At 40.4% G+C, this 121,103-nt stretch overlaps 5 protein-coding genes and 1 long non-coding RNA gene across 10 annotated transcripts; 4 read left to right on the forward strand and 2 right to left on the reverse strand.

The window, feature by feature from the left end:
- Positions 1-943: 943 nt before the first annotated feature.
- brd4 (bromodomain containing 4) lies at positions 944-47,594 on the reverse strand. 4 transcript variants are annotated; one of them, XM_033644874.2, is made up of 19 exons: positions 47,538-47,594; positions 19,676-20,075; positions 17,873-18,010; positions 17,641-17,776; positions 17,191-17,528; positions 16,650-17,033; positions 16,420-16,548; positions 14,360-14,590; positions 14,038-14,267; positions 11,839-12,170; positions 11,590-11,685; positions 11,122-11,508; positions 7,536-8,369; positions 7,345-7,442; positions 7,102-7,252; positions 6,855-6,985; positions 6,514-6,719; positions 5,170-5,437; positions 944-3,579 (listed from the first exon to the last, which is right to left on the reverse strand). In XM_033644874.2, the coding sequence occupies exons 2-19, from the start codon at positions 19,934-19,936 to the stop codon at positions 3,511-3,513; spliced, it is 4,419 nt and encodes a 1,472-aa protein (XP_033500765.2). In that variant the 5' UTR covers positions 19,937-20,075; positions 47,538-47,594; the 3' UTR covers positions 944-3,510. The 4 variants fall into 4 exon arrangements, with proteins under 4 accessions (XP_033500765.2, XP_033500763.2, XP_033500764.2 ...); XM_033644872.2 differs by lacking the exon at positions 47,538-47,594 and adding an exon at positions 36,578-37,216 and having other exon boundaries at positions 7,102-7,249; XM_033644873.2 differs by lacking the exon at positions 47,538-47,594 and adding an exon at positions 36,578-37,216 and having other exon boundaries at positions 6,861-6,985.
- A 1,768-nt stretch (positions 47,595-49,362) lies between these two features.
- On the forward strand, positions 49,363-52,133 carry pet100 (PET100 cytochrome c oxidase chaperone). Its single transcript, XM_033644929.2, has 4 exons — positions 49,363-49,505; positions 49,696-49,782; positions 49,906-49,938; positions 50,638-52,133. Exons 1-4 carry the CDS (start codon positions 49,479-49,481, stop codon positions 50,725-50,727), a joined length of 237 nt encoding a protein of 78 aa, XP_033500820.1. The 5' UTR covers positions 49,363-49,478; the 3' UTR covers positions 50,728-52,133.
- A 2,741-nt stretch (positions 52,134-54,874) lies between these two features.
- On the forward strand, positions 54,875-67,703 carry stxbp2 (syntaxin binding protein 2). The gene is made up of 19 exons (XM_033644898.2): positions 54,875-54,962; positions 57,596-57,645; positions 57,728-57,809; positions 57,998-58,074; positions 58,179-58,254; positions 58,471-58,574; positions 59,069-59,217; positions 59,304-59,388; positions 59,925-60,055; positions 60,168-60,275; positions 61,340-61,397; positions 61,519-61,584; positions 61,947-62,027; positions 64,223-64,364; positions 64,503-64,609; positions 64,699-64,797; positions 65,759-65,844; positions 66,801-66,961; positions 67,058-67,703. The coding sequence occupies exons 1-19, from the start codon at positions 54,926-54,928 to the stop codon at positions 67,135-67,137; spliced, it is 1,779 nt and encodes a 592-aa protein (XP_033500789.1). The 5' UTR covers positions 54,875-54,925; the 3' UTR covers positions 67,138-67,703.
- Positions 67,704-67,832: 129 nt separating this feature from the next.
- LOC117268435 (uncharacterized) lies at positions 67,833-77,994 on the forward strand. Of its 2 annotated transcripts, XM_033644895.2 has the most exons (15): positions 67,833-70,060; positions 70,952-71,069; positions 71,163-71,227; positions 71,318-71,461; positions 71,588-71,747; positions 71,919-72,082; positions 73,261-73,443; positions 73,552-73,696; positions 73,823-73,998; positions 74,154-74,315; positions 74,480-74,633; positions 74,720-74,868; positions 75,336-75,512; positions 77,001-77,039; positions 77,139-77,994. In XM_033644895.2, the coding sequence occupies exons 2-15, from the start codon at positions 70,985-70,987 to the stop codon at positions 77,565-77,567; spliced, it is 2,232 nt and encodes a 743-aa protein (XP_033500786.2). In that variant the 5' UTR covers positions 67,833-70,060; positions 70,952-70,984; the 3' UTR covers positions 77,568-77,994. The 2 variants fall into 2 exon arrangements, with proteins under 2 accessions (XP_033500786.2, XP_078017537.1); XM_078161411.1 differs by lacking the exon at positions 67,833-70,060 and having other exon boundaries at positions 70,093-71,069.
- A 903-nt stretch (positions 77,995-78,897) lies between these two features.
- Positions 78,898-114,062, reverse strand: LOC117268423 (uncharacterized). The gene is made up of 81 exons (XM_078161661.1): positions 114,050-114,062; positions 113,745-113,794; positions 113,435-113,657; positions 113,197-113,340; positions 112,941-113,097; positions 112,804-112,831; positions 112,441-112,555; positions 112,260-112,352; positions 112,108-112,171; positions 111,109-111,207; positions 110,912-111,015; positions 110,685-110,823; positions 110,462-110,580; positions 110,218-110,367; positions 109,965-110,135; positions 109,557-109,863; positions 109,016-109,089; positions 108,840-108,927; positions 108,633-108,750; positions 108,393-108,516; positions 108,160-108,296; positions 107,769-108,024; positions 107,262-107,504; positions 106,964-107,140; positions 106,697-106,842; positions 106,501-106,591; positions 106,018-106,407; positions 105,764-105,890; positions 105,461-105,579; positions 105,077-105,273; positions 104,804-104,987; positions 104,544-104,709; positions 104,215-104,339; positions 103,805-104,113; positions 103,518-103,721; positions 103,302-103,427; positions 103,017-103,187; positions 102,786-102,890; positions 102,607-102,702; positions 102,383-102,514; positions 102,141-102,149; positions 95,316-95,334; positions 90,634-90,860; positions 90,307-90,450; positions 90,063-90,219; positions 89,941-89,968; positions 89,746-89,851; positions 89,568-89,660; positions 89,416-89,479; positions 89,220-89,318; positions 89,028-89,131; positions 88,801-88,939; positions 87,024-87,142; positions 86,762-86,911; positions 86,509-86,679; positions 86,116-86,422; positions 85,907-85,989; positions 85,721-85,808; positions 85,471-85,588; positions 85,230-85,353; positions 85,002-85,138; positions 84,658-84,913; positions 84,309-84,551; positions 84,019-84,195; positions 83,752-83,897; positions 83,552-83,642; positions 83,069-83,458; positions 82,580-82,706; positions 82,238-82,356; positions 81,819-82,015; positions 81,536-81,719; positions 81,276-81,441; positions 81,066-81,190; positions 80,600-80,908; positions 80,313-80,516; positions 80,103-80,228; positions 79,821-79,991; positions 79,567-79,671; positions 79,335-79,430; positions 79,110-79,241; positions 78,898-79,013 (listed from the first exon to the last, which is right to left on the reverse strand). The coding sequence occupies exons 3-81, from the start codon at positions 113,636-113,638 to the stop codon at positions 78,993-78,995; spliced, it is 11,670 nt and encodes a 3,889-aa protein (XP_078017787.1). The 5' UTR covers positions 113,639-113,657; positions 113,745-113,794; positions 114,050-114,062; the 3' UTR covers positions 78,898-78,992.
- LOC117268456 (uncharacterized) lies at positions 97,209-99,363 on the forward strand. The gene is made up of 3 exons (XR_004502647.2): positions 97,209-97,493; positions 98,979-99,050; positions 99,171-99,363. It is a non-coding gene; the product is annotated as an uncharacterized LOC117268456 (long non-coding RNA).
- Positions 114,063-121,103: the final 7,041 nt, after the last annotated feature.

Consider the following 121,103-nt stretch of genomic DNA (forward strand, 5'->3'; position numbering starts at 1 on the left):
CTTCTCTCAGTGCCTATATGTCTTAAACTGGCCTGACAATGACAAAAAAAAGCTCCCTCTTTTAGAGTCGGCTAATGTGGAATTCATACTTCTGCATTGACTCGACACCGTAGCTACGGCGTAGGCTCTGTGTTGACATGGAGCCTATGCCTGTTTCAGTGAGCTGAAACCATTTCCCTCAGTGGAAACAAAACTTTTATTTACTTTAATTTCACAGATAAGAAACAATAAATTATGAAGACAATAAAGCCTCCACGTAAATACGATTTTAAGTCTTGTGTGTGATTTATCCTTTAGGGATTTATACTTAAGGATTTATCCTGGCTTCATATGAGCAGAGCAAATCTCCACTTGTCGCTAGGCTAATTTATACAATGTAAAATGTCATAGGCTTGTGCTAATAACGTTAGCATCTTATATTTGTTTGGAAAACGTTTTTAGTATAAGAGTTGTTTTGTCAGTGAACCTTGTGAGTTGTAATGGAGCCAAATTGTGTGACGTTACCTTTGTTAAATGTTGCTGTTGTCCCTGGTTTTATATCAGAAAAGTCTGCTAGCTGCTAGGCTAAATTATACAATGTAAAATGCCATAGGTTTGTGCTAAAAACATTAGCATGTTGTATTTGTGGTGAAAATGTGTCCAGATAAAGACAAGTGTTTGTGAATGCTGCAAGTTATAGCAAAGCTGATTTGTGTACTTGTGTTTGAAGTTGTCTCTATTAAGCCATGTTTAATGTGTGTTTCATGTGTGTTTTGAATGAAGTAAATGTTACAGCACTTCACAGAAACTCCGCCACCAACTAGTGTTTTGGAGGTGTAACTGCAGTGGCACAGGCACACCAATGCATAAGTAGAAACAGCGTAGGCTACACAACTATAAATCCCGCATAGAAATGGGTGAGTACATTACTTCCAAGAGGCATTTCAAATAAAAAAAGACAGAATTTCGTTTATTTTTTTATTTTCTATAAAAGAGATGAGTTTATTCAATGATCATAACAGACTGAATCAGAGACCTCGATAGACCACTCACATACCAAACAATAAATCGAGGAAAATGTTTGAAACAAAACCCCCAAAACAGAACAAATGTAACACAAAATAAAATACCTGAATAAAGCAAACTCTGGGCTGAGCTGCAGGTCAGCACATTCTCTGTAGAACTCATGGCACATTATGTCCAACAGTTATCGTGAAAAGGAAAGAGGCTAAAAGGAATGAAGTTTTTTTTTTTTGTTGTCTAACCCTTTTCAAAAACCAGTCTAATAATAAAAATTCTATATTCATATATGGTGGACTTCATAGTGAATTAAAAAGGTGACTTTAAGCACAGGAACAAGTTCTCCTGAAGTACTGTTTATCTGTTTACGCTCCTCATCAATAGAATGCTTATCTACATCGGGGAACATGCCTCCTGCACCACACACTTTAATATATATAAAAAAAAAAAAAAATCAACAAAAACAAAACACACAGTCACGCAGCCCTCCAAATTTACACAGTCACACTCACAGACCAAACGCTAGTGTGGCAACGCTGAAACATATCTACCTAAAATCCGCTGATTGAACAAAATGAGAAAGTTGTTGTCAGATGTGTACACTCATAGAAGTCCAGCTAAAACTAAATTTAAAACCCGAATATTGACAACGGGTAAAATATAAAACGCTGTCTTTTCCTTTTTTTTTTGTTTCTTTTTTTTTTTAAATTACTTTTTTATTTTTTTACACAAACTCTTTCAAAAATCTCCCTCCCCGTTCAAATATTACACCACCCAGTCCTGACCTGCCCCCTTTTCTAAACCCCCCCACCCCCTCGAAGTGTAATATAAGCCAACGAGAATTGCAATACAATACAGGCACTGGAGAAAAAACACCATAAGAGACGAGTGAAGAGGACGAGATGCATTCAGATTTCGGCCTGTCCCCGGTCCAAACAAAGTCTCCGAGAACAGAATTATAACTCACATCCACTATTTATTGAACAAGAACAAAGCATAAAAATCAAAACTGTTTTTTCAGAGTTTTCTGCTTCTTAACTTTTGTCTTTTTATTTTGTACTCTTGACAGTGTGCCCTCGGTGAATTAGAAGACGATGTGATGCGACTCCTTCCGGTCCCTTCAGCTATTTTCCTTTCTTTCTTTTTTTTTTTAAACTAAACCTGATTCAAGTTAACAGCTACAGAAAGTGTTTGTCTTATTCCCCTGATTGTTCCCGTCCTGCCTCGAGCGCTCTGCCTGTTGACATTTGATCAAAACCTCGAGGTAAGATCAGAGCGCACACGGAGGGAGCAGCGAGGGGCTCCTTATCTTCTCGTTTTTTTTAACTGATCCATTAGTGTGACTGTTGCAAACAGGCTGATGATATCCAACGTTATGTCTCTAAGTGTAATACAATAAATGGTGCGAAACTTGTACTGAAATATTCCAACTAAAGCTTTCCCCCCTTCTCTTCAGCTAACAAGTTCCTGTTGTAGCTTTAACTAAAAAAAAAAAAATACAAGGCAGGATGAAAACTTGATTCTGTTTTTGATAAATACTTGCTGGACCTATGTTAATGCATATATTCAGGGTTGTTTTTTGACACTAGCTACCTACCATGTTTTAGGACAAGTAATTTAGCATAAAAGATAATGGGTTTGTTTGGCATAGACATAGGTGGTGGAGTGTGATGGTGCGATTCAAAGACCTAAAGAGGAAAAAGAAAAAAGAAAGATCCAAAATAAACAGTTATCGTAGTATAAGAAAATACTTCTTTACAGTAGATACTAGATGATGAAAAAAGGTCTGCTCCTACTCCTGGTTGTAAATGTTATTGGTTTGTCCATGTGTGCAGGCCACAGAACATAATGGTCTGTTTAGGAAAAGAGGTGTAAGGCAAACTGTACCTTCTCTGCTGAGAAATATACATGATTTACAGTGTGGAAGTTGCCCCCCCGCCCGCCCTGCCCACCCCCGATCCATGTCATTTGTTCACTTATAACAATCAAAACAAAACAGAACATAAAAGACCAGTCTTCTTCACCACCTCAGACATCTGGCAGTTTCAAAAACACCTCTGCGCAGTCTGTCAGTACATTATCAGAGCATTTTCATAGTTATTGGGATGTCCTTACTTTTGCGATTTATCGTTGCGCCCACAAACATTGTTAAGAAGCAAGTGACAAAGGCAACTGTGCCGACAGGGGTCCTCTGCTTCCCGTTACGAGATATCTGGCAGGCGATTCCCAGGAAATGACATCCAGAACAATGAGACTGTCCCCCGTTGTGTTGTCTGTGTGTGTGTGTGTGTGTGTGTTCAGTCCACAGGGGCACAGCGACATGTGAGCGCCCATCCAGCGTTTGTACTCCGAGGGCCCGTCACATCTACATAACAGTCCGTGTCCCTCTGTGGTGCATGTTCGCCAAATCTCTCTTTAGAGGAAGTTTACATTATCAAAGTTTTTTCTTTCTTCTTTTTTTTTTTTCTTTTTAGGTTTTTTTTTGCAGTTACGTTTCCGTTGCTCCTCTCCTCAAAACAGGTTCTCCTCAAAGATAGCCATTAAGTCACTTTGGAAATTCATGTCAATAGTTGCCGCCATCTGGAGAGAGAAAAGAACAAGTCAGCATTTCTGAACAGTTATTGCTTCTGTTTGTGTTTAAGTTAAGCTCCTCATCTATGGTGCACATCTGTGACAATTCACACTATCTTCTGCATTACATGTTATAATAAAGACATTTACACACCAGAGACTTTTCATTCATTATTCCATACATACACGTAACAGCTTTTTCTAAGAGTTTTGGCCGTCAGTCCACACAATCTGCGTTTTAACTCTGTCCAGGGTGAAGATATACAGAAACTCAGTTGTCAGAGTCTACATGTACAGAGGGAGAATTAAGTTTTAGGCTTATAACATATGTTATGTTATGTTTGTGACGCATCACAAATAAGGCAGCATTTCATGCAACGTCGGGCATGGCCAAAATAGTGCTGGTTCTAACCTTGTAAACACGACTTTTTACATGTTTACACATAAATGTACAGTTACTCCAGGCAGGGAGCCTTTTGGTAATAGCTTTTTTTTTTCAGGCTGCCGATTGGCCAACATCTACTACTTCTTCTTCTTCTTCTTATCGCCTTATATCTTATATCTTCATACAAAAATACTCATGTCTGTGTGGACTGTGGTTTTTGTCAAGAGTTCTATCACACAGAAGATTATGCTGCAAAAAAGTGACACGGCATAATATTTTTTTCAAAACAACGATGTTGATTTTTCTGAGCTTTTGCACTGTGAATAAAGGCATCAACCAATCATGTTGCACCTGTACTTCAGAGAATTATAAAACACAGACCACAGTCCTTCACCAGGTTGTGTACACACGTAAGTAATCTACAAAAACCTGTCTAACAGGTAAAAATATGTATATAATCAGATAATTTCAAATGTACTGGCATGGGTAAAAATAAACTGCACGTGGGCAGGCAGTAGGTGAGAATTTTTTTTTTTTTCATTTTTCAGAATAAAACAAATGAAAAAGATGCGCAGTATGTATGTCATATTTTGACATCTAAATCACTATTATGTAGCTGCAATTCCTTTTATTTTGAAATTCAATGACACAACTTTGACCACATCGTCAAATTCCTCACCATTGTGGAGGACTTCAGAGATTAAATTTTGCAGTCTGAGGATGAGGTGGCAGCCTACAACGAGTTCAAGACACCCATGGAGAATCCTTTTGAGGTTTTATGGTGTTGGAAGGAGCAAGCTAAAATATTTCCTACCCTGGGAGCGATTGTGCGGAATATTTTTGCCATCCTGGCATTGAGCGCAGCCAGTTAAAGAGACTTTACCTCTGCTGGATTTGTAATTCAAGACCGGAGACCCTAGCGTAATGTGAGTGACTGTAGCCTGTGTGTGGGTGCAGGTTTTCAAAAATGGGCCAGTGCAGGACTCTGGTGCAGATCAGATCCACTGTGGCAAGTCAATCTGCATCAAAACCTTTCACTGAACAAGTGTTACAATTATCACAATTCCGCATCGCTGGTGGTATGAAAAGTTGTGATGTTAAATATTCATATTTTGCCTGTTTGTGTCTTTGATACGTCACACCCCTGGTGTGTAAAGGCCTTTAGCATCATATTTAACTCCATAAAATTAAAGAGTGTTAAACAATTATCTCACCGCTTCTCGCCTCCTCCTCTCCTGCTCTCGGCGGCGTGCTAGCTCCCTCTGTTGGTCGAGTGGGTTCTGTGCGGTGGGCTGAGGCGGAGTGGGGGGTTGTGGAGGCTGCTGGATGGCAGCTGGCTGTGGGTCCTGCTGTTGCTGCTGCTGCTGCTGCTGTTGTTGTTGCTGTTGTGAAGGAGCTTGAATGTGTTGCTGCTCCAGACGTCTGCGTGGCTCCTCGTGCACCCTTCTGCTTGGCTCCATGATGTCCTCTTCATCTCGACCTCTGGAAAACATTCAGGACAATAATTCACATTAGGTGAGTCAAATACGTGTGACATTGCTGCAGAGGGTTCACAGCTGGTTTCATCTTTGATGTATCGTGGGGGAAAATGGCTGACCTAAACATAAAACAAGGCCAGAAAAACAAGATCACTTAGAGAGAATAACAACATGGATAAAGATCTGCACAGAGATACTTTAGCTAAAGGACTCAGCAAGCTGGTTTCTAAACTGTTAAATCACACATTACGCACATGGCTCAGCACGTCTACTTCCCACAGCAGAGTCTGTCCATTATAATCACCTGAAGCTACTACACTGACCACAGGAGCCCCCACGCCCGTGCCCATTGCTTATCTCTATTTTTAAGAGCCTGGTCTATTTTTTCCTCTACATGCTGCTCCACAGCCCTCCAACAGGTACTGTACATCATGTTTATTATTAAGGAGTTTAATGATTACAAGATCTTTACCATCTGTGGCCTATTAAAAGAGCTATTAAACAACATTAGCTCGGCCTTGTCAGTTTCAGTTGAGGCAGGGTATTAAAAGCATGATTAAAACCGCACTGAAAATATGTAATGGCTTGAGCAAGAGTAGATGTCCATATGTACTCTCTGATGCCAATAATTCAGGACTAACATCATGCCTCACCAAGCAATGCATGTAATTGGTGAGAATATTTTATTTAATTCTGAATCTTATAGTTCAGAAAAATTAATAGGGGCCATAGCCTGGAAACACAGTTATCTTTCCATACTGTCTTTTCTTTGTTCCATACTTATTCAGACATGGAAATGACTAAAATCAAACTTCATACTTTTCCACACTGTGCTGGAACCCTGGGCCCTACAATACAGCCACTAGAGGGCGTAACACTTCACCTCATAGTACACTGTTTCCCATGTTTTCTTTATCAGCCCACACAAGTACATTCACAGTGCATTTTTGTCTTACAGTTATTACTGAGATTGAAAATATACAACAAATTAAGGACAGGTGTTTCTCCTCAAAATACTATATTTCCCTCATGCGGTAAATATGTGGCACCTTTATTTTGTGTTCTTCTGGGCAACCTTACCGTAGTTTGTCCTGCTCTCTGCGCAGCCTGTCTTTTTCCGCTTGCTCGGCTTGGGCCTTCAGGGCTTTCTCCCTCTCCTCTTTCTCCCGGGCGGCACGACGGAACTGCTCGAAACTGTCGCTTGATGACTTCACTGCAGATAAGGGTGTAGACGTAGACTTTTGTGCCAGGCTGGCCCATGAACCCATATTCTTCAGTTTCACATCCTGAAAGAAGACGCACAGAGACAGGAAGAAAATCCATCATCAATCATTACCAAAAATCTTGCGAGATGCAACGCAATGAAGTTCACACATGAGGAACTGAGAGAGGTGTGTGAGATAATTTTAAAAACCACTCACCTGTACCTTTTTGGGGGCAATGGGCACCTTGGACTCCTGTTTGAACTTCTCCTTGTCTTGCAAAGAGGAGGGTGGTCCACTGGACTCGGAGGAGCGGATGACAGGTCGCAAGCCGTCCATAGACTTCACATCTGCTCAACACAAGTACGCATATACATACAGAGTCTCAGTATCTTTTATGGCTCCTTCTTCTTATGCATTTTGTCCACAGTAAGCCAGAGGAAAAAGAAAACGTGTTGCTACTCACTCTGTTGGCTGTGGCCTGGTTGAGAAGGCTTGTTGTCAGGATGTTTGTGATGGTCTGGTCTCATTGCAGGATTAAATGGCTCTCCTCTCATCACTGGTGATGGAGGCAGTTTCTCCTCCTTTACTCCACCATGGCTCCCAGGGGCTCTCTGCTGCGTGATAAAAAAATTGAGTCAAAGTCAGACACAGGCATATGGAGACATAATGTTAGCCCTGCAGTAAACCGTAAAAACAAGCTTCTCACCTTTTTGTTGTGAGATGGAGACTGGTGAGATACAGGTGGATACTGGGGAAGTTGTGGGGAATGCATCATGAGAGGGGATGGGTTGTCCCTCATGTGACCTGCCAACGAAGGAACAGAGCTTAAAACTTCAGCCAGTACAATTTTGACTTCTACAGCCAGCTACAAAAAACATTTTTGTGTTATCTTCCCACCTGCATTGTAAGGGTCGGCCTTGGTGAGGCGAGGGGAGGGCTGCTCTTGCTGCTGCTGGATGATCTGCTGTGCTTTGTTGGTGGGCATGGATACCTTGTGTTGTGATACCTGGGGCTGACCAGCTAGGCCAGTACCCTGCTGGTAGTTCATTTGTTGCGGTTGTGGCTGCTGTTGCTGCGGCTGAGCATGCTGCATGTGGCGGGCCTGGTGTAGAGGCATCTGTTGGGGCGGGGCCTGATGTGACGGGGCTGGCTGAGCCTGGGACTGAATAGGAAGCTGGGGAGGAGGCAGCGTGGTCTGGGAGGAGAGTTGAGATTGTGTCTGTACAGACTGCAGTAGGGAGATCTGTCCTGGTTGTTGTTGTTGCTGCTGCTGCTGCTGCTGCTGCTGCTGACGAGCCTGCGCCTGGAGCGACTGCATGGACTGCTGGGGCTGACGGGCTTGTTGGAACTGCTGCAGGTATAACTGTACTTGGTTCAGAGGCGTTGTAGACCCTGGCTCTTCATCATCCTCCAGCAGCATCTGGGGAGGCTGGGAAGACAGCAAGCCCTGGGGTGTGAGCGTTGGAGGTGACATAGGCCGCTGGTGCAGGGGCTGAGGAGGGTGGAGGATCTGAGAGGGGAGCTGGTGCTGTGGTGGTGGTGCTGCTGCCTGGGGCTGGAGCTGCTGCTGCTGCTGCTGCTGTTGTTGCTGCTGCTGCTGTTGTTGCTGCTGCTGTTGCAGAGTTGGCTGCTGCTGAGGAGGTGCTGGTTGCTGCTGAGGGGGTTTGGGATGAAGAGGCGCTGCCTTGTGACTGGGTCGAGAAGGCTGCTGAGGCATGGAAATGTGCAAGGCTGAGGTTGCACAGTTCCAGGAAAAGAAGAAGAAACAAAATGTATAATTAACACAAATTTATTGTTCCAAAATCATCTTCCTCCAGGTGATGTTTTTTGTGATTGTGATCATTCACATGTTAACTGAGAAAAAAGGAAAATACCAGTTCAATTTGTAAAATGTGTAAATGCATTTTACAGTTATTTTGTGGGAACTGATAAAAACAGCATTTTTTGTAAATGCTCCCCACTGTGACACACAATCTGACAAGTACAAGCCAGTGGTGATTTATCTATTTTCTGAAGCACAAAAAATGGTGAGTAAAAATCTCGGAGAACTGTTGGACCACCAGCCAAGATGACATTTTCAGATGACATTACTGATGTTATCTTGGTATCAACCTAAAAACTGCTACAATGATCAATGAGACATAATTGAGCGTGGGAATGGCCATTATATGCTTCAGTCATTCTGTTCTAGGCCCTTGTGTACTCTAAACTCTATAAGTTTGAATAGGCACCTAACAAAAACACAATTTTTAACACATATTTATGACAAGAAAAATTTGACTGACAGTGCTGAGCTGCATCTCAAATTAATCTTAGGTACCCTGCTTTCAGATGATGTACAGTACAGGCCAAAAGTTTGGACACACCTTCTCATTCAATGCGTTTTCTTTATTTTCATGACTATTTACATTGTAGATTCTCACTGAAGGCATCAAAACTATGAATGAACACATGTGGAGTTATGTACTTAACAAAAAAAGGTGAAATAACTGAAAACATGTTTTATATTCTAGTTTCTTCAAAATAGCCACCCTTTGCTCTGATTACTGCTTTGCACACTCTTGGCATTCTCTCCATGAGCTTCAAGAGGTAGTCACCTGAAATGGTTTCCACTTCACAGGTGTGCCTTATCAGGGTTAATTAGTGGAATTTCTTGCTTTATCAATGGGGTTGGGACCATCAGTTGTGTTGTGCAGAAGTCAGGTTAATACACAGCCGACAGCCCTATTGGACAACTGTTAAAATTCATATTATGGCAAGAACCAATCAGCTAACTAAAGAAAAACGAGTGGCCATCATTACTTTAAGAAATGAAGGTCAGTCAGTCCGGAAAATTGCAAAAACTTTAAATGTGTCCCCAAGTGGAGTCGCAAAAACCATCAAGCGCTACAACGAAACTGGCACACATGAGGACTGACCCAGGAAAGGAAGACCAAGAGTCACCTCTGCTTCTGAGGATAAGTTCATCCGAGTCACCAGCCTCAGAAATCGCAAGTTAACAGCAGCTCAGATCAGAGACCAGATGAATACCACACAGAGTTCTAGCAGCAGACCCATCTCTAGAACAACTGTTAAGAGGAGACTGTGCGAATCAGGCCTTCATGGTCAAATAGCTGCTAGGAAACCACTGCTAAGGAGAGGCAACAAGCAGAAGAGATTTGTTTGGGCCAAGAAACACAAGGAATGGACATTAGATCAGTGGAAATCTGTGCTTTGGTCTGATGAGTCCAAATTTGAGATCTTTGGTTCCAACTGCCGTGTCTTTGTGAGACGCAGAAAAGGTGAACGGATGGATTCCACATGCCTGGTTCCCACTGTGAAGCATGGAGGAGGAGGTGTGATGGTGTGGGGGTGTTTTGCTGGTGACACTGTTGGGGATTTATTCAAAATTGAAGGCACACTGAACCAGCATGGCTACCACAGCATCCTGCAGCGACATGCCATCCCATCCGGTTTGCGTTTAGTTGGACAATCACTTATTTTTCAACAGGACAATGACCCCAAACACACCTCCAGGCTGTGTAAGGGCTATTTGACCAAGAAGGAGAGTGATGGAGTGCTGCGGCAGATGACCTGGCCTCCACAGTCACTGGACCTGAACCCAATCGAGATGGTTTGGGGTGAGCTGGACCGCAGAGTGAAGGCAAAGGGGCCAACAAGTGCTAAACACCTCTGGGAACTCCTTCAAGACTGTTGGAAAACCATTTCAGGTGACTACCTCTTGAAGCTCATGGAGAGAATGCCAAGAGTGTGCAAAGCAGTAATCAGAGCAAAGGGTGGCTATTTTGAAGAAACTAGAATATAAAACATGTTTTCAGTTATTTCACCTTTTTTTGTTAAGTACATAACTCCACATGTGTTCATTCATAGTTTTGATGCCTTCAGTGAGAATCTACAATGTAAATAGTCATGAAAATAAAGAAAACGCATTGAATGAGAAGGTGTGTCCAAACTTTTGGCCTGTACTGTATGTGGCATAAACTGTTCACCTGCTATCTCCCCATAAAGATCCCCTGTGCCCTAAAAAAAAAAACAAGACAAACATGGCTCTATGGTGGGTCTCAGAGTGAAATGTTGAGTTTATTCTAGTAATGAGGTGGTTCTTAGTGTTCTTCTGAGAGAATAGCATGAGGTCTGATTAATCGAATCTTTAAGTTATGGTGGGTTCTCATCGGTTTCCTATGTTAAGTTTAAAAAAAAAAAAAAAATGTGTTTGTTGGAGAAAAATCAGTGTCGACAGACATTTTGTCACGTGTGTGTTTCAGTTAACATGGGTTGATCATTTAACTATTCAGTGTTCTGTTGAATATTTTTTCTGCCATTTATGGAGACATAGTGTGTGCCCATTTGAAAAAGCACAGGGACTGGTTATAATTCTTCGAGGGATTGCAGTTACACCTGCAGAAACAGTGAAACAATGAAAATCCAAGTACCCATTAATATTAGACCCATCAGAGGTGCAGTGGCCTGGATACAGCCTTACCTGGAGATGGGAGGACGGGATGCTGGTTGAGGAAGGGGTGGGTCTCAGGGGACACTGGCCCAGCAGAATGAGCGTTGAGGTGTGGAGGTGCAGGTGAGGAGGAGTTGCCTGTGTGGTGGGACAGGTGCATGAGGGGCTGGCCGAAAGGCGGCAGGGACTCGAAGCTAGTCTCCAGTAACTGGGAAGACTCCAGAGCAGCTACAGGGGGGGCAATGAAGCCTGCAGGAGAGGGCTGATGCTGCTGCTTCATCTGACTGCTGGACTGAAGGCCTGCAATTTGGGAATGAAGCCCAGTCTGAGTGGGGCCACTCTGAGCATGTACATGAGGATGTGTCTTCTTCCCCTCCTTCACAGACTGGCCCTTCTTCTTCTGATGCTTTATTATTCCTGAAAAATTGAAATTAAGGTTAGTCGCTTAAAGTAATATTGCATTTTTTATTGTGGGCATTAGAATAGTCAGTGAGTCACCTGTCCCCTCAGCTTCACTGTCTGAACTGGAGCCACTGCTCTCTGAAGAGGATCCAGTCTTTTTGGAGGTAGCCATGGACTCCACAGGCTTCTCAACTGCAAAACAGCAACTTTGTGCTCATGCATTGCCAAAACAAAGCATCAAATGTGAAACCGCTCATAGTAATTTCACATTCTAAATAAATTAGAGAATCACACACTCAGGTGTTCACACAGAGAGTGACCATTTCTCCTTGCTGGCTTCCTTACCTGGAACCTTCTTCTTCTTTCGGAGGCAGGAAGACACATATCTCTCCAGCTCGCGCAGAGTCGAAGGCTTTAGTGTCTCAAAGTCAATCTCGATCTCGTCAGGGTTCGAGTTTTTGAGTGAGGGCTCTCTGGACTGGATGATATGCACTACACGGCCGAGCTTGTCACCGGGAAGCTTGTTGATGTCCAAGCTCAGCTGCCTCTTCTCCTCATACGTCATAGGCTTGCACTTTTCCCCTGTCGCTGATGACCCAGCAGCCCCCAGATCATCTTCCAGGTTGGGAACCGGCAGCACGTTGGAAGGATAATTGCTTTTCATCGCTTCCTTTTTACTAGAGCCAAAACACAAAAGTGTAATTTGTCAACATGTAATACTGACTAGTCTTAATTTAAATCGTAACTTCAGGGACACAGCTCAAAGTATTTTACAACTAAACATGGATGAATTTTAACAAGTGCAGGTGAAGAAGACATAATGCAGATAACCTGCCAATCACAGAACATGCTCCACTGGTATAACGTGGCTACACTGAAGACGTAGCAGATGTGGACTGTTAGTGGAGCAGCCTTTTACACATAAAGTGGGTTTTAAAGTGTCTATTTGTTTTTTTAATTAAACTACTGATACAGAGGAAATTATTGTCTAATAACACCAACACGTTGTTGCTGTTTTTTATTCAGTTTTTCTTTTTTTTAGAACAATATTTCTCTTTTATAATTACCTTTGGTAAGTGAGGTAGATATACTGTATAGCCACGGATTTGAGCACATGTATGATGAATAAAGAGAGAGCTACCCGAAGTCAATAAATAAATAAATAAATAAATAAATAAATGCAACAGCGTATTATCATATCACCATGTAAAGAATCAGAGTCAGTCCTGACCTCTCTGGGGCCCTATGCAAAATTCTGCTGAGGTGCCCTCCTACCTGACCCATGAGCAAACCATTTGTCACTGCCACACAGTCACACCTGACACCCCAGTGCTCCCACTACAACCCTCCCTACTTAAAAACAGTTTGCTCCATCTGTTGGGCTGAGGATAACCAGACCTTTACAAAACAGAATGAGGTATAAACACTATTTATACTAAAGCTTGGCTAAACACTTGATGGTTATTATTTACTAAGAAATGTGCATCCATATTGCCTAGTGTACCAGCTAATCAACATTTCTAATTTCATATGTAATCAATATTCACTGCTTTCCATTCTGCATCAGTCCATAGTTATAACTAAACCTTGACTGAAAGAATAGATCATCTTTTTCTTGTTTTAAAATTATGTCCACCTATGAGAAATGCTCATATATTGTCTAGACTGGTCCCCAAAGAGGTTGCTACTGTTGGTAAGTGCGAGATTCGTTTCGTGCATGCTCATATAAACGCATGTGCATACACAATGCAGTCATCTTTCCCCCAACCCCCACCCAAAATCTCTGAAACTAGACAATTCACACAAGTCACTCAAATTGATGTGAAAAAAAGCAACGTTTCTCTGATGCTTTGTATCCAACAGGGCTTCAGCTTTGGGGCCTGGCTCACCCTTAAGCATTTATTTTGCCAGTACCAGCTGGTGGGTGCTTAGTAGCTTTATCCCTCAGATAGTCTACTGTGGTCTGTAGATGACAACGTGTCCATATTACAGAAGTTGGTAACAAAGCTGAAGTTTCACAGCGCTATACTGGCTAACAATCCCACACAACCCCAAAACAAAAGCTCCGAGTCTTGTTTGGACCCACAAAACCCTATACTGTACATGTGCTGCAGGTGTAGCCAGTAAAAAGATACAATCCACGGGACATCCACTCCGCCAGCAGTACGCAACCATTACGTCTTCAGTGTTGCCACAATTTCAGAATTGAAAACAATCTCTCAACAAAAAACAGTGTCAGCTCAAAGACACCAACTGATCATCTTCTTGAAATACACTAATAAATATTTTAAGGATAATAACTCTTAACAAAAAAAAACCCATATGTAATACATGTCTTCAGATGACCAGACATGACTTCAGAATTACTCTCAACCATGGTCACAATTACACAGTGAAAACATAAAAGCATAACAAAAGGGGGGATTTAAACGTCAGTAAGGGTAATACAGAATTGTGTAAAGCCAAGATGATGGTTAAGGAAACATCTAATATCAAAGACTTGCTCTTACAGACTGCCTGAGGTGAAGTAAGTTTAAAACCCACCTGGGTTTCTTCTTGGGAACAACCTCTTTGTTGTTATTGTTACTGTTCTTGGTCTTCTTGGAGAGCTGCGGAACAGGTGTAGCATCCTGGATCTCATCTACAAGGCCAGACATGCCTCCTTTCTTCTTATGCTTTTCTTTCTTCTTCTCCTTCTTTTCCTTCTCTTTTCTCTTTGGTTTGCTGGCTTGTGGTTGGGACAAGGCAGCCAGCTGCTCATGGACAGCCTTCAACTGTGTCAAGAGAGAAGACGGGTTCTCAACAAAGAGTAATAAAGGCTTGACAACTAATTTGCCGCTACCTTGATACTACTCTGGTCACTGACCTGCTCCTGGAGCTCTGCCAACCTCTGCGCTCTCTCCTCTTCAGAGTCATCTGTGGAAGACTCAGACTCAGAGGACGAGTCACTGGAGCTGTCTGAAGACGAGGCGACGTGGGCCAAAGGAGGCTGGGGCTTGACGGGGGCAGGATGGTGAAGTGTAGGAGCTGGGGCAGGTACCAGAGGCTTGCTCTCAGGTTCATCTGGCATCTTGGCAAAGCGCATCTCAAAGACATCCTATAAAATGAAAAGAAACAAACAAGCTGAGCAAAACATATGTGACGTTTGTAGGAACAGACTCAAAACACTACAACATTAATACAGAAATTAGTCAGATGTGATGGACTAGGTGTGTTAAAATACAACAAATCTCTGGTCAAGTGTTAAATGTTGTTTCACTTCCAGATTTATAGTCAAAAACATGAAGCTGTTTGTTCAGTTTGTGACTGAATTTAGATTTAAGATTAAGAAGTATTTGTCCCAGAGATCTTTGTATTCACAGCCAGACTTATAAACACATAGCAATATATAGCAACATACAGATGGCAACATGTACACACGGTAGCAGACAGAAAAAGTCAGTCCACAAAATCTTCATGAGCACAGTCATCCAATAATCCCAGTTCTCAACAGTGTCAGGATTGTTCAGAGCTGCTACAGCAGGAGGAACACAAATCCTCCTGAATCGAGCTCTTCTCCTTTTAAGAGTCCTGTATCTCCGACCATATGGGAGTAATCTGAAGTGTGTGATGGCTCTGAGATTCATGTTTGATAGACTAGGTGTGGGAAGGCAGATGATTTTGGAAGCAGTATGTGTGATGCTCGTTAGTTTGTTTTTGTTGGAGATGGTTAACATGTTGAAGAAGAAGCAAGCAGGACAGTACGGGTTAAACGATGCTTCTGTAAAGCAACAACAGGAGTAAGGGGGCGACAGAGAGTGTTCTGAGCTCGCAGAAGACATGGCGTCATCGCTGGGATTGTTTGTGGACATCAGTGATGAGTAAATTGGGTTAGTACATTGAGTGAGTGCTAGGGAAGCATTCCTGGCAAAACTAAGTGTTCTACTGTGACCAATATTTCACTTCCTTTCCTAAACATTTATGCAAATGTTACACACAAGCAAAATAGATCTTTCTTGCAAATGTAAACTAAAACAGTGACATGCTTTCTTACTCATTCTTCTTTCACTTAAAGCTGTAGTTAGTAACTCATATAAAAAATATACTTTTGTCATATTTGCTGAAACTATCTGTATATTCTGGTTGGGATCCCCTGCCTGACACCTTCCTCATAAAATTTTTCTTGTAATGTTCTTTTCATTATGCCAGTCTCTTCATTTTCTGGCCCTGCGGTGTCTCCCTGGCAGAGCAGGCTGCTATTGTGACTATTGACCTGTTGCACACGTTCCTACCTACACTTTAGTTTTTATTTGCGACAGTTTCATTTGCACTACTATATTTTATTTGCACTATGTATACTACAGGTTTTTTTATTGGGCTAGTGCAACCTTAAGAAGCTTTCATTTTTTTAGCCTTACCTGTTATGATAAAGTTGATGTATTTATTTCATCCAGTATTCTTAATTGCACTATTATATTATTCAAATCTGTGCTGTACGTACTACATGGTTGTCTACTACTAATGTTCTCATTTTGCAGCTAAACAGTGCACTAAAATATGTTTCTGAAAACATCTGAGGCCAAAAAGAAGCAGTGCGGTAACAGAATCTTCATTTATATTTGATCAGCTCTGCCTAGTTTGGCAGTTTGGCTGCAGTTCATTGATTGAAATGACTGACAGCTGTATTAGAGACACATCGGCTTTGATTGCTTGTTTCTGGTGCACCGCAGTAGACTCACAGGCCATTCACAGTCTATCAGTCTCATGTACTTCTTTCAGAATATAGTGACAGTTTCAGCAAATATGACACCAAGTTATTTTCATAAAAGTTACCAAAATGTGCTTTAATACATTGCCAGCAAAATATGATGTACCTACACATAAAGGATTGCAAACATTACGATATGGGCTTTTATAAATATAGTAGATATAAAGGACTATATTTACCTGGAGCTTGCGTGCCATAGCTACCACCTCGTGGTCTGGTGGATTATATTTGTAGCAGTTGGAAAACATTAATCGCACATCAGCAGCAAACTCCTGGGGTTCCCGGTATTGCCTGTTCTCCAGCTTGGCCTATTAAACACATCAAGGATATTAATTACTTGCCATGCCATAACTCCTCTCTCTTCAGTGCCTTCTGGAACAACTGATGCACTACGCCTTCTTTAACACACCTTGATAGTGCTGAGGTCCATTGGATATTTGATGATATCGTGATAATCATGTAGTCCCAGTGCATCCACATCAACAGGTTTGTAGAATGGCCAGGCATAAGCAGCGTGCTTCTTGGATAGCATTTCCCTGACCAGACTAGCGCAGTATCCCATCTGATCCTGTGGTTTGGGGCTATGACCTCCACTTGGTCCACTCAGTCCCATCCCTATGCCTATGTGATGCTGGGAGTCCGGTGCATCCTTCTTTATCAGTTTTGAAGGCCGGGAACTCTCTCGCCTGGGTAGTGTCTTCCCAGATTTGGACTCTGCCGGTGAAGACTCACTCAGTTGGTCGTTTGCTGTGGGCGTTGTAGTGTCAGCTTTCCTTTTCTGGCTCTTTCTTTGCTAGATAGAAGTGAACACAAAGAGAGCAGAGAGATAGTGCGAAAGGGGAAAGAAATAAGGAATTAGAATGAGATGCCACAACTTTACTGGTGCTCTTAAGCTTGGTAAAACTAGGCATACATGCCCAAGAATATTTCCCTGTGTCAGTCACACTTACTTTGGTCATGGTTATAGGGTTCTGCATCATGGGGGCAGTGCTCTGGATGGATTGGGGAAGGGGGGTCTGAGCAGGAGGCGGCACAGAAGTCATGATGGGAACTTGAGGAGCACAGTCTGACTGGCCCAAGGAGTAGGGAGCTCCGAGCTGTGGTGCGTGGCTGGGTAACGTTGGGGGCACGTGGGACGGCAGGGCCTGCATCAAAGGCTGGGGAGGTAGTGAAGGCGGGCCCTGCACTGGTCCTCTGGTCTGCGGTGCTGCTGAGAGGTTCGACAGACCACGTGTTTGAGGAGTTGTGGACGAAGAATCAGTGATGGCCCCTGGTTTCAAGTTTTGACCTTGATGAGAGAACAAGACACTCGGATAAATATCGGGTCTGACAAAGGTCAGCTCCAAGAGCATGTGTTGATCGCAAAGGTGTGAAGTGTGGTAAAGTGGTAAATAACTTACTTGCGTCTCTTCGGCCGCGGCCACGTCCCTTTCCTGTCATGACAACAATCTCGATTTCTTCCTGAGGCATTTCTGTGACCCTTTGGAGGAAAACCTTCTCTAGAGCCTCAGCCATTAAGACTATGTCATCTCCAGGCTGCAGGGGGAGACAAATACCCTTAGCAAAAGTGAAGGCTTACCAGAATCTTTGGCACTGTATGGTGTCAGTGGCTCAAATGTCCAGCTATGTTACCTTGTTGTATATGTAGCAGTTGGTAAACATTGTGTTGAAGTCTTGGATACATTCTTGGGCGTTCCAGTAGTAACTGTTCTCAAGCCTTTTCTTGATTGTTCCCATGTCCATAGGAGTTTTGATTATTGTGTAGTAGTCCTGCAAAGGTTACATCCAAGTATGTCAACAATGTAATGAAGACACGGACTGTTTTTCAACAATGTGACATTCTCTCCCACCACAATGAAGCAGCTGTGATTAATATAAAGCTTAAAAAAATATGTAACTCTTGAATTGCAATATCTTCTGCAATTTAGCAATATGTTTTTGACTGTCAATAATTTTGGATTGCTCGTCACCCTGTAGTGCATACTGTCTGTCCACATCTTTATCAACATAAATCTCTATGGTGTCTGCGCTATCTTGACATCAACTGCTGTCGTCAGCAAAGACATATTGACAAGACAAATAAAGATAAACAATAAGATGTATGACAATGTTTTTAAGGTGTTTTACAGGGACAGTTTACCTCAAAATCAACAGTACAACTTTCCTCTTCTCTTACCATATAGATTGTTTTGGTGTGCATTGAAGAGTGTTTGAGATATTGGCCACAGAGATGTCTGCCTTCTCTTCAATATAAGGTAACTAGACGTCACTTGGGGTTGTGGTGCTCAAAGTGCCAAAAAAAAAAACCACTCAACAGCCATGTCTCTTTAAAGAAGTCATGACCCGGTTACCCAAGATAATCCACAGACCTTGTTGTGAGCAGTTTCATGTAGTAAACATTTTCTTTTCACCTAACTACACCTGCAAACTGTATCACCGTACAGAAGGAAGCGTGCATCTACTGCTAGCTCACCTAACACCACTGAGCTAGCTAATGTTACAGCTCAGCCAGGGAGGACGGCATTAATGTCTACGTCTTGCGCTGTCATGAGCACGAGCCTCTTGTCCATGAGTAGACGCACGCTTCCTTCTGCACAATGATATGGTTGGTAGGTGTAACTTAGTAGAAGGTTCCTACATAAAACTGCTCACAACAAGGTCTGTGGATTATCAGTAACCAGGTCATGATTTCTGGAAAGACATTGCTGTCAAGTTTTTCAACAGTATTTTCTGTCTCCAACACGCAGCAACTCACACCAAAACAATCTAGACTGATAAAACAGCATTACAAGTAATAGGAAATATATATGTATTTTTTATTTCAAGATGAACTGTCTTTTTAAGAGAGGACATTCAGCATGCCAATGACTAGGTTTCCCCACTCTTTCTGGCATTCATTTTGTTTATCAATTAGCATAAAATACTCTCCGGTCCAAAAGTAGGTCTATTGATGTGCCCTGTACACTCATATAAAACACTCAACTTAGCAACAATCAAATGAAGCACACATTCACAGTGATTCGTGTGTGTGAAAGTTGTTTTTACACTGAATGAGAATGAATGGTACCATTTGACTTATTTTAAAATGAAGAAAAAAGAGACCTGATATCTTAAACAATGCGGTTACACCCCAGTTGACAGTTAGCTGCCACTATTGCCCCTGGTCTTAGTACTTTTATTGGACTTTTCAGTGCCCCGGACGAGACTTGGCGCCCTACACACAGACTATTATGTGTCTGTACATTACAAATGTTACTGTAAATTTCCTGCTTTATCAGGGAAATGTATGAACTTCACTCCAGACTGGATTCTATACTCACACTGACAAACAGAGCAACAGGACGGCTGATTCATATGAACAGTTTAATGCAGGTTGAATCCATGAGAGTTTTGGGGTGTGTGGCATCATACACAGAGACACAAGCTAGTACTCACAGGCAGGTTTAGTTTGATCGCATCCACCGGTATGTGAAAGGGCCAGGCAAACTGGTGCTTCCACAGGGCCTTCACCACCACCTTGAGCAGGTACTGCAGCTGATTGGTCTGGCGCTTTGGCCTGTTGGGATTGATGTACTCTGGGGGTGGGGGGTTGCCAAGTGTCTGGGCCTGCCCCTGGTGGCTGCTGCTGCTGCTGCCGCTGCTGCCCGACATCTGCGCTGCATCCAGGCCGTCCCCCATTTTTACAGGGTTGGGCATGGGCTCGGGCCCCGGAGCGGGAGCTGGAGCCGCAGGGGCAGGTGTAGTGGTGTTGGCAGGACACCAGTTCAGTCTTGGCCCCGGCACAGACTCCACTGACAGAGCACCACTGATCCCATTGCACTCCTCGCTGGACTCTCTGGTGAGAGAATAAAAAGGATACAGTCATTGGCATATTTAAAAACAGTCTACAATAAATCTCTTTGTTTTGTCTTATTTAACAAAACTTAATTGGAATCATTGATCAGTGCATAGTTAGGTATACTCAGATGTCTTGCTTATTGTAATTACACTTCAAAAGGTTGTAACATACTGGTCATTAACCACCATTGGAGCAGCCAATGCACTGTGCACCCATCTGTTTTAGGGAACACCTCAATGAAATCGAAACATAGAAAGCTACATGATACCCTGGGTGTAGTATTTCAAAACATTTAATTCAGATCCAAAATATCCGGGTCGAATTAAAGCTAAAAATGGGTACTTCAAAAACAGGAGATGCAATCCTCATCCCACAAATTAGGATGTGAATTTGTGATTAAATCACATTTTGTTTGGGGTATTTCAAAACACTAAACTGGGGATTAAGATTTCACTAAATGTGTGAATGAATGAAACCACTTCAAGGTAGATGTGGAGACTTGGGACACATGGCACATATTTAATCATTCTTTTACTCAGTGCTTGCATGTTAAAGAAGTACAGTCCATGCAAAAGCAATATCCTTTCTAAATTTAACAATTAACTAATAAAATATTTTCAATTAATTGCCAAACAACAAAAAAAAACAACTCCAAGCTATTGCAAATTGCAACATCATTCTTGCCTGCATCATGCCTCATAATATCACAGAAGAATGCTAGGCTCCTCACTGTGATGGAGGGGGTGATCGTTCACAGCCCTGAGTAGAGTGCCCTGACCTACTGATGGCAGCACTGCGACCAGCTGGACCAGCTGGACAGTCAATAAGAGTCGCTCTGGTGAACCCGTATTTTATTCAGGGTCTTTGGATTGATAAAACCAGTAGCACGCTGACGACACAGCTTTGTGTTTTATATTTTGTTTTATCAGTGAAAAAGACATTTAACTGGTAATACTAAAGATAATAACACATTACAACTTTAAATTACTTTTCTTAAATCCAAAATGCCACAGAGGGAGAAAACAATAAAAATTACAGGGATTGTTAGACCAGATACATTACTCATAAACCAATTATCAGGATCATTGTCATGGATTTATTAAGAGACCTGGATTCAGCATTGAAGGTAGGACCCTGTTCATTCCGAAAGTTGCTCTGTGACGCATGAAGCCAAACAAGCTACATTTCCATGGTATGAAATTACCCAGATATTTGGTGCGCATCACTGGGCACATGGAGCAAACACACTACAGACTTCCACCAGTCGAGCCAGCTATTTCAAGTTTAGTGCCCCTCTACCTTAAATAGGGATAAAATTAGTTACTTCTGTCACCTTTGATAGAGACTTCAGTCTGCAATGTAGTTCATACACTTCTCTCATAAACGAAAGAATTTTACAGCAACACTGGGCTTCATGATTAAATAAAGTATATTGAGTAGGGCTGTCAAAGTTAACGCGTTAATAATATTTTGTTGCGCGATTAACCATGTACCTTCTATAATTATGACCCTTGGCCCCAGAAAATCAAAGTTTATGCTATGGCCATGTAAAGTACCTAATCTTTTAAGGGCTTTCTTTCACAAAAAGGTACACTTTAAATATATCTCTGGTCAACAGTTTAAACACTATTGTAAATCAGTGAACCATGTGTATTAAACCGCATTTCGTACGATATTAACTCTTACTGGTGTTGCAGAGCTAAACGTGAATTAAACTGACAAACTTAAAAAAAAAAAAGGATGACAATTTGAACACAGCTTTTCATTCTGCCTGTGTTCAGTGCCCATGTTATAAAGGCATAGTTACGCTCCAACCAAAGTGCTTGTCAGATGGTCAAACTGACACCCCACACTATTTCGACATCTGAATTGGAGAGTGGCATTGTCAGTCAATTAGTGTAACTTTCAGAAACTGACAATCACACCAATTTCATGCATCGCAGAATTTAGGAAGCCAACGTTTAAACCTTTTCTTCAGGTTCTCTTTTTTCGCTCTTTACACAACTACTTCCTGCTCATTTCATGTCCATCCAAGTGAAACACTATGAATAAAAAGGAACGTGTGCACTACTATTGCCATGTTTAAATGATTCATTGTATCTTGCCTCTTTCTACGATGGTCAGATTTTCACACCGCCTTTGAGTGTAGCTGTTTAGAGCAGCTATAACACTTTTTCCTTCTGATGTGGTCAGACCACACATTGCACAAACTAGTTCTTCTTGAGCATTCCCCTTGCCGTAAGTGTGATAATACACTCTGAGATGTCTATTATACCGATAATAATTAACCTAGCAAAGTTCTCATCTCTCTTCTCAGTTTTTTTCTGGCATGGAATTATTTGAGAAGCTTGATACAAAGAATGCCGGAAAGATATGATACCACATGGTTGTATGAATTTGCCAACTAGTGAGATTGCAGTTTACATCCATGTTGGTCCAGACTTGTACGTAGCTGTGACAGAAGGCAATGCTTAAATATGGATGTCTCTGCGAAGAAGCTACAAACTTCTAAAACATGGACACTTCACACACATCTTAAACAGCAGCAAGATCTATACAATCAGCACAGTTTCAAGGTGGGCACACAAGATTAGAGTCACCAATCTAGTATCTAACGGTCTCCCCTTTTGTTCCAAGTTATGATGTTATGATGCTGAATAATGGCCAGAAAAGTATTTTTTCAGAACATTATGATGTCACAAATGTCATCACTTCTGCATTTTATTCTATTAAACATTTGTGTGAAATTCGGTCATGATTAGCACATGAATTTTTGATTTATGGCCATAAACTTGTTTAGTGAGGTCACAGTGACCTTTGACCACCAAAATCTAATCCGTTATGTGTTGTCTGTGCCAAATTTGAGGAAATTCCCTCAAGGCATTCTTGAGAGATCAAGTTCATGAGAATGGGACGTGCGCTCGTACTATAAAAGTACCCCAAAATACTCTTACTGCAGCTTTTTACGTTCAGATATTGGCAGCTTTACACACTCTCCCGTGACAGTGAACTAAAACCCTTTGGCGCGAGTACGAAACAAGACATCAGATGACGTAATTTTGGGGTTTGGGCGAGACAGACCGACATTTTTCAACATTTTAACACATTTTTCGATGAAATGATTAGTCGACTAATTGAAGAAATAATCGAAAAGTCGACAATGAAAATAATCGTTAGTGGCAGCCCTAGACAGAACAAAACCAGGTCTCAACCATGCCAGACCGAATGCAGCTGTCCCTTCCGGCTTCCTTACAGCTAAAATGGCAGTGAAAAATAACACAAACAGCAGAGTTATTAATTTTGTATGGTGCCTGACTTTGGTGGATCATAACATATTGAGTCTGGATTTAATCTGTGATGCTGTGGTTTGAAATGAGACCTAACTTTTTTATGGATGTCAATTTTTGAGCCACTACAAAGGGCAAAATGTGGCCTGCAACAGACTGAGTAAGACTTGTTGTTGTTAGCTGAGCCGGCTTCTGGAACTGCAGCCCCTACCGGCTGGTTCAGAGGGGTCAGCTGTCAGTGACGGTATGAAAGAGTCAATAAAAAAGGTTTTTCAACAACTGTGAATCACTGCAACTGTAAGAGGTATTTAGTATAGTCATAAATCTGCACACAAAATACTAGGCTGATTGGCCCAGTAGTATTTGAGAACAGCTGCCGACAGAACATTCATAGCACCCAAACATTTATCATCCCAGTATTCGACACATCTGGGTGATGCCATGAAATGTGCGTTAGCGTGTTGGGATGTGCCTCCATCCACAGACACGATAACGGTGGAGAAATGCTGACACACTGTCCTTGTCCTCTACACAATTCTCTCTCTGTTGTTGTAGCTGACCCGGAACCCACTAGCAGGTCTTCCAGCTGCGGCGTTTCATTCGCGATCGCCACTGTGTCACTAACTCACACGTCAACCAGCTTGTTGTGCTAACCTCAGCATATGTTGCTAATGGCGTACAGCTAGGAATTTCCAGGCAGTGCTTGTGAACTTTGGTTCTATATTACATGCCTCAACATACATACTCCATATTCTGCGTGCGGCTGTGTGCACCAGATCGTGAACCCCACCCTGTGGCGAGTGGAAAAAATACATGAACCATGACAGCTTTACAACTTACTGATGTACATTTCAACTGAGCTGGCAGCAGGGGAACTGTGTGTGCTTCAATGTGCTAAAAAGAGAAACTCATTTCTACTTTGCAAAAAAAATCTATATACACACACAGAACGCTTACAAAAGGTTAGAACTGCATGCATGTAATTATGGCGGAAGATATAAAAGTTAATATCATCCTACTACGAATGTTAATTGAAAAATATGAGTGCACTGTATTCAGAAGAGCTCAGAGGTTTAGCTTTGGCTCTGGCATGTGTTGGTGTGCTTTTAGTAGATCTTTGTCTTCCCACTCTGGAAGGACCTGGGAGTGTTTAGGGATGTGGGCGGATAGGGGTGGAGGGTGAGGGGGAGTCAGCGTCATCTGGCAGCTGGGGAACTGTGTGTTCCACTCTGCAGAGCTCAGTCCTACATTATGTCCTCTCCCAGGCAGTCAGGGACATCACATTCAAGATACACACAAAAGCTGTTAAAACAACAAGGCCATATAATAAGCTGGAAATACCAAAAACAGACTTTAGAAAAAAAAACCACTGATCATAAGGTTGTGAATTCAGGCTTTTATCAGAAACAAGTTAGTCTCCGGGTCTTGCACACTGAAATCCACCCCCACAACGGGGCCTGAAAGATAAACACACACCACAGTATAGATCTGTGAGTAATCTCATTCTTGATGAGTCACTTTCTGAGAAGAGGGAAGCAGTTTGCGCACCACATGATCGCTGCCTTGGCCCGAGGCACTTGAACACAGTGGAGAATCTGACTAACTGACCAATATGTTGAATGACAACACATGAAAAGAAACACTACCAGTTTAACACAGATGGTACTTTTGTGGCTGGAAGGAAAAAGACCTCACAAATAAGACCAAAATAAACAAGCTCTGAATTTGTCTTGGCTAGAGGCACGAATGTGCATGTTGGGCTTATTTCCAGCTCAATACAGCAAAACTTTAAAGCTGGGTAACATTGCTGAAAATACACTTGAATATTTCAAAGCTGTGCTGAATTGGATTTAAAAGGATACTGAACAATAATTTAGCAATATTTTATACTAATCAGCCTTATGCTGGGTTCAGACTACATGATATCAGCCTGATTGTAGCCTGACACAGCAGCCTTTCTGATATTTCCCCTTGGGACTACCACAACAGAGTGAAAAAAGAAAAATGCTGGCGTGAAATAGCAGAAGCACTTCAGCAACAAGGTACTGCCATTAGCATCAAGCTAGCAAAGAACGTAATTCTTCATGATGGAGACGGATAAAAGGAATAAAATTCACAAATAGCAGCTGGGACTTTACTTGCACAACTGCAGAGGGTACCAGCTTTATTTGAAAGAGACAACATTAGGCACACACATTTCTCATCCCCTCTATTTTTTGTGTCCTGTGAAATTATCTTCATACTACTTTCATGCAGTACTTCAAACGTAGCTCCTGCGATCTGGTGGCACTTTATACATAATATTTTTCATTTTTCTAGGGAGTTTACAACATGACTGGGAACAGTGTGAGCCAATCAGTGGACCCGCATTCAGTGCCGTTTGATCGGATGCGTGTATGGGCAGGAAACTGCAAGAGCAAGATGGCAGTGGCCATATCTAAGATATTTTAACTTCACTTATGTGCAGCGGCACAAGTGGAGATATATCTTTATATAAAGTCTATAGCCTAAAGGCTGTATCAGACAGACCAACTTCCACCCTGGACAACACACCTGGCACTCTCTCTTTCTCCCTACAAGCCCCGACTGCTGTAGCAGCAGCTCTCACTCCCATATACAGACAGGTTTCAAGGATGTGAAGTTGAAAGTATGCATGATGGCACACTGGCAGAACCCGAAAGGACCAACATAAATGGCAGTACCAGTGATATCAAAGTCAACAATGTTAATCAACAGGCTACTCTGACAGGTAAAGCTAATGTTACTAAGGCGAAGCAGCAGTCCAAAGACAACTGGTTCGCAAAAAACAACGATCAAATGAGCTGCTTGATTTGTAAAATGTACAGAAAGTGATGCAGCTCAAAGAGATGACTACTAGAGAGGGAGAGAAAGAGAAAACAGACTACAGCAATGTATGTAGTTCAGAGAATCCCGAGGAGAGCTACAAAATGCAACCTGAGGTAAGAGCAGGACAAGGTAGTAGTAAGAGCAGTTAAGGCCCTCCCCTCCAAAAAAAAAAAAAAAAAAAGTGTTTACGTGCAGTGTTTTCAATGGGACACACAGGACAAACAAACTGTCCAGGGTCAACATTAAGGAACTGTTATTCTAGTCTTATGCAACACAGAAACAGCTGACCCCACCAAACTAGAATGACAACATTTAGGTGAGTTATTAGGAAGAAATGCTGCTGTCAGTGCCAACGTGACAAGTGTTTACAAAAGTGTTTGTAATTCTATCATTTTTAACACTAAATACTCCTTTTTTTCCCCACATAAAAAGGAAAATAAAAGGGTCAGTGGGGAAACACATTATCTAGCATTTTCTATGACATTAAGGCAACACCATTCTCGGAACCCATCAGCTGTATTCGGCGTCTGACTTCCGGCAGACGGCGATACAGCCCCTGGGGGCAGACCCCTGATTTTTTGGCATTCCGGTTTGAGGAGGCGAATTTCCGTTTCCGACTTCTGTTTATATATAAGTAAATATGCTGAACCATTGCGATGGATTCAGAGTTTACAGTGACGCCAATTATGTTCCGCCTCGTTAGTTCACAGCATGGAGCTTTTAACTTGGCAACAACTGCAGCCGGCTCAAACATGATTGATCAATATCACATGGACTACAAACAGCCTAGCACAGGGAACCAGGGCTCTTCCGCTCTTCTTCCAGAGACAAGATCTCCGGGGTTTGCCTACAGACTCTACATTCACTGAATGTAGAGTCTGTATATAGAGACTAAGGCAACACAGATTCATTTGTTGTATTTGTTACCATACCACCCCTTAAAAGCAAAATTGCTTATAAAACCCATACACTGAAGGACCCCAGTACATTTGAATGCAAACCAATACAACAATCCTGTAATAAATACCCCCTGTGATCGTCATTTTTTAGAAATTCAGAATTATTTTGTAGTCTTTCTAATATTTTGGTCTTTTATATGCGTAACTGGAAATGAAGTGTTGCAAACCCATCTCAATATAATGCAGTTTCATCCAACACCAAGTAGCCAACAGCCTCAAATGTGTTACTAAATTATTTACAATGTATTGCAGTATATTGCAGCGACAGCGTACTGTATTACAGCATATCAGAGTTTCTATTTTTCTGATTACTTTGTGTGGACTACCATTGTATCAGTGTGTCTGCTGCAGTCCGAAATACATGTGTCAACTACAAAGAGCCTTTTGTTAAGATTGAAATATGACAGATACTGCTGGGGGTCAAGGTGGTAATTAAACGCAAATTCCTTGTTCTGTTTAAACACTGCAGCCAGTAGACTGCTTTAGTTGTTGACAAAGTCTAGAAGGATGCTGTAAGTGAATGACTTCCATGGAAATGTGTTGTGCTACTCTGAATCAATGCCTCCTGGGGACACAGAAGAAGCAGCCTGTATGAAGTGTAACAGCATTTACCAGAAACACAGGCAGGAGCAGTACAGATGGCTGGGGGCACCAGGCAGACAGACAGACACATGTATGACATTAACAGCCGGCACTATAGACGTCTTCCACAAGGACAAAGTCAAAAAAAAAAGTAGCCACAATATAAGCCTGGTCCAGCTGGCCTCCAGTGCTACACAGAGCAAAGTCTCATCATATACATGCACAAATACCACCAGATGGTCCTCAACAGCTTATTAAAATCAGCAACAAGCACTCAGAGCGACAGTCACTGACATTACAGCACGGCAATGATGACAAGTGTAAACACTCTTCTGGGAACACAGAGACAGATGCAATAAATGAGGGAGCATGAACGATGCCTCCTGTAGGATTCAGACATCTGTAGAGCAGGTATACATCTACAGAGACAATACTCCCAAATAACACCTTGGCTTTCCAATTTGTCAGACTTCCTTATCTGATGTTTGTCTGTATCTGTCTTTCATGCACAGATAATCTATTTGTGAAAAATTATGAGGTGCAAGACAATCCCACATTGCCTGTGATGACAAGGGAGACGGGTTTAAGCCAATATCTAGACACATCATAGTGGGAAAAGCACAAGCATATTCAATAACATTAATGATAGCTGCATTCCACTTAGGATAAGCCATTGTGGATAAGTACTGTGCATGCTGGTTCACTTAATTAGCTTACTAAGACACTTAATGGAACTGAGCCATCGCCAATGTTATCAATTTCACCTGTGCTTTTCCTACTAATACAAGTCAAAATGTCTACTGTGAAAAAGGTCCATCGCCTAACATACTAAATTCATCAAGAGCATGTGTTACTACGATGATAAACTCTTAATGATGGCAGGTTCGCTTGAAAAATACACACTTTGAGAGGCATGCTTTCAAGAAATCCCTTTCATTCTCTCTTTGCTCCTCAGAAACCATTATAATGACATGCAAAAGGTTTTCATTAATGTTAAGCTACGTCGATTACTGTCTAAATCCTAATGAAAACACAGTCATGTACGGAGTTAAACCTCATTGAAACCCAAAACAGACGATCACAGACTGGTGTTTCCCCTTGGATTTCTTCCAGCAGCAGTGCAGATGTGCATGAGTTTTATTTTGCCCCACTGGGCGCTATTTAACATCTTCACTGATGTGAGAACAGCTCGTAAAGTTGTAGATGTCAAATATAATAAAACGCTTCCCATACTCTAAAATGTAAACTATTAGAAAACAACAGAATATATTGCAGCCTCTACAGAGGAGTTCAGTGTAGTGTGTGTGTGTGGCGAGTAAATAGAAGGACAGTGTGTTTGCACTCGAGACAGGCAGGTGAGCTGGACGTCAGGTTAGAAGTAAACCGTCAATGTAACACTTGTCAAAACCACCAAACCAGTGCAACTACTTTAGCAGCATGTAGAGAAATTTTCTTGCATGTTTTTGCATCTGATCGTCTTTGAAACTACTTAGAATGGATATCGGCCAATAATGATCAGTGGCTGATTAATCGGAGCACCCTTATGGCAGTGTTCAAGTTATAATCCTTGCTTGTCCCTGACTCTGGCTGCTAAAGAAGAAATAGCATGATAAAGGTGTAGGGGGGACTTTCACATAGTGGCAGTACTAAACATTGAGCAGCGGCGCAGCTAAATACATACACAGGAAACACTGTAGACAGAGTAAGAGGCAGCAGGCAGTATGACTGTAGATTACACTGTTTTGGTAGTGATTATAAATTGAGTCACCTCCGCATGATGTACACACCCTATTCTATTTTCTCCTGTCAGATCTAGTTATTGAATTTTGCCAAGGCACAGCCTCTTGCGTAGCCTCACAAACTGTAAGTGCATCATATTGCAATGTCATGTAAGGACAGGCTACAGCAGGCATGAATGCCATTTAGAGCCTTTCACACAATTGCTGGAGCCAAAAAAACTTTTCACCTATACATTAAGTTAATAACTTATTCTATTCTCTTCTGTCAGATCTAGTTATTGCAGTTTGTCAGGTCAACCCCTTGCATAGCCTAACAACCTGTACGTGCATCATGTTCCAGTGTTATGTAAGGACAGTCTCCTGCAGGCATGTCATTTAGGCACCCAAACAGTCCCCGGGAGCAACAGGCCTTTTCTTTTGCGATAATCTTAAGAGCTAAAAACTTTGGTACATTTTGTTTCAAGAAACATTAGGGATTATGCTAAATTATTACAATGCGGTGGTTTGGTTTGTGATGTTAAGGTCTTTTGCACCTATGTGAACAAGGTTGAAGTAATGGCTTCTCTTTGGACGGATGTTGAAATAATATTGGAAAAAGGAACCTGCTGAGTCTGTTTTTTCTAGTTCCCTTTACATTTTAGTACGTGACCCTCATTCAGTTATTACCAACTGAAGTGAAGTTAAATTTTTGATTTTTCTTTTTCTTTTCTCTGATGATAGTCTGTTATTGCAACAAAAATGACATATGCTGGGCTATAATTAACACTAGGGCTGATTATTTTCATTAACAATTAATGAGTATTTTCTATTAAATAATTGTCCAATCCATAAAATGTCAGCAATTTTCTGTAAATGCTAGACAAAAACCAGGAATGACACCTTTTGGTCAATTTATGTTAATTTAACCTGTGAACTTCAAACCTCAATACATTAAAGCTATCCAGAAAGCGCAGCCTCAGGAGTCAACACTTTTGGGTTCATGAACTTTGCAGTGAAGTCAGGAACATTCTTCAAAGTCAATATTTCAAAAGCACTCATCACATTCAAGTTAAAAAACAGAGGTTTTCAGACCAACCGGTTCTGAGCACTCCATGAGAGGAACTGTCCACTGGGGAGCTTCCCGGAGAACTTTATACCTTAAGGGGCTTTTTAATGTTTGCAATTGCACTGTCAGTATGAACACTGTGGTTTACTGTAAGCTGGCCAGTGGTTGATATAGCACTATCACTTTCGACTTCACTGTCGGCCCATTTGTCTGTTTTCTCCTATTCTTTTTCATTTCGAGCTGTTGTTTTTGTTTTGTGTCATCTGATGTTTCCACAGCTAACAGGCAGCTGCTGCTGCACTGGCTGTGTATGACCAATCACCATCCACTTATATCGAGAGCAGTCACTGTACAATTATGTCAGTCATGGTTCCTCTTCTGCTGGGAGAGTAACTACTCTGAAAAGGAAGCTAAAAAAACCCCCTCAAAACAGCATTTTAAGAGCTATGATTGTTCCTAGTTCTTAAAGTTCAGACACAACAACTAGTGGGGTTCTTTTAAGTATGACATTCCTCCAATCTGACAAACACTGATTTAAAGTCACCACATATATGTTTAGATCCCCAATTCCATCAACATTAGAATACTCTGAAACATGTATTGCAGGTTTGTAAACATCATGAACATCATTTTGCTTTCAATTAACCTTGAGTAATATCTGATTTTTATGTCAAAAGTTACTTTAACAAAGTTTTGAATGATATTCAACCAGCCTATACAAGAGATTAGTAAACCACTCTTATGGGCTTTCTGTCCTGATGAAAGAGCAATGTTGGCATGTGAGACTAATCAAGTCTGCAGAAGCCCCCAAAAGAGGTCAATCAAGAGGTCCACTTCCTGTTGCTGCATGTCCTACATTGCTCCCAGCTCTGGAATAACAGTTGACCTTTGACCTGGACATACATCACTGCAGACTGCTGTGGAATGTTTTCTGGGGAGGAAGTGGCTCTGGTTACTGGGGTGGGGGATGCACATCTCACACCAGGAAATCTGGTGCTGCATGCAGCTTCACTGTGCCTGTCCTACTTGGAAGGGGAGAAAAACATAATAGCAAGATGTCTGCATCCCCCATGAAAGTAAACTATTAATCATTCATGTATGGGAGTGGGGGGTGGGGGGCAATTTCAGGCAAAAATATAGGCCTGCAGATTCCACTCGAGGCCCTCACTAAGTGTCAGAATGATGGCCTGTGTTTTGCCTGAAAGCAAAGGAATAAATAATTAATGGTACCAGTGACAAGGCCAAGAACACCACTCCCTGCTTATTCACGCTTTCATAAAACCACCATCAAACCTTCTACTGGGAACAAGTCCACTCTAATGCTACCTTATCTGCCATTACACACCAATTTATTGATTCCACTGATGTTCTTATTCTTCTTGTCCTAAAGTACACCAATGAGGTGAATGGATAAGGACCTCTAAGGACAAAGATGGAGGCGGTCTGTACGGTTAAGTGACAACTGATCACCATTTGGAATTTGAGCAGTTGAGGAAATATAAACCGACATTGTGCAGAGTTGGTGCAATATTTGTTGTGCATCACTGGGACATCAATTATCTGAGTGTTTAAGCACATAGCAGACCATACAAAAGTGTGATCAGTGTTAGAAATTAGCAAGGGCCACGGGCCATTTGGCCCGCAATTTATCCAAGAATGCCCCCAAAAGCCATGTCCCGGGGGCCAAAATTGCCCCCAAGTTTTCGAAACAACTATATGTATTTATATTTTTAACAGTATTACAATCTGACATTAAAGTATAATTTTATTTTCATTAAATTAATTTACCGTCACGTCTACAACTCATTTTCCAGACATAATCAACAAGATTGCACTGATTACGTGAGAGTAATCTGACAGAGAAGGGGAGGGGGCTTTGCTGTAGTATAAATTAACCATTTCTTGAGTGATCTGTGTCTACACAATGACAAATTAATGAAAAATTAAGGTAGAATGAATGTTACATTTTAAATTAACTTACTTCCAGGATTGCATCTAAGGAATTTATAGTAATTTGGCCTTTTTAACAGTAAAAGTAACTGTAGTGGTGAAACATTAGTACTGCTATCAGTAGATTAATGGTTAAATCATCACATTTAAACTGGTTGAATTATAGGAAATCTGAGTGACATTTTGCAACCATAACTTTGTTACCCATTATTTATTTCATTTATAGTGGTTTCTACTGAAGAGTGAAGACACTATATTAGTTGGTTTTGCTTTCCATGTGCTTATTGTTAGAACATAATTACAATTTTTGATGGCCCCCAAACATTTTGAAAATGCCCCCATTTTTTTAGACCGTGGGGGCCAAAATATTTTGTTAATTTCATACCCTGAGTGTGATCAGAACCTACAATGAGGGCACACGGTTTCCATATAACAGGACTGCCAAGGTAAAAGGTGGTGTTTCCCTGGAATCCATTTCAACTCTGGAGTTGATAATTCCAACTCAGTACTCCCGACTTCTGATCTAAATGCATCTGCTCAGGAAAACATGGACACCCGCAGCAAACTGATGTTTGTACGGCAAGTTTCTGAGCTTCACAAGCATCTACAGAGGACCTACATCGATTACCACAGCACCATTAGCAAAGAGAAACAGTGTATAAAACAAGTCAACTGTCTCGCTCATCTTTGCATTTAAATAAGAAACAGCTGAAACTGTGTTAACAGCTGCTGAATGCAACCAACAGCACAAAGCAGCAGCACCTATTTTCAATGTTACAGCACATTCCACAACACAAACACTACATTAAAAAGCTACATAAAGTAAAAAAAAAAAAAAAAAAGATACAGGTAATTGTGCTGGTTCACTGTGTGTCACCACATTACTGTGTCAGATGTGTTTAGATGAATCTTGCCATAGTTTCTGACTTGAATGACTGTTGCATTGCAATTTTCCATGTCTGGGGTTATTTTTTTCTGAGTTCCAAGTACAATGGAAAACAGCATTTTGCTTTGCAGTGGCATTGTCAGCCTGTAGTCTTCCAACATGCGTATAAAGAAAACAAAAGGTGCAGGTGAATAAAATAATGAGAAACTAACCAAATGAGTAAAATCATTGCCAGGCTCTACAGTCAGTCAGAGCGCTGTCTATCACAGACTCAGCCTCTGTTGCTTATTCAGCCATTAATGTATCAACTGCATCAGGGAAGCCAAAAATGATGGGCAATGGTCAGCCACAGACCCTCAACTACAACCCAACGGAATCTTAAGGCCGACTGTAAACTCAGTGTGTCAAGGCATGTTATGCTCTCCAATAACGCTGGTGTGCTTCCAAGAGTTTTCAGTATTTCATCCAATTTTGTCCTTCGGTTTTGTGAACATTGACAGGCTGAGCAGGAGCAGCGACTTTAAATGTATTATTTGATGTGTTTTATAACCAAATTAAGAGACAGCATTAGTCAAACAAGTAATTCATCATTAATGTGTCTAATTATCTGTTAAGAAAAGGTTAAGCAAACCTAATTGAGCATGTCCCACTGCAATTTCTTGCTTACTCCATTCAAAATCAATTAAGCATTTTAACATTAAGTACTATCAGCAATTATAATTCAATCCAAAACTCCCCACATTTCTCATAATTGTACAGTGTGGGGTGTGTGGGTACTGCCGAAGGAATTATACACTAATAATATTCCAAGGCACATTAATTATTCTACCTCTATTCACCTTGTATTGAGTGCGACTGCTCTGTTGCTACCCTGTTTGAGTACCTCTGAAACTTGGCTTCAAGAAAAACTAATGTTGCCAAGGTTTCTATAGCAACACTCCCTTTCTTGGCCAGTGTACTGTATTTTTATTCTCGATGGTTCCAGATCCTACTTTTGGATGCTTACCAATTCAATAGTAACCATGACCTGTGCGACTTGAGTGTGTTTATAGACAAACACAAGAGAAGTGCAACTCGGGTCTACCAGTTACAGCGCGCAGAGAAATCTGGGCAGCGTTGTTTACAGCTGTCTTGTGGGTATTTAAAGATGCAGTTGGTAACTTTTATAAAGATAGATCTTTGTCATAATTTGTGAGACAGTCACAACATCCACACAGGAGCACATGAGACAAATAGTCTGTAAGAAAAAGAAAAAAATCAGGTTTCACCTCCTCCTCCTCCTCCTTCTCCCCCTAATGGCTTTTGCAAGACTCAACAATGGCTCAAAACAACCAGTCAGAACTTAAAACACTCTAAACACAACTGTCAATCATGTCAATCGCTGCTTGTGAACTGTGGTCAGACTGTCAAACCAGACAGTGCAGATCATCTATAATAATAAATATATTCACTTCAAATGTTTTCAGAAACATATTTTAGTGAACTGTTTAGCAGGGTCCGAAATTAACATCCGCCAAGCACCAAATGCAAGTGGCAAGTAAATCTCCAAGGGTTACCCACCACACTGGTGGGTAAATGTTTGGACCAAAATAGTCTCTATCACATTTTAGTGTCATTTAGGGGCACACTGCTCCGCTACTGTCAGTGTCGGAGTTTCACATACACACATACACTACAAAAGTGTTTATGTGTGTTTTAACAGTGCCACAAGCTGACCGTCTCAAGCGCTGTAAGTTTTGCAGCACTGTTTGCAGCGGGATATCAGCTGATATGCTAAAATATCACTTGCCGCCGTTCTGCTGCTAGCTGCTGTTAGGCTAATGGGTAGCTGAGGGTTATGAGTTGCTCCCATACTTATGATGGTAATAAAATAATAACATGGAGGCTCTGTAGTCTGAACCAGGACTGCAAACTATTGCCTCCCACATCGTCAATGACAGCGCATTAGGGCTTCATTTCTTCTGTACTTACCTTTCATAATGAAAGCCCTAGACATATACATTGCATCACTGCTTACCAGATGGAATGTATTCACATACTGAGGCTGTTCCGATGATTTTTTTTTTTTTTTTTTTTTTTTTTAAATTTTGCTCTGACCACATCTTTAAGTTTGTATTCAACATAATACCTTATTGTCTCGGTGAAATGTACTTAAACATTTGTATATGTGACACAAAAAGGCAACTTATTTTTTTGGCCAGTAAAAAAAACGACGGGGTCACATACTTCCTCGTTTTACAGCTTAAAAGTACTCTTAATTATGTTTCTGAAAACATTTGAGGCAAGAAAAAGGTGATACAGTAACAGTCTGCATTCATGTGTGATCAGTGCTGTGTTTGACAGTTTGACTGCAGTTCATGAAGTGACTGACATGATTAACAGCTGCATTAGAGACTGATTGGTTGTTACTGAACACATGTGGTAAAGCCATTAAAAATGCTACGAGGCAATAGAGTAGGCAGAGCAATGTGGTTTTTTTCACAGATTATCTTTCTCATTTACCACTGTGTGGATGTAGTGACAGTATCAGCAATTGTGACAAAACATTTCTATAGAAGACACCAACTACAGCTTAAAACCACAAACAACAAAATTTAAAAAGATTCATTGATTCCAACCATTTATCGTAAAGTCAGAAACTTAAACAGGTTTCCCTAGTATTGATTACAGGCTTACTTCATGAGTCAGTGCAAGAGCGCACGTAGTGACTCAAGTAGACTAAGCATGAGTCAGGCACATCATAAACAGGAAAAGGGAAGAATCATGCCAGTCCATTCAGGTTTAACTTCCAGCTGGCTAGGATGAGCAAGCCAAACTCTACCCGGAATCAGGAGACATTTCTACAACTGCCACACACACAACCCCCTTCTTTCTCTGAACTCCCCCTTCCCCCACACCCCCCTCTCTCCCCAGGAGGTAGGTTCGTTGCTTCTGACTGAAATCTGGATAACAATACTATTCTCAATACAGCAAACATAAACTGGACTGTTGTTCTGGGCCATATAAAACTTGAGATCGCATACTGCTAACCACATGATAGTCCCAAGAACCATCATACAAGCCTGTCTTTGATTTAACCCTTTTCTCAGTTTTTAAACAATATATTACAATTGTTAATATTTTGTATGTTCGTAAAAAAATTCAGTGACTCTGGTAAATGTCTGAAAACTTTGTAGGAGAGTCTACCTCACCAGATAACATTACCTTTTCACAGAGACTGAATGTGCAATTTTTTCCAGAAGGGCGTCCAGTTTTTGGAAATCCAGCAAATCGTTTGACTTGGCATGCATCTTGTAATCCATTTATGAATTCCACTAAACAGAAACAGAAACCAAAAACCGAAAAAGGGCAAGACGAATTACACAGAAGTTTGTTTTCTCTTTTTCTCTCATCCAAAACACAGAAGAAATTTGTTCTTCAGGCACCAGTATGTAATCCAACAGAACACGGTGAGTAATCCTTAGTGTCTTCCAAGCGGAGTTTGAGGGTGGCTGCTCCACAAAAAAGGCCCCAGCCTGGAAACAGTGGGTCCAGCCGGGGAAGGAAAGGCTGTGGAAGCCTACAGCCGGCAGGCTGTTAGCTGTGTGAACCGGTCCTCTCTCTACCCCATCCCCCTCTCAGCAGTACAACGGCCCAGTTGCCACAGGCTCTTCGCTCCATTGTGTCCTCTCCAGGGCCTCCCCAACTTAAACTGACACAAGCCGAAAGCACGACGGAGAGGGGAAGGCGAGAGAGGGGAGAGAGGGCTCCGATAAGATCCAGGAGGAGCACTTATTTCCTTTGGCTCGCTCTCTCACCCTCTCTCTAGCACAGGCAGACCAGCATGCAGTTACTCAACAGTAAAAATGGCTCTGCTGCTTCCTCATTCAGCGGAGCCTCAGCCCACACACCCCTCCCTCCCGCCCGCTCCTACACGCTTGCTCATTCCACCCCTCCCCTCTTTCCCCATCAATAGCTTGAGGTCCTTGCTCTCTCCTCTCTCTCTTACACCTTTAACACCCCACCCCCTTCCTGTCTTTTTCTCTGTCCATTTCATCATGCCCCACCCCCACTCACTCTCTTCCCTCAGAGTGATCTTGTATATGCCTCCCCCACCAATTTAAGGACTCCCTTATCTGCACTCTGTCCTGTCCTCATACACCTCATATTGTGGCAGGGCTACTTCAATCAAAAATACAACAGTCTTTTGATAAACTGTTGAGGAGACTGTTGTGGCTGACATTGAGCCACATCAGTAATACAAACTCTGCAGTCCCAAAAACACTCTAAATCACATTTAATTCAAGCAGCGAGGCTTTGATCAGTATTAAAAAAATGACCACTTGTCCAACAAACAAATTCAATTTGGTCCAATTTCCGTGAAATTAAAAAAATAAAAAGACAAGTGCATTTGTGTGGCCATTTGACCCCTAAGGCCCCTTAAGTCTCTGTTAATAGAGACCAGAAGTCATCACTAATAGTGAGAACCAGAGTGACAGCTCACTCATATGAACAGGTCCACCACAGGTTAGATGCTGATTGGCAGGTCCGCGTTATTTACGCTTGGTGTATGAAATATCTGTAACCTCACCATGCATTTTATTAACACATTTGGTCTTGGATCCCATCGCTCCCTGTGTTCAGGTGCTTTTTCACTCCCAGCAGTTCTTGTACCTATATAACTCAAGTTAAGGCCCTGTTACACCAAGCTGAAGGTTGGCCGTTGGTCACTGTTAGTGAGCATGTGTGTCCTGTATTGTTGGCCCTAATTGGCTCTTGTTGGCATCGTAGATGGCAGAGCCTGGCAGTGAGTGAAATTACACTGACTGGCAGTTCAGTTCAGTGCACAAGAAAAGAAACGGAAGTGAGGAAAGTAAACAAACCACCGTGTAGATTTATTTACACTCACGCAGTTGCAGGACGTACATACTATTTGGCCATTATCTGTAGTCTTTGCGGTGTGTTCGGGTGCAACTTTTTTTTTTTTTTTTCTGTATGTTTGTTTTATTCAGTCATCATCATCACATACAACATAGGAACATACACAGATTTTCACAACAACAACAACAATAATAATCATAAATATAAACATTCTAGGTAACACACAAAAAATGTTAATTAATATATGATGGTAATGACTGAAAAGGTATAGGCTGAAGCATAATGCTTATATTTGCCTACCCTACATAAATCCTAAATTAAGCTACCCATCAAACATCATTTATATGAAAAAAAAAAAAAATCACCTGTCACTTTCATATCACCTGTGTTTTGGGAGAAACACAGGTGATATGAAATGATGTAACGGACAGATATTGACACCCCTAGTTCTATGATGTCGGTTTGGTGTATCTGGGCCTTTACATCCAGTAAATACTATAACTGACGGCAGAATTTACCAGTGAAAACAATGGATGTTTTTGCAACCACAGCATAAAGGATTGTGCTGTTTATCACAAACGCAGTTGTACCTGCTGTCTTACATTCAACACGTAGCTCACTCACCAGAGCAGCTCCAGTCTGTGTTCATCTTTCCCGTCTGTGACAGCCATCAGTGTTGATAGGCAATTATTCATGACATGTAACAACTCAGCTGTGGACAGGACATTGAGCGGAGCTGCTGTGGCCAAAGTAGCACATTTTTCAATTAGTTAATTTTTTCAGCTATTGAGGGTATGACCAAATCATGTGCTGGCACAAACAACTGAGGGAGAAGGTAGCATCAGTGCTACTAGTGGAGAAGTTAGTCTGGAGCTCTGCCACATGGAAATATTAAACTGCCTGTAGATTAAACTAATAGTATTTGCACAATCCCACAATAAACGTGCATGAAAGCAGACGCTGCACATTGAGCACCTCAAGACTGCAGGTAAACTCACATCATTAACCTGAATTCAGGACACAACATAGGGCAGCATTAACAGTCAAGCTGGGGCCGTAAAGGAAAACTGAAGTGAGCGGGTTAGAGTGTGACAGAAAGAGTGCAAACGCATGGGACCACCCACCGTGCCTTCCTGTGGCAGAGCAGCCTTAGGCCCCGTTTAGACGACAACGATTTCAACTGAAAACGGTAAACTTTAGTTGTGTTTTGGCCGATCGTTTACACGACAGCGGCGTTTTGGGTGCCTGAAAACGCAACGATTTGAAAACAGGTTCCAGAGTGCAACGTTTTGGAAACGGCAGTGTCTCCGTTGTCATGTAAACGTGTAATATGCAGTTCCTCTGAAAACGGAGACTTTTCGCACATGCGCATTACGGTTCCAGTCACTAGGCATGCCGACCGTCACAGCAACAATGCTGAGCTCTGTTTGCGTTGCTCACCCTGTTGATTTGAAGTGAAGTGTAGATCTGTTACTGTAGCAACTCCACCTCGTCGTCCATCCAGACAAAGTTATCTGTGCATGCTTTCACCAGTGTGTCTTCTTTGTTTTGGTTTGTAATCACGGCATTGGAGAGCAAGGCCCTTCAGCGCAGGCGCATGGCGTCATGCCGTGGTGTTGCTTTGCAAATTTACACTGCCACCCATTGGCCTGGCGTGCATACTACAGCGTTTCCAGTAGATTTTGCGGCTCCGTGTGAACAGGGATTGCTTCAATAACGTCGTCATATAAAACGCATAAGTTTTTTAAAAATGCAAATGACAGACTTTTCCGTTTTTACTGAAATCATTGTCGTATAAACGGCCCCTTAAGTTATGACGTTCATGACAGCGTGGTGACCACACTGTGATGTGACTATGAAACCACTTGGCTCAGTGAGATCTTATCAAAAGATAGGACTAAAAATTAAGTTCTTAGTAAGCCAAGTAAATACCAAGTAACAATTTTTATACCACAATTACCAAAATACAGAAGTGCTAGTAAATGCAACCTTATAATAAATGCCTGTAAACGGGATGAAAAGCAGCAGGGATCTCTCTGTGCAATGACTGTAGAATCAGGGATAAGAATAGCTGCCGGGCAAGAATCACAATTGAAGATGCAATCTCAAGAGACAGATGTGACATATAGAGACTCTGTTTACTCTGCACCAATCATCCAACCTGCCTGACAATGCTGCCTCTTAACCCTGCTGTAGTAACACCAGACTTTTAACCTCCTGTTCACTACCCACCAAGACAGAACATGAGCAAATCCTAGGGCAAGTGAGAGGCAACAGTTTGATGGTGAGGGGATATCCCTGACGTTTCACATCTTTATGTAACTACCTAAGCCATAAAATATTGCCTTATATGTACCTTATATGTACAATACCAGACGCAAATTGACTGCTGACCTCTCACCTCACAATCAATCTTGAGTCTCATCTGCATGCAAACAGGCACACACCCAATTTCAAAATCAGTCAATTGTCAAAAACCCCAAGAGACCAGGCGGGTAATGAGCCACTCTGTGCAATATATATAGACACTCAGGTGACTGGTGAGTGCAATGCAATGCACAATGTCAGTTTTCCCAAATGAAACAAGCAGTGGCTCATCTGTGCTGCAACCAGAAACTGACGGTGTCCTCGCAGACCCACTTCCCTGTCCACATGCCATATGCACCATTCTCAAAGACAATTCAGCAGCTGCCAGAGTGACAAAGCTCCAACCTACAGCAATTCAGAGGAGGCCAAACCGATGGCCCTGTCACTGGAGGAGTGTGGGGGGAGATTGTATTCAGACACACGGAAGGAGGAAGGGAGGGATGATAGCGAGAGGAAGGGGGAAAGGGGAAGGAGAGGGTTGCCTTTAGACTGGGGGTTGGGTCAGACGGAGAAGCAGCAGTGCACGCAGAGATGAGACTCTGCGAGAAAGTCTGAGGCACTTCCATTAATCATCAGAGCACCGGAGAAGCTGAAATCTACAGGGACCAGGAGTGGAGAAACAGGGAACAGGCAATTTGCCAACTTGCCATGGTGTTGCATGGACTTGTATTCAGTTATGCATTGAGAAAAACAATAGGAAAAAGACGGGTGGTGAAAGAGGTACTTGGTAGTAATAACAACTAAAGCCTTTTAGTCATTAGAGAATTAACTGAATCTAACAGATAATGCCTCTGCACTTATAAAATCTTGCTTTTTACACCCACAAAACCTGTAATTATTAAACAATCTGGCAATCTCTTTATGCCAGCAAAACAGAAAACAGAAAACAGATATATATATTGTCTAGACTGACGCTACAGTCTAGATCTTGGATGAGGGAATATGTTATGCCAATTTAAGAGGCACTCCAGTGATTTTACGCATGAAATACAGTTTGCACATTTTGTGGAGTACTACTCAGCCTGTGAAATCAGCTGTATCATATCTGGGGGAGCTGTCTAAGTTTGAAAAAACAACCCTGATGATATCATCACAATCGTCAGACTTAATCTTTTTAAACAGAAAGCCTGTGTTTGAATGGAAGTGGCCATTTAGGAGGTAGAGGAGTCTAATGAAAGAAAGCTTGACCCGCAGCAGATACTAAAAGTCGTGATATCTGTTCCTCTGCTGCTTTAATTTTGCCCATTAATTTTTAAAGAGCTTCTTATGAGTCCTCCAGCTTTATGGAAATGCAACACTGTACTAGTTCACTGGAGCACCCATTTAGACCTCTCTACACTTAGTAACCTCTGCATTTTAGAAGTGATTAAGAATTTTAGTTTCAAAGCACATCTGGGGCTTCTCCCTGCATAGTTACCTTTTAAACTTTTTTCTGTCCACCATGTAGACAAAGACCTCTGACAAAGCTGCTCAACTTTTTAGTGACGTTGTTCTGTGCCCAAGTATCACCTATGTGATGAGTTTAAGCTGTTGCTACAGTATACAAACAAACATACATACATACAGTACAGGCCAAAAGTTTGGACACACCTTCTCATTCAATGCGTTTTCTTTATTTTCATGATTATTTACATTGTAGATTCTCACTGAAGGCATCAAAACTATGAATGAACACATGTGGAGTTATGTACTTAACAAAAAAAGGTGAAATAACTGAAAACATGTTTTATATTCTAGTTTCTTCAAAATAGCCACCCTTTGCTCTGATTACTGCTTTGCACACTCTTGGCATTCTCTCCATGAGCTTCAAGAGGTAGTCACCTGAAATGGTTTTCCAACAGTCTTGAAGGAGTTCCCAGAGGTGTTTAGCACTTGTTGGCCCCTTTGCCTTCACTCTGCGGTCCAGCTCACCCCAAACCATCTCGATTGGGTTCAGGTCCGGTGACTGTGGAGGCCAGGTCATCTGCCGCAGCACTCCATCACTCTCCTTCTTGGTCAAATAGCCCTTACACAGCCTGGAGGTGTGTTTGGGGTCATTGTCCTGTTGAAAAATAAATGATCGTCCAACTAAACGCAAACCGGATGGGATGGCATGTCGCTGCAGGATGCTGTGGTAGCCTAGCCATGCTGGTTCAGTGTGCCTTCAATTTTGAATAAATCCCCAACAGTGTCACCAGCAAAACACCCCCACACCATCACACCTCCTCCTCCATGCTTCACAGTGGGAACCAGGCATGTGGAATCCATCCGTTCACCTTTTCTGCGTCTCACAAAGACACGGCGGTTGGAACCAAAGATCTCAAATTTGGACTCATCAGACCAAAGCACAGATTTCCACTGGTCTAATGTCCATTCCTTGTGTTTCTTGACCCAAACAAATCTCTTCTGCTTGTTGCCTCTCCTTAGCAGTGGTTTCCTAGCAGCTATTTGACCATGAAGGCCTGATTCGCGCAGTCTCCTCTTAACAGTTGTTCTAGAGATGGGTCTGCTGCTAGAACTCTGTGTGGCATTCATCTGGTCTCTGATGTGAGCTGCTGTTAACTTGCGATTTCTGAGGCTGGTGACTCGGATGAACTTATCCTCAGAAGCAGAGGTGACTCTTGGTCTTCCTTTCCTGGGTCAGTCCTCATGTGTGCCAGTTTCGTTGTAGCGCTTGATGGTTTTTGCGACTCCACTTGGGGACACATTTAAAGTTTTTGCAATTTTCCGGACTGACTGACCTTCATTTCTTAAAGTAATGATGGCCACTCGTTTTTCTTTAGTTAGCTGATTGGTTCTTGCCATAATATGAATTTTAACAGTTGTCCAATAGGGCTGTCGGCTGTGTATTAACCTGACTTCTGCACAACACAACTGATGGTCCCAACCCCATTGATAAAGCAAGAAATTCCACTAATTAACCCTGATAAGGCACACCTGTGAAGTGGAAACCATTTCAGGTGACTACCTCTTGAAGCTCATGGAGAGAATGCCAAGAGTGTGCAAAGCAGTAATCAGAGCAAAGGGTGGCTATTTTGAAGAAACTAGAATATAAAACATGTTTTCAGTTATTTCACCTTTTTTTGTTAAGTACATAACTCCACATGTGTTCATTCATAGTTTTGATGCCTTCAGTGAGAATCTACAATGTAAATAGTCATGAAAATAAAGAAAACGCATTGAATGAGAAGGTGTGTCCAAACTTTTGGCCTGTACTGTACATACATACAAAAGCACGCCAACTGCAAGATCCCAAGCCGATACAAAGGAATAAACCTTTGCATTATGCCTTGTAATTGTATTTTTGAGACAACAACAAAAACAACCCTCTCGCCTGCCTTCCTACTTTTTTACCCATGGCCATGCAGTTCAGAAGATCGATGACACAGTGTTTACGCAAATCAAATGAACTGGATTTTGGGGTCAAGTGTACTCGCATCTGGGCCAAGGTTCCTGATGTGAAAGCCTCTTTAAATATTAGTATTTAAATAGACTTCACAGTGGCTACAATCAATATCTGTATCCATAAATGTAATAAAATGACAATCTGAAAGGCGTCACTCGGACCGATGAACCCACAGAGAATTATCACCCAAAACTACCAACGGATTTCAGAGCGTTATAGCTTGTACCAACTCATTCAAGCTTTACTACACTGATTCACTCTTTTCAGTGAAAAGGCTCCAAATACGCACTGTGCACTTTCTGCTAGGCACCAAAGCAGAAAGACACAGTTAGCAAATAGCTGGTGAACATGGCAGAGCATTGAGCAACAAAAGTGCCAGATATTTCCCTCAGGAGTTGGGAGAGACCAAAAACAGAGCTTAGTGAAAGTGAATATTTTGATTACATTCACCAGATGGAAATTTCAGTCCCGGTTCCGGACTTGGGGGACTTCAAGGTATTACCCACAAGACACGCTGTCTCATGCCATACACCCTGGCACCGCTGTTCACAGTGGCAGTTAAGATGCAGTCAGATCTTGACATAATAAAATGGAAACTGCGAGTATATGGCTTTAATATATGTAATGTTTCAAGCACTCTGACAACTCTTGAGAATTTTAATTATAAGACCACAAAATTGCTGCTTTTGGAAAGTTAAAGTTGCAATAACTGCTTTCCATAACATAGCGCATTACTTCTGAAATGCGCGACTAACTCTTAGTAAGGGACATTTTTTGACATGTTTGTGAGCTCTGATTTATGTAGGGTATGACTAAATTGTGTCAATGTCCACTCCAAATAAAGCACAAAGAAGTACTGTTAAAATTAAAAACAAATTCAACAGATAATTTTATCGAAAGCCTCCCACTTCCCCAAAAATCCCCATGCTCATTATTCACATCAGATGCCACGGGATGTAGCACTGAATTTGTTCTAACCAACATGGATTATACTGAGCTTTGCTTTGTAAATTTGCTGCCACTGGACAGCAATATTATGGGATAGTGAACTGACCTTTGAAAATGACATGGGTCATGAGCAAACTCTTGCTTTTAAAGTGACTATTAGGTAAGAGTCTCTAACTGTGATGAAAAACAGGAATCAGGGACTGGTGTTAGATTGGCTGATTTAACAACATTAAAGCCTAAAATAATATGGGCTTAAAAGCAAACCATCACTAAACATTTTAGAAATGAAATACAAAATGTATAAGCTGGAAAAGAAATATTACTTATTAGTCATCACAAAACAATAAAAAGATAGTCAATACTGTCTACTACATCCCAGTATGCCACTATACAACAAAGACGCACTGTTTTAAACGCGGTCAGAGAGCAACCAAAAATTCCTTGCTCTGTAATAATGCTTTCTCAGTCGCAGCAGTAACATGATGGTAAACCTCATGACACACTCTTGTCAATGATTCAAAAGTGATAAATGAAGCACATACACTCACACACACACACAATAATAGATTTTGTTTGCTCGCTCATTTGTTCCCTGACCACACACTCCTTTTCATTCAGAGGTCATTCACAACTAGGCCAAGGATGGTGTTACCATGGCAACTAAACCAGAGAGAACAGAGCCAAAAAAAGGAATTTAAAAAAAATAAGGCGAAGAAGAAAAAAAAAAAACAGGGGCGAGAAAAGTATGTTCTTTAGTGTAGAACATGATAACCAAAATCTCAGCCAGAAATAAATCAGATCTGAGTCTGTAGAATGAGAAGCACACACATGCACGTTTTCTTGGCTGGTAAATGGAAAACCAAATATCATTATACTGGTAGGGCTGGATAATATATCAATATTATACTGATGCTGTAATATAAGACTAGGTGTCGTCTTAGGGTTTGGAATATCGTAATATCATAAGTGTTGCCCTTTCATTGTGTTAAAGGCTGCATTACACTAAAGTGATGCAATTCTCTGAACTTAAGAGACTCATCTAGCTGTTATTATTTGCCTTCAAGTCATTATATCAACATTACTATTGATTATCAAAAATCGCATTGTGTAAATACAACGTGAAAGCACCAATAGTCAATGCTACAATATTGCTGCTAAATCAATAAAGGCATTTAGTCAAAATATAGTGATATTTGATTTTCTCTACACCGCCTTACACATTGAGTTCTTCTGAGTTATGTAATTAAAATCTCAGCTCTGTAAAAACCTAACACTACCAGGTATCTCCAAGCACTTTGACCCAGCCTTTGTTTAAAACTACATCAATTCCAGCTAGCAGAATTAATTTCCAGTCATGTTAATAATAGCTCTGCCCTCCGAGACTGTTTGATTTACTGCTTTCCTGGTAAATGTGTGTCCTTTGACCCAATTTGTCCTCTATTTACACACAGCGTTGACAGAGATAACACTTCTAATACCTAATCAGTGGCAAGTTAATCACAAAACTGACCTTTGGCTTTGATTCACTCTCAATACATAGTTACAAGTCTGCATAATAGACAGACAAAAGACAAAAAGTACATGGGTCTATGTGCACCTTTAGGCAAGGAAGACCATCCCAGCAGGCACATGACTTCAGGTGGGCTAATATCTGCAATTAGAGCTTCCAACTACTATAGCGATAATCAAGCATTACAAATCACAAAGCACAGTTCATAGCTGTTGAATTGAGGAATCATCCTACAAGGAAAACAGCAGGGACAGGATGCTAAGTAACGGGCCTCTGCTTTAGTTATCTGTTTGAACACAGCAGTTGGTTGGATGCCACTGCTTTATGTCTGTATAATACCCCACCGTACTCGTGTCATATAGACACCATAGCTCTAAACGCATCTGTGTGAAATACGATTTCATTGCCAGATGTGGTGTATAAGACGATAAATTGCAAAGTAATGACTGCTGGCGAGCGACCATCGTCGAGGAGCCAAGATCCCAACGTTAGGCCACAGGGCATAGATTATTGCCTGGGTTTCGTAATGGACGTCAGTGCTATGCACAGCAGAGCTAAAAGCGCACAAAGATACACACTTATTGTCTCCAAGATCGTGGCAGCAAGCTCTGGAAAATGAACATCACAGTCCTATTTTGTGTTATCTGCCCCACTGACTGCATTCTCATCAAATAGCCTCAGTCTGAGTGTGCGCCATCATCACCGTGACGGCGTCACCGTCTCCCACAACACAAGACGAGTCGACGAGCAAACTAGCAATAGATGCCCACCACGGTGGTCGTCGCAGCATTTGTCGGGCTATTAGCAGCGTAATTGTGGCCAACAGTGGGTGAGACAGGCAAGGGATGTCAGATAGACACACAATGTAGATGCCGTTATTGTGTCTTTTGATAGACAACTGCCAACTAGCTTTAGCTAGGAAGCTAGTTAGCCAGAACAGGCCGCCGTGCAAGTGAACGGTCTCAGTGGGCGCCGGGCATCAGCGCTACCTCTGAAGCCTTTACACCGCTGTTACCGTGTCTCTCTCTTTCTACTCGCTCGCTTTACTGAGACAACATGAGTGGCAGAATAATGTTTGAAACAACGGCGTTTACCTGGGTTTATCAGGTTGCCAGGGCGCGCGGGATCTTTCTCTCCGAGGATCCTGAACACCTCTCGTTGTCGGTGACGTCACGCGTAGGTCTTGCGTTGAGGACGTAAAAGCGAGTGTCACGGACTGCAACCAGAGACCGCTGATGGAGTATCTGTGCTGCAACTCCAGAGGCAGCTGAGGGGAGATATTATAAACTCTTGTGCTGGAGACCTATCTCTTCATTTTGAAGATTGTGTGGGAAATATTTATACTGGTGGAACCAATATATTAAAGGAGAACTACTCTGAAAAATATTAGAAACACAGTAAGTTATGTTACTGTGCCTTCTTCCTTATTTAATGATATGCAGTAGGAGAAAGCATGGTTAATTCGTAGTAAATACTGCATAAATCACAAGCTTAAAAAGTGTGTTTCAAGATATTTCATAGAATTTATCCGATGAAGTTGTTGTTAGAAAGATTCAAGCTAAATATGGATTTAAGTGCGATTTTCTGTGAACTGGAAAAAGAGTATTTCACATTTATTTTTTCACACTGTATATACACTATAATGTTTAGAATTAATGTTGCCAACTTTATAAAAAATAAACTTAAGATCCATGTTGAAATACACGTTTGCTGTAATGCTGTATTTTAGTCGAGATAAGATTGGAAACATGTTGTGTATCATACAACTCTTTATTTTATTTTATTTTATTTATTATTATTTATTCATTCATTTATTATTTATTATTATTTTTGGAAGTGTTCAGAAACCAAACCGACTTTCTTGCTCTTTATTGATACATTTCAACCAGCACTATGATATCTAATGTTAAGAACAAAAAAGCAATTAAAACCTTTGAGTTATTAAATGATTATATTATGTTGCATACAAAAAATCTGGCACTATAAAATTAAATGTCTGTAAATCTTTTATTTATTTATTTTTTGTTAATTTTGCCTTATTTTGTGTTTTATTTTTTGGTTGTCTATGTATCTGTTTGTACTTCTGTAAATGAATGTGTGCACAATAAAGAAATTGGGGAAAATGAGAGGAGAAATGATATCTGTGCACCAGGATAATTGGAAAGAAAAAGTATTAGACACGAAATGTAGAGACAAAGCCAAAATTGAAAATGTGGGTGAAAGTAAAATGATACTACTACTACTACTACCACTACTACTACTACTACTACTAATAATAATAAATTAATAAAATGTGCAGTTGTTCTCAAAAGTATCAGTGCCCAATAGACCCATATAAGACCCTATGTCTTCACTGTTCTATTTTTGATTATGTTTGATATAATTGAACTTCCAAAGGTGGGTGAGAGTAAAAAGAAAATCAAGTCAGACAGTTGTTTCCAAAAATTTAGCTCTTAGTAGTTGGAAGATACACTATAGTAGGTTTGCTAAAATCACTATATTTAATTTAATAGTATATTTGAAAAATATGTAAATATGGTTACAATCAACTCACTTACCAGACTGGCATGCTCGTAGGTTTGTTAATATTTTATTACGTCTGTGGTCAGTGGAATGGGATCAGTTAACATCCACTGTCATTCCAGGGTAATGAATGATATTGCAAATCTTACCTCACATGCACGGGCTGTCTGGACCAAATCAGTGGTTCGCAGCGCCCCCCAGTGGACAACCATTGTTAAGACAGTGCCTTTATTAAACCGAAGGTTAGCAGCGATACAAAATTAAGCGTCGGCTATTTAAATCTTCAATTTTATTGTTATAGGCGACAAAAAAAAGTATAGAAATAATATTCCAAATGTGTATTTATTTTGTTTGTTTTTTAAAAAAATATTAATTTCCGACAACTCATGCGCATGCGTTGTTGCTTCCAAGCAACCGGACATTCTAGAAACCCGGAAGTAGCGTGAAGGTCTTTGATGATGGTTGGAGTTTAGATAACGTTTCGCAGTTGTGGGACCTGTATCGATGTGAAAATGGGTGTTAAAATAGAAGTGTTTCGAGTAAGTAAAATATATTTTAATATGTCGTCCGTGGCTGTTTAATATGTAATGCTGCTAAGGTTTAAATTCGAAAAAATGGGCCTGTGTTTCGTATGTCAATCTAGCTAGTCGTTAACGTGAAGCCAAGTGAGGCCAAGTGATGTAAGTTTCCACTGTCGCTCACTGCCTCGTCTGTTTTTGTTTTGAGCAGATGATGCTATATCTGTCCTTTCCCGTGACCATGTTCTGGATCTCAAATCAGGCAGAGTATTTTGAAGAGTACATAGTAAAGAGAAAGGTAAGTGTTGCTGTTTTTGTTTTTGATTATATTTATTAGTCTACTCAATGAGGCTTGGTACTCTTTTTGTGATAAATAATTTATATTTCTCTCTTCAACTGTGGCGTCTTTTATGGTACCCAGAGGGAGATCTTCCCCCCTGACGAGCATCTGCATGTGAGTATAATGCACCAAGCTTACATGTTTATATCGTCCATGGTGCTGCCCATAACAAAAATAAAATCATAAAATTAAATGTGACTGTACAGGCAGTGCTCACTACCACAAACGCGTGTTGTTCATTTTTTATTCACATTTATTTATTTGTGGTTTGATTTTTCTGATCATGTATTCATCTTTCAGTTTATTGCCCCTACTTTGTAATACACACTGTGTTCTTGCTGAATCATTCTGAAACAAAAGGATATATTGCACAATAAAACTACATAGCAGTTATCAGAGTACTATCTTGTAATACCACTTTTTTTTCTGCATTTTAATGTGTCAGATCACACTGACCATATTCACACACACACTTTCCATAATTTAGTGCCGAATTCCCAAGTTATTGTTGATCTGAGAGTGATTTATCTGTGTCTGAATGGTTCCTTAGCTGTCAGAAGTACTGCTTCACAGCACAATATTATAATACTGATAATAATAATGCGTTTTATTTGTAGGCACTTTTCAAAGGTACACTCAAGGACACCTTACAAGACACAGTTAAAAAAAATAAAAAAACAAAACAAGCAGCAATGTATCCAGAGATCATAAAATCAAAAAAATCAAAAAGTCCGTAAAAAATGACGAGACAAAAAAAAAGTAGTTCTAAATAGTATAATGTTATGTTAATTATTGTTTTTTATTTGTTTACAGAGGAAAGAGTTGGAGGACTTCAAAGAACGAATGCGTCTTCGTAAGGAGCAGCGGATGTTAAAGCAGATTTCTGTGGAATCTGAGAACTGAGGATTGTGTGTCTGAAGCAGTGCGTAAAGTCCCAGCGATGAAGGATTATTTGGCAGAGTCCTTTGGGCAAAAGAAAACTGGCCAGACTGAAATCTCTAAGAAGTTAATGCATCTCAAAGATGTCTTTTTTTCTAGGGATTCATTGTGCCTAATATGCTTGTTAAATTTACACGTGTGGGTTTTTTCCACACAAGACTTTTCAAATGTTAGCCGTGTGTGTTTGAACGCTTGATCAGTTGAGTTGCTGTGTTATCACTGTCATAAAACAAATATTTGAGTTGTAAATCCAGTCGGATCTGTTGTGAATTTCATGATTTATTTTGTGAGATGATGCCATACCTATGAAATATATTCACCCTCATGGATTTTTTTCCCTGTTAAGTTTTTACATTATAATAGATTGGATGTAATTAGTCATTTTTTACACTCATCGAAAGAAAGATCTTAAAACCACAGTATGAAACAAATCTCCATAAACTGATTTGAATTAAACCGAAAATAAAACACAAAGTAACTGATTGCATAAATATTCAGCCCTTTCAAAATAATATTTATCAGAGGGGCATGTGGCAGCAATTATTGCCTTTACCCTACAATACAAAATCTGAGTAGTTTTAGTCTCATGTTCTGGGCTGTCTTTTGGGAAATACATTTTTCCTTAAGTCACAGTCCACTCACAGACCTCTGCATTTTCTTCTGTGACTGATTTGTATTTCCGTGCATTTATTGTAAATGACAGGCAGTTGGCTGCAGCAGCTATGTGATACTATGACATTAAATTATTTTTTTCTGTTTATCACTCGTAAAAGCGGAGTGGCATTCCATGTGTTTGTTTTGAAAAGTTTAGGAGGTGGGGGGAATCAGCACTTGGCTCTGATTATGTGTATACTTGTTAACATGCCATTGTAAAGTTATTTTTCATTAAAGTCACTGCTGGTTATGTTTCACCTATTGTAACAGAAGCAGTGATTCACCCATTGGATGTGTTTGTGGTTAGATATGAAGGTGTATCTGCATTCTATGTCCATCCCTTTTTAACCCCACGTGAAAGGCATCACCTTGTGACCAGAGGATTGCTGGTTTGACCAGCAGCCAATGTTTTGCGTATGAACAGGATAAGAATGACTGACTTTGGCAGAGACATTGACTATTTAAATGAAGTGTGACTGGAATGTACTTCCTGGTACAAGGCACAACAATGGAGTTCTCAAGTAGGTAATTCAGTAACTCAAAATGTCTCAACCTTTGGAATGAAGTGAAATACTGATCATGTTTTTCCATATTTTATTTTATTTAGTCTTTATTCTTACCATGAATATTCCCATTGAGATTAAAAATCTATTTTACAAGGGTGTCCTGGCCTAGACAGCAACATAAGGAGTTTCACATTAAAGAACAAACGACAGACTTGAAGGTCCAGTGTGTAAGATTTTAGGCAGGGGTGTCAAACTCATTTTAGTTCAGGGGCCACATGCAGCCCATTTTGATCTGCAGTGGGCCGGACCAGTAAAACCATTACATAATAACCTATAAATAACAACACCTTTAAATTTTTTCCATTTTTTTAAGTGTAAAGAAGTTCCATTTGAGAGCAGTCATCTGTTTATAAAACAGATGACTGACTGATGATGATCAGACCATGATAGCCTCAGAAAAATATGTGCAAATTCAACAGTATGTCTAGATTTTTCCACATTCAGTCAGTCTACTACTCACTGTCATTCCATGTACATTAAAAAAAAAAAAATAGAAGTTTTGTCAGTGCCTCAGCAGCAGGATCCACCAAAAATAGTTTTTAGATAGAAGTCTGATACAGATTATTTTGTACTGTACTGTTCAATGTTCAATATCTTTAGATATGATCACAGTAAGTACTCATTGTTATTTCAGAGAGCTGTGTTCTGGTTGGAGTGGCAAAGCCTCTGAGGCAGCATTTTACATGAAATACTCACTGTTTAAACATGACACATCTTAGCCTTCAAACATGCATCAATATTAGATGTGCAAAGTTATCTAGTGGGCTGGATTGGACCTTTAGCGGGGCTGTCCTGGCCCCTGGGCTGTAAGTTTGACACCCCTGATTTAAGAGGACATATTGGCAGAAATGGAATGTAACATTGACAATTATGTTTTACTGGTGTTTAATCCCCTAAAACTAAGAAATGTTGTGTTTTTGTTACCTCAGAATGAGCTGTTTATATGTACTGTACATACAGAGCCACTGAGTTCACCATGCTGTTCTATAGTGGCCCAGAACAGACAAACCAAACACTGTCTCTAGATGGAGCCATTGGCTTAAAGCTGCTTTAGTTCTCCTACTCACTTGGCACATGCGGGAAGTTTCAGCTCTGTTACCTCACCACCCCACTAAATCCTACACACTAAACCTTTAAAACAAACATCAAACAATGAATTGGCAGTTGCCAGTAACAGAATGTGCATTCAGTGGTCTAATAGTCCTTAATCCTGTTTTTATAATCTTCCATGTTCATAAAATGGTCTAGTTTAAGGTGACTGATGCAAAAACATGTCATACCCTCACATAATTCCTGGGAATGTTGATGCTTTTACTGTAGTTTATAAAAGAGGAATTCCCAGCATGTGTGTACACTGAAAGTGCATGTGTATATGTATTTAACACCCTATATGGATGTGGAATGATAGTGCTATGAAGCTATAGTGCAGATGATTCTTGTCTGTTAATTTGGCCCTGAATGCCACTACAGTTAAGTGCTGATTGGAGTGCAAAGGCAACAATAACACTTTTTCTCACTTACTACAGCAGTTCCTAACACTCCCTCTTCTATTTAGAAGGACACACAAGCCATCAAAATAGGCATGCCTCTTAACCACTCAGATACTACTTTGTCTAACCTTTAAACTGGGTGGAAAACAGATTTAAATATGTAATTTTCTGAGGAGATGTGGAAAATAATTTAAAAGAGTTTCAAGAAAGGGAGATTAAAACAGTACTGGTCCTGTTAAAGATTATAAATAACATTTACAGGACTCCTTCGTAGATATTTAGAGCGAACCTGAGGGAGAGACCTGAGTGCTGGAGATGTAATGAGAATGACAACACACTGGTACACCTTCTGTGGTCCTGCCAAAAAGTGCAAGATTATTGGACAGCTTTTCATGAAATTGCTCATTGGTGAGGATGTTCTATTGTCTCCCTGTTTGTACATTTTAGGTGATCCCCTACCACTGGATGTTCTCCCCACATCAGATGCAGATTGGATTTGTGTGGTTTAGTCAACAAAGGATTGTTGCAGCATATGAGAAATCGTCTCTCTATCGCATTGACTAGGTGGAGAATTATGCTCAGAAATGGGGACGTTGCACTGTCTGTAATGATCTGATTGTGAAATGTGTTTGTATCGTTATTGTACCATTAGTATTGGAAGTGACCATACACTGTTGGTCGTAGAGAGTAACAGTTCATAAATCATTTTGATATGACATACCAATCAGATAACTACATGATGATCCTCTTCAGACCAGCACTATGTATGATCTCCTGAGTATGAAAACATGGCAGAGGGCTGTGCTTGGCTTGTCCAGACAATCTCAAGTCTTGGATGTGTCCAATCATACTTAACAAACCACTGAATGTCATATTTATCATGCTGAAGCGATGACATGTTTCCCCAAGGCTCACCAGATGATACCCTCAAATATATTTTGGCAAGGACAAATGGCCAGTTGGACGTCTCACACTCTGTCTCCTGAGGCACTGGCAAGAGGGGATTTGTATTTCCTTTCTTGCAGCTGTTTCTTTATCATGGCTGATATTAATTTCAGAAGAGGGTATTATAATAGTTTATGATGTGATTGTGTGATAGTATTGCTGGTGTGATAGAAGCCAAGTGATGATATTTAGATGTAGTTAGTACACCCGTCAACAAAACTGTTGTAGTTAGTGACAATGAATCTTTAAAAATGGCCAGGAATTGCACTGGTTTAATTTAGGACTGAATCAAATTGGAGTAAATGTGGCTTTAACTGATTTTCCCTGCATGTTTTCTATTTGTTGTCCAACTATACACTGAATATTACAGCACAAAAGCGCATGGGATATGTAGTTACCAGTGTCAGACGATAGGGGGCGATATTTGGCTATGAAAAGCAGTGTGCTGGAACCATTCAGGCTTTAACAACAAGGAAGTGACCGAGTAGCCATCAGACTGCTGTCAAGATGGCACCGAGTGGGCTGAAAGCGGTAGTTGGAGAAAGTAAGTGACACATTTGTTGTATCTTTTAGAAGTTTATCACAACTAAAAGACACATGTAGTTTGTTAGGACTGGTCTTGTAGGAGCTCGATAAACGGAAGCTCTACTTTTAGCATAAAACTGCTGCGGACGTTGGTCCACCTAAAGTCTCTCTTCCTGCTTGTGCCCCAATTATAATGCTAACAATACCTATAAAAAATGTTAAGGTTAACAAAGCCATTGATAAGAAGTGGTAGTCTTGTGTTGTAAGTGTCGGTAACAATATTTGCAGTGGCGAAATGGTAGTTTTGTTGTGATATTTAGCGGATGTATACACAGAAGTGACAGTGACAACCCAAGTTTTAGGCTAACGCTAGCTAGCTAACGTTAAAGGAAGTCCGATCACTTGGCCTCTCAGCCGGAACAGTCAGGCTGTAAACAGGTAAATAAAAACACAACCTTTGTTATAAAAGGTTCGTAAAGTTACATATGTTTTAATATTAACTCAGGTGTCTTGTTTCGTTTAACAAATAATTATTGTTTCAACATCAATATTGCTTTTAAAGTACTTCTTAAAGAAGCATAACGTTAGATAAAATAATTATAAACCAATTCATTGTGTCATTTTGGATTTATGTAATGGTTATTTAACATTATAACCGTTTTTGCTGCATTTTAAGTATTGTAATTAAGTGTTTAAATTGTTCTAAACAACTTAAAATGATGAAGGTATATTTCTTTGATCACTGATCCATCCTTGTGACCAGGTCAAGGTTAAGCAGGTGTATTACACAAAGTGATTAAAATCCTAAGGTGTGTACCTGTAATATAAGTAACCCTGATGGGGGGTTACAAGGGTTGTACAAGGCCCCATAACCTATTTCTTTTTGTGAGATTCTGCAAAAGTGGTTTGAAAGGTTGCATATGGACAAGTCTTAGGAGCTTGTGTGTGTGTGTGTGTGTGTGTAAATATATATAAATAATTGCCACCAGCCACACAAGTAGTCATCTTTTCCAGTTCCCTGTATGCAAATAGGTTAGGCATTGCACGATGAGACATTCGTGAGCAATGAATTTTCCACTTGGTCCAAAATATTTCATGGGAAAAAATGAAAATTATTAGTTCACTCTTTTGCATTTACATTTGTTGTCAGATAGTCTTGAACAGGGTTGTAGCTGTACACTGTTGTCAAGGTAAAACATGGTATGAAAATTGATGGTTATCATGCCGTGTACATTTGCTTATCTATGGCATTGAAAAAATGCAGCTGGATGGAGGATCTCGCCATTATTTCAGTTATTTTAAAGAAGGAGACTGTCTACACATCCTTCCATTAAGACTATGGTTTCAAGTTTTGATTAAAATAATAAAACATTTGTTCAACCAAAGGAAAGACCTTCTGTTTTCATTCCTTTACAGGTCATTGTAGCTGATAATACCAATTCTGTAATGACGTGATACTGTGAAACTGCGATGATCACTGTACCATGAAAATCTCGTACTTGTGCAACCCTAGTCTTAAATAATTCTGTCAGACAGTTCTGTGTTGTTGATCATATGTTGGTACAGGTTAGATTATAATTTTGTTGTCCTATCTCAACAGTCTTCCCGACCCACAAACAACTATCTTGTAGGCCTGTCCAATGAATCATTTATAAACCCCACCAGCACCGGATATTATTTTGGAAACAAGTCATGACATAGTGATAACAATGACTGCTGACTGCTGATTTAAACTCATGCCACCCCACAACCTGCTGTTTATTGTGTTATTTAGCAAGTGAGTTGATGTAGTAATAAGACTTGCAACAACTGATCACATGTTTTAGGGCGTCACTACTGTGTTTCTAATGAGGTTAAGCAAGGAAGTTGAGTGATGAACATGATATCACAGCAGTTTAAAATCTTCATTTTTTGATGTGCACTATTAAAGAGAGGACTGTTTAGCTCAGGTGGTTAGTCACCCAGTGTCTGACGAGTAGACAGTGGCCTAAACAATAGCCACACTGAACATAATGACTTCTGCTGTGTGAAATATTGTCTCTGCTCTTTGCGCTGAAGTATGATATCTGATATCAGCGCATTTTAGGCAAGATGCTCCACCTCCACAGCAGTAGTATCATACCTCAGCCGTTGTGCCTATGAAGTCACTGGAACCATGATGCTTTTGTCTGAGCTTCACACACTGTAATCTGAACAGTATAGCACAAGGAAGTTGCACCCAACTAACAGAGTTGGTAAATACAAGTGCTAAATATGGGTTTGCTTCAAGAAAGTTCCTGGTTCCTGGTTTAGAGAGTTGAAGACACATGTCGCAACATCTCACATTGATATTTCACTTGCTCTAGTCTTGTTGTATGTCCTTGGAGTGATTAAACTGAAGCTATTAAGAAAATAATTCAATTAATTCTACACATACATATTACCTTTGCAGCCACTGATGCACAATAGATTAAGTGTATTTCACACAATAAAAACGACCGATAGATAGGAGATAACCATCACATAAAATAATAAAACATTATGGTGTTAAGTTAGTCATTGAGTCATTGCTAAAATTCCAACACTTGTTACCTCTTCTACCTAACTTTTTCTTGCAAGAAAAGTTTTTGATAGTTCTGTAATCATACAGGATCTTTTTTTTCTCTTCTACAGAAATCCTAAATGGGGTCATCAAGAGTGTGAAGAAGGATGGAGAATGGAAGGTAACACTTGTCCACTAAGATTAGAGAAGTCCCCTGTTTTTGTCATACTGAAATTGTAACCCTGTGTTTTGTGTTTCTTCAGGTTCTTATTGTGGATCACATGAGCATGCGGATTCTGTCCTCTTGCTGCAAGATGTCTGACATTTTGGCAGAGGGGGTCACCAGTAAGTATTCATATAATTCGTGGTCTTGCATCCTCTGTATTAACTGTATACATTAGGGATCAAACTTTAAAAGAACTAACAAATATCCTTACACTTTTTTAAAGCGTTGGTTAACTTTGTAGTTGCATATCGATCAAGTCAAATTTTTTTAGGTTGAAGCAAAATACCTCTGTTTTCTCCTTTTTCAGTTGTGGAGGACATCAACAAACGCAGGGAGCCCATCTCCAGTTTGGAGGCCATTTATTTGATTTCACCTGTGGAGAAGGTTGGCCGCTGCTTTTCCCTGCTGCTTTTCCCTCCGAGTCAAAACTCTTAGTGCTCAGAGTTTTTCTTATAATCTTTTTAACCAAAACTTGTTTTCAATTACAGTCGGTCCGTGCCCTCATTAACGACTTCAAAGACTCGACCTTCACTTACAAAGCGGCACACATCTTCTTCACTGATAGTAAGTCTGTCTGTGTCTGTGCACAGTGAACTGTACAAGTTTGCATCATTAATTTTATGTTTAATTTCCCTGAAAAACATGCAACCTGAAGGAAGCTCATTTATCAGTTATTTTCAAATATACAGTGCAAAATATTTAAATTTTCAAACCATATCAAAAAATTATATTAAACCGTTATCATTTCTAAATTTTTAAAATCTATTTTTGCTTCCATAGCTTGTCCAGATGGTCTCTTTGCTGAAATTGGGAGATCCAGAATTGCCAAGGTCATCAAGACTTTAAAAGAGATCAATGTCGCTTTCCTGCCATATGAGTCTCAGGTAGGAAATTATTTCCCCTTTACTTAAACCAACCTCGATTTTTTTTTGGCTACTTAGTGATTCAGTTTTGTTTTGGTTGTTATTTAGCTACCAACAGCTTTTGACAGAATTACCTGGCTAACTGCTAAATGCTCAACAGCTAGTCACTTATTTTGTCTGTGTGATGTTTGTTGCTGGGCAGGTAGCATACAGTGGGTTTATCAGAGCCTTTTCACTTTAACTGCAGACTGCTGAGGCTGGAAAACAAGGTTGATCAGAGAGTTAAGAATGAAACAAGACCATAAAGTTTGCGCTGAAAGACGCTAAAATGCTCCGCTAGAGCTGAGAAGAGCTTTAGAGTGGGTTTCTCTGTGGGCTTGTCAGTACGAGTGACACCTTAAAGGCAATATTAATTTCCATTGTAAATGGAAAAAAAAAAAGAATAGTGGAGCTTGATTGTTGTGAACATGATATGGTTAAATTGAGGCAAATATCAATCCATTTCCTCCCTGCAGGTGTTCTCCCTGGATGATGCAACCTCCTTGTACTCCTTCTACAGCTCTAAGCCGAATGAAAATAAAGACAAAATGATGGAAAATCTGGCAGAGCAGATCGCGACCCTGTGTGATACTCTCAAGGAGTACCCTGCAATTCGTTACCGCAAGTATGGAAGCCTTGCATGAAACTACTCTGAAATCAGAGTAAGCTAATTATTTTACTGATTCTGTTGTGTACGTCTCTGTCTCTCAGGGGACCAGAGGAGAATGCTAGGCTGGCTGAAGAAGTCTACCAGCGCCTCACTGCTCACAAAGCTGACAACCCAAGCATGGGAGAGGTAAGGAACTGCTCAGACCAACTTACGTGCTCTACTGTATAAATGAAATTCTTGTATTCTGAATACTTATACTGCTTTTTTCTGCTTCTGTATAAGAGGGTACACTTTCTTTGGGATTCTGCAGCTCTTCACAGGTTGTGGACTTCTCTGTGGTTTCTGGTTTTTATTCCTTGTTGGTTATTTTCTCATGCTTTTCCTGGATCTTTCCCTTCTTCTGTTCTGTCTTTCTTAGCTGACATTTCCTTGCTCCTGAGATGGGCCTTATCAGGCATGTATTACTGTTCTCCTTTTGCTCTCCATACATCTGAAGTATGTTACCATGCTGTGCTGCATTCTCTTTATTGTTTTACTGGACTTGACAAGTTTGCTGGAGTCCTGCTGCATGCCTCATCACACACAGACACTGAACCCCTATAGACAAAAGCTGATAAGACTTTCACGGCATGACAGATTCACAAAAACATAACAAAGAGCCTTATAATTCATGTGTACTATAGACCTTACTAATTTGTTATCCCTTATGTTCATTGTTTTAGGGTGCAGACAAGGCGAGATCCCAGCTACTGATTGTCGATCGTGGCTTTGACCCCATCTCGCCTATTCTACATGAGCTGACCTTCCAGGCAATGGCCTACGACTTGCTAGATATCAAACAGGATATCTATTCGTGAGTGAACATCTTATTACATATAGACTGCTGTTCATTAGTTTTGCCACGTCTGTCATGGGCATCACGTTTATTCCTAGTCAACTGTGCTGTACTTGTTTTATTTTTAAAGTTACCAGACAACTGGCATCGGGAATTCAAATGACAGAGAAGTGTTATTGGACGAAGATGACGAGCTTTGGGTTCAGCTCAGACACATGCACATTGCTGATGTCACTAAGTAAGTGTGTCACAAGGAGATGAGAAAATCACTCATGTCACATCTCCACATGACCTGGTTTCACTGTCATCCCTCTCAACAAGTTCTGTTCGTTGCTTTCACCTGGTTTTATGTTACAACTTCAAAACACACACTTACCCCATACCTCATATTTGGTGTAGAATATAAAAAGAATGAATTAATGTATGATAATCATATTGTAAGAAAATGTATATATTTTTAAGTGGCTTAAAGATTTGATATCAATTACTCACCATGTTATCTTGAATTCAGAAGAAAGAAAGCTTTGTTTTCTGCGTATGACTCCATGGTGAACGGAGAACCAAAAAAAGGCGAACATTCTTCATGAAGGGATGAAGGGATGTAAACCGGGAACGTGTTTCACAACAGTAAAACTACATCAAAACATCCTTTTGCAATTTCTCACATAATCCATGCAGTGTAATCCAAGTGTCATTTATGTAGTCGTATGCTCAGTACTTTCCCAAATACATGCAGTTTTGCTAAAACATTATAATTTAAAACATGTCAATAGAAATAGTTTTATACACAGCTGAGTAGCATGGGTTATTTTTTGGAGTTTTAGCGTGAGAGGGGGATGGAGAGAGGGGGGGATGACATGCAGCAAAGGGCCACGGTATGGACTCAAAACCACAGCCACTATGGTAAGGACATGTCCTTTGTACATTTGGCACCTGCCCTACCAGATGAGCAACTTGGCACCCCACACGTGCGCTTTTAAACTTAAGTAGAGCTTATACGCACACACATGCTCAGGCAAGCTCTGGGCTCGCTACTCGTAGGTGGAATTTTTTATATTGGAACATTTTAGCGACCCCAGTTTACTTCAATTCATGAAGAATGTTTGCTTTTTTTGGATTCTGTGTTCATTGTCGAGGCAACGAGAGCGAAGTTTTCCTCACAAATTAAATGTAACACTCGATGAGTAATTGATATACGAATGGTCATTTTACAGGTGAAGTATTCTTTTAAGGGTAAAACTTTGGTCCTCAAAAGTACTTCTGCACAAGGGGACTAATCATTTCCAAAACCCATTGTTGTAGGAAAGTGACGGAGCTTCTTCGCACCTTTTGTGAAAGCAAGAGAATGTGCACTGACAACGTGAGTGTTCATGTGGAGTACTCATTTCTGTTCAGTTACTATTACAGATGTCCATGATATAAGATGACGACTATTTTTTATGTTCTTATTCAATTTTGTGGTGAAAACGTTTGAATTTCAGGCCAACATAAAAGATCTCTCTCAGATGTTAAAAAAGATGCCACAGTACCAGAAGGAGCTGAGCATGGTGAGTGGGATAAAAAAACAGCCGACTCTTTGCCATCAGTATTATCATCTGATGATAATTTTTTCATTGTAAGCAAGTACTCTCTGAACTGTTTAGGAAGAGGACTATACAGTAGATTACAGTCTAAAATAAAGTATCTACATTCTAGTTAATTTGCCCATACGTTGACTGTCTATCTCTACAAGAATGTCTCTTTCTTATCAGCGCAGAAGCTACAGAAAGTTTTTATCTCATGTTGGAGTCGTCAGTCTTGCCTGTAGCTTTGAGGAAAAATGTTTTACAGGATTTACATATCATATGTTTTTTGTCATAATAACAAATATATTAATAAATAAATAATCACTGCTCATTTTCATTCACAGTACTCTACTCACTTGCACCTAGCCGAAGCTTGTATGAAGAAATTCAAGGCCTCTCTTGATAAGCTTTGTGAAGTGGAACAGGTCAGTACAGTTAAAATGAATCTTTATTTTTTTTTTTTTTTTGTGTGATGAAAGTATCACTGTCATTTTAACCCAGCTATTAGGACACAAACAGCTCTCATAGATTAAAAAAATATCAATTTTAGGTCCAGTTCATGACATTTACAGTTTTATTAGTAAGTAAGTAAAATTTCTTTGTATGGCGCTTCTCACAGACATATGTCACAAACTGCTTGACAAGGGCGTTTACAACACACAAAAACAAAGCCAAAGAGGGTGAAATGACGACCGGAGACATGTATTTAAAAGTGCAAAACTAAGAGCACAGTACATAAATACTGAGCTTTTAGTTTAGGGGTAATGTGCGACCAGCTGTTTGACCTAGTGAGTAGTTTTCTGGCAACATCCTGAATTGCATGCAGACGATCGAGCAGACATACTAAGTGAAGAGAACAGTGCATCACTGTAGTCAGTGTGAGGTGAGATAAAGGCAGCATTAAGCATCTCTAGTTCAGCAGTTGAAACTACAGATCTCAGTTTAATAATGTTTCTTAAGTGAAAAAACAAGATCTGGTCAGCTGCTCAACATGTGTCAAAAGACAACTGATCAAATATTACCACTGAATTGTGCAGATTTGAGTGTGCAGCAGAGGAAAGAGCCCCAATACTTTGCCATCCACTCCCTAGTAGTGTTATAATATTAATATTAAATGTGTTTATGATCTGTTTTAAGGAGCAGCAAATGTAAAAATAACAAAGGTCCCAGAAGTGATGGCAACTTAATGAGTGACACTATCCTGTACATTTATAGTTGGAGGTATAAGTAGAAACATGATCTCTTGATGCCTGAGGAGAAAAGCACCATAGATGACCATTAAATCATTATTCTTGGAATTTGTCTGCTCATGCATTGTTGGCAAAACACATCAGTCTGTAGTTTTTATATCTCAGTGGATCAACTAAATGCCCCACCATGTTAGTCACTGGCAGTAAGTATCTTAGAGGGGATGTCAGACGTAGAATTATACTCCGCCACTAACTCTGCACACTAAGCGACCTCAGTATGATGGCGTCGTTATTTATAGCTGTTGTGGAGTATGCTCAAAGCCACTGGTCTTGTGATATTTAATGGGGAATCATAATATTGCATAAGAAGCTTGGGACCGGATATCAGCATCTATATATCTACAGAAATGCGGAAGAAGCTGTTATGTCATTATTGAGTCAAGTAATAACACGTATATGGACTACTTGGTAATGTAGAAATCCGTCAATCAACATCAGCCCGGGATAAAGCCACGGTCCAGACTAGTGCCAAGCCCCAGTGTGTTGTTTGTATGAGCCAGACATGCTTTTGTCTCCCTGAGGGGGAGTGTGCTCTATCACACTTAGTCTTGTATCAGATGAGCCGCAAGCACACAGGAAATGATAAGCGATGCATGGTTGTGGCATTATGAGACGCAAGTGTTAATGGGGCCTTTTTGTATGAGTGAATCACTCAGCTGCACTAATGGATTGTCAGCATGTCTGAAAGCTGCCTCTTTAATCCAGTGGGCATGCTTTGGCTCAATGATGGACAGCGTGATCCAAACAGCAACAGCTCTCTGTCAGCTGTCGTTTGTTTTAGTGTTCTGCATTGTTTGGGCAACCCAATACAAATGTCTGTGTGATTAGGTTATAAACAAAACGATGTGCTGTATTTTTATGTGCTCATAAAAAGTTTCGTCGTTGATTGGCCCTAACAAGGCTTAGACGGAATACTCATAAAGCTTAACAAGAGTTTTTAGGGAGCTCGCAGAGTGCCCAGGATTGCATTAAAGGGAAATCCCAAAGCTAGTGTAAGTATAAAAGCCCAAGTTGAGAAGCCAATACTTGTCGTTATTTTTGACATAGTTAATGGATTATCAATGCTACTCCGGGGGTTTACTGCGCAATCTAGGACGGTTTTGTCTACTTATTTATTTCAAATGTAAAAAAAATAAAACAGCAAGAATAACAAAAAATGAACAGTAAAACTAAAGCAAACTCTCAATATACAAATTGTCATAAACAACATAAATATGCCATGAAAGAGAAGAAATTGTTGGAAAAGGTTGAGAGGCGACTCATCTTCCTGTGTCAGCTGCTCCCTGAGTCGTCTATCAGCTGACTTAAGTTGTAATTGGTGATCAAGATTCCTGTTAAAGTTAATAGTTAACCACATGTTTCTTCCACAGGACCTGGCAATGGGATCAACTGCAGAAGGGGAACAGCTAAAGGACGCCATGAAGAGCATTGTCCCTGTTCTCCTGAACAATGAGATTGAGGCCTATGACAAAATCCGCATCATACTGCTGTACATATTCCACAAGAAAAAAGGTGTGCCCTTAATAACTTAATGACTGACCCTTAATTCGAAGGGTTAATGGGACCAGGGGATTTAATAAGAAGTGAATAGCAGAGAGTCAAGTGTTACCATTGCCCTCACTGTTTTTAAATATGTGGTAATCCATGCAGGCATCGGGGAGGAGAACCTTGCCAAGCTCATCCAGCACGCAAACATACAGGCCGACAGCAACATCATCACCAACCTGCAGAATCTGGGCTGTAACATCATAGCTGGGGTAAATTTCCTGATTGCTACAGTCTTAAATGTAAATCAATACCTTCAGTATTGTTACATATATATATATTTTTTTTGTTTGTTTGTTAGGGCCGCAATGCTGGGAAAACACTGTCAGACAGGAAGGAGCGCACAGAGAGCACATACCAGCTCTCCAGATGGACGCCCATCATCAAGGACATCATGGAGGTACTAAAGCTAAAATGAGATTTTGAAGTTGCTGGCACACCTGAGACCTGTACTACGATGCCAGTTCAACTTACCAGGATATCTTTTCGTTATCAGGTTTGACAAACCCTAACATTGTCAGTCTGCGTAAGCAGTGCTACAAAGCTGATTAACAACTAGCTCCGTCAGCTCTGGGTTTTCCTTTCCAGCCACGAGCTCGTTCATGTGAAAAAGGCAGGGGTGTTAATTACGAGCGACATCATTAGAACCATGGATGAAGTAGCCTGAGTCATATGATATATATGATGAAAGGGTACCGAAAGTGTCTGTGACTCCAAGACAGTGAAATGTCAGTGACGCGGGATGTAAAGGATACTCTGTAATCTTATAACAAAAAATATGGAAACACTGAGAACACTATCCAAAAATACACCATAGGCTGAGACTTTAAATACGTGCAAGTGTCACTGAGCTATAAAAGTCTAATTAACAGTGTGTGGATTATTTTTCTAATAAAATATTATCTGTGTTATCCTAGTTCTCATCATGTAGGTGTCTCATGTTATTCTGAGCTGCAGTGATGGAATCAGAGTGTAAAAGAAGCAGCGCTGTCAGCGATCACTGCAGACTAAAGTAAAGTTTGCAATTCAGATGCAGCTAAAATCATGTGTTTAGTGTTGTAAACAATCTCTTGTTTGTTAGAAGCTCTGTTTAAAAACCAGTGGAAAAAGAGCCCTGGAACAATAAACCTACTCTACTGACCTATAACAATATATACCCTGAAGTTAACCTGCTCCGGAGCAGGTTCTGCACAAGTTACCACAGCGATTTCTCCCAGTAAAAAGATAACCAGCTTCCTAGTACTGAAAATCCAGAGTTAACCCTGAGTTACCTTGCTAACTTCAAATCCTGCTTTGTAGTGCAGGCCTCTGCTCAGTTTTGCCTTCAGCTTTCTCGAACGATTTGTGTTTATGTATTGTAGAATGCCATAGATGACAAACTGGACAGAAAGCAGTGGCCATTCATCTCTGATCCTGCTCCCATCAACACAACTCAGACTGCAGTCAGGTGGGTGCTGGAAACAGGAAGGAAAAAATATATATGAACTGCACATTGTTGCTTTATACAGTCCATGACGTATATAAAGGAGTAATTGGTGAATGGTTAACAAACCAAACTTTTTCAAAACAAGACAAGAAGAAAAACAAGTCCCATGTGCCCTTTTTGTTTCAAAGTGATGTCAGTCTAAAACATTTTTTTATTTTAGCAACAACAATATTAACCAGGGTAGCAGACAGATTAAGGTTGTCAAATAAAAGCTTTTATCCCTGTGACGGAGTTGGAGCCAAGCTTTTGACAAAGTGAGTTGAAAAGGTGAAATTAGGCCAGTTTTGCTTTAAATAACCTTTAATCCCCCAGGGAATTCCTCTCATGATGATAGTGCTTATACAAACCACTCTCATGAACCTGAGTTCACTCATAATCTGCATTATGCACAATGCTTGTCCTCCTTTGTTTTTAGCAAAGTGCAGAATTAAAACTGAGTAGTCATAAATATTCACACTAGAATATAGACTGGCAATGTAAAACCAGACATGGCAGTTCCGGTTATGATACTGATTAGCAAAGGTTCCTACATGAAACTGCTCACAACAAAGTCTGTGGATTATCTTGAGTAACCAAGTCATGATTTTGGGAAAGAGACATGGACCTAGGGTCTAGACACCATGTCTGCAGGGTTACTTCTGGTTCCAAAGATACTATACCGAAAGTGTTAAGTGGAAATGGGGCTTTATATTCCAGAGTAGGCAGATAGCTCCAATACTTGGCAACTCGCACCAAAACAGTCTAGATTGATAAATAGCGCTACAGGTAAGAGGCAGAATGTGTCTTTTTGATCTCTGGTTGAACTGTCCCTTTAAACTTGGTGTTTAGCTAACACAACTGTTTGGCTGCCCACACACATGCCTTAAGTTTCAGAAGAAAATACTTGTCGCTCAATTACTGTTTTAATTCCTTTACAGCAGCGCACGTTTTGGACACTGGCACAAAAATAAATCTCCAACAGAATACCGCACTGGCCCTCGGCTTATTATATTTGTGATTGGTGGGGTGTCACATTCAGAGATGCGCTCTGCATATGAAGTCACTCGAGCCACCGATGGGAAATGGGAAGTGCTGATTGGTAAGGAATCACTGTTTAGGAGGCAATGTCTGACCCAAAAGTACAGCATTCATTTTTTTTTTTTTTTTTAAACAAATACCACTTTCTTCTCGACAGGGTCCTCTCACGTCATGACTCCAACCAGCTTCCTGAATGACCTGAAGAGTCTCGACCAGGTTCCTAATCCTGATTGTTAGGTGGTTTTCTGTCACAGCATCCCTGACGTCTGAAGTGAAATCTTAGATGTAGCCATGGAAGGAAACATTTGTGATTCTTGATTTTGTTTTAGTACGGTCCTTTTTATTGTGTGTTGTGAATTGGGTTCTGTATACTGCTGTGATTGAAAAAATGTATGAAAATATTTAATTAAACATTAATATTTAGATTATTTTACTATTCTATTTTGTTACTACAATATACACGTGTGTGTGATTGTCCCTAATTTTGTTATTAAAAAATGCATTATTCCCACAAAACTGGATCATCTCACGCCAAAAATCAAGTCTAATGTAGATGTATATAAGTCAGTAGAAGTTGTATCATATATCCAGTGATATGAAGTGTGGAATACCTTTTTTCTCCAGGTACCTTTTTCTTTAATGTCTGGGAAATTTTACCTTAGACAAAATGTCTCAACTGCTGTCTTACGAAATCTTGCACATTTACCAAATACGTTAATATATTGCTGGGAGAAAGTGTGGTGGGTGTTTGTTTCTTTGCTGTTTTAAATGAGAAATAAAAGAAACATGATATTCACTTTAAATTGTGTCTTGTGCGTAGTGTTCCAGAGGACATTCATTCATTCATTCAGTAGGCATAAAAAGTTGTTTTAAATGTGTGACCAAACGATTTCAACTCGCTACACGTGCTGATCCCAAAGTCCAGAATAAACCATGCTCGGAATTATTTTAAGTCACTGTGGAGCTTTTTCCGACCACCTCTAACATGCTCTCCTTGTATCCTTGACATCAAGAGAATTTACTCCAATTTGTTCGGTCTGACCTAAATCAATTTTATTATGCCTCTGTGCTGGCGACAGCAGTGGCCAGAGGTATTATGTTCTCAGGTTGTACGTCCATCCACTGTCTGGTCCAATTCTCATGAACACAAAAGCCCAAGAATGCCTCAAGGACCCTAGGCAAGAAGCCCACAGAGGCCCAGTCCTGACTAACATGATCCAAGTGTCATACAGTGGCTATAGGGGGCTCTAATTAGGGTTTTCATGAGTGGTGCCTTTATGGGACGTTTACGGGGATTTATAGTTATATAGTTATGAAATATGCCATCATGAATGGTTATCGACCTTCTGCTAAGTCCCACCCTTTTGTGATCGTCTGACAAGCTGTCAGAGTAAGCATGGAGCCCACACTGTAACTAACTGCACTCCCTGAAGAAATATTATCCTATTTTTGAAAAATGAAACAGAGAAACAGACAGAGGGGTCTACAGTCTATGTTTGAAGGATATATCCAGGATGTCAAACTGACTCAGCAGCAACAACAGGTTAAAAAGACAAAGATAGTTAGAAGCTAAAGCCGAACTATAGGCTACAGATCACAGTGTAAAAGTGAACCACCACATCACTGCTGATCGCCACAGAAGACAATTAATATAAAGGGAAACTTTGCTGATATTGAACCAGCTGTGTGGCATCACAGTGTGTGCAGATGAACAGTGTTTGGCTTCCCCCCCTGTGCTCGGACCTCAGCCGCCTAGCAGGGATCTCTGGGGGAAGTCAAACAACATTCATCTGCACACACTTCGAGGACACACAGCTGGTTCAATATCAGCAAAGTTTCCCTGCTTCCCTTCACTGGTTCCTGTACAGCAGGGTCAGTCTTTTTTTCACTATTATAATCATTAAAAAGCAAAAGCAGCATGTGTATACATTCAGTAGGCTATATCTTCAGTAGCTAGCTAGCTAACCCTACACTTTTCAGGGTTTGATTTTGGTTTTGGAACAGGGAAGAAACGTATAACTTTTTCTGACCTCTCCAGGTAACGAGTATCATTAATACACGACGTGCCCCAGGCACAACATTTAGCTCCAAATCCACAAAACCAGCCTGAAAATGAAGGAAATCTGAGATGATTGCATTAAAGTCAATGGAGCACAGCTGTGTTGTTGTCGGACCCTGATCTGAACCAGCCCAGTGCTACGTTATGATTGGCCAGTTGAGCGAGACTTAGCTAAGCGTAAACATTTTTTGTGGGGCCTCAAACATCTGCCTAGTTTGTCTCTCCCGAAGTGCGCCCATGTCTACTGTCATGGCTACATATGGGTCTGGACAGAAAACTTGACAGGTTAATGGAGTCATACAACGGATAGGCAGTAATTCTAGTTCATATGGTGTTAACTCATAACAAAAGTAGACCATACTCTAATTTACAGACCCAACAGTTCCCAACATGAGCAAGCACTTTGGGACAACGGCAGAGAAACCTTTAGCAGAACCAGCCTCAAGCTGGATGTCCTTCTGCCTTGACAGGTTGGGTTGAGAGAGAGAAAGAGATGCACAGCAATAATAATAGTTACAGTAGCTGACTTTATTTGTAAGTACAATTGTACATAGATTTTGAGTTTAACCTTTGTTTATCACAGCAGTGGTGGTTTTGCTCATCTCAATGTCACAACCTGGGCATATGCCTATTCACACCCTATACAATGTGGTGGCTTGAAAATGCAAACATGAACTTTAAGTACAGTGTTGGGTCAGAAGGAGAAGAGAATGTGTACACCTACCAGTGAAAAAGATCATCCCTCTCCATACCGAGGATTATGTTTTCATCTGGGATTACAGATGGTAATATTACGATCGCGGCACTGGCTTGGGTCTTAATGGTAATGGGTTAATACTCGGGATTTAACTCTATTTAAAAGCCTTCCACCAAGTCGTATCCAGTACACATTTGGAGTAGTGTCAATCGGGATTGTCATCTCCACTGCGCACACAATAGTTTCATTCAAGAAGCACTGAAAGGTTATCAGAGTAACTTTCTGTGCTGTTGTACATTTTATTTAGTTTTCAGTTGTGGGCTCTTTCGCTTTTTTTGTATTGTTTTCCACGACTTTCAGCTGCTGAAGCGGACTCAAAATCAGACGCTACTGACACTGCACTGGTAAGACTTTTATGGCAGAACATTAATTCCTGTGCTTGCAAGATTTGTTTATATTGATGCCTTATGTTCTTGACCGATGTTTTGTTTGTTGCATATTGTATATTTCTTTTATACATTTGTGTGCTAAATAGTATTTAGTTCTTGAAGGTGAACAAAAAGGCAAATATTTTAAGATTTTGTATTCATTTTCTTCCATGAACAAGCATTTTATCTCAATTCGTTGGCAAAATAATATTATTATTGATTACATGTTGCATTCATTGGTCATACATTGGTCCCTGACATGACTTTCAGGACTTTTATTGTGATAGGAGGGTGTGAGAGCTTTTAGAAATAATTACTTACACACAAAATAAACGATTGTAAATCAATTAGTCATGCCGTGTTACCTTGAATTTGTTGTTTTTCTCGCATGCAAATGGTGAACATATTTATTTACTGATAGACTGCGGACCATAGGGATCGCCAAAAAACTGAAAAAAACATAGATAGGTTTTACTTTAACTTCTGTTTTGTTAAAAATGCATGTGTTTGGGGAGAACTGAGGATATGACTGAATAAATGAGATTTAGATTAGACTGCATGAGCTGTGTGAGAGTTTGTAGACAGATATTTTTTATAGTTTTGCGGTCGTCAAACGTGGCACCCAATCTAACAATAAATAAATACGTTTGCTGTTTTCCGAGGAGGCATGCTAAAAAAGTATTCTTTATGAATTCAAGTTAATCCAGCATCAACATCTGATATACAAAGGGGCATCTTGTGAGTGAAGTGCTCCTTTAAAATTTACATTGGCCAATGAGCCCCAATGATGGAGGACAACTATAGGATAACACCATCTATAAGTTGTGACTGTTTCACTATTTGCTTTTTTTGGCTGATGTTCAAAAGGAGGCCCCAGGACATGAGCAAATCCTCAACATAATGAGTTCCTCACAGCGTGGACCAATGGACGAACAGCATTACTCCTGTCCTGTTAAAACCAGACAGATCAAAACTTCCCCTGCAGGTTAGGACAGCAAACACACACAAAAAAAACATCTGCATTGTGTGTGTCCTTTTGTAGATTGACTGCTGATTTTTTCACCCCTGCTCCCCACAGGTTCACACTCTGAGGGGCAACACCTTGATGAACTGCGGGTGTCACTGCCAGGGTTTATTTACCAGGTACTAGACTAGATCCTGTAAAGGGCTGTAAAAGGCACCTGCAGAGGTAGTGTGATGATTAATCCATTCAAATGTGACTTGTTTTTTCAGGAACCCGGGAGCCATAACCATCACGGCTCTGCACCTCAGATTTCTCTGACAGAGAGTACACCGGATAGAAACAGGAAGCTTCTGTTCGTACCAGACAACCAATTACAGGTTCCTTCTGAGCCTGAGCACTCCAAGTCTATAGAGGTCTGTCCTACTGTGCCATTCTAGTTACTTAATGATTACAGGTTTCTTCCACAGTGCAGTATGTGTAATTAGATGTTGTTTGCCCTCATTTGTTCAAATCTTTACCTCACTGTGTTTGTTGAATAGGAAGAATCACCTGATGAACAACTGAAGTTCATGAATATGATCAGCCGTGGCCAGCGAGGGCGCATGGACGACCAGAGCTGTTCCATTGATCCTAGCAAGAGTGCACCCTGCACACCCAAACACGCAGACAGAAAGTCTGCTGCAAGTACATCCAACACAGGTAAAAAATTGGCTGTACTTATAAATCTGTCTCTGTATATATTTCCAGTGATGTGCTGCAAGTCTTGAAATTGCCTCTTACTTACCATTTCTTCTTGATAGAAATGTAGTACACTGTCAATCATTACACAGCTATTTCACCTATTTTCACATTTCATCTTCCCCGGTCCAGATCCTGAATCCTTCTTCAGCCTCTTGGCCAACACTCAGAGCCAACGGCTCGACGACCAGCGGGTGTCCCTTCCATCACTGCCAGGATTGCAAGGAAAGGAAAATGCCAAATCAACTGCAGAGGGAGATTCAAGCTACCTATGTTACATGGTCTCCAAAGTCCAGGTTAGTGCTTCCTTTTACAAAGACCAAAGATTTATATATTTTAAAAAGCTGTTGATCGAAAGTACCAAAGTAGTATACAACTCTGGCTTTAAATGTTGCACAAATATAAAACTAGAATGTGGGCAAAATATTACACAGATAAAATGTAATTTATAGGATGCTACAAAGCTGTAAACACAGCCATAAATGTACAGAGGGCATTGTCACTCTTCTCAATAGCTTGAGTGTACAGTGCTTCAAAGTCAGTCATGTCATAACATGCCAACATCTTAAAGGGATAGTTTGGAGTTTTTGAAGTGGGGTTGTATGAGGCACTTATCCATACTCAGTGTGTTACATACAGTTAGTGTCGGTCAGCTTGCCTCCAGTTTGGAGAAGCAGGCAGGAGCACCAACGCAGAAACTCAGCAATATACTGCTCCAGATGGGGTCAGCAGCAAAACTTATTTTAGCCACCTAAAATACGCCCCACCTAAAAAAATCAACAGTTTAAGTGGAAGCCATATTTTGAATATTTCCACACTTACAAAAACAGTAATTTAACATTGATGAACACAGGAGCTGCTGCCTCCATCAGTTAGCTTGTTTGTGTGATTGTGTGACATTCAAAAGGGTTAGTTCACATTCACCAAAGTCACACAACAACACACACTAACTGATCGAGGCAGTGGTAGACCAGTAGCTTCTGTGTTTAGCAAGCTAAAATTCAGTTGGTTTTTTCAGTGGAGTCTTGTGGCTTTGATGAGAACCCACATGGGGAACTGAAGCAATAATCACCTTCCCCATTGTAGCAGGCCGTCTGCAGCAAAGTAAGGATGTGGAAAATGTTCTTAATATAGCATACACTTAAACTTTTTATTCTTTTAGGTCAGGTTACATTGCTTATCTTCTGTGGCAGTACTCCTGCCTTCTTCTGCAAACTGAGGGCGTGCAGACTGACATCTACTTTATGTCCTACACTGACCATGAATAAGTGCCTCATATGACCCCACAAAGAACAGTTCACATGGGACAGCTATTAGCAGTATTAGAAAGCTGTGATACAGTTCAGTGTTGCTTTTTCGGGGCTACTAATCCTATAATCATTTACTTACATGAAGCCATCATGAGGCTCTGTGGAACATAATAAGTCAAAGAAATATGCCTCCTGATCAAAATGCTGGTCTAATGCATTTTCAGGGCTCCAGAATGGACGAACAAAGGTGCTCGCTGCCTCAGCTTTCAAAGCTGGAGACACAATCCCAGTGTTCACCAAAAAAGAATTTGTCTGCATCTGGTTCAGGCGCTCCACGTTCAGCCTCATTCAGCCCGGGCTCAGACATAGAACGACCAAAGAGTAAAGATAAAGCACCTCAAAAACAGGTATACGGTCTTAGATCTGCGATTTCTCCTCTTGTTTTTGTATGTAATTTATGTTGCAGAGTTTTTATTCTCTGACCTTAATATGTACTGTACATTTTTTCCATCTAGGTCTTGACTTCAGCTGAACAGGAGGAATTTTTTTCCTTAATGACTCACTTCCAGCGTGAGCGAATGGATGAACAGCGATGTGTCTTAAATGTTAGTCCCCGGTGCACACCCAAACATAAGCCCAGTGAGACCACCGAGCCCAAAGGTCAGAATGCAAACGTGTTTACCATCTTGTTTTTATTCTTGTATTTAATGTTGTTACAATGATAATTTCATTGCTCATTTCATATTTGAACATGAAATCAATATGTCTCTTTTTTCACTACCCCAGGTCCAGACTCTGAGAAGTTCTTCAGCATGCTTGCCAGCTCTCAGGGCCGAAGGCTTGATGACCAGCGAGTGTCTCTTCCCTCGTTGCCAGGGATACAGAATGGCGGTAGCACATCAACGTCAACTGCTGCAGAGAAGGACGCAAGCTACTTGTGTTACATGGTCTCCAAAGTCCAGGTTGGCCCTATACACAGCATGGTGTAAAGACCATTGTGAAACAGTTTTTTTTAATTTCATGCCATATGTTTTTATGCAGATGTAGAATATATTTAACAGCACATCCAAGTGCTTTGATCCAACATACACCAATGAATCCTGTTTTCCTCCTACAGGGCTCAAGGATGGATGAACAGAGGTGTTCTGCACCCCAAATCCTCCAAAATACGGGTACTCCGCGTACTGAGCGCAAAGATCATCCCAGTTCAGATACATCTGATAAAACTCCCCAAAGGTCTTCCTCCTTAACCCGTGCCAAACCTGACAAAAATAGCCAGGTGAAAAGTCACACCACACAATACACAGCTTATTTATTTATGTTTTATTTTTTTGGGAAACTCCCTTGCAGTCAGATAGAATGCGGTTGTTTCATTTTGTCCCCCTGATTGTTTTGAGTCATTGTAAGTTAAGTTATGCGTTTCTTCCTTTACATCTCTATTAGGAGATATCTCCAGCTGAGCAGGAGCAGTTCTTCAAAATGATAAGTCATGCCCAAGGCGGACGTATGGAAGAGCAACGTTGCTCTCTACAACCCAGCAGAAGTACACCTGCCACACCCACACACAATGGAAGTGCTTTAAATAATGTCCCCACAGGTCAGTAAAAGCACACAGGGCGAGGTCAAACATGTGTCTTCTGTCTCTGAGACGTCACAGACATAACTCTTGGCTCTCCTTAACAGGTGCAGATGCCGACGCATTCTTTAAATATATTGCCTCCAGTCAGGGGCAACGGCTAGATGATCAGCGTGTGGCACTCCCCACCCTGCCAGGGATAAGTGGGAATTCTGAAAGAAAGGAAAATGGTGGAAATACAAAGGCTAGAATCTCAGTAAGTTAAACAGCATTTATATCATTGGTGGTACAAACACAAGGAATTTTGCCAAATGTTGCTAAATTTAGTTCCTTGTTATTTTTATGTCACACTCACAGAAAGCTAATGGTATGCAGGGCATGATGTATGTCTGTCAGTATGCAGGCATATTCACATGTCAACAATATTGTAACTCAAGAACTGTTCATGGCAAAAATGTCCTCCTTGGACCACAAGTTGCTCCTATAGAATAGCTTTTAGGGCATCTAGATGTTAACAAATTCAGATATGGTACTCGATTGTAGATATGGAGCATATTTGCACCATCTTTACTTTATGTAAAGAAGAAAATGTATGTTGACACGGAGATATTTGCTTAATAAACAACCTCATAACCACAATTTATTATGATTTAATAAATAACAGCTGTTGTGGCAGAATACTTGGCAGCTCAACTGCTTCTCGTTTTACTTTTATTCTGCAAGGCTTCTCCACCACACATCACTGTGGCTGAAAGTACACCAACAGCACCAAGGAAGGACTGTTCCAGACGTACCTCTCAACCCCAGATGGCTTCTGCAGAGTCTGTCTTCCCCGGAGCTATACCCAAATCTGCTTCATTTACCAACGAGACAGAATTTCAGAAGAATTCCACAGCACAGGTAAATTGTTCACCCCAAATGCAACAGTGTCCAGCTTTTAGTGAATTGAATCACCATACCCTACCCTTTGGTTTCTTTTCAACCTAGACCCTATTTTCACATGTTTTGTGTCTAGGTAACTAATGCAAATGCCATTTTTGAAATGAAAAAAAAGGCTGCAGTGTTACCACTCAGGGCAATTATGCACTGTCAATGTATGTCCTCTAAAAGTTCTTGTTTTTGCCACTGACAGGCTCAGGTTATTATTATAAGTGACAAAATTATGGGAAGGATCCCTAAAGAGATAGACGTTTTTGTTAAAGAGTAAGATCCTTTTTGCTAAACCAGAAACAGCCCTGAAATCGGAATCGCCAATTTCACCTGACTCCATTTAAATAAACATTAATTTTAGCATGAAAACAGCCAGCATGTTTTTTGTTATGAATATCTTTTAATGAGCAGATGGACTCCACATATAATCAACATCTACATTTAAGGCTCATTTTTCCGAACTTAACAATAGTGCACGATACCCTGAGATCAATAAGGAATCAAAAGTAATAGGCACAGAAGTAGGATCAAATAAGGTAGTAAAATGAAGTGCAAATACATCAACACAAAATGATATGATAAAAAAAAAAAAAAAAAGAATCACCAAAGTCGCAGGGCTACCCTCCCATACCCACGTCACTTCTCCCACCTCCCTCCACCCACAGAGGCCCATCACTCTTAAGTTGTTTCAGTTACACTACAGTGTGTGCTGGGGTTGGACTGTTGTGCTAGATTTGCAGTTGCAATATATGATATGAAGCATTTCCAGGTTTTATTAAATTGTTGAAGCCTATCTTTCAGGGCACATCTTATCGTTTCCAAATGGAGTGTGTTAGTTAAATCCTCTAGCCACATCTTAGAGGTAGGGACAGTTGTGCTCTTCCATCCATTATGAGGCAATAAGAGAGAAAGCCAGCATATTTTTTATTTGAACATCGTAAAGTAATGGGTTTTTTCAATCAAACCAGAGTTCGCTGATTGTTGGAAAGACGTTTTTTTTGAGTTTTATTTTGTTTCTGACAAATTGGGATTTACAAGGATACATTTACAGTCTATTTAAATGGAGCCTGGTAGATTTGGTGATGGCGATTTCAGGGCTGTTTCTGCTTAAATAAGAAGAATGTTACTTACTAACCAAAAGGTCGACCTCTGTAGGGATCTTTCCATAATGTTGTCAGACACTCGTATTAACAATCTGAACCTGTCAGTGGGAAAAACAAGCACTTTTAGTGGGTGTAAATGGACAGTGCTCAATTGCCCCAAGTGATTACAAGCAGGCCATTTTGCCGCTACCGGCTGCAGAACTCTCGCTCAGTACTGACCAATTTCAGAAATTGTTGTTCCCATCAGTCATTTAGACACAAAACATGGGAAAATACAGTCCAGGTTCAAAATATTGAAGGTACCCTTTAAGTGCTTTAAGTTTTTTGAGTCATGTCTTTGAACTGTTCTGTGCAGGTGACAGTGAGGGTGTCCATGAGCTTCACACCAGAGCAGGTAAGTTGTGCCACAGCTTATGTATACTGTCAGGTGTAGACTGTCTCAGTAAAAGACGTGTGCCTTTATCGTTGCTTATTTGGCTCTTATCTGCTCAAGATACAGAAGAATACCGGCCAACATTGCACATTCCCAGAAGTCTTCCTCACTCTAGGAGCCCCTGGAGATAACCTTGTGATCCCTCTGAGCCCAGGAGCTGGCCGACCCGTGTCCTTCAACTTAAACCTTGTCCCAAAAGAGGAAGTCGGGTCTAGGCACTGTTCTCCAAGCCATGCAAGTCCCAGAAAGAAACACTCCAGGCCATCATCTCCCAACCCAAATGACCAAGGGAGCATGGCCAGCCCCATCACTCCGGACGAAGACTGCTTCTCTCTGATTGAGAAGGTTCACACAGCCCAGCTGCAGAAAGGGATGGCTCAGGGAGGACAAAAATGGAAAGGGGATGCTGGAAAGGGGAAGGAAAAGGCAGAGCAAGGAAAGGGAAAGGGGGGTGGCAAGAAAGATAAGAAGGACAGTGGCAATAAGTAATAGTCAGGTATGTCATGTTGTATATTATTTATTAAGGAAAACAATACAGATGAAAAGTGATGTGTCAGTAATTGGCTTGGAAACAACTGATTGAACTATATTTATAAAACTGTATCTGTAGTTTTCATATGTCCACACTAATTAGAAGCTGTTGCTGTAGTACAACTCAAGTTTATTGTTTTTAATTTCAAGATTGGGTAGGCAATTTGTTGAGGCATTTAATTATTATTCTTCTCTGCTGGATAAATGTTCCATAAACATACATATATACATTGTCTATTTTGTTTCAAGCTTAGTGGTGTGGGTAAGAACGTATTGCTTTGCTTTTCCAAATGTAAATGCAATGTATACAGTTACTTTGTTAGCGGCTTTATCCAAATACTCTGGCAAAGTCTGGGAAACTATGATAAAAAAAATTTAAACCTGATCACCAAGTCATGTTTGCTCTTGATTAGTTGAACCATAGAATTCAGACTAGAGCCTCCTTGTAACATTTCACTAATTACAGAGCTATTAATTTACTACAACACCAGGCACTCATTCATTCATTCATTTTCTGACTGTTTATCCTGTTGGGGGTCGCGGGGGGGCTGAAGCCTACTCCAAATGACACTGGGCGACAGGCAGGGTACACCCTGGACAGGCCACCAGACTATTGCAGGACTAACACATAGATACAGACAACCATTTACACTCACTCTTATGGGCAATTTAGAGTCACCAATCAACTGCAAACTCTGCACAGAAATGCTCCCCCACCACAGGATTCGAACCAGGAACCCTCACACCAAGCACTGTTTTCAATAAACCATTGGTGCATCAACTACACAAAAGAGGTGTAACATTTGATCTTAAGTTTAAGTTTATGTTTATTTACTTTATTAATCCCCTGAGGGGAAATTCAATGTTTTCACTCTTGCTTGTCAATTACACACAGGTCGGAAAGACACACACATGCACAAACAGGACCTATACATGCACAAAGTGGAGAGATCTCAGAGTAAGGGGGCTGCCCTTTGGTCAGGCGCCCCGAGCGGTTGGGGGGTTCGGTGCCTTGCTCAAGGGCACCTCGGCAGTGCCCAGGAGGTGAACTGGCACCTCTCCAGCTACCAGTCCACGCTTCATATTTGGTCCAGACGGGGACTCGAACAAGCGACCCTCCGGTTCCCAACCCAAGTCCCTATGGACTGAGCTCCTGCGATATTATGAGCAATGATTCGCCGGTTTGCTCTTCATTATTCACACACAGGCTTCTAATACAGTTTCGTGTAACCACTATCAACACTAACTGTGTTATCTAAGTAGTAATAAAAAGAAAACAACACTTGAGACATGTTAAACATTTATTGAAGATATACAGAAGAAAATTCTCAGAGGCTCATATTGTATGAGCTGTGTTAAAAGGCCTCAGCTGGATCTTGTATCTCATTCAGCAGAGTCACTTCCCTGAAAGAGGAGACAGATAATTAGTACTTGTAGACATGGGTTTTCAGTCAGTACAACTGACTGAAAAAGCAATGGAACATTTTATGGAAAAGTTACCTTTCCAGCTTCACGGCTCTTGGCTCTCATCTTGTTGACCTGGGACTCAGCGATGTCAGCGCGCTCCTGAGCCTCCTCCAGCTCATGCTGAACCTTCCTCAGCCTGGACATGTGAGTGTTGGCCTGCTCCTCCTGTGAAGGGTTTAGAGTTATATTCATTTGGTTAATGGTGACATCATTATTAATTCCACTGCGCGATAAGTCACATTAATGTAGTTCACTTACAGCCTCCTCAGACTGTCTCTTGTAAGCCTTGACTTTGAGCTGCAGCTTGTCCACCAGGTCCTGAAGTCTGGTCACATTCTTCTTGTCCTCCTCAGTCTACACAGATAAAGGATTGTCACTTAGAGGGTTGAAGCAGATAGATGAAGTACCTCAAAATTGTATGGTGTATGGTTACTTTCCACTGCTTGAATCAAAGAGTAATTATAGTGTTTTTTAGTGAAAGTAAATTTACCTGGTAGGTCAGCTCCTTCACTCTCCTCTCATATTTGCGGACTCCTTTCACAGCATCAGCTCCACGCCTCTGCTCAGCCTCAACCTCACCTTCCAGCTCGCGCACCTGAAATGTGATGATAAATTATATTAAAAAAAAAATGAATAATGCTTTGTACGAGTATTTGACTTCAGAGAAAGAAAGGCAAAGTTTATTGTTTAAGAAATGATGTTTCCTCTTCAAATGATTTGTGAACATTTATATCCAGTGCATACCCTGGCCTCCAGTTTCTGGAGCTGCTTCTTCCCACCCTTCATGGCGAGGTTCTCAGCCTCATCCAGACGGTGCTGCAGGTCCTTAACTGTGACCTCCAGGTTCTTCTTCATCCTCTCTAGGTGAGCACTGGTGTCCTGCTCCTTCTTCAGCTCCTCCGCCATCATGGCAGCCTAAAATGATACAGTTTTCTTGAATTAATTCATAAACTATTATAAAGTTAACATGAGTGCATGGAAGTAGACCAATAACATAACAAAGGTGAGGTAGAGACGTAAACTCACATCAGTGATCGCCTTTTTGGCTTTCTCCTCAGCATTCCTGGCTTCCTGAACTGAATCATCCACTTCACCCTGAATCTGGACAAGGTCAGACTCCAGCTTCTTCTTGGTGTTCAGAAGACTGGTGTTCTGCATGTTAATGAAAAGTTGTGTTTAATAAGATATTCGAATGCATTCAAAATACCTGTTCTTCATGAATTAATGAATCAATACCTGAGAGTGAAGCAGTCCAACACGCTCACTGGCATCAACCAACTCCTGCTCAGCCACTTTGCGGCCTCTCTCTGTCTGCTCCAGAGCAGCTCTCAGCTCCTCAATCTCAGCCAGCATCAGGCCATTTCTGCGCTCCACCATGGCAACCTGCTCCTTCATGTCTTCCTGTCCTCTGAGAGCTTCGTCAAGATGCAGTTGGGCATCCTGAAAACATACAAATAAAGAATTAATCTTAACTTTCCTTACTCTCAAACAGTTTCTTTCATCAGTAATCAAACAAAACTCACCTTGAGCTGTCCCTGGACATTCCTCAGCTGTTTCTGGGCCTCAGCGGCCTGTCTGTTGGCATGGCTCAGCTGAATCTCCATCTCATTCAGGTCTCCCTCCATCTTCTTCTTGATTCTCAGGGCATCATTTCTGCTCCTGACCTCAGAATCCAGAGTGCTCTGCATGGAGTCAATCACCCTCTGGCTGTTCCTCTTGATCTGCTCCATCTCCTCATCCTTCTCTGCCAACTTCCTGTCAATCTCACCTTTGACCTGGTTGAGCTCAAGCTGAATACGAAGAATCTTGGACTCCTCGTGCTCCAGTGTACCCTGCAAGAAAAGTACGCTGAGCATAGCTAACAACCACAATAATTGTTCTGTCATTTTAACAAAATATATTTTAGATAAGTTAAAGAAAACTAATGGCATAGAGAGCCAATAAATATTTTTTTGCAAAAGCAAACAGATGAAATATAAAAGATGATACCTCTGCTTCCTCCAGAGCAGTCTGAATTTCAACCTTCTCACTTTCTACAGCCTTCTTGGCTTTCTCCAGCTCATGGATGCTTTTTCCAGTCTCACCAATCTGTTCAGTCAGATCTGAGATCTCCTCTACAGAGAAAATACAAGAAACTCTTAGACTCTTCACAACCGGCAATAAATTATTTGCCTTTAATGTAGATAGAAGTTCATGTACGCTGCAGGTTCTTGTTCTCTCTCTTCATGGTCTCCAGATGATCCAGAGCCTCCTCATAGGAGTTCTTCATCTTAAACAGTTCAGTGCTGAGAGAGCGAGCCTCCTTCTGAGCTCCTTCCAGCTCTGCCTGACCCTCCTCATACTTCTGCTTCCATTCTGCCAGGACCTAAAATTATATGGGTTGATAAATGGTTAGTTAATGACATAGGTTTGTGTTTCTTTTGGTAAAACTAGTTATAATTATCAGTTTAACCATTTACCTTATCAAAGTTCCTCTGCTTCTTGTCAAGGTTGGCAGCCAGAGCATTAGCTCTCTCCACATCAATCATGAGGTCCTCCACCTCACCCTGCAGCCTCTGTTTAGTCTTCTCCAGAGAGGCACACTTGGAGTTCACAGCCTCAATGGATTCCTCAGCATCCTGCAGGCGCTGGGCAAGCTTTTTCCTGTGGAGAAGAAGTAAATGTAATTTTGCAAAAAATATCTGATGTGAATATTGAATTGAAACCATATTTATTTATGAAAACTAGAATAGTTTTATGTACTTGGCCTCCTCCAGCTCCTCAGTGCGCTGGATAGCATCAGTCTCATATTTGCTTCTCCACTGAGCCACCTCGCTGTTGGCCTTGGACATTCCACGCTGCAGCTCAGCCTTGGCCTCCTGCTCCTCCTCAAACTGCTCTCTGAGCAGATCACAGTCGTGACGGGCTGATTGAACAGCATGGGCCAGGGCGTTCTTGGCCTACAAATTCATCATAAGAAGCATAAAAGTTTAATTATTTTGGTTAAAGTTCTGTAGCACATACACAGAACAGATTTTCTTACACAGGCTGTACCTTTTACTGACCAGGTTTGCCATAAGTAAATCCAGTAAAACCATATTACTGGATATCCATACTTGATGAAATCACAGACAGTCCAAGCACACATTGCATTATGAAGTGGACAATGCAAGATAGTATACCTTCACTTCTTCCTCAATGTGTCTCTTAAGCTCTTCAATCTGCTGAGTGAAGGCCTGTTTGCCTCTGGTCAGCTGGGAAATGAGAGCTTCTTTCTCCTCAATCTGGCGTGTAAACTCACCTAAAAGAATAAGAGTCAGATAGTAAGAGGAAGAGAGAGTTATTCATGTGGAATTTTCAATACAACAACAAAAAACATGACATGCAAGCTGTGACCTCAGTAACTATGCCTTATATACACATCACAGTGTTTCAATTTAAACACACAAATTAATCATATTATTGGAAAATTGGAATAGCACTATTAACATTGTATTGCACATAATACATCATTGGGTACACACCATTCTCTGTTTGCAGTCTGGCCCTCTGTGCACTCAAGTCATTCAGCTGACGAACATTCTCATCATTTTTGGACTTGATTTCACTTAGTTGGTCTTCAAGAGTTCGGCACATTTTCTCCAGATTGGCCTGCAATTGGCATAAAGTAAATGCAGTGAACAGATATCTTGTATTAATATATAATATTATTTACTGGGGGGGATGACATTGGGTGGGAGGCGGGCTACACCCTAGACAGGTCTCTAGATTATCACAGGGCTGACACATTGAGACAGACAACCAGTCACTCTCACGGGAACACCTAACCTGCTTGTCTCTGGACTGGGAGAGGAAGCTGGAGAGCCCGGATAAAACCCATGGTGTTGTGGGGACAACATGCAAACTCGGCACATATGGGCTCCCCCACCCTCTTACTGTAAGGCAACAATGCTAACCACTGTACCACTGTGCCATCTTATGTGAATGTGTTTTCCTGCAAAAACAGTGCATACCTTTGCTTTAGCAACAGCCTCCATGTTGCTGGAGAGGTCATCGATCTCCATCTTGTACTCGCTTTTTTCCTTCTCCAGCTTCTGCTTGACACGCTGGAGGTTGTCAATCTGCTCTCCCAGCTCTGCAACACTGTCAGCCTGCTTCTTGCGGAGAGCTGCTGCGGTGGCTTCATGCTGCAGGGTGGACTCTTCAAGATCACGACGCAGCTTCTGGAACTCAGTCTCACGCTTCTTGTTCATCTCAATCTGAGCGGCTGTTGCCCCACCAGCCTCCTCAAGCCTCTCGCTGATCTCTTCAAGCTCCCTGGAGAGGTCAGCCCTCTGCTTCTCCACCTTAGCACGAGCAGCCCTCTCAGCCTCAATCTCCTCCTCCAGCTCCTCAATGCGAGCCTAGATTTGGTGGTAGATATATCAAGGAAGCTTATTAGCTTGAGCATGTTGTTTTTGATAAACTCACTTTAATATTCATGTCAAATATGTTACCTGGAGTTCCTTGATCTTCTTCTGAAGCTGAGCACCAAGAGACTGTTCATCCTCAATTTTGCTGAGGAGCTGGCTGGTCTCAAAGTCCTTCCTGGAAGAGGATAACAAAATGTTTTTTTAATGTCATAGCTGACTCCGGATCATTATGTTGCATTATGGTTTCTAGTAAAATCATATATCAAAAATAACTAAAAACATACTTCTTTAGTTTTTCCTCAGATTGTTGCTTGTCATTTTCCAGATCCATTATGGATTCCTGGGCCAGTTTCAGATCTCCCTCAAGCTTTCTCTTGGCTCTCTCAAGATCCATGCGGAGCTTCTTCTCTTGCTCCAAAGATCCCTCGAGCTGTCAAATGACAGTTAATGACAGTTCATTACAGGCATTTAAAAGACAGATCATCAGTGCCAAGAATACCAAGTCATTACAGGGAAAAGGTCAAGGGAAAATCATGACATTGTTTTCTTACATCGTCCACTTGCTGTTCCAGCTTTGTCTTGGCCTTGCTCAGAGTGTTGACTTTGTCTTCCTCTGCCTGGAGATCATCAAGTGTTTGCTGGTGGGCCTCTTGGAGGGCTTTCTTCTCCTTAGTCAACTTGGCAATGGTCTCATCTTGAGATGCCATCTCTTCTGTCAGGTTTTTCACCTAAAAAGGCATGAACGGTAATTTTTTGTCATAATTTAAGATCTATACATTTTGAAACCTTTATAGAAACATTTTATAATTTTACATCTGTGTATATTTTAAGTTTCATGAACCTTGTTTTCTGTGGCATGTTTCTCCTTCTCCACTTTAGCCAAGGTGAGCTCCAAGTCATCAATGTCTTTCTTCAGCTCAGAGCATTCATCCTCCAGTTTCCTCTTCTTGGCAGTCAGCTCAGCATTCATTTCCTCTTCATCCTCCAGTCTCTCAGTTGTCTCTTTGAGTTTTGCCTCGAGCTGGATCTTGCTCTTAATGAGCCCCTCGCACCTTTCCTCGGCATCTGAGAGATTCTCACTTTCCTATGGTTTCAACATATACATATGCCATTATTTTGACTGAAACATGCTTCAAGATGCAATGGATTGTTTGGGCAAAGCAAAACGTCTGCCTTTGCTTTCTACTCACAGATGCCACTTGCAGTTGCAGGTCATTCTTTTCCTGCAGCAGGGAAACCATCTTCTCCTCCAGTTCCTTCTTCTTGGCCAGAGCAGTAGCCAGGTCAGTTTGCATCTTATCATAGTTCTCCTTCATCTGCTGCAGCTCCTTCTCAGTCTCAGCACTCTTCAGAAGAGGCTTGATCTTGAAGTACAGATGCATCCATGGCCAGTTCTTCACATTCATAAATGATCGGACGTTGTATTGGATGGTGAAGATTGCATCTCTGATAAAATAACATTAACAATATAAGTGTTGTTTAGCATCACACTGGAATTTCAGAGTTGATTTAGTATGCTGCATGACAATCATACCTTCGCTCCATCATCTTAACAAACTCCTTCCTCATGAGGAAACCTCTGCAGAGTGCCTGAGTCATGGTCACCAATGCAGCCAGTTTGTCATCTCTCATCTCCTCCAGGGTACCCAGCAGACCAGCTTTGAAGAACACCTATGTAAAGGTAATTTATCGTTAGCACCTTTGAATAGAACAGAAAAACTGCACAAGCACAAGTCTGTTAATACTGACTATAAGAATTAACCTTTGTGTGTCCAAACTTGTACTGGGTGTGGTCCACATCAATAGAGCCCAGCAGCTTCTCTGAAGCTTTCTTGTTGTCAATGAACTGTCCCTCAGGGATGACACTAGCATTCAATACTTTGTATCTGCAAGAAAAAACAATTTGTTACTTATATTTACCTTGCATCTTTTCCCAGTGTTTTTCCACCACCATACCTTTTCTGAAGTCAACTTGACTTGCTTATAATGAAAACTACAGTCACCTCTGCTTAAAGTCACCATAGAGGATTCTGCTGGGGAAGCCCTTTCTGCAGATTCTGATGCCCTCCAGCACACCGTTACACCTCAGCTGGTGGATGACCAAGTGGTTCTCCATAAGGCCTGCACATTGTACAAAATAAGTCAATGTATTAAGCATTTTGGCTCATCTTTTCTTCCCTCAAAAGGGCTACTTTTGAGAGAGAACATTTACAAAATAGCAGCAGCAACAACAACAACACAAAAAGAACAAACCTGGGGTCTTTGATTCATTAGGAATCAAGCAGCGCACAAAATGAGGATGCGTACTCCTCAAGTTGGTCATCAGCTTGCCCAAGTTCTCCTGTGAGGTGAAATATTAATATTTAAAACAAATTCCAAATTCAGAACTTGAGCCTATCAGCTTAAATTAGAACTTGATTTTGGGGATGTTAAACATACCCTAAAAAGGGCAGACACAGTCTGGAAGGAACCACCCTTCTTCTTTCCACCACCCTTCTTGCCACCGCCACCGCCACCAGACTCTGCATTTTTAAACACAGTGCCAGCAAATAATTAACTCTTTATTCATTGCACTGGTTTATTTCCTGAAGGAAAGTGGATGCTGTCATTAAATGAGTAACTGAATTGCCACGTAGAAGTTACAGTACCCTCAGATGAAGCATGAGTTGCATACAACATTGACAGCAGTTTGTTTGAAGATTTCTGGTAGAGCTGAACAACTGAGTCATTCAGGGGGTCCTTGTTCTTGTCCAGCCAGCCAGTGATATTGTAGTCCACTGTACCAGCATAGTGAACCAGGGAGAAGTGAGCTTCAGCCTTGCCCTTTCCAGGCTTTGGCTTCTCAAATGCCTTGGTCTTGCCAAGATGCTGATCATGCAGCTTGTTCTTGAAAGAAGTGTCTGTAGCCTTGGGGAACATGCACTCCTCTTCAAGGATGGAGAAGATGCCCATTGGCTGAAAGGACATTTTGCCATGTTAAAAACAATCTAGCAGGTCGTCAGAAAACAGGATTTAAGTTCTACCTGACAGAGTTGTTTTACCTTCTCAATAAGCTCAATGCAGGCAGCCAAGTCCATACCAAAGTCAATGAACTCCCAATCAATGCCTTCCTTCTTGTACTCCTCTTGCTCCAGGACAAACATGTGGTGGTTGAAGAACTGTTGCAGTTTCTCATTGGTGAAGTTGATGCAGAGTTGCTCCAAGCTGTTGAACTATTGTATACAGGTGGATACTCAGTCGATTGGGCTTGTTGTGTTCGTATATTATCAATACTGATGTGTTTTTATTACTTACATCAAAGATCTCAAATCCAGCGATATCCAACACTCCAATGAAGAACTGTCTTGGCTGCTTTGTGTCCAGCATCTCATTGATACGGACGACCATCCACAAGAACATTTTCTCATAGACGGACTTGCACAGAGCACTGACAGCATTGTTGACCTAGAAATAAGGATTTCTGTGTGGCAGTTTCTCAAAAATATATAATATAATCAGATATTATATCAAAACGCTAATATGTTTTTTTCAAACATCATGTTTTCTGTTTTGTTACCTGTGGCACGGTCTGACCTTTGGTCACCATCTCGTTTCCGACCTTGACTCTTGGGTAGCACAGAGCTTTCAGCATATCCGCTGAGTTCAGGCCCATGAGGTAGGCGATTTTATCAGCCACTGATTGAGGGGAAAAAATGTTTGTTAAGCAAGAATATTAATTGTAATAAATCTGTAAAATCAACCATTAAAAACACGCCTGAAAACTGTATGTCATATGTAGAAAGTAGAACACTCGTTGGCAATTACTGATAGTTCATTTGTCACTCCCTCTGTAATATTAGTCTATCATGAGCCTTTTGGTTAGTTACAGCTTGTGACTGCTTCTTCTCTTCATTCATGCAGTTTGACTGGAATATGTTATGATACCTTGCAGTCTGTTTCCTTGACATAATAAATCATTTATCAGTGATTGATGGTCCTGCAATTCTGGCCTTTTTTTCCTTTCTGTAAGCTGTCTCATGTTGCTGTAACCTTCTGAGAGCGAGGTTTTGTTTGGTATGCATTTTCAACTTGTCCTTCCTATTTTGGATCAGTAGGACCTGATAAGCATAAAAAAAACTAAGCATTGTCTGTGAACATTTTGTAGTTTTGGAGAAAAAAATGATGTCCTCATATGGGGACGATGGGTTTATCTGTAATAGTCACAAGATTTTAACTGTGTGTTGTTTGCCTTTTTTTTGTAACTCTGTATGAGTTTTCCTTGCTCTATATTCCTAGCTAGGAATGTCCTTGTTGTTTGTAGGAACGATCTGTCACACCTAATGAGCCTGCGTGAAATGCTGCAATAATACAATAACAAAGTCCTCATGTCCTCAGACGTGTTCTTCCTAATTAACAGTGTCTTAGCTTGTCACTCTTGCTAAAACTGATAAGATTTGTATGCCATATTAGTGTTATTAAGTATATCTCAAGAAGTTTCAGCCATAAAATCTGACCAGGTTTTGTACCTTGTCCACACTTGTCGACTGACTCAGCAGAGATGGCTGCCATTTTGTTTTTTTATGGATTAGTGTACTGCACTTACGCTGCCACTAGATGGCACAAGGAATTGTCCATGAAAAAGGACAACGGGTCTAAGTTCAGCAAAATGAAGTAAAAGGTGCAGCCAACTCTAAATGTAATGTGCTCATATGAGGATGCAGGGTTGCAGGAGGTTAAAAATGCACACATCAGAGTGCTGACTGCCAGCAGGGTTGTAGTCAAAACCAAGACTTTGAGGGGTTAAGACTGAGCCAAGACCAAAACCAGACTAGCACAAGTCTCGCACTGCATGACGCACTTACGATGAAATGTGGAATATGCAAACAAGAGACACCCCTGAAATTGATGTAAAAGATCCATACTCCCATAAAAACCCCCACAGAAAACAAATGGCTTGAAACAAGGAGAAATGTCTTGATAAAATTATCAAAAGGCATTGCAGAGGTAAATGTTATGTGTGAGAATGTTTGTTTTCTGTGAGTACACAAATACAAACAAATCCTAAGTAGATGAAATCAACTTCAACTATAATTTAGTCATATCCCCACGGTTGTGGTCTTCACAGGTCTTAAAACAAAATCCCAAGTCCTCTTTATCTGAGACCAAGTCCAATCTCGAGTACTACAACACTGACTGCCAGACTTTCTCTATAGGTGATAGATGCCAATAAGTTGTGATTCCATTCTTACAGTATCAGCTTATGCAAAAAAGGTGTTTGTATTCATGATCTACCTGCTTAATGTGCTTTGATGTAGTATAATGACATTCTATGATGTAATATCACATATAATTACCCTCTGTGCCATCAGGTTCAGCCTGCTCCTCACGCTGCTTCTGCTTGAATTTCATGTTGCCATGATGCATCACAGCTCCAGTCAGCTTGTAAATGGCAATCTTCTCCTCAGCAGTGAAGCCTAAGATGTCGATAGCGGTCTGCAGTTCATGCACAGCAAATCCTTTTAGAAAATCAGGTAATTCTGACATTCACTTGCTATTTTTCCACAAATAACTATCAACTTACATCTGTTGCAATGAACTCCTCCACATCATTTATGCTTTTGACAGTGATTTCACCCTGACTGATCATTGGGTAGTCATAGGGGTTGGTTGTGATCAGAAGAGCCTCTAGAAGAAATTAGAGGAAATGTATAAATGGGTGCATACTCTTATTTATTTATTATTATTATCATCATTTTTTTGTCTAGTAACATACCCAGAATCTCAGGCTTGTGGCCAGTCATCAGCTGATAGAAGATATGGTAGCTCCTCTCAGCAGACAACTGGAAGGTGACACGGGACTTCTCCAGCAGATCTGTGAGTGTTTGTAAGATATAAAGAATTGATGATGGAGCTGGTGCCACATTTGTGCACTTGTAATTGTTGCCAACTACAAAAGGACACTAACTTACAAGTTTCAATATCAGCTGAGGCCAGCTTGCCACTGGAGCCAAAGTGGATTCTGATGAATTTACCCTAAACATTTACCAGAAAATATCAGTTTGACTCTTAGTAACAATGAGCATAAGAAAGTTATGCAAACATACATGATATGAACACTTACAAAACGAGAGGAGTTGTCATTCCTCACAGTCTTGGCATTACCATAGGCCTCCAGCAGAGGGTTAGCTGCAATGATTTGATCTTCCAGTGAACCCTATATAAAGACATTATATGGCTGTATGAAAGTGTTCAGCAACAATCAACTGTGGCTCAAATGCTCAGCAGACAACCAATTTTACCTGCATTTTGCCACTGTCTGCCTTCTTAGCTCCAGCCACTGCAATTGTTGCAAAGTACTGGATGACACGCTTGGTGTTGACAGTCTTTCCTGCACCGGATTCTCCACTGGGGAATAAAAGGATATATCTTTACTTATTAGCAAGATAGTCATGAAGTTGCAAAATAACTGTCCACACAAGTTGTATTGTACTCACGTGATAAGGATAGACTGGTTCTCACGGTCTGAAATATGAGCACACACACAATTGACTTAAACCTATAGTTAAGATTCTTCTTTGTCACTGCACTTCAAATTCTGCCTTAACTTGGGTCTTACCAGTGAGCATGAACTGATAGGCATTGTCAGAGATGGAGAAGATGTGGGGTGGAGCCTCAATCCTCTTCTTGCCTCTGTATGCTCCCACAACCTGAGCATCGTACACAGGAAGCCACTTGTAGGGGTTCACGACAACGCAGAACAGGCCAGAGTAGGTCTGTGGCAGCATGGAGAGGAACATAATCACTTTTGATGCATTAGCTTTAAAGATACAAGCCCGCTAAATTATAAGATTGGCGCTTACGTAGATCATCCATGATGCAAAACGCTCTTTAAGGTTAAACAACACAGATGGCTCATTGAGGTGGGTCATCATGGCCATGTCCTCCATCTTATCGAACTTTGGAGGGTTCATGGGATGGATGTCGTCCTCTTTTACGGTGAGGGTCTGAGTAGGAAAGAAAAAAAATCACTCAGATTGTCATGTAGTCTCAGATAGTAGTTTAATAAAAAATATTCTCTTTTGCTGAGATAGTATGGGAAGTAATAAAGTCAATGCCATTTAAATGTGCTAGAGAACTGTCTGTCTGTCCTTCTTAGGGTCATTTGAGTTTTACATGATTACACTTACTTTTGATTCCTTTCCTTCCAATGCCAGTGTCTCAACTGTGGCTTTGCCACCCTCTCTTTTGATGAGTTTACCCTTGGAATACATGGTGTCAGGATCAGCCACGAAGAAGGCCGTTTTGGCATCAAATGGAGCAGTCTGAGCCTCAATCCGCTCCTTTTCTGGTTTTCGCAGGTAAATGGCCGCAGGGCCATACTGCTCCATCTCCGCGTCTGTACTCATGATGGCTCCTTAAGTGACTGAGAATAAGGGGAGGTCAGTCATAGTAAGTATCTCTGGTATTTGTTTTAATGAATGTTAACATGCAGTTTGAAGGCCTGTCGGGTGAGGTGTGTTTTGAAAGTGTGGATATCATTTGAAATAATCTATAATTTACCCCCTCTGGTCCCAGCAGAAAACAGTCAGGTCTGTTCTTTTTATCCTATTAATGAATTGACAAGCATGAGTACATACATTTATAGAGGTTAATCTCTAAAATATACACACACTATTTCTAAAGTTTTTACCAGCAACACATTTCATATAGCACACCCAATAAAAATAAATAAATGAAATTATTAACTGATGCTTTTAGGCACTGTTGCAAGTACATAACTGAACTACGTACACAACACTAATCAATGAAAGCTGGTGCACTTACCTGAGCTGGAAGCCTACCAGTTATCACACAGTCCTGAGCAGCCTCTTTTATAGAGGCAGCATGTCTTCTCAGTAGGTGTGCCCTGCTCAGTTTGGTCATACATTCTTGTCCTGTTGTCACTAAGCCTGTGACATTGACTTTTAGATTGATTGATGTTCACTTGTACTTACTTTGGTCACTGTTGGTTGGTGCTTAATCTAAATGGTCAAAAAGCACAGTGTCCATAAAATTATTTTGAAATTTTGTGTTTACATAAAAAAGTTAAAACTTTATGTCACATATATTTATTAACATATATTAGATTTTATCCCATATGACTTCCAAGCTATTGCACCACATATCTAACAATATATATGCATGCTTACAATACAGTTTATTCACTATTACAGTATGAAAGACCAGCAGCAAAATATTATATTGGTACAAATGAATATACTGACATTAATTGAAATATTTATAAATATTGCTGAAGGTAAGAATGATACTTAATATCTAAAGTAAAGATTTGCACGTAAGCTGTAAAATATGCTGGTATGGATTTATGTTTTTTTTCCATTTTTGGGGAAGCCCCAAATCATCACAGGTGTACAGCTGAAGGACATTTGTCCAATAAAACAGGGTCAACAATGTCTATAAAACAGGGTCAGAGTCATTCAGTCAGTAAATAGCAGGACATTCTGGGGGTATATTTTGAGCATTTGTACACTAGATAATATGCTTTCCATTAACAGACAGATCTGTCACCTACTTGTTTCAATAACAAAATGCTACTTGGTTAATGATCCTCAGTGTTAGTAATAATAATCTTACTGTAGTGTGCTATGGCAGGCACAGGCTGTGGTCTTGGAGAGGCATGTAAATGTCACTGGTATACAGTTGCAGGATGGCCGCACATCTCAGATGTCTGAAATAAAATTGAGGCTGAGCACCATTCCATAAAAGCTGCAAAGGGATTACATATCGCCTTGGAATGGAGTGGAAGAACAGTTGCCATCTAGGCAGGGATAAGACCCAAAATAAATCGCGGGCCTATAAACAAGATGTTGGAGATTCCAGAGCTGTAATATTACCATGAATGAAAAGAGCATCCAGAATTAATGAAAGTTAAGATTTGAAACAAGTGAGGGGAAAGAAATTTGTACTTTTCCCTAGTTATTGGATGTATTTATTGAGTAACGTTGTGTTTTTCCTTTTGATATTTACCTAACCTTCTTACTTTAAAAAAGGCAATGACCTTGAGGAATGACACCTCAATAAGTAGGTGGCTATTGTACAGACATGTGTCGCACACAAGCTATTCAAGTAAGGTCAAAGGTCTTCAGTCGTTTTTTTCCCCCTTTTGACAACTTGTTTGACCCTTGGTGTGCTTAAACAAATTAAAGGGCTATTTTTGCACATCAGAGGGAGAGGATTTAGTTTTTTAGCCGTGGTTTAGCGCTATTTCCCAGTCTGCATCACAAAAACAAGAGCCTGTCTTTCCATTACATCTATCTGGTCAGAAATTGTTCATTTTCTAAGGCTGAAAGTTTGCTACAGATGGCATGTATGGCTACGTGCTGTGTCACCTTGAATACAGTGTGCTGCGCACACATACACACACAGGGCCCACTATTCTCTCTTACTGTGACTGTGACAAAATGTGCCAGCTGATTTGAGCCGTATTTAACCTTTCAACCCAGTAAATCCCCAACCTAAGTTGCCATTTTATTAGTGTTATATTTATGTTGTACTTTGAGGTGCTAGTAGTTATACAATTCTTGAAGTATAAGGGACAGAACCATGTAATTAGAAATTAATGTAATTCCACAATGCAGAGTTGTTTCTGTTACTCCAGTGTGAATGCTGCCAGTGCTGCAGTGCTTATAGTTAAATAGTCCACCATCAGGGCAGAAGCTCAGCTCATCGGGACCTGGCTTGAGAACCAGAGGGTTGTTGGTTCAAGTCCTCATACTGATCAAGAGTGGAGTGTGGACTAGCAACTGGAGGAGTACCAGTTCACCTTGAGCAAGGCACTGAACCCTCAAACTGCCTCTGATTGCACGTATGTGCTTTGTGTGCAGGGAGGATTTGTGAAAAGACACATTTCAACTGCCAGTTGCCTGAAAAATTGTTGTATATAATTTAACTTTTAAAAGATTAAAATGCAGAATATGTGGAGCACATATTGCCGTTTGAGTTTTTTCCTTCTCTGTAATAAGTAAAAGCTCAAACTTTTGCATCTTTACCGCAAGTGTAAACTGTGAATGTCACTATGAATCCATCTCATAATTAGGTTATCATGAAAGGGCCAGGCCTTTGTGTTTAGGAGAGAAGACGGAAAATCGTCCAGACTAACCCTCTCCTTTGTATGTCCTTGAGTCTGGTAGTTGCTTATAGATCACCCTTTGCACTGAGGCCTTAAACTGACATATGACATGCCAAACATGTCTGGCAAGGAGGGGCCTGAGAAGGTTTAAAAGAGTGTAAGGCTCCTCCGTGGCTGGGTAGTAACATTGAGAGAAACAAAGGTTGTGTGGGTCAAGCTCTCTCTGTCTCGGTTTTTCTTTGTTTGATTTTGTTTGAATGGGGGAGATCTCTGGCAGGTTTACTTTTTTATGCTGAGTTTTCAGGATTTATGTAATTAATAGTAATTATCTGACATGAAATGCAATGATTTCTAAAGAGATAATGAATTACAAGGAGTACAAAAGAAAGTTGGAGAAGGTGAGCCCAACACTAAAGCTTTATATCATATTTCACATATATTTCATAAATAATCTTGTGTCATGAGTGAGACATGAGACAATATTTAACAGCGGTAATTTTCTCCATAGTTGAGGTATATCATTGCAGCATACCAGATCCGTCAGTCATTCATCAATGACACACAAACAGCGCTGAATGGTCATATGATACTGTCTTTGTGGTTCTAAACAAAGGAAATTGCCTTTATGTACGTCACAAGCCATAGGGCCAGGGTCCACTCCCCTGCAGTTGTCAATAAGCAGAACAAAGCCCAAGTCAACTCCTAAAATATCTTGGTGCACAAATGGACAACCTGTTAGTCTGCAGTATCCACATAAATAGCATCTACCCCAAGGTCCAACAACACCTGTGCTTCTTATGCATACTGTGAGGGTTTAGTGCCATGAAGACAAGAGCCCCTTTAACTGCTGTTAATTAATCCTTCCTGGTTGTAACATCATGTAACCTACTGTATACAGTATATAGTTACACCCATGTCCTCTAAATTGTGGACTTGAGTCATATGATTTGGACTCAAGTCAGACTCAAGATGATGACTTCACACAAAATCAAAAAAGACATGCAACGCGACATGGACTTTATCATCAGTGACTTTGTTTTCACTTGGACTTGAACCTTTTGACTTGAAAATAGGCTACTCGCTGCCTTCCCCCAAGTCCAATGATGAAACAATGTTATTTAAAAAGTGTGCTATGAATCAGTTCATTGGTCTACATATCCTTAATCAGCTAACGTTAATGCTATTTATTCCCAGCAGCACACTAACAATTGTACATTTTTACAAAAACTATGTGGTGGTCAACAAAAATCTAACTGCAGTATGCAAAATGTGCAGGTTTACAATTACAGTTACAGATGCAGTAACTTCCAACAAACTTGTTTTAAAAAATAAATACAACTTTTTAAAAGCATTCATAATTTTTGTAAACGTAAAACATTATTATTCTGTTTTTAAAAAGGCAATACATGGTGAGGGCAAGGACTACAAAAACTTGGGACTTGAGTGCCAAGCCTTAAAACTTATTTGTGGCTTGTAAAATAATGACTTGAGCCACTTAGTCACAGTGCCAAATAAATAAGTAAATAAATAAATATTAATAAACGTAGGAAAGCAATTATCTCATTCTTGAAAGACTATCATTTAAAGGAGAAGGTTTCAATGACTTTTTTTCTGAACCATGGTGTAGGATTATTTATTAACTTTCACAGAAATAGTTTTTATGGTAAGAACCCTTCATAAAAAGCCTATGTAAAAAACCCACATACAACACTGGTCCTATATCCAGTTAATCTTACCTACCTTGGTGCACTGAGTTTGACTTTGGAAGAAAAAAAGAAGTCACAATAAAGTCAAGAAAGTAATTTGTTCATATCACAATAGGTTGTTCATATTTTACATTTTACTCTGTTGAAAGTTGTTCACCAGATTTTCTTTCTTACTTAGGGGCTGTTTTATACTTATCAGAGGAGAGGGTGGCTGGGATGTGACTTTTTTGTTGACCCTCCCTGAAGCTACATGAGTGACTAGTGGAAAATTCATGACCCTCCCTCCACTATAAATTTGTTACTAAATTTTTAAAACTCACCTTTTGATATTTGAAAGTTAAAAGTTAAAGACAAAATCCTGGAGTTGAAAAGTAGTCACACATGATGTGTCCAGGGACTATCGGAAATTTGAAAATCCAACGATAATTTCTGTTTTTACAGTTTCTGGCTTTGATAAACTGTGTAATTTTGGCCATTTTTTTTTAATGAAAACCTGCCTTTCTAACCTGCATGTCATCTTTAAGAATTGGTGTGAAGATAAGCTCAAAACACAACCACTTGTATGCCCTTCCCCTAAGCCAAAACATAAAACCCATAAGTCAAATTATTTGACTCTCCCCCCCCTCATAAATAACGTACAGTCCCTTACTCAGCATTGTCAGACTAATATGACTGAAAAATTAAACGATGACATTGTCAGCCAATGACAGTTTTATGTACCACATTGCACCACAAGTTAACTGCCTCTGTTTCATTTCAAATACGCCAGTCAGCACTGTGTTTATGAATGGGCCCTGTTGGCAATGAGCAGGACTGGTCATAAATTTAGAGTGCTATTGGGATCCCTATTAATTTGTACCGACTATGGCCCCTCTGAACACAGCCAAGCCACAGGAGAGTGCTTGAATGCCTGCAATGGTTCTGATCTTATATTAAGCCAATTGTCATTCCATAACAGTGAGTGTCTACACTGTTACAAGTGCCACTGACTCAATGTTAAGTCCCACCATAATCTCAGACAGTGGCTTGCCAGTGGTTTCTGTTTTGAATTCTTTTAAGTGATTTGTGTGCGCTTCATTTCCAGACGGCTTCTGTCCATGGCATGTAATACAGTGGCTCTGAGAGCTCAACGCCCTGCAAATAGACACAACAAGAGCAAAATGGAAACATCTTCTCCAGTTTGACTATACATGTAGCATTTAGGAAAATTGCTGCAAATAGAGAAAAGGGAGATGTTAGCATTTAGGGGATTTCTGCCAGAAAGCCCTTTCGACAGAAACCTCTTAATTTGAACCCAAACTATTATCCTTTTTCTAAAACTAGCCAAGAGAGCAAACTTATTTATTTTCACGTTGTGTCTTATTATAATCACCCACCTCTTCTGTAGTTCAATGTCTTTGGGAAATGCATAGAAACTACGAGGAATTAAACTTAGCTGAAGCTGTACATTGCGGCACAAAGCAGTGGTGTCCTGAAGTGCTGTCCTCGCGTCTTTGAAAATACACATTTTGAGGTCATGACATAAACATAGACACTAAAATTGGAATAACGTAGACAAAGAAACGAATCAAAATGTATTGTAAATTAACGTAGTTTAGGCTGTTTTAACCTACAATATGACTAGCATCCCTACACTAGTACAGGGTTCCACATTTAGCAGAAGTTGAAGCAGCCTTACACTTCACCGGAAAATACGTCATGAGCTGCCGTGCATAGAATCACAACACAACTTCTTACTTTATTTATTATTTGTTCATCCTTCATTGCAATTTGTTTCAGTTCTCGTGTATTGTTGTTGAATAAACATACATCGGAAACTGTTTCCAGGGGGAACAAAGAAGTGATGCACACGTCTCGAACCTTGTTGTTGCCATGGTTTCTGGCTAATGAAAAAGAAAAGTCGACTTTCCGTCAGTGGTGTCGGAAAAACACCTAAAATTCAACAGTTGTGGGGTTTTTTTCTTGGCTTATTTTAACATGGAGGTCGCAAATATTTCTATAGATATTTGTAGTGAATCTGACATCAACCTTAGTTGTTACAATTAATATAACAAGATGGCTAAATTAACTAACGGTCATGTCACCCTGCTAACTTGTCACTGCAGTAACATTAGCTGCTCTGTTTCAACGATGTCCTGCTGGAAAAAACCTACATGCTGGCCGATGTTCAACCGAGCTCTTCTGTCGGGACATTCAGTGACTTAAACCAACAGTAAGTAAGAAAAAATGATAATGTTACATGTCATTTTATAAGCTATAAGTAGCGGGAAAAGTACACTAGATGCTAGGGTAATTTAACGTTATGCAATGTAAACATGTTAATAATGGGTCACTAGCAAAAAACAGTTGTTTTGTCCTTGAAGCTTGACAGTTATTACTGAGCTGAATGTGATACTTACGTTAAATGATGTTGTTAATCCATGTTTTATTGCTGTTGAATGAAGTTTGCCATCAGGGTTTTAAACCAAATGGACCGTTAGTTAAAAGATGATGGTTTGGATTTAAATGAAAAATCTTTCAGAGAGGACTTAATAGCAGAAAGCCCTGAAGGTTAACATATTGCATGTGCTGTTTTATGTATTAGTGGAGTCAGATTAAAGTAACTTAAATGCACTTCTGCAGTTACATATATTGATGTGTTGTTTTTATCTTTTATGGCTAAAAGCAAAATAGAAATTGGTGGCAGCTTCTTTTGTTAATGACAAAAAAGAGTTAAATGGGTATATGATATCGTCTCATATTGATTGCAGGCCCCTAAATTGCATCAAATTGAATCATATTGTGACAGACTTTGTAATATTGGCATAAATTGTATACTATCCTATGGCAAATATTCCAATATTTTTTTTTGCTGATAGATGGTTATACTTAAAAGAGCCTCAAAAAGAGGTGGGTATATCCCCTATACCTGCATATACTCTCAACTTAACCACTGGCGTTAATGGCGCTTTTAAAAACATGAAAAGACAACATTTACGATGTTACAATATCCAAAATCTAAGATCATATCTTTTCTCATATCATAATAACGGTGTAATATCAATATATTGTTCAGCCGTAGTTTGGAGCCATGTGGAAAGAAAACAAAGCAAATCTTATCTGAAAGAAAGAATATTCAATATTTGACACGTCATATTCTGGCTTGCTTTATTGTTGACAACAGATGTAAAATAACATTTTTATGGACCCTAGGTCCAATTAGTCTGCTCAGTTTACACTAGCTAAATTATAGAATTCAACTGGACAGACACACAACAAGACTTCTTGACACAATGGACTGGGCAAAAAAATACTTCTGAAAAGGAAAATAGTGCCATACTGTCATCGAGTTTGGGATGTATTCATATGTATTTGGATGCATGGTGTACTGAGAGAAGAATTTAGGAAAGTCTGAAGTAGAGATTCTGGACTGGTGAGACTTGTTTAGTGTGTGAAAATATGAATGTTGCTTTAGGCTAACTCCTCTTCCAAGCTGCCTGGAAAATGGAGCTTAGAAAATATTATTAAGGACTGCACACAATATTTACGGGATGAATATTGTTTTGATTGACAGTACACCTGAAAATGAGGCAGTCCGGCATGCTCACTAGCATCAGCCAATTCTTGCACAGCCCCTTTGCATCCTCTCTCTGTCTTCTCCAGACCTACTCTCAGCTCTTCAATCTCATCATCAGGCCATTTTTGTGTCTCACCATAGCAACCTGCTCCCTCATGTCTTCCTGTCCTCTGACAGCATCACCAGGGTGCAGTTTGACATCCTGAAAATGAGGTCAGTCTAGCAAATTGTCATAAATAGTAAATCATGTCATTACTACCCTATAACCATATCATTTAGCCATCAGATTAAGTATTTGTGTACAGTCCTAATGCTGTCATTATCAATCAACAGATTGATAAGATACCATGCAGCATCACAGCTCTTAGCTCTCAACTTGTTGACCTCGGAGAGACTCTGCGATGTCAGTGCGCTCCTGAGATTCCACCAGCTCATCTTGACATTCCTGAGCCTTAACATGTGAGTGCTGGCCTAATCTTCCTGTAAAGTGTTTAGGATTATACTACTATGCTATTCTGTTGTAGTGACATTGTAATTACAGCTGTAACCAAATTAATGCACTTGACTCGCGAGGTTGATGTTGGTAAAAGTTCACGAAAAGCTATCTGCAAATTTGGCCCTTATCATCTTTATGTCATTGTTAAAGTGTCTCTCACCAGAGAAGAGGTGTTATGGGACCATAAGAAGTCCTTAGAAATATAAAGTTTTGGCAAGTTGATGCTAGAAACTGGCTCTCACTCTCAAGAAGTCAGTCGTTTTCCCGGCATTGAAGTTTGCAGAATTAGTAGCAGAGCACCACATGATCAGGTTCAAAACATTTACTGTGACGGAACAGAAACATAAGGTTTTCTGGTCCACTACATACATATGCAAGTATCTATTTAGAATAGTCTCATTTTAACTTTACTCTTCAATGAGCTATTCTATGCATATATATACACGCTATTGTTCAACTTTTGAGATGATGGTAAGTAAGTTGCCATTTCTTCAAAATGAACTGACAAAAAAAGTAGTAGTACATCCAGAGGTAAGTTGGAAAAAGAAACTACACACTAGTCCTTTCTTTTCTTTTTTTTCTGGTAAACTTAAAGCCATAGTTCACTTAACAGTTAACTTCACCACTTAATCTACCACGTACAGTACAGGCCAGAAGTTTGGACACACCTTCTCATTCAATGCGTTTTCTTTATTTTCATGACTGTTTACATTGTAGATTCTCACTGAAGGCATCAAAACTATGAATGAACACATGTGGAGTTATGTACTTAACAAAAAAAGGTGAAATAACTGAAAACATGTTTTATATTCTAGTTTCTTCAAAATAGCCACCCTTTGCTCTGATTACTGCTTTGCACACTCTTGGCATTCTCTCGATGAGCCTCAAGAGGTAGTCACCTGAAATGGTTTCCACGTCACAGGTGTGCCTTATCAGGGTTAATTAGTGGAATTTCTTGCTTTATCAATGGGGTTGAGACCATCAGTTGTGTTGTGCAGAAGTCAGGTTAATACACAGCCGACAGCCCTATTGGACAACTGTTAAAATTCATATTATGGCAAGAACCAATCAGCTAACTCAGCTAAAGAAAAACGAGTGGCCATCATTACTTTAAGAAATGAAGGTCAGTCAGTCCGGAAAATTGCAAAAACTTTAAATGTGTCCCCAAGTGGAGTTGCAAAAACCATCAAGCGCTACAACGAAACTGGCACACATGAGGACCGACCCAGGAAAGGAAGACCAAGAGTCACCTCTGCTTCTGAGGATAAGTTCATCCGAGTCACCAGCCTCAGAAATCGCAAGTTAACAGCAGCTCAGATCAGAGACCAGATGAATACCACACAGAGTTCTAGCAGCAGACCCATCTCTAGAACAACTGTTAAGAGGAGACTGCGCGAATCAGGCCTTCATGGTCAAATAGCTGCTAGGAAACCACTGCTAAGGAGAGGCAACAAGCAGAAGAGATTTGTTTGGGCCAAGAAACACAAGGAATGGACATCAGACCAGTGGAAATCTGTGCTTTGGTCTGATGAGTCCAAATTTGAGATCTTTGGTTCCAACCGCCGTGAGACGCAGAAAAGGTGAACGGATGGATTCCACATGCCTGGTTCCCACTGTGAAGCATGAGGAGGAGGTGTGATGGTGTGGGGGTGTTTTGCTGGTGACACTGTTGGGGATTTATTCAAAATTGAAGGCACACTGAACCAGCATGGCTACCACAGCATCCTGCAGCGACATGCCATCCCATCCGGTTTGCGTTTAGTTGGACGATCATTTATTTTTCAACAGGACAATGACCCCAAACACACCTCCAGGCTGTGTAAGGGCTATTTGACCAAGAAGGAGAGTGATGGAGTGCTGCGGCAGATGACCTGGCCTCCACAGTCACCGGACCTGAACCCAATCGAGATGGTTTGGGGTGAGCTGGACCGCAGAGTGAAGGCAAAGGGGCCAACAAGTGCTAAACACCTCTGGGAACTCCTTCAAGACTGTTGGAAAACCATTTCAGGTGACTACCTCTTGAAGCTCATCGAGAGAATGCCAAGAGTGTGCAAAGCAGTAATCAGAGCAAAGGGTGGCTATTTTGAAGAAACTAGAATATAAAACATGTTTTCAGTTATTTCACCTTTTTTTGTTAAGTACATAACTCCACATGTGTTCATTCATAGTTTTGATGCCTTCAGTGAGAATCTACAATGTAAACAGTCATGAAAATAAAGAAAACGCATTGAATGAGAAGGTGTGTCCAAACTTTTGGCCTGTACTGTATGTGATATTAAGGAGGAGATAAAACACTTTCATGGGTGATATGATGCAGAATGTGATTGGCCAATTGGCATAAAATATTTCTGTGTGAAATTTCTTCTGTACTGTCTGAGACATCTTTGAGTAACTATATTTAAAACGGAAGTGAGAAAAAATACTTTAGATCTGATCTGGACATGGGCTGTGTGTTCAACAGGCCAAGAATGCCCTGGCCCATGCTGTTGAGTCAGCCCGTATTTATCAAGTATTTATCATTGAAAAACTGTTACTAAACTAAAAATGTTACTAAACAGTTAAGTGTAAATTTCATGTGATAATTTTAACTGCCCTGTAACATGTTAGACTAATTCAGCTCCCCCATGATGTAGAGGCAATGTTGAACTCATTTTACAATTTAAGCACTGGAGGAAACACAGAGAAAATGGTGTTGAGTGATATGCATAATATTTATTGAAAGGTAATAGTGTGAACATAATTAATGTTGGCTCATATTTTATGAACCTTGTGGAGCTGCTGCATCTGGATGCGGTCTCTTATTCAGCATCACCTCCCTGCAAAAGAACACAAGAAAGATGAAATTATTTAAATGAGTAACAATTTTTGAGGGGTGGGCACAGACTATTTCACCATGTGTGGTTGTATACACATGGTTCTAAAAGTGGCTCTACATTGTAGCAATGGGATATTGGAAGTTGTTAGCATGATACCCAACTAAATACTCCTGATCCAGAATAAAATTATATTGCCATCTTTATTTTTGAAATATTAGTTCAGAAATGATTACCTTTCCAGCATCACGGCTCTTAGCTCTCAGCTTGTTGACCTGTGACTCAGCGATGTCAGCGCGCTCCTGAGCCTCCTCCAGCTCATGTTGAACCTTCCTGAGCCTGGACATGTGAGTGTTGGCCTGCTCCTCCTGTAAAGCGAGTTTAAAGGCAGTTAATTTGGGTGTTATGGCATGATTTATTCTAGATTAAATTATTGGACATATAAATGTAGTTCACTTACAGCCTCCTCAGACTGTCTCTTGTAAGCCTTGACTTTAAGCTGCAGCTTGTCCACCAGGTCCTGAAGTCTGGTCACATTCTTCTTGTCCTCCTCAGTCTACACAGATAAAGGATTATTAGTGAACGAGAATAAAGGCTTCAAAGTACGCTGTTTTTTTGTATTTTAGTGAAATAAATTACCTGGTAGGTCAGCTCCTTCACTCTCCTCTCATATTTGCGGACTCCTTTAACAGCATCAGCTCCACGCCTCTGCTCAGCTTCAACTTCAGCTTCCAGCTCACGCACCTGAAATGTGATAATGGTTAGTTAATTAAAAAATGCAGTGAAATGCATTTGAATACATTCGACTCGATGAAAGTCTGATTTGCATGCTTAAACAAGAAGTTATGCCACAGTGCATGAAGTGCATACCCTGGACTCCAGTTTCTGGAGCTGCTTCTTGCCACCCTTCATGGCGAGGTTCTCAGCCTCATCCAGACGGTGCTGCAGGTCCTTGACGGTGACCTCCAGGTTCTTCTTCATCCTCTCCAGGTGAGCACTGGTGTCCTGCTCCTTCTTCAGCTCCTCCGCCATCATGGCAGCCTAAAATGATAAAATGTTCTCTAAATCATTCATAATCTATAATAAACTTAACATTAGCAGTGCACAGAAGAAGATTATAATCATAACAAAGGTGAGGTAGAGATGTAAACTCACATCAGTGATCGCCTTTTTGGCTTTCTCCTCAGCATTCCTGGCTTCCTGAACTGAATCATCCACTTCACCCTGAATCTGGACAAGGTCAGTCTCCAGCTTCTTCTTGGTGTTCAGAAGACTGGTGTTCTGCATGTTCAAGAAAAGCCGTGTTTAATAACATACTGTTATTATAATGTATTCAAAGTATTAGTTTCTTTTGAATTGATGACAGCAAACCTGAGAGTGAAGCAGTCCAACACGCTCACTGGCATCAACCAACTCCTGCTCAGCCACTTTGCGGCCTCTTTCTGTCTGCTCCAGAGCAACTCTCAGCTCCTCAATCTCAGCCAGCATCAGGCCATTTCTGCGCTCCACCATGGCAACCTGCTCCTTCATGTCTTCCTGTCCTCTGAGAGCTTCGTCAAGGTGCAGTTGGGCATCCTGACATTGAAAAGAAAAGAAAAAAGTTCACTTATTTGTCTTTTATTCTAAACTAATTAAATAAGTAATCAAACAAAACTCACCTTGAGCTGTCCCTGGACATTCCTCAGCTGTTTCTGGGCCTCAGCAGCCTGCCTGTTGGCATGGCTCAGCTGAATCTCCATCTCATTCAGGTCTCCCTCCATCTTCTTCTTGACTCTGAGGGCATCATTTCTGCTCCTGACCTCAGCATCCAGAGTGCTCTGCATGGAGTCAATCACCCTCTGGCTGTTCCTCTTGATCTGCTCCATCTCCTCATCCTTCTCTGCCAACTTCCTGTCAACCTCGCCTTTGATCTGGTTGAGCTCAAGCTGAACACGGAGAATTTTGGCCTCCTCGTGCTCCAGTGTACCCTTTAAATAATTTTAATTATGTTAATAAATGTCACTTGAATTAATACCAAATGGATTAGTTTGATTTGATTTAAAAGTATATTACTTAATCAAAATTTTACCTCAGCCTCCTCCAGTGCTGTCTGAATTTCAGTCTTCTCAGTCTCCACAGCCTTCTTGGCTTTCTCCAGTTCATGGATGCTCTTTCCAGTCTCACCAAGCTGTTCAGACAGATCTGAGATCTCCTCTACAGATCATCCAAAGCCAAATACAGTTAGAGTAATGTATACCAGAGTTACTTAGTATACATTATATCTAGGAAATGGGATGTGTCAAGGCTTTTACCACCAAGTAACACACAAACTATGTCAATAGAGGTAAAAAAACAACAACAACAAAAAAACTTACAGTTGTTATGATAGTTACTCTATGTTTAGTAAAAATGACATACGCTGCAGGTTCTTGTTCTCTCTCTTCATGGTCTCCAGCTGATCCAGAGCCTCCTCATAGGAGTTCTTCATCTTGAACATTTCTGTGCTGAGAGAGCGAGCCTCCTTCTGAGCTCCTTCCAGCTCTGCTTGGCCCTCCTCATACTTCTGCTTCCATTCTGCCAGGACCTAAAATTATATGGGTTGATAAATGGTTAGTTAATGACATAGGTTTGTGTTTCTTTTGGTAAAACTAGTTATAATTATCAGTTTAACCATTTACCTTATCAAAGTTCCTCTGCTTCTTGTCAAGGTTGGCAGCCAGAGCATTAGCTCTCTCCACATCAATCATGAGGTCCTCCACCTCACCCTGCAGCCTCTGTTTGGTCTTCTCCAGAGAGGCACACTTGGAGTTCACAGCCTCAATGGATTCCTCAGCATCCTGCAGGCGCTGGGCAAGCTTTTTCCTGTAGTGAAAAAGAATTTACTTGTGGCTAATTGGAAAAATAGAAAGCAAAATTTTACCTATTTAGGAAATAAGAAAATATTTATGTACTTGGCCTCCTCCAGCTCCTCAGTGCGCTGGATAGCATCAGTCTCATATTTGCTTCTCCACTGTGCCACCTCACTGTTGGCCTTGGACATTCCACGCTGCAGCTCAGCCTTGGCTTCCTGCTCCTCCTCAAACTGCTCTCTGAGCAGATCACAGTCATGACGGGCTGACTGAACAGCATGGGCCAGGGCGTTCTTGGCCTGTTGAACACACAGCCCATGTCCAAATCAGATCTAAAGCATTTTTTCTCACTTCCGTTTTATGACAACTCTCAGTTTATCCATTTATATTGAGTAATTTGTCTTTTTGTAAGTTATAGGATATATTTTGAAACAGATAAGCTGATTTATACCATTTAAGAATCTGAGAGATATTAACTTTTCATACCTTCACTTCCTCCTCAACATGCCTCTTCAGCTCCTCAATCTGCTGAGTGAAGGCCTGCTTGCCTCTAGTCAGCTGGGAAACAAGAGCTTCCTTCTCCTCAATCTGGCGACCAAACTCACCTAAATGACAAAATGTTCATGCGCTATTAATGAAGATATTCTTCATGATTTTTTAATGGTTTAATGTGTTTAGTTCTACAGTACAGGACTGTTAAATGTACAGTACATGTCACCATTATGTGTGTTTATGTATCACACATGACAAACTCTACCCACAGAATAGTTTTTAGTATAGGTGCCTCACCATTCTCTGTCTGCAGTCTGGCCCTCTGTGCGTTGACATCATTCAGCTGGCGAACATTCTCATCATTTTTGGCTTTGAGCTCACTCAACTGGTCCTCAAGAGTTCTGCACATTTTCTCCAAGTTGCCCTATAAACGACAGTATTTCTGTTGAGTATTTCTCTAAGTTTCAAGGTCCTGCCTTGTTTAATACTTATAGACCATATTTCTGAGCTAAATGAAAAGCAAATCCTTTACTTTTAAACAAAGCACTCACCTTTGCTTTAGCAACATTCTCCATGTTGCTGGAGAGGTCATCAATCTCCATCTTGTACTCGCTCTTTTCCTTCTCCAGCTTCTGCTTGACACGCTGGAGGTTGTCAATCTGCTCTCCCAGCTCTGCAACACTGTCAGCCTGCTTCTTGCGGAGAGCTGCTGCAGTGGCTTCATGCTGCAGGGTGGACTCTTCAAGATCACGACGCAGCTTCTGGAACTCAGCCTCACGCTTCTTGTTCATCTCAATCTGAGCGGCTGTTGCCCCACCAGCCTCCTCAAGCCTCTCGCTGATCTCTTCAAGCTCCCTGGAGAGGTCAGCCCTCTGCTTCTCTACTTTAGCCCTAGCAGCCCTCTCAGCCTCAATCTCCTCCTCCAGCTCCTCAATGCGAGCCTAGATTTGGTGGTAGATATATCAAGGAAGCTTATTAGCTTGAGCATGTTGTTTTTGATAAACTCACTTTAATATTCATGTCAAATATGTTACCTGGAGTTCCTTGATCTTCTTCTGAAGCTGAGCACCAAGAGACTGTTCATCCTCAATTTTGCTGAGGAGCTGGCTGATCTCAAAGTCCTTCCTGGAAGAGGATAAAAAATTTTTTTACTGCCATAGCTGACTTTGGATCATTATGTTGCATTATGGTTATAGTAAAATCAAATACCAAAAATAACAAAGCACATACTTCTTGATTTTCTCATCAGATTGTTGCTTGTCATTTTCCAGATCCATTATGGATTCCTGGGCCAGTTTCAGATCTCCCTCAAGCTTTCTCTTGGCTCTCTCAAGGTCCATGCGGAGCTTCTTCTCTTGCTCCAAAGATCCCTCGAGCTGTCAAATGACAGTTAATGACAGTTCATTACAGGCATTTAAAAGACAGATAATCAGTGCCAAGAATACCAAGTCATTACAGGGAAAAGGTCAAGGGAAAGTCATGACATTGTTTTCTTACATCGTCCACTTGCTGTTCCAGCTTTGTCTTGGCCTTGGTCAGAGTGTTGACTTTGTCTTCCTCTGCCTGGAGATCATCAAGTGTTTGCTGGTGGGCCTCTTGGAGGGCTTTCTTCTCCTTGGTCAACTTGGCAATGGTCTCATCTTGAGATGCCATCTCTTCTGTCAGGTTTTTCACCTAAAGAAAAATGAATGGTACACGTTTGTATATATCTATATTAATATCTATACATATTTTAAACATTGATAGAACCATTTTAGTTTTTTTTATCTGCATATATATTTCAAGTTTTCTGAACCTTGTTTTCTGTGGCATGTTTCTCCTTCTCCACTTTAGCCAAGGTGAGCTCCAAGTCATCAATGTCTTTCTTTAGCTCGGAGCATTCATCCTCCAGTTTCCTCTTCTTGGCAGTCAGCTCAGCATTCATTTCCTCTTCATCCTCCAGTCTCTCAGCTGTCTCTTTGAGTTTTGCCTCGAGCTGGATCTTGCTCTTAATGAGCCCTTCGCACCTTTCCTCAGCATCTGAGAGATTCTCTGTTTCCTACAGTGTGTGTTTGCACAATAACAATATGTGGTATTTAATATACTCTTGAGCCAGACTAGCCATGTTGAACAAATTTATATTCACAAGTTGTAGCATTGAACCCTAAAATCTTATCTAGGTTGTCGACGACAGTTGAGAGACACTCTTTGCACACGTGTTGTTTCACAAAAATATATGTTAGTGTGACTGACAGTAATCACTTAGCTTATTAAATGGATGCAAAATGAAAGAAAATTACATCTGCCTTTGCTTTCTACTCACAGATGCCACTTGCAGTTGCAGGTCATTCTTTTCCTGCAGCAGGGAAACCATCTTCTCCTCCAGTTCCTTCTTCTTGGCCAGAGCAGCAGCCAGGTCTGTTTGCATTTTATCATAGTTCTCCTTCATCTGCTGCAGCTCCTTCTCAGTCTCAGCACTCTTCAGAAGAGGCTTAATCTTGAAGTACAGTTTCAGCCATGGCCAGTTCTTCACATTCATGAATGAACGAATATTGTACTGGATTGAAAAGATAGATTCTCTGTAAAATAAAAGTAGATAATGTGTCATTTCTACTGATATGCGACTTTGCCGAGGATAGAATTTTGACAAGAATATCTGTATTGTAGTGTTATGATTGGACACTACAGTTTAGTGTACTGTATGAGGATCCCACCTCCTCTCCATCATCTTAACAAACTCCTTCCTCATGACATATCCTCTGCAGAGAGCCTGAGTCATGGTCACCAATGCAGCAAGTTTGTCATCTCTCATCTCCTCCAGGGTACCCAGCAGACCAGCTTTGAAGAACACCTATATAATCAAGTGAAGTAATTCAGTCATTGGCACATATGGATACACCAGGAAATAGACATACTATAGCTATTAATATTGTGATTGAAAATGTACTTTTGTGTGTCCAAACTTGTACTGGGTGTGGTCCACATCAATAGAGCCCAGCAGCTTCTCTGATGCTTTCTTGTTGTCAATGAACTGTCCCTCAGGGATGACACTAGCATTCAATACTTTGTATCTGCAAGAAAAATATGTTGTGACTTATATGAACCTTGTCGCTTTTCCCAGTGTTTTTCCACCACCATACCTTTTCTGAAGTCAAATTGACTTGCTTATAATGAAAACTACAGTCACCTTTGCTTAAAGTCACCATAGAGGATTCTGCTGGGGAAGCCCTTTCTGCAGATTCTGATGCCCTCCAGCACACCGTTGCACCTCAGCTGGTGGATGACCAAGGAGTTCTCCATAAGGCCTAAAAGTTGCAAATTCATGTCGTTAAAAATATTTCTTTCTATGACAGTGTTACACGTAGTGCAAACAGTAGGACTGCGGGCTTCTTGCCTGGGGTCTTTGTTTCATTAGGAATCAGGCAGCGGACAAAATGGGGGTGAGTGCTCCTCAAGTTGGTCATCAGCTTGCCCAAGTTCTCCTGTGGGTCAGCATCATGAGATAATAGGTCATCAGTTTTTTAACATGACGTCTTTAATTATTATTCAGAGATATGAAACCATACATACTCTGAAGAGAGCAGACACAGTCTGGAAGGAACCACCCTTCTTCTTACCACCCTTCTTGCCACCGGCAGCAGCCTCTGTTTCACAAATCATTGTATTTCATTAATGGCCTTGAATAAACAGCACTGCAGTAACTGCTGAAAGAAGTCTTTGCTGCGTAAAGGGTGAAGATTCTTAAATTAAGTCACATGAATAAATATATTACTACACTGCAGTCATCAACATAATATCAGTCCCAAACCAAATGTAATAGACACACACATTCTTACCAATCAATGCAAACTTAATGCATCTCATATAACATTTTAAACTGCACTCTCTGATGAACTGCTAATAGTTAATAAAGATACAGTAATTTCAACCATGTTGCGCACTTTCTTGTACCAATGATAGTAGGAAATAGTGGATTATTATTATTATTATTATTATTTTTTTTTTTTTTTACAAAAAATGCACATAATGTTACTGAAACCATTTGTCTGCTAGGGATAGTTTCATTATGTTAAAACACACTATCTGTATATTCAGTGCTCTTCTTTCTTACCATCAGCTGCAGCATGAGCTGCATACAGCATTGACAGCAGTTTGTTTGAAGATTTCTGGTAGAGCTGAACAACTGAGTCATTCAGGGGGTCCTTGTTCTTGTCCAGCCAGCCAGTGATATTGTAGTCCACTGTACCAGCATAGTGAACCAGAGCAAAGTGAGCTTCAGCCTTGCCCTTTCCAGGCTTTGGCTTCTCAAATGCCTTGGTCTTGCCAAGATGCTGATCATGCAGCTTGTTCTTGAAAGTTGTGTCAGAGGCCTTGGGGAACATGCACTCCTCTTCAAGGATGGAGAAGATGCCCATTGGCTGAGGAGAGTTTTTCATTCATTTCATGTTAAAAATTAAACTGGGGCATTAAACATATGCACATGATTTAAGAAATCGGGTTTACCCGAGTGGCTGCTTACCTTCTCAATAAGCTCAATGCAGGCAGCCAAGTCCATACCGAAGTCAATGAACTCCCACTCAATGCCTTCCTTCTTGTACTCCTCTTGCTCCAGGACAAACATGTGGTGGTTGAAGAACTGTTGCAGTTTCTCATTGGTGAAGTTGATGCAGAGTTGCTCCAAGCTGTTGAACTATTGTATACAGGTGGATACTCAGTCGATTGGGCTTGTTGTGTTCGTATATTATCAATACTGATGTGTTTTTATTACTTACATCAAAGATCTCAAATCCAGCGATATCCAACACTCCAATGAAGAACTGTCTTGGCTGCTTTGTGTCCAGCATCTCATTGATACGGATGACCATCCACAAGAACATTTTCTCATAGACAGACTTGCACAGAGCACTGACAGAATTGTTGACCTACAAAAAAAAGTGTGGTCATTTCTCAGAATAATAATTTTCACACCAAAATGCAAGTATTTTCAACATTCTTTCAAAGATTCTTTTTCATTACCTGTGGCACAGTCTGACCTTTGGTCACCATCTCGTTTCCAACCTTGACTCTTGGGTAGCACAGAGCTTTCAGCATATCGGCTGAGTTCAGGCCCATGAGGTAGGCGATTTTATCGGCCACTGATGGAAAGAAACACGAGAGGTGCTAAATACACCTAAATTTGTGTAGTATTTTACGCACCAAAAATACTTGCATGATGAGAATACATAATTTAAGCAGTTACCCTCAGTGCCATCGGGTTCAGCCTGCTCCTCACGCTGCTTCTGCTTGAATTTCATGTTGCCATGATGCATCACAGCTCCAGTTAGCTTGTAGATGTTTATCTTCTCGTCAGCAGAGAAGCCCAAGATGTCAATTGCGGTCTGCATTACATAGAAGATAAATTTATATGTATATTTTGAAAACTTTGATTTATTTTTGAGTTAAAAAAACAATTAAGTGTGATTTTACATCTGTTGCAATGAACTCCTCCACATCATCGATGCTTTTGACAGTGATTTCACCCTGACTGATCATTGGGTAGTCATAGGGGTTGGTGGTGATAAGGAGAGCCTCTGGAAGACCAGAACCACAATAACTGACCCTTTCTTGTGATAGCATTTCAAGTATTGTTAAAATTTTCCAGGTCATATCATCTAGTAACATACCCAGGAGCTCAGGTTTGTGGCCAGTCATCAGCTGATAGAAGATATGGTAGCTCCTCTCAGCAGACAACTGGAAGGTGACGCGGGACTTCTCCAGCAGATCTAAGAATAACAAATTCATTTGGAGACTGTAAAATGATAGCAGTAGAGCATAACACTGTTCATTTTTATTTAAAGCCAGTGTATCAGCCGTCTTTTTGCATTTGCCCTCTTATTGCTTTACCTCCAACCTCAGTGATTACAAGCATGTGTCCCTCCCTTATCTTGACCTTCTTATGCTGTATATGGTTGTGTGGAGATGAAATATGCTCCCACACATACTATATATATTAAACACACTCATGCTGCAGCTATAGTAGTCACTCTAATCCCTCTGTGTTATGGCAGGAAGTGTTGCCAGACCAACAGATGGCAGTCAGTTACTGTGTGAATGTATATATCCCTTTCTTGCTGTCTGCTCGTATGCATTCCCAGCCAACATGACCGTTTATCTTCTTAAAACTAAACTACTATATCACTTGTATTTATAAGACATGTGTTATCTAATGCATCGGCTGTTCAGCGTCAAACAATATTTAAATACGTAAACAAAGCCATTTCTGAATTTATGAGTCAAGTCAAATTTTTATAGAGCCCAATATCATAAATCTGACACTTGATGGGTATAAGCAAAAACTCCTCCCTAAATAATTTCTTAACCGGGGGTAAAAATGGAAGTGCAACAGAGAAAGGATCCCTCTTCCAGGATGGACAGTTGTGCTATTGATGTGTGCACATAATAGACCAATGCTACAAAATTACAGTACACTAAGGTCAATCTGGATGACAAAATCATAGATAATTACATAAGTAAATGAAATGTTCTTCCTTCTGTACTTAAATTGCAGTATAATTTATCCATAACGCAACCCTGAAGTTTCACTTGCTACACTTTTGCCACCTCATGTATAAATTCATCATTGTTTCACATAATTCTCAAGTTACACTGCAGTTAAGACTTACATGTTTCAATATCAGCTGAAGCCAGCTTGCCAGAGGAGCCAAAGTGGATCCTGATGAATTTACCCTAGACAATCAGATCCTTATAAGCATCACATTTATAAGAGAGCAATTAGAAAAAAGTCTCAGAGTGAGTCCTTGATGTTATCACTTACAAAACGAGAGGAGTTGTCATTCCTCACAGTCTTGGCATTACCATAGGCCTCCAGCAGAGGGTTGGCTGCAATGATCTGGTCCTCAAGGGAGCCCTGTAAGAGAGGATGTGATTTCCATGAGATAAACAGCTAAAACAACTGTACTTTCACAAACAGTTATATCTTAGATAACCAATTTTACCTGCATTTTACCGGGTTGTGCCTCAGCCTTAGACTTAGATCCAAGAGCTGCAATTGTTGCAAAGTACTGGATGACACGTTTTGTGTTGACAGTCTTTCCGGCACCAGATTCTCCACTGGGGTATTAGAAACAGCTTCATTATCATAAAGTTTAATTTATTCACGGTCAGGTAAAGAGAAAATCTTAGATCTCAGGCTCCCTTCAATAATGCTCATTCAATATGTATAAAAGAAAACCACGCAGGTGAAAAATGAGAATCTGAGATGTAAAACTGCAGAAATGAAATTATAATACATACAGAAGATATATACATACAGAAAATATTATGTGAATACAAAGTTTTAGCATTTTGTTTACACTCACGTAATCAGGACAGACTGGTTCTCACGATCTGTAACACAAACATATGCTTTGTATCAGTTTCATTTCTATTCTTAGGTTAAAGTTAAATTCTGCTTCTCAGTATGTAGACTCTTTAACACTAGTAATTTTGATTTTACCTGTGAGCATGAACTGATAGGCATTGTCAGAGATCGAGAAGATGTGGGGTGGAGCCTCAATCCTCTTCTTGCCTCTGTATGCTCCCACAACCTGAGCATCGTACACAGGAAGCCACTTGTAGGGATTCACGACGACGCAGAACAACCCAGAGTAGGTCTGTAATAGTTGGGAATAAATAAAACAAGTAAACATTTGCATCTGCAAATCTAAATTATTTCTCCATTATATACACATTGTAGCCAAGTAAAAACCTACGTAGATCATCCATGATGCATAGCGCTCTTTGAGGTTATACAACACAGATGGCTCGTTGAGGTGGGTCATCATGGCCATGTCCTCCATCTTATCGAACTTTGGAGGGTTCCTGGGATGGATGTCGTCCTCTTTTACAGTGACTGACTGAATTGGAAATATAGTAAAAATGTTTTGAGATTTTGAAAGTCATTTCATATAAAGTTTTGTTTATTTAGGGTCTATTAATAAGTTCACCTACCTTTCCTCCTTCTGTCTCAACCGTGGCTTTGCCACCCTCTTTACTGACAAGTTTGCCCTTGACATACATTTCATCAGGATCAGTCACAAAGAAGGCTGTTTTAGCATCAAATGGAGCAGTCTGGGCCTCAATCCTCTCCCTCTCTGGTTTTCGGAGGTAAATGGCCGCAGGGCCATACTGCTCCATCTCCGCGTCTGTGCTCATGGTGGCACTTTAGTGGAGACTGAAAATATGAGAAATTCAAATGTAAGTCATACATTTTTTACAGACAATTGATTCATTTCCATTACTTTTGTTTTGAAGAATTTACCTCAGTTGATGCAAAAAGAAATTCCTTGTTTTCCTGTGTATATCAGGATGCTGCAAAACAAGTTTTGGGTAAGTCTTTCTTTGTTTTGTAATTTTACTTTTAAGATTGTAAAAAATACATTTTACATACAAAACCTAATGTAAATAATGGATTTAAATTAAGCAAAGTAATTAAAAAGTGAAACACTGCGGCGGCATATTTGAATTAATAGTGATAATGTGATAGAGACATGGTATACATACTATACATACTACATGCTATACATACTATACATACATGCTATAGGAACAGTTGACTGCACTCACCCGTCTTTGATGCCAATCAGTTGGAGCAGACGAGTAGAGCTGCTGTTTTTATACACAACGAGTCTGCCTCGTCAGCTAAAGGGTCCCTCTCAATTTGGTCAGGAATGCTTGACCTTGGTGCTTGATACTGATATGTTCAGTGCATATAGATTAAGACACACGCTTTTTTTTCCTACATATGTATGCAACATTTTACAAAGTTGTATGACAATAGAAATATTTTTATTATATAACAAATGCAGTTTAACCCCATCTAAATATTTAGGGATATTGAATTTCATTTAGTCTAATGATATATACCAACATACACCAAGTACTGTGTGAAATTATTTATATTCTAAAGATATAAATGTTGTCACATTTGTTGATTTACTTTATATGTATATCTGCTTTATTGATATATAACCTCAAATTTCTTGAACACAATCTTCAAAATTGATAATCACTGCACTTGTTAAAGAAGTACTGTCACCAACAGATAACAATATTTTATGGCTGATACATTTTAGAACTTAATTGTGCTTATAAATACTGAGTACATCAATTTTATCAACAGTATTCCTAGTGGTGAATTAAAAAAAGTGCACTGCTTCCTTGGCGGATTATTTGATGTAATGATCAGTTCATGGTAGGCACCTGTGCCCTATTAATTTTGATATCACAGCCAGTAATGAGTTTTAAATTTGGAGAAGCCTTGAAATGTCACTGGTGTATAGTTACAGGACATGCAAATCTCAAATATCTGAAATAAAATTCAGGGTCATGGTCTTTCCATTAACACTGGACAAGTGTTATGTATCTCCTGGGAACAGACTTGAAGATGGATTGCCAACTCAGATAATTTAACACCAGAAATATGTTCCTCACAAATGGCATGAATATTTTGCTGTAAAGAGTAAAAAAGACAGTGTTTTTGATTGAAAGAGTTAGGGAAAAAGGGAAAGTCTGGGATCATATCCAGGATCAACTTTCATTTCCAAGATTTGCACAGACTTGGCTTATTTTTCATCTTACCAGGAGATCACGAGGTATTACCATGGTCAAAAATAAATCCAGCCAAGGGAGGGAGCAGTGATTCTTATTTGGCACAGAGAGAAGGATATATTTATAGGACACATTTAGATATGTTGTTAACACCATATCCCAAGTTTAAGGAGATTTATTTCCTTAATGATCTATTCATTTCTGGAACGTTCTTGAATAGAAAGAATAATGTCTGTGTATGTAAGGTAAGGCCATTGCCAGGCATTATATTTTATTCAATATATTGTGTATGTTCATTGTAATTGTCCTGGGGTCGGATAGAATTGCCAGAAATGTGCAGACTTGACAGATAGCATTAAGGAGCCACAACTAAAACAGGAAAATGACTGTATTGCTTCACTTGTTTTAAGCCCTGGTCTTACAGTAGAGTGGGTATGTTATATTGCAGTACAATAGAATGTTGAGTGTTGTTGTAGTTAAAGATACCCTCCACCTGAAATAATAAGGATAATAAGGGTTCTGCATTGTAGCCATAGTTCTACGAGAAAAGAGGGAACTCTCCTTAGGGCTCCACAGGTTTGCTTGCCTTTGTGGAGGCCAATTGACCTACCAACCTTTCCCAGTATAACCTGTCATCATTGTTAAACGTTGACACTCATACATAGTTTTGATCCAATTCCAAAATTCCTTTAAAAATGCTCAGTTAAGGAAATATTGTCTAATCTTAATTTATTACCAAACATAGACAGTTTGACAAGCTCATACTGCCTTGTTAGTCGTGGGAATGACTAAGCGAGGCTGATACAGTAATCCTCTGGATATGGAAAACATTCTGATGAAACAACAAATGGACATTAACAAGAGAAGAAAGGATGACTTATTGGACTCAATGCATGTTTTTGTTTCTTGAACCAGAGCTTGCGCAGCTAGAGAAAAAACAAAAATAAAAGTACAACAAAGCACTGGGTGTTAACATAAAGGTGATGCGCTTTAGTGGGTAAATCAGACTCTGCGACTTCAATTGTTATGCCTCTGCATCAGCGATAGCTGTGGCCAGAGGCATTATGTTCTCAGGTTGTCCATCCATCCATCCATCCTGTTTTTGTGAGCACAATGTCTCAAGAAGGCCTAAAGGGAATTTCTTTAAATTTGGCACAAATGTCAACGATGAGCTGATTAGATTTTGGTATTAAAAGAACAAAGGTCAAGGTCACTTTGACTGCATGTGACCTCGTCACATATTGACATTTTGCTCATGGACTTTCCACGTCCACATACAACATGCAAGGTACCTTGAATTGAAATAACCATTGTTTTTTGACATACTGGGACAAACTGTCAAGTTCTCTTCTTTCATGATACACTTTTGTTTTCACAGGATCTTTAATGTTTACATTCAGTCCCTTTAAAAATAAATGCATTTCATCGGTACAACACCGCAAATTACCATTTTTTTTCCTTCAACAATAACCACACATGGTTGGGTGTTTGTTGGACCCATCCACCACCCTCCTGCCCGTCCACCACTGTAACGGCAACCAGCCGCGTATCGTGCCGACGTTAAAGGACGCTTTTTTGTCGTTGGGTTCTGATGCTGTAAGTCACTGCCCAAGCATTGGATTTAGAGGACTTCGGAGTGAGATCATGCTCTGCAAAATGTGTGTTTCGCCATAACTCAAGAATTCATACTCTAATTATGACAAATTTTCACACAAATGTCTAATATGATTGGGATGAAGTAATGACATTTGATATCTAAAAGGTCAAAGGGCAACTTCACTGTGACATAAAATTCTGCAAAACCACTTTTCAGGCCATTGTTCATCCTCATAACTCAGGAAGAGAATGGGGGACATTTCGTTTGATGCTAAATGAGAGACTCTCAAACCACCTTGAAACTGTGTTTATCAGTGGCGTGCACAGACTTTTTGAAGGGCAGGGGCGAAAAGAAAAAGAAGGGCACTTTAGCGCGCATTTTGGCTCCCAGGAGGGCACTTTAGCGCACGCTTTGGCTCCCAAGAGGGCACTTTAGCGAGCGTTTTTCAACAATTGGTCCACGACCCTAGATGCCACAACAATTGGTGTCCGTCCGTCCATCCGTCCATCCGTCCCCCCGTGCACACTACTGGTGTTTATTACATAGATCTGTGCTGTCAAGTTGAGATGTGTGTAAAGCATCCATGTTTAGAATATGTTGCTTTTGCTTTTGCTAACTGCAACTTGACTGGCAAGACAAAGAATAAAATAAAATATGACATATCACATAAGTCTTTAGAAAGCTATTAACTTTTTTGGTATTTGCAGCTCTACCTTCAACATCAACATCATGATAAAGTGCATCTCAAACCATTATCTCATAATTGTGTATTACCCAGCCTTGAGCTCCTTTAAAATTACAGTTCATGATGGCACTAGCTCAGGCCCATTACACTCAGGTGTGATGTCTGTCACAAAAGATGATCAAAAATGCAACTCAATCCACACGTGTAGGTCAGTTCAAAAATTGTTGGTGTCCAGTAGAAAACTATGTGTCTCCAAATCATCAGTTTTTTAGTAGCTGAGAAAAGCTGCATGTTTTAAACTGGGTGACTATGCAGTTTTGAGGAAATCCTTTTCCCAGTGCCCGTCATAATGGCTCTAGGCAGGGATAGCTAGGCCCTTGGAGCTCAGTTTTCAGTCATGAAATCAGGTTAGAGCTATTGATACATTTATGAGACTTTTTGAGACCTAGTAAATACTATGTGAGGTAAGTTATGGAAATTTATGGCAAGTTTACAAGATACAAAACTATGAAAATGAATTACACTCAAAATACAAGTGTGGTTTAACTGTATAAAGTTGCACAAAAAGAGCAGTTACACTCAACAGATCATGAAAAGGCAACCAGATAGCGTTCGGCTAGGGAGACAAAGCAAGAATGGAAAGAAATGGAAATTATTTAAGAGGGACTGGATTATCTAGATGATATTAGCAAGTGTATTATTAACACGATATATAAATGTTTCATTTATCAGTTATCATCAATCACAACACCCTTAGTTGTAATGTATGTAATAATGTATATAATGTAATGTATATATTAGACTAAGAAGCACCTTTAAACCAGTTTAAATGAGATTCAATCCAGTCACATTGTCTGAACCACGGTAGTCTGGATGGGTAGCAAAAAATGTTGTGGAGACTGAAGCTGAAATGGTCCCAAAAAAAAAAAAAGAAAAGTGAAAAGCTTGATGAATAAAAAAGGTTTCAATTGTCCTACATTTCTGTAAGCTTGTTGTGCACTAGTGAAAATAATTTGATTTAAAAGAAAGACAACTATTAGGCTAATGTATGAAAGTGGGCCTACAATACTTATATCACAGTACAATAAAATCCACAAACAAACAGTCAACATATAATGTTCTATTGTGTATGTTTTGCCTTTCAGTGACTGGCTTTAATTTAATCACCGGTTGGCTCCCATTAAAATAGAACTTCTTCAACTTCTAAATCTCTTTACGTTTGACATACTTGATATTTGTATGAGCAATGCTGTGGGGGAGATATCAGATTTTGTCGGGGGGCTGTGTATTATTTGATGACTGCCCACACTTTCAAGGTTGTACAGCATGATCGAAAATAGAAAGGCATCTGCAAGTCTGTCCTCATGTGTCAGTAAGCATAAACTGATGACAGAGACAGAGGGAGTACATATAAGGGGGTACATAAGGTGTTATATGCCTGCGTAGTTGGCTCATTTCATCAGTAATGCGAGACAACTGTTTTAACCACAAAAGCAAGTCCCGTTTTACAAATGGCAGATACAATGATGTGTATAGCCAATGAATTTACAATATATGGCTTGTACAGTTAAGTGTAAGGCTTTGTGCAATGTATGCACAGATGTTTTGGCTTTGTTATCATGCAGTGATAACAGTGAAATGGTGTTTCCAATTATTTCCATTGATGAGGGAGCCTGTAAGTCTTTCTGTACAGTTCATGCTTGCTGACAGCTCTGAAATGGCTTTGGTTAGCTATAGACTATGCAATTGGCATTTTTGCTGTGAAATGCAAAATTGCATTGAGGAGGCAGTATTTTCACAAAGATTATTGGAGGATCATCACATTAACATTTCAGATTTTTGGCACTAATTACATAAGGTAAGCTGATTTTTTTCTATATAGAACATGCATGTGTTTATATTAAATGTCACTTAGATACAGTGTTTAAGGAATTTAGATTTACCCCAGTGTGCAAGGTCTGACTGTGTGCAGACTTAGATCAGTAATAGTTTTTAATCGCAACTTTCAAAGACTAATTTTAGGTTTTGTCAGTTTTCCTATTTTAATACTACTGAATACCAGCCTAGATTAAGAATGAAGCTATGGGGGACACTGTCCACAAAAAGCAAGTGGCTCTATTACGCGCTGTAGATGTGTCCATTCAAATTTGGAATAAAATTGTCTTTCATGTTTTTACATTTTGCATTAAATGTGTTCTGCTTTATATGACTTCTTGTTGTGACGCAACATTGATGGGAGTAAGTGGTGAAAGTCAGCCAGTTGGACCATCTTTGGCTAAATCTGTAGTATACTGAGTTTTAATGCCCTCGCACCGGCGATAGCCAGGGCCAGAGGCATTATGTTTTCGGGTTGTCGGTCTATCTGTCCGTCGGTATGTCCATCCCTTTCTTGTGAACCCAATATTTCATTATTGGGTCTTGTGAAACCAATATTTCAAAGAACTCCCTGAAGCAAGATATAAATTTAGACATACCAGTGTGGATCTCTCCTCTGTCACACTCTCCGCACAGCTCTGCCCCATTTACTCACTCAAAAGTTTTCCAGCAACAATCAGAGAGACACAGAGCTGCTCCCCCGTTAAACCTGTCTGTTAATTAGTTTACACATTTCAAACACGCATTTAAACACTATCTGATGGAAGGACAGACCTGCAACCACTGATTTTAATCCCATATCTCCATTTCAGTCCCCTACTCTGCAGTGTCTATGTAGCTGCCTACATTTTGTTGTTTTGCCTCTGCTGATTATTTCTGTTTGTATTTTATATTGTAATGGGTTTTTGTTGCATAACAGGAACCTGCTGAAAACCAGTTTTTAACTGACTCAGGCCAGTTTTAACTTTAACACACAATGTTGCTTTTGTTTCCTTTCCTGTATAAATAAATAAATATAATGAAATGAAATGAAACACCTCTAAACTTCTCTTACCTGCCCTGCTGTGGAAAAACACATGCAGCAAAAATATCAGGGGACTTTAGCCGTGGATCAGCATGCAACTGAACATGTAGCCCATTTCGTAGAAAATACTGAGATATATATCATGTTTTGCCATTCAGCCTAAAGCCCATATCGCCCAGCCCTATGTCACAGATGTTCACTTGGACTTAACGATGAACTGATTCGATTTTGGTGGTCAAAGGTCACTGTGACCAAGCATCTGTCTCATTCTCATGAACAAGATATTTCAAAAACCTGACGGGATTTCCTCTAATTTGGCACAAATGTCTATTCGGACTTAAGGATGAGCTGGTCAAGGTCACTGTGACCTCAAAAAAAAAAAAAAAAGTTCTTAGGCATGACACAATAATTCAAAAGATAATTAGGACAAAATTTTACACAAATAAATTATAGGATAAAATGATGACGTGATGACATTTTATATCTAAAAGGTTAAAGGTCAGCTTCACTGTGACATCATAGTGAAGGGGAGACATTTGGCCAGATACTAAATTGGTGACACTTATCCACTGGGTGTCCATTTTGAAAGTGGTGATTGTATAGATCTTTTGCGCTGCTGGGTTAAGGATGTGTGTGTGTATGTAGCATCCACGTTTTAGAATGTGTAATTTGTTTGCAGCAGCCTCAATTTTTGTCCACTGTCATGATGACTACATATGAGTCTGGACAGACATGGATTCAAACTGTAACTGCAACTTGACTGATTCATGGAGGCATGCAACGATGAGGTAGAAATCCTAGTTTAATATATCCATTTGTACTGTATAAATAAATTGAGAATGGGCATAAATTGTGGTTCTTAATGTTATATTTAGCCTATAATACTGTA

Source organism: Epinephelus lanceolatus, chromosome 18 (assembly GCF_041903045.1).
Source record: "Epinephelus lanceolatus isolate andai-2023 chromosome 18, ASM4190304v1, whole genome shotgun sequence".
NCBI classification, from domain to species: domain Eukaryota; kingdom Metazoa; phylum Chordata; class Actinopteri; order Perciformes; family Serranidae; genus Epinephelus; species Epinephelus lanceolatus.

Excerpts from the sequence above, each read along its gene's own strand:
- brd4 (XM_033644871.2), bottom strand. The coding sequence starts at position 36,675 with ATGGATTACAAGATGCATGCCAAGTCAAACGATTTGCTGGATTTCCAA. Across the intron at positions 14,591-16,419 it reads CTATGGCACGCAAGCTCCAG|GATGTCTTTGAGATGCGCTT; the intron begins GTAAATATAGTC and ends TTCATTTTATAG. Across the intron at positions 8,370-11,121 it reads TCCCGTCCTCCCATCTCCAG|CCTTGCACATTTCCATGCCT; the intron begins GTAAGGCTGTAT and ends GTGCAACCTCAG.
- pet100 (XM_033644929.2), top strand. The coding sequence starts at position 49,479 with ATGGGTGTTAAAATAGAAGTGTTTCGA. Across the intron at positions 49,506-49,695 it reads TTAAAATAGAAGTGTTTCGA|ATGATGCTATATCTGTCCTT; the intron begins GTAAGTAAAATA and ends TGTTTTGAGCAG. Across the intron at positions 49,783-49,905 it reads AGTACATAGTAAAGAGAAAG|AGGGAGATCTTCCCCCCTGA; the intron begins GTAAGTGTTGCT and ends TATGGTACCCAG.
- stxbp2 (XM_033644898.2), top strand. The coding sequence starts at position 54,926 with ATGGCACCGAGTGGGCTGAAAGCGGTAGTTGGAGAAA. Across the intron at positions 60,276-61,339 it reads CACATTGCTGATGTCACTAA|GAAAGTGACGGAGCTTCTTC; the intron begins GTAAGTGTGTCA and ends CCATTGTTGTAG. Across the intron at positions 64,610-64,698 it reads GCTGTAACATCATAGCTGGG|GGCCGCAATGCTGGGAAAAC; the intron begins GTAAATTTCCTG and ends TTTGTTTGTTAG.
- LOC117268435 (XM_033644895.2), top strand. The coding sequence starts at position 70,985 with ATGAGTTCCTCACAGCGTGGACCAATGGACGAACAGCATTACTCCTGT. Across the intron at positions 73,444-73,551 it reads ATAAAGCACCTCAAAAACAG|GTCTTGACTTCAGCTGAACA; the intron begins GTATACGGTCTT and ends TTTTCCATCTAG. Across the intron at positions 73,697-73,822 it reads TGAGACCACCGAGCCCAAAG|GTCCAGACTCTGAGAAGTTC; the intron begins GTCAGAATGCAA and ends TCACTACCCCAG.
- LOC117268423 (XM_078161661.1), bottom strand. The coding sequence starts at position 113,638 with ATGAGCACAGACGCGGAGATGGAGCAGTATGGCCCTGCGGCCATTTAC. Across the intron at positions 111,016-111,108 it reads CCACAAACCTGAGCTCCTGG|AGGCTCTCCTTATCACCACC; the intron begins GTATGTTACTAG and ends CTGGTCTTCCAG. Across the intron at positions 108,751-108,839 it reads TAATGAAACAAAGACCCCAG|GCCTTATGGAGAACTCCTTG; the intron begins GCAAGAAGCCCG and ends TGCAACTTTTAG.